The 142,105-nt window shown below is 51.2% G+C and overlaps 1 protein-coding gene across 1 annotated transcript; it reads left to right on the top strand.

Moving 5' to 3' along the window:
- The first annotated feature begins 26,328 nt into the window (after positions 1 to 26,328).
- Shb (SH2 domain containing adaptor protein B) lies at positions 26,329 to 133,628 on the top strand. The gene is made up of 6 exons (XM_052176420.1): positions 26,329 to 27,580; positions 67,587 to 67,707; positions 100,104 to 100,319; positions 110,271 to 110,442; positions 113,138 to 113,257; positions 132,817 to 133,628. Exons 1-6 carry the CDS (start codon positions 26,888 to 26,890, stop codon positions 132,998 to 133,000), a joined length of 1,506 nt encoding a protein of 501 aa, XP_052032380.1. The 5' UTR covers positions 26,329 to 26,887; the 3' UTR covers positions 133,001 to 133,628.
- Positions 133,629 to 142,105: the final 8,477 nt, after the last annotated feature.

Genomic DNA, 142,105 nt, shown 5'->3' with positions numbered 1-142,105 from the left:
GATACCAGCAGTTTTGTTCAGTAGCAAACACCAAACATGAATCAGTAGCTTAGCAGTAGCAAAATCCAGCAGAAACAGCAAGGCTCCCCCAAATTGGCATGAGTCAACAGAAGTGGCCAGTAGCAGCCCGAATACCATGAGAAGTTCTATGGCAAGTTTCTCTCTACAAAGTGAAGACCAACGAAGATCAGTGAAGACCAGTAAAGACCAGCAAAGACCAGCAAAAACATTGCCCAGTGTAGCAATGCAAGAGCATCTTCTCACTGTGGGGTTCCATTTGTATTCTTTCTAAACATCATGCGCCCTCTCAAGTGTCTGCTTCAGTGAAACATCACATGCTCTCTCACAAGCCAGGTTCCAGGAAAACATCATGTGATGAAATCAAGTTGGAAAGAAACCTGAAATTTCCACTTCATGAGAGCATGTCTCAATAAATAAATAAATAAATAAATAAATAAATAAATAAATAAATAGAATTAAGTGACATTTACCAGAGTAGTTCTTTTGCTCCCTGCTTCTGCTTGCTCCACTTTTGCAGTCGTGTTTTACTGATTTGGACAAATTGGGTCAGAACCATAGTCTTCCAGTTCTCCCCCCAGTGTACAGACCCACAGTTCGGGAGCTTGTCAGGAGAGTATCCATCAGTTGTACCAGCAGGACAGTCCCCTTCCCTTCTCCTTCTCTCCAAATATTAACATAATTTATACAGCATCCCCCAAGCAGAGTTTTCTTTGTAATTAATTGCTTTTTGCTCAAAGTGACCTGGTGAAGATATAACCTCTTACAAAGAAAATTATATTTAAGAACTGAGCTCAGTTAACTTTGCTCCCAGTTGCTATGGAACAAGTGGTTCGTGTTAAGGAAAACAAAGGTGTCCGTGATGAATGATGCTTGCTTCACTGAAAAAGAAAACCGTTCGATAAATGGGCGACTCTGTTCTCAGGAGTGCCTCTAGGTGATGGATTTATGGATAAATATTTTCTTGAGACTAATACTTTTCTGAACTTTTTTCTTTTCTCTTTTATTAGATGGGGTCTTTAAAAAGTCCTGGTTGTCCTGGAACTTGTGTTGTAGACAAGGCTGGCCTCAAACTTAGATTCACCTGTCTTTGCATTCTGAATGCTGGGATTAAAGCATGTATCACCAAACCCGGTAAACATCCTGTTTTTAACAACATAAGCATGTGTTATTTTTATATGGAAAGGGGGGGAGTAAGAGGATGGTGAATGATGAGGTTAAGAGTCATGTCTCATACATTATTCCCCCCTCCATGTCTAACATTATCTGCCCCCTCCATGTCTCACATGTTATCTCCCCCCCCCATCTCTAACACATTATTCTCCCCCTCCCTGTACCTTTTCCTGGAAAAGACAGCAGAGCAGAGGGAGGAGGAGGTGCTGTCCCCATTAGCAGATGGGAGTTCAGAAGTTACACAACTTGCTTATGGTCACAGTCATGACAAAATCACAGCTGTTGCATACTGCTCTAGGCTATCTGATTATCTGTCCTTGGAATGTTCTCTACCTTCCCCCTGCTCCATTATGATAAATTAGAGATGTCTACAAGCCATTCTAGAAACACTCCAACTAATTTAAAAATTAGTGCAAGGCAACAACCTCACATTCCATTGAGATGGCTGTTAGAACACACACACATACACACACAGGAGGATGGGTGATGTGAAAAGCTTTGTGCTCTGTTGGAGAGAATGTAAAATGTTTTGGCCCTTGTGAATAACAATGTCATAATTCCCCTCCAAAATTAAAAACTGGCATAAAAGCCATCAATGCCTTTTCTAAGTATATCTCCCAAGGAACTGAGGGCAGGGTCTCCAAAGACGGGACCTGTGTTCACAGAAGCAGTGTCCACAATTACCAAGAGACAGGTCCACTGAGAGGTAAACACTGTGCTACGCACCCACTCAAGTGTCATTCAGCCATAGGAAGGAGCAAAGCTAGGCATGGTAGTCACACCTGTAACCTCAGCACTTGCGAAGCTTAGGTAGGACAATTGTCCTTGGTTCAAGGCCATCCTGTACCTTACGGTAAATTCCAGCCTATAGCTTGTTCTCAAGAATCGAAAGAAATGGGGAAAGAGGAAGAATGAGATTCTGATAGACATTGGGAACAGTAACCTGGGTGAATCTGGAGCACATTATACTGAGAAGAACTACAGCATGGCTCCGCTTATGTAAACAAATCCGTAGATGCAGAGAGGAGTTTCCGGAGGGATCTGATAGTTACAGTGGCCTGGGGAAAGGAAGAAGGAGCTACCATCTAATGGATACACTATTGCAGGTTAGCAAGAAGAAACACTTGCAAGGTAGAAGAAGGGATGTTTAGCAACACTGCATTACACATTTAAGAAGGGTTGGGATGGTGGGGTGTGGTAGGGCACATTCTCATTTCCAGTATTCACTGAAGCAGGAAGATCTTTGAGTTCTAGGCCAGCCTGGCCTACAGAAAGCGTTCCTCACCAAAGCTACATGGTGAGACCCTGTCTCAAACAAAGCAAAACAAAAATCCAACCAAACGGACAAAAAGCAAAAACAAACAAAAAACCCAAACAAACCAAGAATGGTTTAAGATTGTATTGTGCGGTTTCTATCACAATTAAGAGGAAGGCTAAGGATGTGGCTCAGGGTACAGCTTTTGCCTAACATGCAAGAGGCCTTGCCTTTGGCCTCGCTAATCTCCACCTATAAAAAATCCAGGTTGAATGAATGATCAGACACTGAATACTTATTCCATGAACTTGAACTCCAGTTCTCTAGTGGCTTACTGTACCCTCCACCCTCCGTGGATCACACCAGTCACTTCATGTAGCCCATGGCAAGGCCAGGCTAGTCCTCAGAAGAGGAGGCCCCACAGTCTAAGTGGCCTGCCATGGAGACGCTAACTCCTGGCTCAAAGCCCTTAGTAGACAATGGTAGCCTCTGAGCTTTGCAGGTTTAAGTTTTATATAGAGGAAGATGGAGTCAGTCCATGATGAAGAAAGGAAGGCCAAAGGTACAGGAGACAGGAGACTGGGTGTACTTACACAGGCTTATAACCTCTCCCCCTCTACCCCCCCACCCCCCGCAATTTGGGGCAGTAGAATTAAGAGGATCAGAAGTTCAAGGTTATTCTTGAAGCATAGCAAGTTCAAGGCCAGCCTGGGCTAATGAAACCCCTCTAAACAACCCACACACACACCCACACGCACATACGCACATGCACACGCACATGCACATGCACACGCACATGCACATGGTTCCTGAGGGGGCCTTATCTTCAGGGTAGACCCAGAGCTGCCACAGGCTGGAGGTGTTTCATATTTGGTTTTGGTTGTTGTGGATTTTTGAGGTGCTAGAGATTAAAACCAAGACCTTACTATCTTCTATCTGTCTATCTATCTATCTATCTACCTATCTATTGACAAGGAAAGATATATATATTCAGGATAGTTAGTGCATTTGAGTTGTTCCCAGTCTAGAAGGAGGAACAAGCTACTAGCAACTAAACATAAACCAACGTAGGAAAATAAAATACTATGAGGTAAGAGGCAGAGAATAAAAAGAAGGGATTTGTGGGAGGAAAAAAAATCATAGAAATGTGAGCTCCCTCCAGATCTCAGTAGGTAAGACCCAAGAAGCAGAGGCTGGCACGTGCCTTCTCCAGGTGGTGCTGAAGATGGTGGCAGGGCCCTTGGGAATTAGGAGACACCTAGCTCCTAGTTGCACTCATGGAGAAAATACATGACGATGACAGTTCAATTTGAATTTTAAATAAACACCAAGTGCATTTTTAGCATTATTATTTCCCAGATGCACTAAACAGCGACTGCAAACAAGGAACTGAATGTATACTGGCTCCTACAGGCTCCTGTGCTGTGTCTGGCCACCCTCCCCTGAGGTGAGGACAACTATTCCTAGCCTGACAGTAGGCCAAACTCTGAGTCCCCTCTGACCTAGTTTCTGGGTTGTCACCTTCAAGAGTCATTTGGCATTCTTGACTTTGGGTTTAGAAGGACCTTAGGAATGCCAGCAGGTTGTCAAGTGCCACTGTGCTGCTAACAATCCCTCTCCCCACCCCCCAGACAGAGATGAAAGGAAAACGCTCCTTTGTTCGTTTTCTGGAAGGTGACAGTGTCTTCCATTTTTATATTGGTTTCTTTATCTTTTTGAGGTCAAATCTCCCCACACATACAAACCCTGGCGTCGATTAGCATCAGGACGGGAGAACTCCATTCTCTTTATGGTCTGAGTGGAGACAGGGTCTGTGTGTATATGTTTGAGAAACACCGGCTTAATCAAATATATGAAATCAAGAATGTTTGTGGCGGCTTGCCCTGAGGGGACCTTATCTTCAGGGTGGACCTGCAGATGCCACAGGCTGGAAACGTTTCATGTTTATTTTTGGTTGTTGTGTTTGTGAGGTGCTGGGGATCAAAGCCAAGGCCTCTTATATATACCAGGTAAGTGCTCTACCACTGAGCTACACTCCCCCAATACCTGCTTCTCCCTCTCTCGCCCTCAGACCACTCTTTGGCTTTCTCGAGCTTCCTCTCAGGCTGGGCTGGACGGCTTCAGGACAGCCACAGCAAGCCACACAGCTGAAGCTTCACCTACAGCAAGACCTGGAAACCTGCAACCAAGCCGGAAGCAAGGAAATAGAAGGCAGTGCTCAAGACCCTCCCTTCATCCATAAAACATGTCAAGCAAAGTCATTTCATGCCCCAGCGTCTGTGCGCTGTTCCAGAAAGGCACACCTATTCATCGCTCTCAAAAATGTTTATGAGGGAAAAATGTTTGTGGAGAGACATCGTCACCAAGAGAAAACTCTCAGGTGAGATGCTCCCCTTTGTGGGATATCTATTTCTGTGGAAACCTTGACAATGAAACTAGTGTTTGGCTTGCATGTAGAATGCCTGAAAGCATCAGGCAAAGGTGGCTTTGGAAAAAAATCCTAGAGGTGGAGAGACCTAGATGCCTGCATGTGTGACCACTCCTAAAATGGATTTTCGGAGATTAGAGGAGAGAGGGCGGGGAGCTTCTCTTCTTGTTGATGCATTCAGAGCTTGCAGGCTCTGGCCAGACAGCACCAGACAGTCATAATAGTTGAAGGAAATGATAACCCCACACACCCAAACCCATTTCAGCTGCCTTTAAGGTCTGAGGCTATCTATAAGACTCTCAAAAACCATCCTTCGAAGCAAAAAGGCATTCCGGTTGACTCTTCGAAACAGAACAAAAGTTTCCTAATGAAATGGATCTAAGATCCAGGAAATTCCACCTGTGTCAGCTCTAGAAACTGTTCAATTTAGCAAGAATAATTTTTTTTGTAGCTGTTATATTTGAAAACAATTAGTGGACTCATCCGCATCGAGGAATTCCTAAGCATGCACAATGACTCAGAAATCACAAGCAAAATTGAATTAGCAAAATTGTCTTGAAGTGAACTCCAAATATGCCCCCAAACCAATGTAAGAGAAAAATTAATCACATTTGCAGCAGGCTGCGGGGCTTTGCTGAGCTACAGTGTATCTAAAAGTTGGACTGCCTTGCCTACCACAAAGGTTTTGAACACCACCGGACCCACCGGGTCAGGGCCCATCAGAAGTTCTAATGAGAGCAGCTGCACCCAGGAAGGGGCAATGAAGAAAGGCTTTGTGAGCAACTGAATTGATTTATTCAAGCCACTCCAGGGACCACTTAAGCTGGAAGGACCCTGATTATCACTGAGTCCCACGCAAAGGTAGGGCGGGCCTGGGGGGGGGGGTCTCCAGACACCAATCCTTTTTGTGTAAGTGGGATAAGACACCTGAGGCTCAGAGAAGATGAGGTCACTGCTTAGGTCACATTCAAAGCACTAACCAGGGCCACAGACTCGGGGTGCAGGATCTACAAGCTTAGGAATGAGACTGAGACTCCGAGATTCCTCTACCCCAGACTCTGCCCTTCCTGCTCTTGACACAGACTCCTTTCCCTCTGCTTTCTTTACCAAGGCATGGAGGCCTCATCCCTTTGTCTTTAAAGATTAGCTGAATCTTTCAAAGGTCACTTGCCGATTTCTAAGAACTATGTGATAGTTCTTGGGGGTATGTGATATATCACACATGTGTTGCTGAGGTCACTGGACATCCTTCCTTGACTTCTCTCATCTTATTAGGAGTTGGGGGGAGAGGTAGGAGGGGTGGGGGGGAGCGGTGTCTCTCACTGAACCTGTAGCTCGCTGTTTTTGCAAAGCTAGTTCCTAGGACCCTCCAGTCTCTATCCTGTAGTGCTAGGATTACAGGCAAGTACTGTCATGCACACATTTTACATGGGTTCTGGGGATTTGAACTCATGCCTTCTTGCTTCCATAGGTGGTGATACTCTTCCTGTTTTGTTATTAGAGTCCAGCTCATATTCTTAGATGACTATTGACCAGGCACCTGTCGCCAAGCCTTCTGACTAGAAGTTTACCTATTTCCTGGGTAAATCACCCAAACCAAGGTCTCTCTGCCTTCCAGAACACAACATACTGCATGACCCACCCCCCACAGCTGTCACAGGAGGCTTGGCACTGGGACACGCCCTCTGCCTCCTCCCCCTTGTGTCCACAAAGCCGCATGGCTTGGGATTTGGGCGGGCCCACGTGTGCCAGACACGTTTAGAGTTATCTTGACTATTTTTTGCTGGAGAGGCTCCCTTTTTCCTGATTGCCGGGGATGTGGGTGGCCTCCCTGGGGATGTGGGTAGCTTCCCTCTTTCGCTTCTACTCCTCGATTAATTGCCCCTGGCAACTTCAGCCTCCCTATGGGGCAGTCAATCCATCAATTCCTAAACTGGAAAGGGAGACACAGAGGGATGTAAGTTGTAGTTCATGATAAGAAATAAAAACACTCCCACAGGTGTGACTCCCTGGTTGGAATCCCCTGTACCACATAGCATACCATAAACACCCTCACCTGTGATTCCTACGCTGGGGAGGTGGAGCGTGGAGGATCAGAAGTTCAAGGTCACCCTCAGCTACACCATAAATCTGAAGCCAGTCTGGGCTACACAAGACTTCATCCCCCAAATAAGTAAGTTAATAAATTAATGAGGATGACTGAGCTTTGGCTGTGCTGTTCCAAGAACTTTAAGAATTTAGAGCTGGGGTGGGTGTGGGGGGTGAAGGTAGTGAGAACTCCCCTAGAAAGAACATATTTTACAGTCTTTGGAAGGCAAGAAATATCGTGTAAACAAATGGCAAAAAGTGCATTCAGAAAGGAAAGGAAACCTACAGGCAGTGAGCACTAAGATGGGAAGGATGGCTAAGCAACGTGCCTACCATGTGCAGGGCCCTCTCAGTCAGGGTGTCACTGCTGAGAACAGGCACCATGACCAAGGCAACTCTTATAAGGCCAATATTTAATTGAACCTGGCTTGCAGGTTCAGAGGTTCTGTGAATTGTCATCAAGGTGGGAGCGTGGCAGCATCTAGGCAGGCAAGGTGCAGGAGGAGCTGAGAGTTCTACGTCTTCATCTGAAGGCTGCTAGGAGAAGACTGGCTTCCAGGCAGCTAGGATGAGGGTCTTAAAGCCCACACCCACAGTGCCACACCTACTCCAGAGGGCAACACCTTCTAAAAGTGCCACTCCCTGGACCAAGCATATACAAACCATCACAGGTCCTGAGTTTGTTCCCCAAAATGACAAAACCAAAACCAATTATGGCTGAAGCTGTACATCCCCAAGGAACGAAACATCCCCAAGATAAAAAGAAGGCTTCCTAGTTATTTTTCCCTCTGCCTATTTGAACCCTTTGTTAGTCCTCTCTGTAATGCTCTGCCCTACAGTTTGACTCTAAGGCTTACACACTCCTCCTCCTCATCTCCTCTTCCTGCCATTCTTCAGGCCCATTTTTCGTTGTGAGTGACAGATACTCAACTTCAACCAGCTTAGGTGTAAAATAAATTGATAGGTTGGAATAACCTCGGAGGACATGATTAACCCCAGCAAAGGTAAGCAACCCAGGGAGGCGGGGACAGCAGAGCATCCCCCCCACCCCCAACAGGGATGGTGAGGGAAGGTGAATCTGAGAGCAGCAGGAAGAACAAGACATTTGGTATATCGCCCTTGACTCAAGAACTGCTGCCAATTATGTTGGTTATTGATCGGGTGATCTGGGAGGTTCTTGGCTTACATTATACATGATCCTACAAGGCTGACAGCATCTATAATAACAAAGGAGAAAAACAGGCCCTAGGAGCAGTGAGTGATATGCTCAATGGCCCAGAGATGGGGGCCAGGGCTTGAACTTAATGTTGCCTCACAGCCAATGTTCATTGCAGCCCAGTGCCCCTCGTCTACAACAGGTCCTTTTAATAATAATATGAAGGGCTAGATCCAATCCAAACCTGAGAGACAGAGTTGGGACGTCGGAAAAGCAAAGCCATTATCCCTCTTAAGGACCCATGAAAATCTGGGGGTGTGGAGGGTGGGGTCAGAACCGATATCTATAATCCCAGGACTCCTGTGGGAAAAGGAGAGGTGGAGAACAGTTCCATGCCCAATGAGAGACCCTGCCTCAAACTAGAAAGTGGGTGACAGGAACCAACACTTCATGTCCTCTTAATGTGAGCTCTTTGAATGTGAGGAAGTTCTTCCTGGCTCTTCATGAGTTCACCTCAGGGTGCTAAAGTTCTGATGACTGATAAATCAAAAGATATCAAAACCACTAGTGGTAGTTTGAACAGGAATGCCCCCAATGTTGTGACATTGTTGGAGGAGGTGTATCACTGGAAGTGGGCTTAGAGGCTTTAAAAGCTCCAGTTAGGCCTAGTCTGTCTGCCTGTCTGTCTGTCTCTCCTCTCTCTCTCTCTCTCTCTCTCTCTCTCTCTCTCTCTCTCTCTCCAACCCATGAATCAGATGTAAGCTCTCAGCTACTTCTCCAGCGCCATGCCTCCCTCCCTGCCATCACACTCCCCACCATGATGAAAATGGACCAACCCACTGAAACTGTAAGCCCCCAGTCAAATGCTTTCTTTTATAAGAGTTGCCCTTGGCTGCTGGTGGTAGTGGCTCACGCCTTTAATCACAGCACTTGGGAGAGGTAGGCAGATCTCTGAAGCTAGCCTCAGCTACAGACTGAATTCCAGGACAGCCAGGGCTACACAGAGAAACTGTCTTGAAAAACACAACTAACTATTGACTTGGCTGTAGTGTCTCTTCACAGCAATAGACAATGACTAAGACAGCATCCCAAGCCACTTTGTCACATCATGCCCAAGAAGAGTAAAATAATTAAACATGGACATGGAGTGAGAAGAAAGAATGCAGATTTGCTAAAAGGTGAAAAGGGTGGGGCTGGAGAGATGACTCAGTGGTTAAGAGCACTGACTGCTCTTCCAAAGGTCCCAAGTTCAATTCCCAGCAACCACATGGTGGCTCACAACCATCTGTAATGGGATCTGATGCCTTCTTCTGCTGTGTCTGAAGACAGTGACAGTGTATTCATATGCAAAATAAATCTTTAGGGAAGAAAAAAGGTGAGAAGACACTCCCAGAGTGTGAGTGACTGTGAGGGAGGAGTAACTTTGGAGTCCTGCCCAGTGGGCTTTTATGGCTCTTTTGGCGGGAACTGGGTAGAGACTGAGTGGCTCTTTATTGGTTTTGGTCATTTTGTGAACATCTTGAGGGAATCACTAAGGAGTCCACACATCTCAAGCAAGTTCTCCTGGCTCAACTAGAGAGCTGCTTGTCCATTAATGGGAGGGGTCACATGAGTCATGTGTCTAGTTTCAAATGATCCATCAGGGAATCTTTGGTGCCCGAGGGAAGCAGGCTCCTGTCTCTAGAGTATCTGGAACAGGAACATGTGAGACTGTAGGTTCCCCCTCGAGCTACATTGAGCGGGCCTCCTTGGAGTGGTTCAGGCACCTCTGACCTACACTGTGGGCTGAGGTAGATGTGCCACTTTATATAATAGCAAAATTGGTCTGTTGGGAAAGCAAATTCCTGAGGTCAGTGCCTAATAATAACATAAAACAGCTATACCTACCACAAAAATGTCCGCAAACGGGAGCAAGTGGAAATAGCCACAGAGTTTATATGTTAATAAAAGACTAGGACTTCACAAGAAAGTGGAGCTTCAAGCTGAGCCCTGGGAACTCAGACTCAAAGCATATGAGAGAAATTCTGCCCAAGCTTCCAGAGAGGACATTTACTCCTCTTGGCTACTAGTTTCCTGCAAGACTGAAACACTCTATCCTGCAGGGAGGCCCCTTAAGCAAGAGGGTAAACAGCTCAAAATAGCTTCAGGAAGTCCCTGAAACTGACCAGATTCACTAGGCCCCGCCCCGCTAGAGTGAGCAATAAAAGCTGAGAGTCCCCCTCCCAGGAAGTGAGCTGAGCTGCTAAGAAGACTCTCAGCAAGAAAAGTTGCACAAGAGGCAGAGACCAGGCCAGCTGCCTGGAAGAAACAGAAACCAGCCAGCCTACCTGGAAGAGGCTTAGATCAGCTGAGGCGTCTGGAAAGGACACTCTGCAACCTATGGAGCTGCCTATAGGCTGTGCAGTGTGCTCCAGGTTCCCAGCTTTGTGAGCTGTCACCATGCTGGGTGGGCTTTGGTGATGCAGCTGTCTTTTGCGTCATTTCTGTTCCTCTAAGTAACTCCTCATCCATGTTCCAGTAAGTAACCCCAATGAAACTCTTAGGTTCACCAAGCTGGACTTTGCATCCATACTTCGGTCTGTGATGGGTCGCCTGCCTGGCGAGAGTAGATGTGTGTGTAATGTCTCCATAGGAAAAGTTTTGCCACACAACATCTAGAGACCACAGATTGGCTACTTTCTGCACCTTAGGACACTAGAGCATTACAGTGGCTCTGAAGCCTGAGCACCGGAACTAGAGAGATGGCTCAGTGGGGAAAGCCCTGGCTCCTCTCACAGAGGACCAGAGTTCGGGTCTCAGCACCCACATGGCCAGTGTGTAACTACCTGTTACTCTAGTCCCAGGGGATCTGACTCCTTGGACACTTCACACACACGGTGCACAGACAAACATGCAGACAAAATACATGAAATAAAACCGAATCTTTAAAAACATCATACATACATACATACATACAAACATCATACATACATACATCATACATACATACTAAAGCCTGTATGGCCAATGATCTCAGTGTGATTCTTGGAGCCCAAGTGAGGGTGAAAGGACATAGGTGACCCCACACAGTTGTACTTTAACCTCCACATGTACAGCGTGGCAGGAACCCAGCACACCTGCAGTCTCTCTGTCTGTCTGTCTGTCTGACTCTCTCTTTCTCTCCCCCACCCCCTCACACACACACACATACACACACGAAAAAATTTTGAAAAATTTAAGGAATTCCTCAACCCGCCATGGCTGGAAAGCAAAATCAAGGCAAGTAAACTAACACAAATAGCAACTGCCTTCTCTGGAGAGGAACAAGCACCACTCAACACCATCTTGTAAATTCCCAGCACCAGAAACCCAAGATAGCTCCTGGTCCCCACCCTCTGCAGAGCGGCCAGCAGCCTCGCATGATCTTGGGATAAACACTGTGTCAGATGCCACTTGGGTGAGGGGCGCTGAGGGAGATCTTGCAGCTTCTTAGTACATGCATGTTTGGTTTAGAGGCGGATAGGCTCTGTTCTGTCGAAGCCCTCAGCCTCAGACCATGTGACTCGGGGAGTTCCCTTGGAATCCTAAACTGTGGGTTTCAGACTAGCTTCTCACTCACAGGAGGCAAATATACCTAGGGCATGAGTTATCCCAGCTGGCTCAGTCTCCAGTACCAAGCCCTAGAAAGAAGAAGGGAGGATAAATTGAATTATCTCCACTCTCCACCTACCCCAACCTACCTCCAACTACCTCCAACTGAGAAGGCCAGCAGACAGCCTTGTGAAATTTTCACTTGCTCTGAGTAGGGTTTTTTTTTTTTCATCCCATACCTTGGATGGTAACATGGTAAAAGAAAAAAAAAAGTTTAACTTAGTAAACAAAACAAACATATAGCAAAGAATAGTGGAATTAAAATCCTACATGAAAAGTGATTTTTAAACACTGTCTTTAAATAATTATTGCCAAAGAAAGAGTATGGAAATTTCATCAGAAGAATGTACTTAGATGGGTAAACATTGAAGAAATCACTTTCCCAAAGGTGTGTGTGTATGTGCCCACATGTATGTGCAGGTATGCATGCATGTTTGTGTGGAAGTTGACAGCCGGTGTCTTTCCTCCATAGCTCTCAATCTTAATGTTATTTTAAAATATATTTTATTTTTACTTTGTACATGTGAGTGTATATGTGTGGGCATGGGCATGCCACAGAGTGAGTGTGGGGGTCACTTGTGAAAAGGGGACCTTTGTGAAAGTTGGTCTGGACCTTCCAGCATGTGTATCCCCCGGGGTTGAACACAGATCATCAGGACTGGTGGCAGACACCTTCACTTCTGAGTCATCACCAAAAGCGACTTGGGGAGGAAGAGGGTCCATTTCATTTTCTAAGTCTCGGGTCACAGTCTCTTGAGGGAAGACAGGACAGGAACTCTCGGCAGAAACAGAGAGGCAGGAACTGAAGCAGAGGCCATGGAGGGGTGAGGGCTGCTCACTGGCTTGCTCTCCTGGTTTACTCAGCCTGCTTTCTTATTCAAACCAGGACTGGCTGCCCTGGGCTGGGCCCTTGTACGGCAACCAGTAACTGAGAAACTACTCCACAGACCTGTCTAAAGCCGATCTGATAGAGGCGTCGTCTCAAATCAAGAATCACTTTTACTGACCGATTCTAGTTTGTGTCAAGTTGACAAAAGCTAACCTGCATGTGGTCTCTCCAACCCTTCACATTTAGTTTTCGAGGTTGAATCGTTGAAGTTCACTGATACAGACAGATATAGTACGTAGTCAGTGAGCTCCACAGACCTGTCTCTCCTCTGGCATTCAGTTATAAGAACACACCTTCTCCTCCCAGGTTTTTACCAGCTGAGCCATCTTTCTAGTCTCCAAAGGCAAGCCTTTTTTTTTTAAATTTAATGTTTTTAGATTTATTTATTTCATTATTTATGTACATGAGTGCTTTGACTGCATGTATGTATGGGTACTGTGTGCATGCCTGGTGCCTGTGGAGGTCAGAACAGGCTGTTGGATCCCCTAGGACTAAAGTTACAGGACAGTTTTGAGTCGCCATGTGGGTGCTTGGAATCCAACCTTGGTCCTCAGCAAGAGCAACAGGTGCTCTTAACCACCGCTTGCTCTCTAGCCCAGCCCCAAGCGGGTCTTAAAGTAATAGCTTACCTTTGCAGGACTTCACAGGTTCAATTTAGAAATGAGGAGAATCCAATTGAACTCTTTAACTTAGGGGGCTCTCCTTGGACGGCAGCACAGGATGCTGTTCATAAGTCAACCCAGCAAGATTTCATGTGCTGTTTTCTTTATGCCTTTCTTGGTTTATGTTTGAATGCCCCTACCTTCTCTCTTTTTCTTTCTTTCAGACAGGAGCTCATGCTGCCCAGGCTGTCCCCAACTTGCTGTGTAGCTCAGGCTAGCTTTGAACTTTTTGATTCCCCCTAACTGTCTCTCACATGCTGAGAGATTATAGGTGTGTGCTATCATGCCTGGAGTCCTTTTTCATTTGTTTCTGACAGTATGCATGAGGAACCTTGGGGGGAAGTGGTAAGGTGGTAAGAGTCTAATATTTGGGCTACTCTAATGCTCAACAGGAGGATGTGGGAGGGAGGGAAGAGGAGAGAAAATCTGCAGGGTTCTACAAGGATAAAAATACCCTTCTGCATGCAGAACATCTGGATTCTTGGTGGTGTGTTTTATTGAGGTCCAAGGTGAGAGCTCCTATTTAGAAGCCACAATTTGATGGTTCTCAATGGGATTCGCTTCAGTCCCACATCGCTCAGGGCCTAGCATTTGGCAGGCACTGAGGGAATCCCTTGGGTGGCTAGAGATGAATCATGTGAGCCCCACACTGTCTCTCCTCCAGACAGCTCTAGAGGACAGAAGGCTCATAGCCTGGGCACCCAGTATCCCCGACTAGCCCATCTGTGGCTGAGACCCCATACAAGAAACCCTGATGGCATCGCTCTCCATAGTTGTGGATGTGTCTCAGCTGCAGAACAAAGCTGTTATGTTCCTGATTGCCACTTACTTCTTAAAACAAATTGAGCAAACACAGCCTTCATTCCCCTTCATTCCCTGCTCTGACGGCTGACTGCTGCCCGTCTCCACTGGGCTTACTCTGAAACTGGACAGAAGCAATGTCTGCCCCTGCCTCCTCAGCCCTGGGACTTCCTCTATCCCTCTCTGCCTCTATCAGGCCTGGTTCTTTTCTGGACATGCTCACTTCTCGGTCCATGGGCTCCACAGCTCCTTGTGCCAGGGCTCTAGGTTGTCTGACTCACACCCATGAACCCATCCTCTCTGGCCTACTCCTGTTACTTCCTGACCTAACTAAACTTATTGCTTATCCTCTTTTCTCTCCCTTCCTTCCTTCCTTCCTTCCTTCCTTCCTTCCTTCTTTCTTTCTTTTCTTTCTGTGTGTGTGTGTTTTGGTTTGGGTTTTTCAAAGCAGGGTTTCTCTGTGTGGTCCTGGCTATCCTAGAACTCATTCTGTAGACTAGGCTGGCCTAGAACTCTGAGATCCAGCTGCCCATGCCTTCTAAGTGCTTGTATTACAGGCCTGTGCCACCACTGTCTGGATTCTTATTCTCAATAAATCTCGGATGCCCATGATAGCCTTCAAGATTGCCATCAGACTGACGTTTGGGACTGAAAACCCAAAGTTGTTCTCAGTGGACCTAAAATTTCAGAGATGCCCCTACCCCCTTTTCTTTTAGATAGGGTCTTACTACAGCCCTGATCGGCCTGGAACTCAGTACACAGACCAGGCTGGCCTCAAACTCACAGATATCCTGCCTACCTCTGCCTCCCAAGTGCTGGGATTAAAGGCATGTGCCTGGCCAGGCTGACTGGCAATCTCATAGATCCTGCTACAGTCATCAGTTGGCAAGCAGTTTGCTCATAAAGATGCCTCCCGCCCCCACCAGTCCCTGCCAGTCATTTGCTTCCCCCACTCTTCTGGGATCTAGCCTTAAGTAAAGAACCCCATTTTGCACAAGGAACCTCCAAGATATTTTTGGCCCACTGACTCTCAGGCTTTGGCATGCATCAGAATGACCGACGGGACCATAAGACTCCAGATTCTAATTCAGAGGGTCTGGAAACCTCTTCAAGAATTTGCTTTTCTAATCTGCCTCAGGTTGGGGAATGTGCTGGACCAAATTCTCAGTTGGAAGCCATCATGCATTCTGATCTGTTTGTTTCAAACTTGACTGTATACTGTATGCACTTAGGAAGTACAAAACAAAGACAGACATACACACACATACACACACACATACACACACACACACACATACATGCAGAGGGAGGGTAGGAGAGACCCACACACACTCAAAGCCAGGCAGGCATAGTGATGCAGGCTTGCAATCTCAATACTCAACATCAAAAAGTATAAGGCTGGAGCGATGGCTCAGCGGTTAAGGGCACTGACTGCTCTTCCAAAGGTCCTGAGTTCAAATCTTAGCAACCACATGGCGGCTCACAACCATCTGTAACGAGATCTGACGCCCTCTTCTGGAGTGTCTGAAGACAGCTACAGTGTACTTACATATAATAAACAAATAATTTTTTTAAAAAAAGTATAAGGCTACCCTTGGCTATATAGTAATTTTGAGGGTAGCCTTGGCTACATGAGACCCTATCTGACTCAAACAAACCACACCTGAAGTAGCCCATACAAATTCTGATCCAATGGTCTGGATTAAAATGGGTTCTTGATGCTTCACACTCTCTATGGGTGATCCTAAGACAGCACTGAAAATCTCTGCATCCTCAGTAGAGTCTGGCAAAGAGGACAGGTTCTTTTCTGCCCCTCAAAGTGGACTTGGAGTTGGGTCAGAAGAAAAAATAAAAAATACCTAGTAAAACCTGGCGTTCAGACAAACTACAAATGCTTGGTGACCCTAAGCATGCCCAACTAGTTGATGGCAGGTCTTTGTTGTTTGCTTTTCTAGATTCCCTCCCTCTCACTTTGTGACACCTCTAAACTACTGAATGAAAAACCTGGACTGGCGAGATGGCTCAGCTTTTAAGGGCACATACTGCTCTCGCAGGGGCCCCATGTTTGGTTCCTAGCGCCCACGTTGAGTAGCTCCCAGCTGCCTGTAACTCTAGCTCTAGGGGATCTGATGCCCACTTTGGGGACTGTGAACACTTGTGTGAGCACACATGCACACACATAAATAAAATAAGTCGAAAGGAAGAAAGACAGGCAATGGCCTGCCAACTTCCATTTTACAGATAGGAAAACTAAGGTCCAGTAGTCCCATAGGAAATCAAAATATGGATCAAGGTAAGGGTTCAGGAGTGTTGAGCCCAGCCTGGAATGCTTCCCTTCATTACACTTAACAGCGCTGGGCTGCACAGTCTTCTTCAGTAGAGGGTGGCTGTCATTTAGCTGCCAGGAGGTGACTTCAAAGAGGTCAGTGTGATTTATGTCTTTTCTGCTGCACCCCAGTCTTCAATGCCCCCACCCCCTTTTATGCTGTCTTGAGGCATGATCATATGGAGGGCTGGATCGTTAATGGTCATCTCAGGGAGGGAGTGGGCTGGGAGTGGCACTGGCCAGAGACAGCTGTGAGCCAGAGCCCATAATTAGGTAACACAAGGACAAGTGGGATTTGGCACAAGCAAGCAACGGGCAAAGCATGTTGGGAGAGGCCCACTTAATTCACAGAGACACTTGGAATTAGTTGTAAATTCTCTGGGAAGAGATCAAGGCAGCGGCATAAACAGCTCAATTAAGCTGTCGGCTCAATGCTCGATGCACAGTAATGGTCAAAACACAGCCTTTAATCTAGATATAGAGGATTATCTTCGGACTCGTAATGAGATTCCTAAGATTAGCTGTACCTGATGTGGAAGAAGTGGCTGGCTCAGTGATATCGCAAGGGGCAGGCTTGCAAATCGGCAGGACTTGGACTCCTGGGGAAGGGGCTACCTGGAAGCCACAACCTTCCTAGAGCCCCCTCCCGATGCTGGGGAGGTAGGGATGAGTCACAGTCTGCTTTCTCTGTTTAAGAGACAGGGTCTGGGAATAGAATCTCAGACACATCTGCTTCAAAAACACAGCAAGTGAAAACAGTGTGAGACTGGCAGAAAAACAGACACATACGACCAGGCAACAGGATGGAGAGCCCAGAAATAAACCCAAGCATCTACAGTAGCTTTCAACAAGGGCATCAAGAATACAGAATGGAGGAAGGACAGCTTCTTCTATAAAAGGTGTTAGGAAAACTGGATATCTATGTGCAAAAGAATGAAATTAGACTCTTGTCTTATACCAGACACACACACACACAACTCAAAATAGATTAAAGACCTAAATTTAAGACCAGAAACTATAAAAGCTGAAGAGAGGTTATTGGTATTGACCTTGGTAATGAGGTTTTTGGATGCTACTCTAAAACAGCATCTCTCAACCTGCGGGTCGTGACCCCTCTGGCAACCCTCAATTTCCCAAAAACGTTTACACTATGACTCATAACAGTAGCAGAATTACATACAGTTATGAAGTAGCAGCAAGAATAATTTTATGGTTGGGGGTCACCACAACATGAAGAATTGTATTAAAGGGTCGAAGCATTAGAAAGGCTGAGAACCACTGCTCTAAAAGCTCAGACCATAAAAGCAAACATGAACCAAAGAGATGACATCAGACTGAAAAATCAGCAGCTGTGCAGTGAAGGAAACACCACAAAAGGGCAGTGTGGGAGAGATGGCTTGGCCAGTAGTACCCACTTTGAGATCAGGAAGACCTGAGTTCAAATCCCCAGAGTAGAAGCCAGGTGCCTGTTTAGATTGCATCTGTAATTCCTGGCCTAGAGAGGTGGGGGAGGGAAAAGACAGGCGGATCTCCAAAGCTTACTGGCCAGCCACCGAACCAATCAGTGAGCTCCGGCCTTAATGAGAGCCCTTGAGGCTGGGCTTGGTGGCAAAGGCCCTTAACCTGGTAGGTCTCTGAGGTCAAGACCAGCTTTATCTACCCAGTGAGACTCTGTCACAAAAAGCAGGGGGTAGGAGGTGGGGGATGGGGGTGAAAAATGGGGGGGTGGGGGTGGAGGTGGGGAATCTGAGGAAATGGCTCAACTGTTAAGAGGCTTGTTGCCCTTATAGAGAACCTGGGTTTGGTTCCCAGCACCTACATGGCAGCTCATAACAATTTCAACTCCAGTTTCAGTTTACCACTCTGGTTTCCAAGGGTACCAGACATGAATGTAGTGTTCAGAGTTACATGCAGGGCAATATTCATACACACACACACACACACACACACACACACACACACACACGCACAAACAAAACAAAACAAACCCAGTAAATACATAGATAGATAGATAGATAGATAGATAGATACCATTTGAGAAAGATACCCACTGTTAACCTCTGCTTCCACATACACATGCACCCTGTACACATACACACACACACACACACAAACACACATGCACAAACAAAACAAACCCAGTAAATAGATAGATAGATAGATAGATACCATTTGAGAAAGATACCCACTGTTAACCTCTGCTTCCATATACACATGCACCTGTACACACACACACACACACACACACACACACACACATACAGTGAAAATGTTTGCAAACCAAATGCCTTGAAAAGGGATTAGCATCCAAAATAGACACAACTCAGTAGCAAAAACAAGCAACCCAATTAAAAGGGAGCAAAAAGCTCAAATTGCTATGTCTTCAAAGACAGATGGGGAGGGGGAAGGCCATTGTAAACAGAAAAAAGTGCTTAAAGTCAGTAATCAACAAGAAAATGCGAATTAAAACCAAAGTAAGCTGTCACTTCATACCTGTTTGGATGGCTATAACCAGAAAGATAAGAAGTCATCAGACTAGGGAGAGGCTGGGAAGAAAAGGGACTCTGCAGATAGATTGAAATTGGTGCAGCCATCATGGAAAAACACACTGGGGGTTCTTCCAAATATATTAAAATTAGGGCAATCACATGTCCAAGCAATATACACAAATAAAATGAAACCGTCTCTCCGTAAAGACATCTGCACTCCAGTGCCCATTTGCAGTATTGCTCAGATCAAGCTGTGGTGTGGACATAGCCCTAGTAAGAGGATAATGAGAAAACTGTGACACAGGGGGCGACACTCTGCCTCAGAGCTATCCAGAGTTCAAGGCCAATTTGGCTACAGAGCAAGTTTTGAGGCTGAGTTAGGTTACATGAGATGCTGTCTCAAAAAAATAAAACAAATGTTAGATGTGATAACATGTGCCTATAATCTGAGCAACCAGGAGACAGAGGCAGGAGGATTGTTTAGGAGTTGGAAGCCTGCCTGGTCTACATAGTGAGAGCTAGACCAGCCGCTGGTGCCTATGGTACATATGAGACCCTGTCTTAGAGAGGTGTGGAGACAGGGAGCTCAGTCAGTCACATGCTTGGTTTGGAGATGTAGAGGACTTGAACCATGGATTCTCACGATCCACATAATAAGCCAGGCATTAGCAGTACATCCCTGAGACCTCAGTGTGAGGAAGCAGACGACCCCTGGGACTCACTGGCCAGACACTGGAGTTGGATTGGCTCCAGGCTCAATGAGATACCCTGTCTCAAAACTTAAACAGAAAGTGATTGAACAAGGCACTCCATATGGACCTCCTGCCTCCAAATGCACCACACACGTATCACACACACATGTGCACACACAGGAACATGCATACAGAGAAATACATGTAGAGATCGTGCCAGCTGTTACCACACAGATGAATCGGAAAAACAGAGAAATACAAATATTACAAGATCTCACATCTATGTGAAATCTTTTTTCTTTCTTTTTTTAAAGTAAAATCCATGGAAACAGGAATCAGGGTACAGGCAGTGGCAGGAGAATGCCATCAGAGGGTATCTATCATTGCACTTGGAGAGTAAGTCCAGGAGATCTACTGTCCAGTATGAGCTAATATTGGAAGGTCGGTCGCTAATGGTCTAGGCTGTAGACACTGTAGGGTGCAGACTCATAACCCGTTACTTGGGAGGCTGCTGTGTGAAAAAATGTTCCCCAGGGAAGTGCAACACACATCTACTCACTCCAGATAAGGGAACTCATGACAGACCAAAGTTTGGATAACTCCAAAGTCTAATTTGGTGAACCCATGAGTTTTATTGGCATTATTTACAGGACCATGGCTGAGAGGTTACTTAGAGGAGCAGAAAAAACAAAACAAACCCTCAAAGACAGCTGCATCACCAAAGCCCACCCAGCATGGTGACAGCTCACAAAGCTGGGAACCTGGAGCACACTGCACAGCCTATAGGCAGATCCATAGGTTGCAGAGTGTCCTTTCCAGACGCCTCAGCTGATCTAAGCCTCTTCCAGGTAGGCTGGCTGGTTTCTGTTTCTTCCAGGCAGCTGGCCTGGTCTCTGCCTCTTGTGCAACTTTTCTTGCTGAGAGTCTTCTTAGCAGCTCAGCTCACTTCCTGGGAGGGGGACTCTCAGCTTTTATTGCTCACTCTGGCGGGGCGGGGCCTAGTGAATCTGGTCAGTTTCAGGGACTTCCTGAAGCTATTTTGAGCTGCTTACCCTCCTGCTTAAGGAGCTTCCTTGAAGGAGGAAATGTTTCACAAGAGGCAGGAGGATTACAAGTCCAAGCCCTATCCGGGCTACTTAGTAAGAGCTTGTCTTAAAATATAAAGTAAAAATAGGTATAGGAATAGGTATACAGCTCTGTAGTAGAGGGAAAATAAAGACGTCCTGTATCTTAAATGTATCTTCCATATCACTCCGAGTTTGGCATGTTCCCACCTCCAGGCCAAGAATAGCCACTAGAAGACAGATGCAGACAGGAATATCAAACTATAGCTCTTCTGCACATTCACCCATTCATCCAATAGATAAGAATTGTTTGCCCACCTATCATGTCAGATACTATTCTGGACACCTGAAATGCCAGTGAACAGAAGAGCAAAGATCCTCTAACCATAGCAGGGAGAGATAAAAAGTAAACAAGAGAACTCAGCCTCTGGCTGACAGTGCTTGCTAGGGAGATGGAGGTGATGAGGCCTTGCTATTGGAAATATGTCACTGGTGGTAGGCCTGAGTGTAAAAGACCTCCTGGCACTTTGCTCTCTGCTTTGTGCTTGTGGTTCAAGCTCCCAGTGGGTGAGCTTGGCTGGGGCAGGGTGGGGCTGGGGTGGTGGCGCTGGGAACACAGTCTAAGCAGAGGGAGGGTCCAGGCAGCAGGCAGAGTAGCATCCTGGTACTGCGGAGAGGAGAGGCTATGGTAAGGGCAGGAACACACTCAGGCATGGAGAGCTCGTGGGCCACTGTAAAGATTTTTGGCATTTACTACTAGGCGAATGGGACTCGGTCTCTAAGATTTGAGCAGAGGAGGGACATAAGCAAACTTAAGTTAATATTATAGGATGGCAGCTTCTGTGTTGAGACAGAAGTAGGAAAACTATGTAGTAATTCAGGCCAGAGGCTCCTAACTAATGGGATGTCTAAGTAGGAAGAAAAGGGTCAAGGAGACTGGGCAGTTGCCGCAGATCCAAGCGGCCAACCAGACTCCAGCCCTAAACTTGTGTCTGTGGTGCAGGTTGTCAGTATACACTCCTCCATAGTCTCAGGCATTTGAACTCAGCCTCCGGCTGACAGTGCTTGCTAGGGCGATGGAGGTGACGAGGCCTTGCTATTGGAAGTATGTCACTGGTGGTAGGCCTGAGTGTAAAAGACCTCCTGGCACTTTGCTCTCTGCTTTGTACTTGTGGTTCAAGCTCTCAGCTGCCCATTCGGCTGCCATGTCTGCTGCTTGCTGCCGCCTCCTCTCCTCCTCGGAGACTCCTCCCTCTGGGATCATAAGAAGAAATAAACCATTCTTTTTACAAGTTGCCTTGGTCATGGTGTTTTAGTCCAGCAATAGAAAAGAAATGAATTCATTTGTGCCTTCAATCACATATTCCCTTTAAGCAACTCCTTTGTTTTCCCTACAGTATTACCTGCCACCAGGCAAGGGTTGGCCAGAGTTTAACCAGTGGCCCAAGCCAGAGGTCTGGGAGTGATGCAGAGTCCATTATCTTCCATTCTTCCATTACTGCAGTGTTTTTTTTCATTCAACCAGAGAGATGGCGCACTTTCTGTGTGCTAGACGTCATCCTGGCGCTGCCATTTTTAAATATTTTAAAGAATGCATAGGCAAATGCAATAACAGAGTAAGAAAAGCTGAGAGACTGCTCTGCCTGCCTTATGACTTGCTCCGCGAAGTGCATCCTGCACGGGGCTCTCAAAATGATCTTCATAAAATGCAGGAAAAAACTAAGGAATTTCCTTATTTTTCACAAAGATCACAAGTGCCCCCCCACCCCACTACCTAAAGATGAAATTCCATTTTTCTTAGTCTGGAAGCAGAGCTCTTTCCAACGGGCAGCCCATCTTTGCCCTGTTATCCACCATTCCCAGCCCTCACAAGTCCTCGGAAACTCACACAACACTGCCCACTCTTTGCTCCAGGGGCTTCCCAATGTCCTGAGTCTCAGCTTTGGCTAATGCTGAGACCTCTGCCTAAATCCTCCTGCCTCTTTCTGGCTTTGTTTTGGGTGTTGTCTTGTTTCATTTGAGATGAAATCTCAAGTAGTTCAAATAGGCCTTAAAGTCGCTTTGCAGCCAAGGATGCCCTTGACCTTTCAATGCTCCTGCCTCTGCTATCCAAGAACCGTTGTAGAAGGTTTAAGTGAGCTAAACAGAGGGAAAGAGCATAGGCTTCACACTGACCAAGTGAGTGTGAGGTTCTTGAGGGCTGTCCACAGAGGTGTCACCTACAGTGGCACCCTTGTAATATTAGTACCTGAGAAATGGAGGCAGGGAGAATGGTTCAGAGTTGTCCTCAAGATAGCAAGTTTGAGGTCAGACTGAACTACGTGATACCCTGTTTTAAAGAAAAAAAATTGAAATGCCACTCATTCTTCAGGGTAATCCCAGGTATCTTTTCAAAGAGGTTCTTTCTATCATCACAGTCTTCTTTAGCCATTCTCCTGCCTTGCTCTTGTCTTGCCTTGTTTCAATTACTGGGGAGAGACACAACTGAAATTTGAATTGTCACAGTGCCTCTGAAGCCTGGTATATAGACAGGAGACAAATGTCTGATAAACTATCTAAGCATAGTGGTACACATCCAGGACTTGGGAGGCCAAAGCAGGGAGACTGCGTCAAGTTCAAAGCCAGCTTGATCCACATAGGGAGTCCCAGTGCTTAGTCAGGGCAGCACAACAGAACTTTTTTCCCCTAAAAGAAAGACAGAGAAGGCAGGTGTGATGGTCCACACCTGTTATCCCAGCACTAGGGAGACGGAGGCAGGAGGAACAGGAATTTCAGGCTAGCTTCACCAACATACTGAGTTTATGAATCTTAGGCCAGCCTGAGGTATCTGAGACTCTGCCACAAACAAAGATTGGAGGATTGATGTCCAGTGGACTGAATGGTATTTTATATAAGGAGGAGATGAACCCCTTGAGTTGGTAACATCATTTGGAGCCTCTCTACCAATGTCATTTTCTTTGTCCTGGTACTAGAAGGAGGGGCAGAAAAAGCAGCTGCCACATTTGGCCCTTTGCCCTTGGTCTAATGGGGGAAGCTGAGCCAGGGCCGAAACTGAAACATTGCTATCTACATACCCCGCCCCCAAGAAAACCAGGGCAGGGCAGGGAGGAGGGACATACACAGCATAAATGTCAAACCAGGGGTTAGGAGTAGAGTGTGGGTAGTAGGGCAAGTGTAAAGTCCTGTCATGGATCTCTGACACTGGATAGGGGCACGGGGAGGCTTTATTTACAGCATTACATAGGGTGGGGTTTGGGATACCAAGAAAATGATTATCAGTCGCAGCTGTTCCTCTTGACTCGGTTTTTCTGTTACTGGTCTCAGTTTCTCCCCTGTAAACCCAGGAAGCTGTGACTGAAGAAGGAGAGTGTCTGTCTCTTTGCTGCTCTGATGATTTTCCTATGAGCACCTGGCTCCCTGAAACACCGGGCATGATACTTCTCCACTGTTTTCCTGAAGATTTTCTGTTTCTTCTCAGAATTATTATTTCTGACTCCATCTCTGAAGGTGTGTCTCTATATGTTCCCAAAGGAGCACACCCATAGACTTCTTGCTTGTCTCAAGTAAATACCACTTTAGGCCAGTCATCCCATCTGTAAACCAGGAATAAGATCAGATTGCAGGGATACTGACTGGGGTTAATTATATACAGTGTTTAGGGGCCAGGCAGTTACATGGGGACTCTGGAAGTTCTTGGCATAATACTATAGCATTACAATAATTCTGCCTTGCAAATTATAGCCCAGAAGAAGCATTACTGGAGAGACAACTCTGACTCTGTGGCCAGCTGAGAGCAGAATAGGAAAAAATAAGTTGTGAAATACAACTTCTCTTCCTAAATCTTCAGCAAAGCAAGATAATGTTTCCATGTGCAGCACACATGCAGGGAACAGGGAACAGGCCTCCAGATCCTGGGGAGGACTCTCTTGGCCCAGGTGGCCTGGCTCACTGCCAGGCTCTGGCCTCTTTTCCTTCCTGAGCCTAGAAGCTGAAGGGAGGGAGCGGAATGGAGGTGGGGCTTAAATCGAGGATGTCCTGGCCTTTCAGGTTTTTTTCCCTTTAATTGGGGCCTCCCTCCATGCAGGATGATTAAGTGCTTATGCAGCAGAGCAAGGATTTAAAGGGTAATTTGAGACATTTAAGTCTAGGGATAACCAAAATAAACATCTTAGCATCAACTTCTGGGGCCTCTCCCTATGCTCCAGACACCAAACGTTCAGCCTTGTCCTGTGTGCAAAGTTTAAGACTATTTCCTAGAGACGGTCAATGAATAGGTCTCAAGTGGGAAGTTAGTGGGGATGCTATCTGAGATCTCTGGGGTGCGGAACAGTGGGGTTTGGAAAATTCAAGTGGCTTTAGAGAGAGGCAAGTGGTGTGACTACATGTGGCTGAGCAGATAGGGCAGAGCTTTTCAGAGTCCTGGGTCTGCGTTTCTCTAGTGTGGTCTCGCTGGGGCCTGAGTCTGGTATGGTCACCGGGAGAGCTTGGAAGAGGTAACATTGTGGCTCACCAGGTCCCAAGCCTGGACTTGCTGTCTACTTCAATAGGTTACTGTTCCCACAGGACACAGGAAAAACAGTGTGCCCAACTCATTTATAATGTACAGATGACAGAAGAAATTAGGGTCACAGTGTGCTATTTTGGCAAATCGGCATTCTGAAAGAAGGTTTCAGCTCCCAGTTACTCAAGAGGGGGTGGGGGGTGAGGCTGGCCGAATCGAACTTCCAAACAGAACTAAGGTCTAGAAGGCAGGTACTTCATTTTCAGGCAGTATTTTGGTCTTGATAAGGCTCTAGCAGACTTGTAGGAAAGCTACCCCACTTTGGACTGGGTTTCCTCACGTTTGGATAATAATTATGTTGTCTTAAGTTACATCAGTGCCACCAGATCCCAGGACTGGTATCCAAGTCTATCCACGTAATCTACCTCGGGGCCTCAGTTTCTCCATCTGTAAAACTGTCTCTAGATTAAATAGAGCCCCGCCAGCTCCAGCAACCTTAAGCGTTAAATGTTTACATAGCTGGTTCCACCAGGTTAGCAGTGAACAGGGTTAAAGCCCCACTTCCTACAAGGTGAAAAGGTAAGCAAACATTCGGACCTCCCCTTAGCCTTGCTCCGGGATTGGTGCCCCGCCTAGTCCTAGCCGCCTATCGCGTCCGCATCCGTCATCTGGATTGCTAATACACTCATTAGCATAAAGAGTTTTTCGAAGACCCGGCGCCGGGAAAGCTGAACCGGAGTCTCTGTCCCTTTAAAGAGAAGAGGGACAGGCACTCTCTCATTAAGGGCATCTCCACTGCACGGTCCTCTCGGTCAACTAGAGGTCGTGCGTTAAGTGCAGCCCGCCTACCACCTCGATGGTGGGCATCCATTCCTAAAGTGCACAGCGCGCGGGCCCCCAGGGACTGTGCTGACTGCTTTGGCCTCAAAGAGCCGCAGTCCCTGCTGGAGGGAGGCAGGGCCTGCCAAGCAGCTAGACGCTGGCGCCCTCGGGCACGACCCGGGGGCTGGCGCCCAAGCGGCCGCAGGAGGTGGCTCGTGCATTAGTGGGGAGGCTCCTGGCCGCACGCGGGGGCGGGGCATGGATGGAGGCGGGGCATTGGTGGAGGGGTGGAGCCTGCAGGAAGGGGCAGGGCCGCAGCGCAGGGCGGGTTCTGGCCGCGGAGTGTCACACACGCGGCGGCTCGGGAGGCGGCAGCAGAGGCAGCGGCAGCGCCAGGCGCCGCCGGGACGGGTAGGGGCGCGCGGGCTCCGCCAGGCGCCGGCCGCCTCCCTCATTCGCTCGCTTGCTTTCCGACCCGCGGCGGGGCCGGGCTCGCCCCGGTGCACTCGAGAAACCCCGCAGCTGGCCGCAGCTCGCACGGGGCAGGGGCGCTCTCCGCGAAGGTGGGGGCACTGGGTGCGGGCGTGCGCGGCGGGGGGCGCCTGGTCTTCCGCTCTAGGCGACCCGGGGCCCTATGAGACACGTCTGTGAGGGGCGCGAGATCCGAAGCTCGGTCGGCGCGCAGCAGGGGCGGAGGGCTGTGCAGCAGCGGCCGGAGCCGGGCGGCGGCCGGCAGGAGGCGGCGGCTGCGAGAACTTGAACTTGGCGACGGGTGCCCCGCACGGCCCCCCACCGGGGCAGGGGCGTTGCGGGACTGGGCGACAGCGTTGTCCCCCGAATGGCCGCGGCGGTGGACCGGGCTCGCGCGCCGCGGCCCTAGGCGGCCCTTCGCCATGGCCAAGTGGCTGAACAAGTACTTCAGCTTGGGCAACAGCAAGACTAAGAGTCCGCCGCAGCCGCCGAGGCCGGACTACCGCGAGCAGCGGCGCCGGGGCGAGCGGCGCGAGCAGCCCCCGCAGGCCGTGCCGCAGGCCTGCTCGGCGTCTTCGGCGTCCTGTGGGTCGGCCGCCGCCTGCTTCTCGGCCTCGTCGGGCTCTCTGCCCGACGACAGCGGCAGCACGAGTGACCTCATCCGCGCCTACCGCGCGCAGAAGGAGCGCGACTTCGAGGACCCGTACAACGGGCCGGGCTCGTCGCTGCGCAAACTGCGCGCCATGTGCCGCCTGGACTACTGCGGCGGCGGCGGGGACCCCGGCGGGGGCCAGCGCGCCTTCACGGCGGCAGCGGGCGCTGCGGGCTGCTGCTGCGCGGCGGCGGGAGCCGGCGCTGCCGCGTCCTCGTCTTCATCCTCCGGCTCTCCGCACCTCTACCGCAGCAGCAGCGAGCGGCGGCCGGCCACGCCGGCGGAGGTGCGCTACATTTCTCCAAAGCACCGACTCATCAAAGTGGAGAGTGCGGGCGCTGCGGGGGACCCTCCGGGAGGCGTGTGCACTGGCGGCCGCACCTGGAGCCCGACGACCTGCGGAAGCAAAAAACTGCTCAACAAGTGCGCCGCCGAGGAGACCGGAGCTGGTCAGAAAGATAAGGTAAGATCCAAAGCTACTTGAATGCATGGGGAACTGAGGCACTGCCACATTTCCCATCCCTTGCATCAACTTTGCTGTGGCATCCTGGGGTCTAGGCTATTGAGCGCATTCTGCCAGATGGTTGATCAGACTGTCTCTTTGGTTTCTGCTCCCCAAACGCACCCTTACCGATCCCAGAGCCAGAGCGAGAGCACCCCGCCTAACTTTACCCAGAAGACAGACCCAGCCAGCCCTTCCGGCTCCCCTAGAAAAGTCAGCAGCGGCTGGCCTAAAAGAGCATTTACTCGTGTTTATCCTGGGGTTCCTGTAGTGGTCCCTCTCCCAGATGCAGATGGGAATTGAGGTCTAGAGTGGGAAAGGGAAATCTCCCGGTCATAGTTTTCCTTATTGGCTGCTCCTGAATGTGTGTATGTAAATGCTTCTAAACGTCCCACTCTGCATGCCAGGTTTCCGAAGCCAAGCGGCCTTTTGTACTGGAGCTATATTGGGAACCCCCACGCAGGCTTTTCCGGTGTAAAGGTTCGTCCACCCAGAAGATTTACCTATCTGGTGGTTCCTACCCGCTCTCCCCAGCTCCGCAGGCAGTCTGCAAAAAAAGAGCCCCTCCTCTGCCCACTCCATCTTCTTTCCCGATTCTATCCCTATAGTAATGTCTCGGGAATGAGAAGCCTTTGTGGCAATCCCCTGCTGAATCTATCAGGCCATCTTGTTCCCTGCTTCATAACAAGGGAGTTAATTACAGCCAGGCCCCTCTAATCTTCCTTCCCTTCACACTCCTGAGTTAACCTCCCTTCCCCCATAAAATACTTGTTCTGCCTACTTCTCTTGGAGGCAGTGTTTTGATTAAATCTGAGGCCCAGTGAGAGATCTTTAGGGCAGTGTTGCCTGGCTGTCCTGGCCCCTGCTCTGCCTGTGTTCTCCCCCTCACTGCTTTCAAGCTCAAACTTTGTCCTGGACTGATAAGAGATTGGAAATCCTAGCGGGGTGACATTTTCTACCTGCCAGCCCGTGCTTGGCAAGACTTCTTTCTGTTTTACCGGAGAGGTGAGGAAGGAGATGCCCTCCTGACAGTTGGCTGTCTGATCTTCTCTCTGGGGTCATCCTGCATTGTCTGTCCAGGATGGATGGTGTGTGCAGCCTGAAGGAGCCTAGTGTCCCCTGGAACGGTGTGAGCACACACCTTGGAAGCTCAGATGCCACAGTGATGACCGTGAGCTGGAAGCCCTGGTGACTCATACAGTCACCAAGGGGGCAGAGGAGAGAGGTCCCTGATCAGAGCTGAGCTGCTGGGCTTGTGGTTGATGTTTCCTGGAAGACAAACTTCTGCAGCTCAGGCTCAGTTTGGTGCTCACTGGGAGAGCCTGGAGAGGTTTGCAGCCCACCTCACTTGAGTCAGCATCCCATGGTTGCCCAGGACCACTGCCCCCAGGGGGCAGGCTTTCTTTGTTTACTGCTTGTTGGTTCAGCTTGCCCTCTGAAGTCTTTGTGTGGCTTTCAAAATTGTTGTAAACATTTTTCCCCCAATTAGAGTTAAGACTTACAGATGCCTACTAATCATACTTTGTAGCTGGAATGTCTTGTGTACCTAAGACTTGGCTTCATTGTCACCATATTTCCCATGGGTCTTTGCTCTCCTCTACCAGGCACTGGAAGGGGACTCCTGAGTAGGGTATGTCTGTGTTGAGTGCTGTGACAAAGGCCATCCTGGGATGGGGCCTGGGGTTAAATGGGGTCTCCACTGTTGAGCCAGTAGTGATTAGTACTGATCAGGAGGTGGCTGGAGGAATGTGTGGTGCTTTAGAGAACTGCAGTATGAAGTCTTGTGTGGTTAGAGTTGGACAGGACCCTAGAGGGGCTGCAGGGCCTGGGCCCAGGACCTGTAAACTGAGCTGAACCGTGGTAGGGAATACAGTTTTAAAGAAACTCTCTGAGTTGGTTTTCTTTTCACAAGTTGAAGCTTTGATCTTTTAAAAGTTGCCTCTCCTGGGAGACAAGGGAGGAAGTTACCAGATGTTCCTTCTGTCATGAGGAAGGGAGGCAGGCTGCAAGGGAATGGTTGCAAGACAGCAGACAAACTAGTGGAGTGTCCTGGAAGGCTGGCTGAGACACTATTTACTTTCTGAGATAAGACTGAGAACAACGCAGACCTTAAAGTCACTAGGTAGCCAAGGATGGGCTTCAGTTCTGCCCCGTGTCTTTCTTTTCTTCCCTTTCTTCCTTCTTCCCTTCCTTTTATTCTTTCTGTTTTTAGAGACACGGTTTCTCTGTGTAGCCCTTGCTGTCCTGTAACTCACTCTGTAGACCAGGCTGGCCTCTACCTCCCGAGAGCTGGGATTAGAGGCATGTGTAACCACCTGTCAACGGTGGGGACTACAGGTATGGGCCACATCTAGTTCTGTGCAGTTCTAGAGACTGAACCCAGTGCTTTGTACATGCTAAGCAAGAATTCTACCAAGGGACCTCCATCCTCAGCCCTCCTCTGCAACTTCTTTAAAAAAAAAAAAAAAACCCTGTATGTTTGTTTTCATTGACTTTTTGACGGCTCCATACGTAAATACAAACGTATTTTGATCACCTCTACTCTTAGTTCCCCATGCCCTCTCTACCCTAACCCCACGCACTTGGTCCTTCCTTAATCTCCTTTAAAAAAAACAAACAAACCCATCTACTGAGTCAAATTAGTGCTGCCTGTGCGGGCATGAGCGAAGTACCAATGGCCACCCCACACCTCCCAACCCCGTTACCCCGTCCTCAAGAGCTATCCGTTGCCCGAAGCTCCCCAGCCAGGGCTAGAGCCTCACAATTCCCCTCCCACCCATGCTGGAATGATTATTGACTGATTATTGATTGGCTTGATCTTGAATGGGTCTTGTGTGGGTGACCATAGCTGCCATCAGTTCAGTGGCTGTCCATGGCTAGAAGACAGTTCTTCACAGCCCCTCTGCCATCCTCTGTCTCTCACGTTCTTACTGTTCCAACTCTAATGCATTCATTCCCCCAACAGTTCTGCTGGGAGCCTTGAGACTTAGCCTTTTGACAAATGTCCAGGTGATTGCTCCTTCTGGTCTCAGGTCCCACTTTGTCAACTCCGTTGCCACGATGGCTCTTCTCCGCCTAATTCCCCAGTCTCCTGGCCAGGACGGCTTTGAACACAGGCTGCAGGTGCCCATCGCCAGCTCAGTCTGTGGCCAGTACCTCCCCATCTGGCAGTCAGATGGCAGTCTGGTTTTCATATTATTTCTAGCAGACAACATTTGGGAGGCCAGACCTACAGTGATCCAGCCCTGAACATCCCGAACCTGTCTTCAGTGCCTACCAGTAGCTTCAGGAAAATCCTACTTAGTCTGGGGCAGCTCAACCTCCTGTTGGTGCCCTTAGAGGATTGGCTAGGGCCAGCGTCAGCTTTAATCCCAGACCTGAGTTCAGAGTTCTGTGGCATGTGGTGCTGCTGCCAGCTAGTGCAGCCATATTCAGTGCTACTCATACCATTCCTGCCCCTTAACACTTGAACCCTTTCCTCTCTTGCACACTTAAGGTATCACCTCTTCTCCCGGGAGAGTGAGTACAAACATCCCCTGGCCACATCCCACTCAACCACTGCGACATCTCCAGTGAGGTGTTTTTTTTCCTTACAGTCATTCTTGGAAAAGAGTCTTTTCACTATTCCGGATTCCTCCCCCAACATAATTTAGTAACCACCTCTGTGCTCAGAGATGAGGCATGGGTGAGTGGAGTGGGGGAGGGGGTGGAGGTTAAGGGTGCAGTAATCTGTGGTGCAGAAGCTCCCTCCCCACAGTGATTTTTTTGGGGGGTCCCAAGGACTAGTGGGGATGTCTTTTTCTAGGAAGTAGTCATTTAAGATGAACCTCTAGGTGGAAGTGGGAATTAAGTGGGACGGGATGCCTGCAGGCTGTAAGGGGGCTTGTGTGTGTACATGTGCTCATGATGGTAAAAACTCATTTGTTGGGTGTGTTCTTGGAATCTCATATGCGGTGGGTCTTGCTTGGGAAGTGAGAGATGACAATATATAGCAGAGGTGGGGTGGGGGCTTCCATTTCCGTCTTCCAGGTGAGTTTTTGCATAGGGGCGTCCATGTAGACTGTTGACCCAGGGAAGGAGATACTTAGAGAGCCACTGTAATATATATCAGGTAAGAGGTGGGGAGGCCCTGAGCTCCTGGCAGAAAAAAGAAAATTGCCTTTTGGTAGGTTGAGTAGGTAGAACTGATTTTCCTTCAGTCATGCTGTTGGGAAAGTGGTGTTTCCAGTACACCTGAGAAAGTCAAGAATGCGTCAGGGCATCAGTTTTCTCAGGTTTTAAATACATGCTAATGTGTACCAACACTTGGTATATTATCAGCATCTATAGAGTTGTGTTAAATAACTCGTTTTCCATACCAAAGAATAGTTAATAATAATTTTAAACAACAACAACCAAAAAAAAAAAAAAAACCCACACAACAAAACACCTAGCAGTTTCTGAGCTCTTTGCTAGGCAGGGGGAATTCGGAAGAAAGTAAGTGTGGCCGCGGAGGTTTGCATCAGAGAACAGCAGGGTATGTGTCCTGTTCTGCAGCTGTCTGTGGCCTTAACCATAACCCCCTGCCACTCAAATGGGGTTAGAGAAAACCAGCTCTGTATTCCCAGCCTCTCTGGAAGTTGAGTCAGAAGGATTATAAATTCAAAGCCTACTTGGGCTACAAAGTGTTCAACGCCAGTCTGGGCAATTTAGACCTCAAAGTCCGATGTATAAAGACTGGGTCTGGAGGGATGGCTCAGTGATTTAGAGTACTCTCTGCTCTCCAGAGGACCTGGGTTCAATTCTCTGCACCAGCATGGAACTCATGTACAGCTCGCAATCATCTGCAACTCCATTTTCAAGGGGTTCAGTGCCTTCTTTTGGCCTCTGTGGGGATCATACACATATGTAGTGCACAGTTAGCATGCAGACAAAACACAGAAAATAAAAAGTAAAAAAGAGAGGACTGAGTGTTGCTTAGTGGTAAGAGTAATTATTTGTCTAGTATATACCAGTATTGCGTGACAAAACTTTAACTAGATATAAGCAACACTCAAATCTTTGCAGCCAGCTTCCTTCTGAGGTGTGGCTCTCAGTTTACTCTGGCAGGGTGGGGCCTAATGAATTTGGTCAGTTTCAGGGACTTCCTGTTTCAAATTGTTTCCCTTTCTGCTGAAGGAACCTTCCTGAAGGATGGAATGCTTCAGTCTTAGAGGAAGGCTTTACACACAGAACAACCAGGCCTTGGATTCAATCCCCAGAACTTTGCCCCCAAATTGAAACACAATTACTGACCCATACATAGACTTGTGTTTTCTTGTTATTTCCTAAGCCAGAAACAATTATGGAACTATGTATGTAGTATTACTTTATATTAGGCCTTGTAAGTCAGCTAGACAGGACTTAAGGTATGTGAAAAGCAAACAGCCTTGTACCTTTCCCCTTTTTATTCCAGTTTGAGACAGAGACTCACTGTGTAGACCAGGCTGGCCTTGAACTCACAGGGATCCTCCTGTCTTTGTCTCCTAAGGTCTGGCTTAAAGATGTGTGCCACCACGCCTAGTCTACTATGTTATTTTATATAGGAGACATAGCATCCTTGGTTTGTAGTATTTAAGGAAGGTTCTGGAAACAACATCCCTTGAGTATCAGTAAACGAACACGCCCACTAGATGCTGAAGCCTGGAAACAATATCAGGGCCTAAGGAGAGATTGAGGTGCATCCAGCAGGCTGACCAGCCCGAATGCTGGCAAGGGGAGGGCTTCCAGAAGCAGCAGCGACTGTTGAGTGACAGCCGGCAGGAGGGCCTGAGCAGGGAACTGGGGAGCAAGGCTCCCATGCTGAGTGGGGGGTTGGGGGGGGCTTGATGCAGAAGAGCTGACCTGGCATTTGATCTTTTTCACATAAAATCACTAGTCCGGATTAATGGAAGCCAGGGTCAAAATGTCAGCCATTTCTATTTGATTAATAGCCATCTTCTGCAGCCCATAAAATGTCCTTTTTGGAAAAGGTTAGGACCAAAGTTGCTAGCCAAGGACAGGTTCCCCATTCATGTCCCAACCCTTGATAGGAGAGTGAGAGAAATTTTGTCAAAGCTGTTCTTAGTGTTAATTCCGCAGAAAGCTTCATTGTAACACTTCCTTGGTCACAAAGTCCTCACTGCCAGTCTAGGTTCTTGGTCCAGATACTGTATCAGCTATTGCTCCTGCCCATGTCATTCCAGCCTTAGAGGTCAGCCTACTTTTTTTTTTCTTCTTTTTTTAAAGGGCCAGAGCCAGGCAGTAAATATTTTCAGGTTTGAGATGGTCTTCATCACACCATCACAGTGGGGTAGCTCTGTCATTGTATCTAAAGGCAGTCTTAGAGAATATATTAGTAGGAATACTTGTGTTCTAATAAGACTTTATTTTCAAAGCCAGGCAGCTGGCCTGCAGGTTATAGTTTTCTACCCGGGCATGAAACACCAAGTGTCATGTCCTGTCTTGACGGGTCTCACTCTGGTTAGGGCGCTGTCGGGCTGTGCCATTCAGCTCCGGTTCGGTATGGCCCCACATTCCTCAGCACCTGCTCCTGTGGCAGGTTAGGGTTCCAAGAAAGGGCAGAAGCCCTTGAGGTTTCTTGAGGTTTGAATCTGGTACACTGTTCCTTTGAATGCTGTTGACCAAAGCAAGTCACAGCACAAGGCAGGAAGAGAGGCGGAATTGTGGGGCAAGGGACAGGGATGGCAAGACATTGTAGGCTCTCTGGGTTGTTCATCTGCTGTGGGTACTGCCAGCCCATCTTATGGATAAAGGCGCTGAGGCTTAGAGACATCAGTGATGAACCTAATGTCGTAGCTTTTAAGGACAGCAAGGTGCACACTGCATTCTGAGTTCCCTATGTGCTTTCCACTGACCGCTTCACCATTTCCCAGCTGAGAAAGACGGCCCTGCTGTTGACTGCTGGCTGTCATGTCCCCTTGTCCTTGAATATTTGTCCACCAAATATTCCCCTTGGCCCCTTCCTTGCTTTGACCCACAGCTGGACTCCCTCTCCTGTCTGCTGCTGAGTTCCATAGAGGAGATGTTAATGCTGCACTTGAGTTATTTTATAGAGGAATTCTGCATCCCAGAGGACAGCTGCACAGAAATGTGTGGCTTGTAACTGTCATGTCTTCTCATCCTAACACCAGACCTCCCTCCCCCTAGGACCAGCTAGGCTGTGTGTGCTCTGCTTTAAGATGAAAGCTGGTGGTACCTCTGCGCGTATCTAGAAAGAACATAAATTTCCTAAAAGGCAGTCAGGCGACTGCCTCCTCTAATTAGACACTCTTGGGAACAAGACTTAAACTTGGCCTTGGCCTTTGGACTTAACCTCGGGACGCAATCCCCATCCTCTCCCTGCTCCTAAAAGTTGCTGGGCTGCACCTTGGCTTTAAAAGGCAAATCTGAGGTAGGTGTGGTTTCCTCTGGTCTTGTAGCCAAACCCTCCCCTGCAGAGTTTAACTTGTGTTGCAGAACCATTGAAGCAAAGGTCAGCTTTGGTCATTTTAAAAAACCAACCAACTAAACCAAACCAAACAAAACAACATGACCCTGAACTTGGGGACCAAGAGATGGCTCAGCAACCTGATTTTGATCCCTGGAAAAAAACAACTCTTTTTAGGTTGTTTGGTTATGTGTATACACACACACACACAAAGCCTGAGACTTAAGACTTAATGGTTTTACAGCTAAAAACTGGGCTGTTGGCTGTTTGATGGCACCTGTTGGTTGGGGGTACGTTGATGGAAACAGGTTGCAGTGGTCTGTCTGTAGCTTCTCAACTCCTGTTGGGCCTGTATTGTCTGAGGAATTTTTATATGCAGACCATTGTCCAAAGCTGGGGGATACTGGATGGTGCAGGAACTGGCCAGTGCCAGCACTTAAGGAACGTCTGATTGAGGACACAGGAACCTAGGTTGGAACTGGGCTCTTATCTACATAACAGAATAGATATGTAAACAGGTTTGGGGGGAGATGAGATCCTGAAGAGACTGGTCCAGGCAGCACCTTGGTTCCTGACGCAGAGAGGAGGGGAAATACTCGTCAGCTGAAGGAAGCCAGGAAGGCTCCTCTGAGGAGGAGATGCTTGGGCAGAAAGAGTAGTTACTGTTGTTAAGGAGTTTGCACTCCCATGCTCGCTAGTTGTAGAGTTGCATGTATTCTGACCCGGACTGTGTGCCGTGTGCACCTCACCGTCCTCCTTTGATGTACACATTACTTCCGTTCCCACCTTACCTACTTACTTATTTTGCTAGTACAAGGCAGAGATGAAATTTGAAACTGGCACTGTGATGTGTGGCCTCACGTTGCATCACACCGATTTTCTACGTTGTGGCTTGGTTTGCTCTTTGCTATCTCCCCAGACCTCACAAGAGTGGCTGGCTCTGCATTCTTGTAATCCATAGTCAGCTTTTATACCTGTAACTCACTGGCCTCTCACATCTGCTTTGGAGAAGGTGCTGGAGTCCCTATCAGCACTGGAAGGAGCTGAGCCTGCCCTGCCTCTCTTGAGTCCAGTGCCCTCTGAGCCAGGGTAGGGAGGCAGCGTGGCCAGAGCCTGAGTCGGCCGGAAGGGTGACAGCCTGATTGAGTTCCGTTTCTTCCTATGTTTTGATTCTGAAACACTTTGCGGAGGCTATTGAGGCACATGGACGGAGGGCCTTACTTCCACAATGGAATTTTCCTTTGCTTCCTGTTTGGTATTTTCCAGTAATACTTCTATTAATGTTTCACTTTCAGAGTCAGAGGTGCTGACTTCCTGAGAAGCGCGAACTTTCTCAATGCGAAGCCAGGAAGGACTGACTTTTCCTCTTGGTCATTCAGTTCCTTTCTCTTCTCTCCAAGGGGAGCCCTGGATTTCCCATCATGCTGGAAAGGAAAAGCTGAGGGAGTGGGTCTTGGAGATGATGGGTTATTCACAACCCCTGGGAGGCGCTTACAGTAACTAATGGTCAGATAGTGGCTTCCACAGGCCCAGAAAGAAGTAGCTTTGACTGTTGTGTGTTTGTGTGTGTGTGTGTGAGAGAGAGAGAGAGAAAGAGAGAGAGAGAGAGAGAGAGAGAGAGAGAGAGAGAGAGAGAGAGAGAGAGAGAAGGTGGAGAGGTCCTTTGAGCAGCATTTGCTGGCTGAACCCAAACTCTTCAACTGGAATGGGGATGGCCTTGCTTTCTGTGTTCTCTTTAATCCGTCAGCATTTCTTGCTTAGAGGTGCTGTGTGCTGGGCACTGCTCTGTGAGGGTGATAGGAACAGAGCCACGCACCAAACATGAGTACCTCACTCCCCCTGGGAGTAGGTTAGGGAGCCTAAGGTGGCTGTGTTTGGGTTGGATGCCCTTTTAAAGAGATTTCAAAGGGACTTAACTATAGGCCAGATGGTGTATGCTGTACCTCACTGCACACACTGCATACAAGAGAGGCCCAAGCGGGAGGTGGGGACGCAGGAGCTGGCAGGGTTGCTCAGGGGGCAGTGCAGAGGGCCACATGTTTGGGCAGGGCAGGTGGAGACTGAGGGGTGTGGAACAGGCAGAGAAGTTGAACCTTGTGGGTATAGGAGAGATCTTTCACTAGAACTCGAAGCAGGAAGCCAGCAGAAAGTTTTGAGCAGAGCCGTTGCATGGACGGATGCAGGTTTTAGAGAAGGTTGCTTCAGCATTGGCATGTAGCTTACTGGTGGAGCACTTGGTCTGCTGAGTGAGAGGCCTTTTAGAATTTTGCTGTAAGCTCACCTTCCAGCCGCAGGGCAGGACATGGGCCCCTTCTGTTTGTCTTCCCTGTCCTTGTACCCACCCCTCATCTGGCAGTCTTTTGTCCCAGTATTCTCGGTTTCTTTTGCAGTCCCAGAGGTCATCCCTGTCTCTTGTGTCCTTAGGAACCCTAACAGAGCTTCGCTATAGAAGCCAATGACCACTCCTCTTCCCAGCTTCTCATGCCAAACCCCACCAGAAGTACTGAGGATCAAACCCAAACATAAAAATGACCAGAAAGTTCCCAAGGGTGCAACATCACTGTCACAGTGACCATGGGCTCTCAGAAAGCCAGGCGGCCCCACAATCCTCCTGGTACATTCTAAGCCACAGCATGTGATTTAGGGAATGCATGGCATTCAAGGGATGGTGCAGCCTCTACCCGCCTTCTATTGGCTAGCTGTGCCCAGAGCTGGTTCTCAGAAAGGCAGGAATTGGGAAGTGTATTATGTATCAGTCTTAGTGGCAACTTTACCTGTTATAACAGGATTAAAGTTTGATACAGGAAATACAAAGAAAACTAACAGATGCCAACCCCAACTACACAATTCAGAGAAAATAAGGATTATTAACCTATCAGTGTTCTGAAATCTCAGCATCTTCAGTATACATATCTATTTTTCCAACATTAAAAAAAAAAATGTTTCTTGGGGCTGGAGAGCTCAGTGGTTAAGAACACTGACTGCTTTTCTGAAGGACCTGAGTTCAAATCCCAGCAACCACATGGTGGCTCACAACCATCCTTAACAAGATCCAACATCCAGCACCCCCATTCTGGAGTGTACAGTATGCTTACATATAATAAATAAATCTTTAAAAACAAACAAAACCAAAAACCAAACCTGTTACCGCTTCAGCTGAGTGTTACAATTAAATAATAATTAAAAAAAAAAATTAGCCAGGCGGTGTTGGCGCATGCCTGCGATCCCAGCACCCTGGGAGGCAGAGGCAGGCGGATTTCTGAGTTCAAGGCCAGCCTGGTCTACGGAGTGAATTCCACGATAACCAGGGCTATACAGAGAAACTCTGTCTCCAGGAAAAAAAAAAAAAAACCAAAAATAAATAAATAAAAATAAAAAAAAAGTTGTTTCTGCCCAGAGACATAGAATGGTGCCTACATTGTCTCAAACATGCAGCAGCAGGGATTAATATTTGCATTGTGTGGTTTGCACCTCTCTTGTGTATCGGTTTTCACCAAATTAGCAGGATTCTGAGGGACACCTTTGTAACTTAATTCTTAGCAGAAGTTCCTGTGATTATTTCCCTGGCTTAATAGAAGGAGAATTGTTGGGTACACAGGTTAAGTGTTTTGATACCTGCTTTCAGTCCTAGAAAGGCACTTTGGTTTTAAGGCCTGCTAACTTTCCTTGAGAACTGGGATTTCGGTTGGTTTCTTGGATTTCCTGGTATAGATGTGCTTTAGCTGTTTGCTGCCTTCCTAAAAGTGTTTACCTCTGGATTCTCCAACATGACCTGTGAATGTGTGATGGCGTCTTCTCACTGCTATTACACCATCTTAGAGAGCCAGGTTCCCAGCCAGGCACCAAGAGCGAAGGACCTTTTGGGATCACAGAGGAGGGCTTTGCTGAAGCTCAAACTCAGGAACTTTCTATAAAGAGGAGACTGGCCAGAGCAAGTTCTGAGTAGGTGGGCCATGGTAAGTGCTCAGAAGTTCTCAGAAAAGCCAGAGATTGGGTGTGGAGCACGGTCTTATTCGTGAGTGAACTGGAGAGGATTTGAAGATAGAAGGGAGCAGGCAGGAGGAACCATGGGACTTCAGCACCTAGCAGACTTGTGAGGCAGAGGTTGCCTGGCTGAGTAACATGGTGTTAGGAGCTGGACATTTCTCCTTGTCCTTGGGGGCTAGTCAGCAAGGCCATAACTAAGGGTTCAGAACTGTTGATACAAACGCTGTAGGACCCCCAGTGACATTCCACTGACTGTGGCTTGAAACCAGCATTGGTATTGGGAACAGAAGGCCTAATCTTCTGTGCTGTTCCTGGGCTTAGAAGCTATGTAACTTGGAATAAGTAATTAGCTTTTGTGGGGTTGGAATGCCTCGTGTGCTGTGTGGGGTTAATGGCAGTGGGGTTTCCTGACCCCTCACTGTAGGTGACTTTTCCATGTCTGAGCTTCATGGTGGGTCTTCGAGGGGGTGCCATGAGGGTCCTCACTTTAGAGATGCTGTTCAGGGGAAGTGTGTCAATCACTGTGAGGATTAAAGAAAGCCATTGCTTTGTATTACTTTGACAATGCCTATCCTGGTCGTCAGCCCAGCTTTAGATGTGAGGCTTGGCTCTCAGGCTTCTGGCTGTCCTTTTCCTACTCTGCCAGGGAAGGGCAGAAGGAAACACTTTCCCTGGGACCAGCCAGAGTTCTAGCCTGGGCTCCTCACAGGGTCCCACACATTTTACGAGCCCCCCTCCCTGAGGAGGAGACTGAAGCACAGATAATGCGGCTAATGATAGGCAGATCTGGACCTGGGTCTTGAGTCCAGTCTGGTCCCTCTGGCTGCCCTTAACCTCCTGTCAGCACAGATACAGGGGTGTTGAGAGGAAAGCTCTGTATCACCTGGTGGTCTCAGAGCTATGAGGCCACCAGGGCAGCTTAGGCTTATGTGGTGGGAGACAAAAGTAAGACACTGGAACATGGAAGTGACAGGGTCAGGTCTGGGTGCTCTCAGAAAACCTGTGCAGCCTGAGGAGACTGCTTCAGTTGAGCAGTGGGGAGGCCTGCCTCAGTTGAGTCCGTCCAGAGATGGGGGCCTCAGTTAAGCAGATGTCATGTCTGTAGGTAGGGCAGCAAGGATCCGACTCAAATCTGCATCCTTAAGCCCTGAAGCACAAGGCTGGCCATTCAGGTGGCTCTCAGAACAGGCACTGGTCAGTGGAGGGAAGTTGACCAAGCACTTGTCAAGGTATAGGTTTCTCACGATCGCTGTTGTCAATAGCCCAGATGCCCTCCGTGGGTATCTGTATGTCACTTCAGCTTCCAGAACAGCTGTCCACATTCTCTCAGGGTCCCGTGGACTGGGGACCCTGTGTATCACACCTTGATAATGCTGATAGTGAGCAGGCGGAGGAAGCCCAGCAGATGTAACTCTTCACTTCTGAAAGAACATAGAGCAAATTCTCTGAGGCAAGAAGGGGCAGAGCAGCAAGGGATCGGCATCTGCACGGAGCTCAGGAGCTGGCGGAGATGGCCGCGTGTATTTGGAAGATAGACGGAGCTGGCCCTTGAGGCTGGGATTGAGGCTCTGCTGTCTTGTCTGGAGTCGGAGGCATTCCCAGGTGTCAGGACCGATGGTGGCCGCTAGAAAGCAGCCACAGTGAAGCACGGTGGACTTCATGGTCCTTGATGTCCTCTGAACAGGGAGCATGGGGTTTCATGTCATCCTGACCTGTGGCCTGTGGACAATGTCCTCCCAGGGGACATGATCTTTGAAAAACAGTAAGTGCTCAGAGCACTTTGGGTCACGAGAGCAAAGCAGCAGCCTGTGGAGATGCTTGCTGGCCTGGGGGACCCCGAGGAGTCCCGAACCAGTTCTTTCTGCCTTTGTAGTTCTGTGACTGGCTACTCTGTCCAGCAAGGGAGCCAGAAGGAAGACTTCGCAGATCGAGGAACCACACTGCTGCTCAGTAGGCGTCCACAGGGCCTGGATCCATTTGAAACCCATCTGTGGTGTGATTGTGAAGTGACAGGATGGTAGCAGTGAGTGTCATCACTTGCCAGTCACCTGCAGGACAGCTGAGAATGCTGGGACGGCTGGGATCACATTGCCAGGCCTTGGGCCTGGAGGTTGTTCAAGTGCAGACTCTGAACTCATGGCGTGGCTGAGTCCTGTTAACCTGCCCTTGCCTCATGGCAGGGTCGCTGTGGGGGTAAGGTGGCCGTGGGCCTGATTCTGAAACAGGAGACTTCAGTTCGGGCAGACTGTTTGGAGGCATCAGTAAAAGGTTTCAGCCATGACGCCTCTGGTGGCAGCAGAAACTGGCTCTACGTGGGCTGCTGCTGCTGAAGTGGTTTGGTGGTCAGTTTGTTGTCCGTGGACGGAACCGTTTCATCCTTTGAATACCGTCCTCTGCATCTCTTCCCCCACCTCCTCTGCTTTAAAGTTCAGCAGATTGAGGGTCCCTTGGTACTCTGGCTTTTGTACCGTGAAGGTAGATTTCAGTGGTATGATGTCTCTCCTTCTTAGTTATTTTATACTTTGTGGTTAAAAAGACACTGAAAGAGAACACCAGGTTCATTATTCTTGTGTCTTCCCCAGACTTTTCTTTAAAAAAAAATTCAAATATGAATCAGAGCTCAGAGACCTGCCTTCCTATGAAGAGCTATACATTTGAATTTCAAAGGTTTGTGTGAATGGGGCTTGGCACGTAACCTGGAATTCAGTCTAGAAGTTGGTCAGCCCCTCCATCCCAGTAAGATTGTCATCCTTAGTCTGTCTCTGTAACTGTGGTGTGATGTTACCTGTTCTTTAATGAAAGACCACCGGTTTGTAAGGACTTCTGGCATTTACCAACCTCGGCCCAGAGATATTCAAACATTGACTGGCATATGTGGGTAGACTCAAAATCACAAGTTTGACTTAGAGAATATATTGTAGCAGTCTGTGTTGTAGATTGTCGAGTGTCATGTACTTGATTTTAGAATGCTCCTGCAGGACGGTACCAGATTTGGTCCCCAGAACCTGTGTGGTGTAGTGGTACGTGCTTGTGCTTGTAATCCCAGCACTAGGGAGGCAGAGGTGGGCGCGCCCCTGGGGCTACCTGGCCGGCCAGCCTAGTTTACTTGACAAGATCCTGTCTCATAAACAAGGTCAGCAGCAAGGAGGAAGACACCAAGAATTCACCTTTGGCCTTCACCCACATTCCTGCACACACACACAAACAATATATACACAGGGTATAAAGCCCTGGGTTCATTCCCCAGCAGGCACAGCAGGGTGTGGTGGTGCACAAATGCATTGCGTTCTAGGCAAGATGTTGTCAGAAACAAAGTTAGTTGTTGGCATGCTTTGGGTCAAAAAAGAATGACCAGAAACAGTGAGGGAGCATGGTGACACAGTTGAGAGGCGCCTCAAGAGTCTGGGGAATTTATTTAAGAATAGGATGAAGAGCGTTACGGTGATTTAGGTACAGGTTACTTTAAAGCATTGGAAAAAACCAAAACACTGGTAATTCTCTAAGCGTCCCAGCACGGGGAATGGCTAATGTGGGACTCATGCCTGTAGTGAAAAGGAGCAGCTGACAGGCTCGGAGTTCAGCAACTACTTGGGGCTGGAGAGGGAGAAGCTGCGCCCACGATGGGAGAAGCCTACCAGAAGCCTGCGTTCCCCACCTCTCACACACACTTGTAGAAAAGGGGCCGGGAGGAAATGGACCCGAACTGTTAGCAGTGGTTGTCACCCGATTGGGCTATTTTACAGTTTCAAGAACAAAGGCAGATTATTTCCTCACAAAAGCAAATTAGAAAATGAACTTAAACAAGACAAAACAGCAATATCAACAACAGTGAGTCTCCAGCTCCCTGTGAAGGGGAGCAGGAAGGTGAGGAAGTTAGGCCCGCAGCGACCAGCTGAGGTTTGTGCTGGGGCCATCTGACTGAGCTGCTGAACTTCAAAGCCAGGGCTGAGGGTGTCTCATTGTGTTGGAATGCTGGTGATCACAGGAAGTGGTGACAAGCCCTTTGTTATATAAGCCTACCAGACTTGCTCATCCATGCTAGCCCTCGGTGCTGGATGTGACGGACATCTGTCTGTACCAGCCGCCACAGACTGTGCTTAGCACTGTATGGGAAATGCACTGTCAGGCCCAGGAAGGTGAAGTTCACACCCTCTCTTCCATAACTCCCTCAGGAGCAGTAGGCGGGAGGAGGGAAGCCACCGCAGAGGGCCTGACTGGCTGTCTTCCTGACCCAGGAAGGGGTGGGGATTTTCTTGGCTACCTGCCAGAGCAAGAGCCTGTCTTTTGATCTCGTCTGTTTCTCTAGTTCTGTCTGTCTGTCTTGCTGTGACATCTGTGAACAGGCTGTGGAATGTTGCTGCTCTAGAGACAGGGGACAGTTTTCCTCTCAAACTTCTCAGCAGGAGGCAGGCAGAAGCACACCTTAGGCAGGTGCCTAATGAAGTCTCAGAGCCTCCCTTGTGTGTTTGCTGCAGGTGTGTCTCCACTGGTAGTTGAGGAGCCCCGAGTCTTAGGGAGGGGACAGTTCAGCTTGTGTCTCGGGGTTGGTTGTTGTTATTGTTGTTGGGTTTTTTGTTTTTTGTTTTGTCTTGTTTCAGCTGCTTTCTGTGGTCTCCAGGGCATGCTGTACTCTGTGCTATGAGCTAGGCCCCTGCACTGCCCCATTGTGATCCATATAGATGTGAAAAGAATGTACCAACCATTTTTTTTTTTTTTTTGGTTTTTTGGATTTGTTTTTTTCGAGACAGGGTTTCTCTGTGTAGCCCTGGCTGTCCTGGAACTCACTCTGCAGACCAGGCTGGCCTCGAACTCAGAAATCTGCCTGCCTCTGCCTCCCAGAGTGCTGGGATTACAGGCGTGTGCCATCACCGCCCCGGCTCCATTTTTTCTTCTAAGGGAGGTGTCCTGGAGGTCAAGGGCCACACCTGAGGCCTGCTAAGCTTCCCTGTTTTTATTGATATTCCTGTGTTATCTGGACCCTTGGGATTGGGCTCCTTGAGAACACATACTTATTTTTCATTGACCCCTCTCAGCTGGCACAGAACCTGGAACCCAAGCCACTTGGGTGAGTTGAACTTCCAGTGTTCAAGGCCAGGTGCCTTGGCAGGTCCTATTCTGTCTGAGCCACTGGGCCTGCATTTGTAAAATGGCCAGGGGTTACTCTTGTTCGGGAGTCTTTCCCCAAAGGCCGCAGCCATCTCCAGACCACAGGTTCCCATGGAATGCAGTAAGAAGGATTCAGAAATCATGGTGAATGTGGAGTGTGGGTTTCTTACTGTCAGGCCAAGGCCCAGTCATCAAATGACTGTTGTCCGCAGTTAAGGAGACACCAGAAGTCACACAGCTTCCTAAGGAAGCCACGTTTCCCACTATGGTTTCCAGTCCTCCTGTGTGGACGGCACTCTGCCTGCTCTTGGAAGGCCCGTGTGCTCCTTCTTTGGTTGATCACCCACCTTTTCACCTGAATGGCTTTGGAAAAGCCTTAGGCAGTTAATATCTAAAACTGCAGAGGGTGGAAAATTTACCAGGCCAAGAGCTTCAAAGAAATGTGGGCCTCCCTGGGGAATTACTTGGTTAAGAGGGACCAACAGGGTGTTCAGGCATGAGTCTGTGGTTGCCTCAAGGGTGACAACACGTTGTTGGCCTGTGTTAGTTTTTCATTTGTACAACACAGGGGTCAGCAGGCTTTCTGTACAAAGTGTGTTACGATGAAGAATTTTAGGCTTTTAGACTTTTGGCAACCCGGTCGACTTAGCTCTGCCCTAACAGTGCAGAAGGCGCTGTGGGCAAGTAAAGTAAATGAATAGCTGGGGCTGGGCTCCTGTACCCTGCTGCTGACACAGAAGAGGTGCCCCTCTTCCTAATCAAAGCCATATTGATTTGTTCTTGCTGCATTTTATCCAAACCCATTTTGACCTTCTGAGTTCATGGAAAACCCCACCCCCTCCATCCCCTGAGCTCCTTGCGAGCCACCTCTGGCCGGCCCAGGCATGCAGGTCTTTGATGTCTCCTGAGTTGTACTTAAGTTATCCACAGTCTCATGTCAAAAATACTTTTTTTTTTAAACCACCATCTTTTGGTCTTTTAGCAACTCTGTTTTCCTGGGTAAGATCTCTTATTGTATAGTCTGATGCATTGTAAAGGGTTAAGAAATGGACATATTAACAGATGGTTTATTGTTATGGTTTTGTTAAGAAAAGTCCTATACCTGATAGCCCTTGTTGCTTTCATTAAAAAAAAAAGTCACTATTAGCTGGGCAGTTGGTGGTGCATGACATTAATCCCAGCCCTCCGGAGGCAGAGGCAGGTGGATCTTTTGAGTTTGAGGACAGCCAGGGCTACACAGAGAAAATCTGTCTCAAAAATCAAAACAAAAAAACCCCAATCAAATCCTATTCGTATGCACAAATGTGCATGTGTGTTCATGCATACAGGTTCATGTAGCACGCCATGGCGCACTCGTGGGAGTCAGTGGACGATCTTCAGGACTTGGTTCTCTCTCCTTCCATTGCAGGATCCAGGAATTGAATTCGGGTCATCAGGCTTGCCCAATAAAGCACCCTGCCCTTTGAGCCATCTTGCTGATGATTCTGGTCAGACTGTCTGCCTTCTGAACGTGGCTGTAGATAATGTCATTGCTTAAACTCCTCCATGACTTGGGTTGCGTCCAGCCTCCTAGCTTGACATTGCACACCCTTTACCTCTTAGAAAGGCTTCCTGTTGCCTCACTGCCTCCAGGCCAGCCAGCTAGAAACCTCTTGCCTTACCTGGAGTGGCAGCGCTCACCTGCATGCCTCCGAATCACAGTCCCCCTTAGCCTGCTGTGTCCCTCAGCTGCCATGCTACTCCTCCTCCTCATTCCCTTTCTCTGTGCACGAGTCTGCAGCCCCGGTAGGAGAGGTCACAGCGTGTCTTTTGTCACTGCTGGATTTCTGGAAAGAGACTGTGAGAGCTCCACACCTCATAGGTGACCCCCAGAGTGGACCTAGGGCTGCTTATCAGTTAACGTCTAAAGACTCCGTGTGCTCTGTCATTTTGACTGTAACTCCAACATGGGAAAACACCTAAAAACCCAGGGTCCTGCGGAGGAGCCAAGACACGCCCCGTCGTAAGCACCTGTGGCTCAGCAGGCCTGCTTGAGCTGCCTGCTTTTCTGGTATGGCGCAGAGACTTTTAGGTGAGTGTGTCAGGTTGGCATCTGGGAACAGCAGCTTTCTTCTTCAGTGGCAAGTGGGAGAAGATAAGAGCTGCCAGTCACTGAGTAGCCCTGAGTGGAGGACAAAGCATTTTCTAGGCTGTGGTCTGCTCAGAGTTCCAAGTGGGTGGGACGGACAGGACAGGCCCTTCAGTTGTCCTAGCGTAGTGCCCAGAACGTCAGGTATTCAACAAATATTTTGTGAATGAACTAAGCTAAATAGAGATTTTTCCCCCTTTGGAGGTGGGGGTTTCCTTTGTGGTCAGATTGAAGGGCCGCAAATATCACAGTAAGTTGTTAATTGAGCCCTTGCCTCTCAGGCAGTGGGGACTCAAGGACAGGTTTGTGCAGGGAGTGACTTCATAATGCAACATGTATTGCTCTTAGCCCATTATTTGCCCTTTCCGGTGTGACTGAGATGCCAGATAATGAGGCGTTGGACTACATAAAGTGCTTCCTTGTGCTGGAGAGAGGCTGGGCCAGTCTTGAAGCCAATTGGCCACAAGCCTCCTCCCTGTAATTTATGTGCAGTGGCAGGTTAGAGTGGGCCGCCCCGGCAGAGCCAGGCCCTGCCTCTGCTGAATCCCACTCAGCTCTCTGGCTCTGGCCCTGGGGATGTGGCCCTGACTGTGCTTCCTAGTTCTCCTTGCTGCCCACACACTCTGGAGGGCTGAAGGCAGTGCTGGCTCTTCCCAGGACTGGCCTACAGTTGGTGTGACATGTGGGGGACAGGTACCACTGACCCTAGGTTTCTTTTCCTCCAGAACTCTCTTCCCCAGCTTGGGCCTAAGCTTGGTGACCTCAGGCTTCTCCCAACTAACCATAATGGTTTGCGCTCCTCAGTCCTGGGATCTAAGTATGAGGGGAAGTCACTGAGGGAGGAGGTAATCAGCTCATCTGCTTTGGTGCTGATGTAGAGGACAGGAACAGACCATGTGGGCCAGGCAGAGAGAAGATGGAGGCAGGCGGTGGCGTGGGGCCAAGGGAAGTGGAGTGTTAGATGGAAATCCAGGCTGGGAATTGGGCTGGGGTGGGCAGCCCTGGATAGAAGTGGGGTAGTTAAAGTCTGACCCTGGAAAGTGACTGGGGAAGAATAAAAGTTTGTCAGGCACAGGGCACAGCCTGCCACAATCATGGATTTTTGGCAAAAACAGGTTGAGTGTGGGGCCTGGCCAGGAGGTGCATATGAGCAGCTTCTAGAGCTGGTCAGCCTTGGAAGAAATGGGTGTGAGTGGTCCGTCCCTGCAGGAAAACCCAGGGTTGAGGGCATTTGGCAAGTGCTAACAGGAATTCAGCTACCGAGGTAGGTCCAGCAGAACTAGTGTGCGGGGCCAGGCTGGGATTGGGCCCCTGTTGTTCCTGCTGCTGCCTTGCTGATTTTCTGGCTTGGCCTTCCAAGAGCCTTCACAAGTGAACTCTGAGGGAAGCTGACATGTGGGCAGAATGGAGATGCTCTCCTGTGGAGGCAGGGCTCTCTGGCCCCAGGTGGGCACTTTCCGCTTGCCCTGAGCCAGAAGTTCCACACCGTCTCAGCTGCCTCAGAAGGCACAGGGGACCTACCTCCTCCCCCACCTATTTGTTTTACAGACAAAGAAGTGATGGTTCCGGTCACCCCAAAGTCAGGAAGGCTCCAAGCAAGGCTGTGGCTCCCCCCATCCCCCAGCGTGTGCCCCTTGGTGATTAAGAGGGTGTGTGCACACTTTGGAGGCAAGGTTTGTAATTAAAGGACAACCAAAGACAGTGGATGATATCTGGATTCTACTCCTCCCCTTTTAATCTAAGGGCTGTGTAACACAGGCCTGCCTGCAGCTCAGTGTGTAGCTAAGAATGACCTTGAACACCTGACTCTTCTGCCTCCGCCACAGGATCTCAGGTTGCGAACCTCGAGGCCAGTTTTATGCAGAACCTAGGGATAGGCATAAACATGCTAGGCGTGCACCCTACTGAAGAGCCACGTCCCCAGCCCCACGACTGGATTTTCTAAAACATCCTAAGCCTGCCTGGCACTGTGCGAGGAGCCTTCCTTCATTCTTGTGACAATCTTTATAGGCAGGTAATTGTGTTGTCCTCATGAGACCCAGGCTTGAAGGTTTAAGGAACTTGCACAGACATCTTGCTCAGGGACAGGCACATGTCTGGTTCTTCCCCAGGGCCTGAGCTCTTTCCCCTGCTGCTCCAGTGTCTGAGAGCCTGGTGCCTACACAGCCTCTCGTCAGTCAGCCTTGCTGTGCCTCTTGTGCGTTATAATTAGAACAGACTGCAGCTCTGCCTGTGACATCACTCTGAGATTAATATTCAGAAACTCAGGAGGAAACTGAAGAAGAAAAGGCAGAGCTGAGGTGCTGTGTACCAGGCTCAAGGCCTAATTAGAAGGAGTGCATGAAAGCTGACGTTGGCTGACTTTGGCTGGCTGTGGTCATTTAAAGGCTCCCACTGTAGGTGTCTGTGTTTCTGCTAGTGCTTTCTGAGTTTGGTCCTGCCCATGCCATGATGTCTTTATCAAGGACAGTGCAGATCACATCCCTCTTATAAAAGCACAACTGCAGCAGTCACAAGGCTTCCCAAGAGCTTCCCTTGCCTTGGACTATGGGGAGTTCCTTTAATCTGCCTTTCAAGGCCCATGCCTCCCAACATGATGGTCTCTTTCTCTTTCTCCATCATCGAAGAACAACTCTCCTCTGAATTAATGGATTTTGGCCTCTCTGCCTGTGCCCATTCTGGACCAAGGCAGGCCTGTCCTCCCAGCTGCCTCCTGCTCCTCACGCCAGGGCCTGTAGCACTGGCTCCCTTCACCCTCTCACATTTGTGGACTGTGCCTGGGAGCCTTGCTGGTGACTCCAGACCTATGCTGTGCCTGTGCCTTTGCCTTAGCAGGTTTACCTGTTCAGCTGCTTCCTAGCTGCTGGACTCAGTGTGGCTGGTTCTGGGCATAGTACCTAGAGTGGACCACTGCCTAGAAGTCAAAGACAGGTTCTCTACTAGGAAAGAGGGCTGTGGGAGTCGTAGGCCTGAGGACTTTTTCACTTAAAGAACAAAGGCTGTACTTTTTCACTTAAAGAAAAGTGACCTTAGGCAAAGACAGATGCCCTCCCCTAGGTACCAAGCTCCCTGAAGCTACCTTCTTGCTGAGAACCCCAGGATAGTATTTTCTACCTGCCTGTTTCTTCTCCACAGATCAGCTATGGGCCCTTGCGTCACCTCTTGCCACTGTATCTGTCTAAAACCCTAGAAAGAAAAGCCAGACATGGTGGCATGCTTGTTTGTGATCCCAGTGCTAGGAGGTGGAGACCCAGAGGATGCCTAGAGCTCACCGGCTTGCCTAATCAGTGAGCTAAAAATAAGCCCTAAAAGCCCTGGTATGCAGGGTCCTAGGACCTGTAATAAACTCCCAGGCTTCACACACTGGTCTCTTTACTTCCATCCAGAAGACACTTAGTGCTGCCTGCTCGAGGGAGCAGCCTGACCATGTCCTCCAGGGAGGCCTCGGACCACTGTAGCACAGCCCAGCACTGGTGTCCAGCACTGGTGTTTGGCATTGGGTCTACATCAGCGTGGCACAGGCATCCCACATCCCCTCTGCATCCCACCCTGTGCCTCAGAGTGCAGGCGAGGAGCCTGGCTTTATTGGTTCCAGCTGATCCTTGTGAGATCGCTTTGCACACATGGTCCCAATTCCTCCTCTTGGCGTCCGTGGACATCACCTGTTTTACCACGAGGCAGCTGAGACTTGCCTAGATTAGACACATTCCAGCTGGTGGCTCAGGCAGGACCATAAGTGGCCTTACCTCATCTAGGCTTGTGTCTTTGTACGTCTATCAGCCTGATTGCCCCCCACCCCCCAGAGCCGGGTGGGGGTGGGGGCTCTGAGGAAGTGGCCTTTCACTGAAGCCAGGGTCTGTGCACCCCACGGTGGGGCCGCCTGTGCATTTCTGAGAAGTGTTGTCCTTTGAGGATAGCCGTGCTGTGAGAATTAGGCCTCTGTCAGCTCCCAAGCTCTGAAATGTGGCCCGAGTCCCAAGCAGTGATCCTATCTCAGATAAAGCTGTGGCCTTGGGATTTGTGGAGGCCAGAACCAGGGCCGCCAGACTCCCATCAAGACTGCTCGGAGAGTCTTCTCTCGCCTTCAGTGCTGACTTTTCCTGAAGAGGCCTTACTGCCCTGCGGTTGAGTGCAGCCACTCAAGGAGTCAAGGGCGGCGGGGCCAGGAGTGACACTCTTGGACGGATGTGGGAGGAGCTAAGCCTACTGGAGGCGCTGCTTAAATCTGAGCTGCATCTGGGTCACCCATCTGCTCCATTTTTAAACTGGTTGTAGGGTTAGGAGGGTCCTTCGGAAAGCTAGCGCAGTGTCCCCAGGAAATGGGATGGTGGGGGAACTTGGTGGGCAGGGTCAGCAGGTAGAAGGACCCAGGAATCATGGGATTCATTCCCACAGGAGGTAAAGGCACATCTCCAGGAGCCATGACCCCCCTCCCCCTTTTTTCCATTTTTCATTCCTTTTGATCTGAAGCAGGACAGGACAGCTGAGGACAGCAGTGCCCACCCTGGATAAAGTTTTACAAGTGACCTTCTGTCCTTAGAGTTTCCCAAAGCACTGGTTTATAAAAGCCCGTTTTATCTGATTTCTTCCGATGGAGCTGCAGGGGTGAATCGGGAAAGGGCTGGGATTGTTAAGGGTTTCAGTCTGTTGCAGGGGCAGTATTGGAGGCTGGAAGGCCAGACAGCAGTCTCTGACAGAGGACCAAGAACGCTTCTTGCCATGTTGGCAGCATGCTGCCTGTCTACTGTTTGCAAGGAAAGAGAAATCTGGGATGGACCCTCTCTTTAGCTGTGATGTCCCGGGCGCCAACCGTCCTGCCACCCACGCCTGATAAGCTCCGTGCTCTCCACAGTTGCCAGTCTAGCTCAGAAGCTCCCGTCCCCTCACTTCCTCAGCCTCCCATCCTGCCTATCCCATCCCTGCCTTTGTTCTGTCTTGAGCAGACGTCTCCCTCTAAGTCCTATCTTTCCTTTCCCACCCCTCCTTGTCACTTTCCAGCCACCTCCCTGGTGGGTAACCTTGGTCTCTGGCCTTCCCATGCCCAGGTCGGTCGCAGGTTGGCAGGGGCTGGCTAATAAATTACTGAGTGGGTAGCAGTGGGGACAGACGCCCCTGTGTCAAAAGACAGACAGTAGACTGAGGCAAAAAGGAATCGTAAGGGCCGGGTGAGCCTGCTGCTTTATTTGTGACCTGGGTTTGATTCTTAGCCTCTCTGAGCCCATTTCCTTTCTTGCAGAACTCGATTTTCCATATTCTGTCTGTCAGGGCCTGCATTAGATACAGACAGACCGTACGATGGATGGACTCTGGAATATCCACTTTAAGGACTCTTAATGAGCACGGTGACTCAGTGGGGGGTTGGGAAAGCGCACATAGCACTTAGACATAGAAATGACTTCAGTGCTCAGTGGTGTGGTTGGTCCTGGGTCTTGCTGGACCATTGCTTTCTGTATAGCAAGGTCTGCCTGTTGGCACTCAAGCCTGGAGGTCCTCTCAAGCATTGTGCCTGGGAGCACACCCTGCCCCGTGGCCATTGGCCTCTGGCAAGTAGAACACCCAGGCCAAGGCCTGCATCTCTGAGCCTGGAGTTGACCAACACAAGGCATACAGCCTGGCTCTGGCTGTAGAGAAGGAAGAGGGTTCTGGGAGCTGGACAGAGTTTTCTAAACGTGGTTTATTTGGTTCTTTAAAAACATACAGCTTGTTGGGACTTAGTGACAGTAGAGCCAGACTTTTTTTTAAAAAAAAAAAAAAATCCTGTTAGCATGTGACAGAGTGTGTGAAAGATCACTTTGGAGGCAACTTGTGTCACTGCCACTTGTAAGCCCTTGTCTATCCCCTGGCTAGCCTGTGACCTCCTGCGGGGCCCACAGTTGTGTCTCATTCTGCTTTGTGTCTGGAGCCCAGCATGGACCCTGCCTTAGGGAGGCCTGTGGAGTAGCAGATGGAATGCTGGGCTCACTTCTGTGTGTACTGGAGGGGGTGCCTCGGAAAACAGTATTAAGTGGGTCACGGACTCTGGAGTGATGGCAACCCAGTCAAGCCCCTGCTGTTGCCTAGCACTGAAGCAGGGCACTCTTCTTTTCCTGGCTTGGTGGGTGAAGAAACTGAGGCCCCGAGAGGTTAAAGTGATCTTCTCAAGGTGGTGCGGCAAGGACTTGAACTTAGAGATCACATCTTCGGTGCTCCGCTGTGGGACCAGGTGGATGCTGAACACATCCTGAATGTGTGGTGATGTGAGCAGTCCAAGTGAGTCCAGCATGGACAGAAAGCCAGTGGAAGAAGCTGGAGGCTGGGTGTGAGTGGGATGGTGTGGCAAGAAGGGGATACTGTTCCTGGGCCCCAGGAAGAGGACACTTCCAAATGGCACTGGTCCCTTAGCATTTGGTATATAATACAACCTAACAGAGTCCTGGAGGCTGGCGTTCTCCTGTTCAGCAGGCTCTTGGCCTCTTGTTTGAGCCCATTGGCAGATGCTATGAGGATTCAGGATTTGTTTGCAGGGTAGAGTTTGGCCTGGCTGGGACAGTGGGCAGTGCTGGTTCACCTGTCCCTGAGCTGTGGGTTCACACTACCCTCTCTAGGTCTGTTCCTCCATCCTGGAACCAGTGGAGTCAGGCCCTTTGGCCATGATAGAGTCCCCTCAAGAGTAGGACACCTTTTCCTGGGTTTTCCTGTCTGCTGGAACTCCTTGCTCTGCAGATATTGAGGTCATCACTCTTAAGAGACCATCAGGCCAAGCTCTTGCAACATTTCCAAGGCCCTGGGGGTTCCTTGTGCTGAGTCCTGTGTGGGCAGAGCTCTGGGCAGGCAGCACGTTTTGGCAGGTCTCTGATGGTGTCATTGGAGAAAAGCTTCCTATGGCTGTGCGCTCATTAGCACTGAAGAGACCCGGCTTTTACAGCCTCCTTTTGTTCCTCCCAGATGCTAATAAACAGTTACAAACCGGTTAAATGCTGCTTCTGGAAAGAAAGAGGCATGTTTGGGAGAATTCTGTTCCCATGGTATTTCTCGGTCCTCCAGGTTTCATCTGGGACAGAGGGGCGTCTTCTGTATTGGGGTGGTGGGGAAACTTGGCTGCTGTTTTTCTGGGGTCCTCAGCTTCCTGGGGAGGAGGGACCCCAGGGCCAGAAGGCTCTTGCTTGTGTCAAGCTCTGCACAGCTGCAGCTGCCATGTGCAAGGAGAAGGTTTGGGCTGCCGTTCTACAAGCTCAGATTCCCTGCCTCTTGACTCAGCGTGGGACCTTGAGCAAATCACTTCCCCCGTGTTTGTGAGATCTGGGGATTAATAGTGAGGTGTTGGCACACATCTGTTACTACTGGGGATTCTCAGTCTTGGGTGTTTGTGCCAAAACTCCCAGAGAACTTGTAGAAAACATGGGCCCCAGGTCCTTCCTGGTAGCAGTTAAGTCAGAATATCTGGTGGAAAACTTGAGGGAATAGTGATGTTGTACTAGACCAACATTAGACTGAATCAGGATTAGGTCAGATCTGGGGTCGCTTCTGTCCATATTTTGTGGGGTTCTGTTGTGTGTAGTTCTTTCATTTGACTAAGAACTTGAATAGGTCAGCAGAGTATATGGGAACCTCACATTTTTAATACCTCCCAGGAAGCCCAAAGCTTTATCTTTCTTCAGAGAACAGGTTTGCTTACTTCCTGGGTCCATTCCCCCTGAAGGGAGACACTGAGCTGTCTGGTTTCTATGTGTACCAGGGACATCACAAAATTCTAGATTTGAATACAATTATGCCTCTCCCGCATCACCCAACCTTTCTGACGCTGCTGGGACCCTCCCTGAAACTACCCCTAGAGACACTGGGCCTGGTCCCATGTCCTTCATCCCTTCTTAACCCAGAACAGCCATCTTGTCTCCAGTACCGTGTTCTGCAGAGCTGTGGAGATCTCAGGAAGGGCATAGAGCTTCCGTTGACAGAAGATAGCAGTTTAGGTGTTTCTGGGAGCCAGTCCCGGCCACTCTCTGCTTGGAGTCCTCTGTGGCAGAGAGCCCACTGCCTCCCAGATCATCCTGTTCTGAGTGGAACAGCTGTCAGGTCATCCTGAATTAAGTCAAAATATTTCTCATAACTTCTGCTTATTGATGCTCATGCTACCCTTTCTGACCCCAGAGAACAGTTTTTCGTCCTGTTGTCAGGATTAGCTGCTCATCCGGCAACCCCCATATATCAAGTCCTCTCAGAACACGTTCCCTGGTCCCTCCTCCACCGTGCCCGTGAGACAGAATCCAGACGCCATATTACTGTGATGGCTCCCAAAAGAGCAGGATCCAGAGTGGATAGTGCTTCTTCCAGGGACCCCCCCCCATTCTGTACACAGAATTAAAGGGGATACTCTCTTGTGGTTAGAAGTCCCCAAGTGAGCACAGCCTGAGATTAGGTCGGCTTTGGAGCACGTATGTCTGTTAGACCACATGTGTGCAGTCTTAGGAAGCTAAGACACCGGGTGTGGCACACACGTCCACCAAAGGGCCCGAGGTCCTCCTGGCTTGCTACCAGGGAAGGGGTGAGTACTTGACTCCCTCCTGTAGCAGATGGGGAGTGTAGCCATGAGAGAGCTTCCTGGGCCTTGGTTTTATGACATCATTGGGAACAAGGTTAATATTTAATGGTGAAGGGTGAGCCCTGTTATTACTGGAGCTCATGCAGCAGCAGCAGAACTTGTTCTGCCTGTTAGCATCTTGGTGTCCTGAATGGAGATGATGAATGGGAAGCCAGTTTTCTCTTCAAACCGGAACCCCTGCTCCCTAAGCGCAGGAGGGTTGTCTGGACGGTGATTCTTCCAGGCCCTTCCTGGTTCCTCAGCAAGCAAGCTCACCTAAGCTGGTCCATGGGCTCGGGGGCTCCACTGTGATTAGGCATTTGAGCCGTCTGTTGGTCTCACTGCTTGGAGGGTGACTGATAGAAGAGTGCAGAGAGATTCGCCACTGCCACCCTGTTGGCCAGTCACCTCCAAAATGGTTGATGTGTCTACAAGAAGACCTGTGGGTATTCTAGCCCCCCTCGTCATTTCTGGTAAATGGGCAAGCAGGCTACCCATCAGGATGTTGGAGCTCATTCAACTCTCTGGAGAGGGCTGCTTTGAGTCATTGCTTGGCCCTCACAGGCCCACGCCTCCCTCTTAACTCCACTGGGCTGGCTCCTTTTGAATGGAACAGTCTCCACTACAAATATGGTTTCTTGGCTTTTGAACCCGACTGGGTTCAACTCTCAGCTCCAAGAAAAGTGAGTTGACTCTGCTTTACCGTCATTCCCTTTTCCTGGTAGCATTAACTAGAAAATGTTGCATCTGCCCCCTTTTATCAAAAACACAGGATACCACAAGCTGCTGTGTTCACTGGGGGCCTGCCACTTTATAAGAATACCTTCTCAGCAAGCCGGCCAGGGCTGAGGATGCCCTGAGTGACTGTAAGGACGGGATGCCATTCGCTGCTGAGCAGCTCACCGTGTCTCGTGCCTGGGACTTGACCTGACTTGGCAGCCAGGGAATGGAGGAAGAGTGGGTAGACACGTGTGCAGAAAAGCTGCGGTCAGCTGGCCATGCTGGCCCTGGGTGAGGAGCACCAACCCCACAACAACAGCGGCAACCTCCTCGGTCTTTGATTTTGGACAGCACTGGGGGAGGGCTTAGCTCCACACTGCCAATATTAGTGTTGGAACCAGAGGAGAGAGCTTTGCCATTCTGCTCTGTATGGGGAAGGCTTGGCCATTTCCAGGGGTCTGAGGCATTGGGTGTGTCTCTGTGTCTCTAACATATGTATACACTCAGGACTTTATCCTCTGTACTTAGCTCACTCAGGGCTTCCTTGACTCCTCACACGGGAGGGAGGCAAGTTCTGGTTTCCTTCTGGCTCTCTCTCCCTCCTCTGTTCAGAGGATGATTTACGTGGAAAGGTATGGGGTTCAGGGGAGGAGGTCCAGTAGCCTCTTTCACGAGATAACAGTGGTAGCATTCATTGCCTTTAAGGATGAGGACTGTGTCAGTGTACAACTTTGGGTGGGGCCATAGGGTTCCTAGGCAGGAGGAGCCTATTGTAGAGATGGAGGGAGGGGAGAGCTAGAAGCCGCAGCCTGTTAGCACAGGCCACAGGAGGAAGCCCTGCTTCCCTAGGTGTGGCCCCGGCCGGTGGCAGGTGTGTGAAGTAAGTCACAAGGGCTGCTGTCTGAGGAAGAGAGACTTCCAGTCCTGGCTGACTGGGGAGTGTTAGGGCCGCCCTTGCCTAGGGTTGGCACATCTGAGCCAGATTGGCAAAGCTTCCTCCTCTTCCTGTCAAACCTTTCTTTGGAGATTTCCTGTTGCTGGGGAAAGTGGGTGGCACTGGAGAGCCAGCACTGGGGATGACGCATTGGCTCAGAGGTCAGGTTGGTAAACTAAGCCGATATCAGACACCCAAAGCCAAGAGCCGGCCGAGTAGCTGCTCCCTCAGCAGTGCCCCTGTGGCTGCTTCCCATCCTCTTGTGCCTTCAAGGTTTGGTCTGAGGCCTTTGTGTCCTCGCACTAGTGGTTTAGGGTTTCCAGGACTTGAACCCTGTCAATCAATCCTGGTTTCTGCAGAGAAAAAGCAGGTGTTGGACTGGGGACATCTTAGGATAATTGCCTTATCAACAAGACGCCATCCCTGCCCCAGCTCCCAATTTACCTAGCAAGCCCGCCGTAAAAGCCTTTTTTTTTTTTTTTAAATTGGTTAGTCTGGCATTCTGTTCAGCCTACCTTTGCCTCTCTTTAAGGATGAGATGTTGTTTTCTGTGGCTGGTGAATTATGACCTTTTTGGAAGGAGATTTTATGATATGCACGTTAATAAATAGGAGCCGTTCTGGGCTGACTCGCGGAGCTCCTCTCTGAACATAGTGATGGTGTTTTCTCGAGACAGTCCAGGGGTGGTCTGGGAGAAGCCCTGCGGTGAGGTCGGTGAGGTCTCTCTCTCTCTCTCTCTCTCTCTCTCTCTCTCTCTCTCTCACACACACACACACACACACACACACACACCATCCCTGTGGGGTCCCCACAGGCAATTGCTTTGCCGTGATGCTTCCCAAAGGCTTGCTGGTGTTTGTGGGGCCACAGAAACGAAAAGTTGGGGAGACTTGCCTTTGATTTGTGTTTTGGTTTTATGCATTTTTAAATGACATCTGCCCCCACTGATGGGGAAACAGAGGCACTGGGTGTGTACTTAGCAAATGCTGCCAAGCTGGGGAGAAGAGGTCATTAGGAATTTAAGCCTGCCAGTGGTAGCAGCACACACGGTTAATCCCAGCACTTGGGCGACAGGCGGATCTCTGTAAGTTCAAGGCCAGCCTTGGTCTACACAGTTACACTCCAGGACAGCAAGGGCTACACAGAGAAACCTTGTCTCAAAAACAAACAACAAAAAGCCTTAAGTGCTTAAGGAACTTCTGGGTATGAAATCCAGTCAGAGTCAGCAACATTGTTTGCAGGGCCACCCTCTCCCAAAATAATGTAAATCACATCACTAAAAAATTATTGAGCGCTGGGAATATGGCTGGGCTATATCTCATGGTTAACACTTTGGAGGCTCCGGGTTCAATCCTTTATGCTAGAGAAACAGAATTTTCAAATCGGAAGCAGCAAGACATTAATTCAAGCCCTGGCCTATGTGACTGCACAAGCCACATGTCATGAAGTTGACCCTGGGGACCATAAACGTCAAAATCCCTGATAAATAAAAACCCTATAGTACTTAACCCAAGAAACAAAGTACGTCGCGCCAGGCCTTTTAGACGCCCAAGAACCCCAAGAGAGCATTTTCTCTGCTCCCTGTAGACCTCCTCTTCTATGCAGCTCAAAGTCAGAAAGAAGCCATAGGGGATGTGGGGGAGCTGTAGAGATGAGGCCTCTGGGGGGAGGCGGAGATGACAGGGCTCTCCATGTTCGTGTGGCCTGCAGTGCCTGCCCTTCTGTCTCTACCTCCCTGGGGACGACTGTCACGCATTGTTCAGGCTGTGCAGGCCTCTGCAGGGACTGAAGAGGCCCACCAGGTCCAGTGTGTGTGTGTGTGTGTGTGTGTGTGTGTGTGTGTGTGTGTGTGTTGTAGAAGAAACATCCCACTCTAGAAGAAGGTGGCTTCTGGTGAGATCAGGGTAGTCTGTCTAAAATTTGCTCAGCATCCAGAGGAAGGTTCATCGTGGAAGATTGGTCTCCTCTTTTCACAGTGAAGAAATAGAAATGGAGAGATCAAATATGTGAGCAGAGCAAGGGACACGCTAACGGGGCCCCCTTCTGTTTCAGCTGAGATGAGCTGACTGTGCCCAAAAAGGCCAGCACATCCACACAGCTGACCCTGCAGCCCCGTTGTCTAGCTGCCGTCCCTTCTCAGGCTCACTTCCCTGTCTTCTCGTAAGTGTCCTCTCCCAAATAAGCCACTCGAATGGCAGTCCAGATGAAAGATCTGTACCTGAGGAAGTTCACAGAGGCCTGCGGCCTGTAAGGGACGATGGTGGCATCCTTCATGCCTCCTCCAGGGCCCGTGCTGTGCCAGTACAGTGTGCTGAGCATTGTGTCGTCCTCTGGTTCCTTTACCTGCTCCTCCGTACACAGTAGGAAGGTGACGTCCTAGAGAGGCAGGAACGCTCAGGCTGAGAGAAGGGATGCTGCTTGCCCAGAGCCCACAGCGGGCAGAAACTGGAAATAGTGGTACTAGGGCTCAGACCAGCCAGTCTCTGTCAGACTCCTGGCTCTTGCCCGCCATACCTTGCTGGAGCCCTGCTCCACCAGGGACGGTGCTAAGGTTAGATGAGGGGAGACTCTTCAGAGCCTCCCTCCTGGGGGTAGTGGGAAAAGACAAGCCTATTAAAGGTTATGGGCCGGAGCCTGTGGGCAGAGGGAGGATTGAACGGCAGGGAGCCCAGGCCTGTGTGATGTGCCCGAATTCTGCTACCAAGTGCCAAGGGCATGTGAGACAAGGACAGTTTGTTAACCTACAGCTGTACATGAAAAAGTTTGTTCAGGATTGGCCGCTAGGCATGGCAAGAAGATAGCATTACTTTGAAGTAAATCAACGATTACTGAGCATTCACTTTTAAGCTGAACATAATTGGGAATCTGGTGGCGGTGGTAGTTGTGGCTGATGCTGTGTGTCGTCAATAAAAAGAAAGTGTCTGTTGCAGGAGGGCGGCCCTTTATTGCTCTTGTGCCTAAGACGGTCTACCTCTAGGCTTGGAGTGGAGCTGTGCATGAATCATCCTAATGGCCCCATTCAGAGAGAAATGACCCTTCACTCAGTACTGCTTGCTGCTTATTGAAATGCACCATGTGCCCAGGAGCCGCACCAGGCCAGCAGCCTCCCCCTTTCCTGGCAGCCCGCTGGAGGGACCGGTGGGATGGGCGACGTCTCTCACGGGGATAGATGCCTGGCTTCCGAAGGTCCCACCTTGCCCGGTGCAGGCCCTAGGCTCCCAGGCCCTGCTGCTCTGCTCTGCTCTGCATGCCTTCCCCGTGAGCACATGGGAGTTACCGCTTCCTGGGGCCTGCTCTTACCACAAGAAAGCCTCTCTGCACTCCTGGTTTTCCTTGTGAGAGGAGTGGTGGTAGATGGGCCATGCCTATCAAAAACTGGGAAATGCCCAGAAAGTTGGCAAGTGTCAACTGCATTTTAGAAGTATAGACAGTTTATAGATACCCACACTAACAGCCGACGTTAGCCGTGTCTCTTGTCCTTCAGGGTTAGGGGTTCTGCTTTTGTCTCCCTCCGGCTGCATGGAAGCCTCTCTCGTTGCTCCTGGTTAATACAGAGAGGGACTGCTCTGGTATTCAGGTGACCTTGGCAAAGCTGTTAGTTCTGCCCATTGTATTTTTACAAAACGTGGCAGAAAGAGGGTCCTTAGTCCCTGCAACCTTCTTGTCCCCCGCATCCCTCCCTCCCCAGCCTTAGCTCTGACATCGCTGCTTTTGATTTTGTGGACCAGGGTATGAGAGGAAGGGTTGTCTGCTGGGTAGGTTGGCCCAGCATGATGGAGTCTGCTATGGAGAACAAGGGAGCGCTAGTCAGACACAACACAGACCCAGCCCAGCCTGCTGTCAGGCTGCCTCCCACAGAGAGCTATTTGTGTGTGGTGCTCCTTACACGGGAGAAGCTAACTAACATGGAGGGGCAGAGGTGGACGTGTGGTGGTGGGCTTCCAAAAGGTGGGTATGGCGAGATTTCTTTGAAATATTTATTGACGGTTTTTAAAGAACTATTTAGAACTATTAAGAATTGCAGAAATGGAGTGGTGTGGACTCAAACGTTAGGAAAGGTGTTTGGCTCCTGCCTCAGGCATTGACTGGGTTAGTTCATCCCTCCCCTGGCCCCATGCTCAGTGGATTCCTGATTTCCAAACTGGACGACTGCCTTCTTTCTTCAGGTAGTGGCATGTAAACACTGTGAGGTCTCCCTTATGCAAATCTTACACATGAGTTGAGAGCCAATAGACTGAGCGGGTCCTCCTCGGGTCCTGTGGTAGTGTGGGACACTGCTGGACGCTGGCTGAGTCTGTCTTGAGAGAGATGTACTCTGTCTGTCCAGAGATTCTGGCAGACAGTGTTGGGAAGCTCTAGGGCTGAGTTCAAGTAGAACCTCTCACTCCCGGAGAGATGCTGACAGGCCGGCCTGTTCCTAACATTTGACAGTAAGTTTCTGGGTAAGCAGGGTTGGGCCAGGCTATGCTCCAGCTTCCTACCCAGATTAACAGCCTGGGTGGAGGATGCTGAGCAGAAAGAGCTGGGTGGGTGTGTGAGGGAGAAAAGGAGGGCTGTAAGTGGGCCTGACAGGAGCCAGCAGAGGCTGGTTTGGAATGTCTTTTTCCTGACAAGCTGGAACCTGCAAGTATTTAGGCAGGCAGCTGTGGCTATCCCAGGGGCGGGGCTAGAAAGTGGGGGGTCGGAGGGTGGTGGTGCATTCGTTCCTCTGGTCTTCTGATGTGGAGCAGGTATGGACAGTCAGTAAAGGGACACACATGTTGGTGGAATGCCAACTCAAAGGTCACACGCAGGCCCCAGGGGGAGGCAGGGCTCAGCTCAGTGTAAATGGTAGATCACCTCAATAGTGGTGGCAGTCCTGCATATCAGAGTCACCAGGTCCTGAGCTCTTTTTGCTGGAGTTTTGGGGCCAAGCATTCGGCAGGTACCCTTCTGTGAGGAAAGGGGGCCTTGGGCTTGACAGGGAACCGAGAGGAAGCCCGTTCTAAGTCCGAGTTGAAGAGCGCTCTCCACCCTCTCATTTCCAGAAGCTGAGGCTGATTGCACGGACGCAGCTAATTAATCTTTCCCAAATTAATTTCCTTACTGTGTCAGAAATGATTTATTGGCGTGCCTTTCCTGGGGGTTGGTCTGTGCTGGCCACAACCCCAGGGGACAGGGAGAGGCAAGTAAGGGCGCTTGCTTGTACATCTCTCCAGGGTGTCACAGCGGGATCTGTGGGATACACACTGCCAGACGAGAGTGGGCTGAACCTCTGGGTGTTCCCTAGGTTGTAGAGAGGTGCACAGCCGGGGAAGCAAGGGCTCTTGCTTGAGGCTCTCCCTTTGGGGGATTGAAAGCTATTCTGTGAGAGCTGTTGTTAATTGTGGTTATTTCCTGTGTGTAATTACTGGGGCTTGAGTGAGGGGGTGGAGGGGTCCCTGAGTCTGTCTTCACCTTTAGGTTTTGCTTCTCTTAAGCCCCGGTCATTATTTGAGGTTTTTTCACCATGGTATTTATGGGCACTGAGCACACAGAAGGTGCCTCCTGCTTTGAAACAAGCAACTCAGTGTTCTTCATAAATACTGACACATCCTGGAACCATCTTACTTGCTCCCTACACCCACTGTGCCCCAGATCTCAAGGGAACGCAGAGAAATTAAGTAGGCTGCCTAGAGCTACCTAGCACTAGTTAGCAGAGCCTGCTCCAGAGTGCTGCTAGCCTGAGGTGTCACTGCAACCACGTCCTTTGAGCAATGCCCTCCCCTCAGCGGTGCAGCTGTCTGTCTGGCTCCACGCAGGTGCTTTTCAGCCCTGATGCCCTTGGTTGGGGGCTCCAAGGACAGCCTATCCATTTGATCAGCCCTTAAAGCTGGGCTGCTTTTGTCTTGGGCTGCCCAGGAAGCGCACCAGGAGCAGTGTGGCCTCCAGTTAGCTGACCTTCCGCCAGAGCAGAAGCCCCAGAGCCTCCACCTGGACGGCAGCACAGTACAGGAGCTTCTGTTCCTGAGGCGCTTGCTCCTTCATTGCTGCACAGTTCTCGGTCTGCGCGAAACCAACCACTGCTGCTTCCTTCCCCACAGCCCTTCCCCACACTCCCCTCGCCTTTGTTCAGTGGATGCCAGGTCCTTTGTCACAGTGGGTCCCTAATGGGTCTAGGCCTCCTAAGGGACAGTGACAGAGCCCTTTCACTGAGTATGTAATGCTCCACATGTTTGTATCCACCTTCAGGGAGCCCTTCTGGGCCCCAAGTGACAGAAGGGGTCATGGCCCCTGAACTTACAGCAGGCGAGCAAGATAAAGAGCCCAAGGCCAAAATACTTGTGGTGCCCTACCCCCATCATCCATCAGTGAAAGACAGGCCCTGCCTGCCACACTAGACTGTGCCTCTTCAGCCAGCTGAATGACCATGAAGCCAGCTCCGGGTGGCTGCTCACCTTCCTCCTCATTACTGCAGAAAGCCTGTTTTCACTATTGGTTAAAGTGGTCCTAATGGGGGAAGTCTGGGCGTGGATGAATCTGGGCTCCACCTGTACCTATCATATACTTCACGCATGTGTAAACACGGGGGGGGGGGGGGGGGGGGGGGGGGGCTGGGGTTTTCCCAGTTACCTAGAGATCTGTGGCCTCAAACTGTTAATGAAGCTAAGGTCGTTGTTAGTGGTGAGTCGATGAGAAATGGTCTGGCTGGGACCTTGCAGGCAGACCCAGGGCTCTACACCTGGAGTAAACAAACAAAATGGCATAGCCTGGCAAGTCTGGGCCCTCATGGGGTGCCATCCCCCCAATTCCCAGAGATGGGTGGGAAAGCAGCATAGAGACGCCACCCCCCACAAGCCTACAAGGGACCTGGAACCTCTGTGCCACCAGTTCCCAGAAGCAGCAGGTACCTCAGAGTGACTGGCAGGTGGGAGGTGCCTGTGGAGGAGTGGGCGTGGGCTGGCACATGTGTCCCATTCCTAGACCTTGGCAGCTGCCCTCCCTCTTGGTGGGCAAGGCTGAGAGTGCCTGGACTGTGAGCCTCGTGATCTCCTGGCCTGGGACCCTCTGCAGGTGAGAGGGAGCAGGGCAGGGCCCTGTGAATCCTCTACTGCACAGCCGTGTTGCTCAGTTGGAACCAGTTCTCTGGATTACAGAGGATGCCCTGCCTTCTGCATTAGAGTCTTGGGAGACCAAAGGCATGTTAGGTCAGCTCTCACTCCTACTGACCCTCAGGGTGGCAGGGGCAGTTTAACAGTTGTTTAACTTAGTGAGCAGGGCTGAGAAATCCCTGGGAAAAAGTGAAATTCCAGAATAGTGACTGGAGGTTTGCTTTCAGACTGGAGGGGGCTGGTGCTTGCTTGCTTTTGATCCCTGATAAGAATCACCTGGGTTGCTTGTTAAATACACAGACAATTGAGGCAAGGAGTCTGTTGTCTTAACAGTCATTCCGGGCTGTTTCTGTCTTAGACAGGTTTGGGAAGCAGTCTGCCTGCTGCTCCAAAAATAGCCAGTGGTAGAGTTTGCGGCACTTCTTGGGCTTGTGTGTCCCACGGTCAGTGATAGGCCCTCCTTGTCTGCAGCTCTGACTTTCTCCCACACCCGACAGTCTGGGGACCAGCTCTGGGCAGACTTTCTCCAGCTGATCAACAACTCAGGTTCCGGTTTTCTCATAAATAGGCAGGTTGTGTTTAGCATCCTGTCACGACCCTTTCCTTTCAGGGCGAGCAGCTCACAGAGAAGGCTGTTGGCGCCGTGGGTTAACTGCAGGTTAATACCCCAGGGTTGGATGCCATGAATATAGAGGTCGTGTGAGATTTCTCACTATGATGTACGCCAGTGAGCATTTTTGCACGTGTTTCCATGTGCACATTTAGGAGTAAATACTGAGATGTAAAATTGCTGTGTCAGACTCTGGGCATGTGGGGATTTCCATTGATTCTGGTGAAAGTTACCACACTTCCCAGGAGAGGTCCCAGTTCTTCATAGAGGGGCAGCTATCTTACAAGAGCAGTGAAAATACTCACACTCACCCTCCTCTGCACTTCCCTTGGGATGAATGGACCGGAAGACTGCTTCCTATCTCACAGCTAATCCCCATGGTAAACACTGCAAGCCTTGACTGCTGGGAGCAACCGAGCTCTACCCGCTGCTTGTGTTTTGTAGAGTAGCCCATAGGGCCAACTTCCACCCTGTAGGAAGTCCACAGAACCACGAGGAGAAGAGTGTTGGAGAATGGTGGATTCTAAATCCCAGAGTGGGAGTTAGGCTCTGTGGGCTGGTCCCAGGACCTCCTACTGGATGCTTGGTGACTTGACCTGGCCCTGCCTCAGGATTGCTCTGTGGCTGATTTATGAGCCGGTGAAAATCCTTTAGTCATAGGGGAGAGAGACCAAGGAAGAGGGGTGGCCTGGATCCCTGCCCTTTTGCTATCTCAGACCCCCTGTAATGCAGAGACCAGGGGCCTTGCTTCCCACAAGGCTGCCTGGGCCATCAGGCAGCCTGCACACAAGTCTCAGCTGGTCCGCATGGTTGGACAGTTCGCTTAGACTTACAGGACTCATCTGCTTACTGGAACATCTAAAGCAAGCAGGCCCAGCAGGCCCGTGTTTGTGGAAAGCCACTGGTTTTATTTGAATGCGTGGCAGCCTTCAGGCACAGCTCCTGCCCACCAGCCCTAGGTAACCAGGACAGTTAGGGTAACCAGGACAGTTAGGTAGGTAAGCGGCCACACCTCCCGTCTCTGTGGCTGTTCACAAGGGGCTCTGTGCCTCCCTACCCGCCTTGGTAACACCTGGTTAAAATTTTACTTCCAACTAGGACGTGATTTTCGTAAGGTTGGACCGTCCGGTGCAATGTTTGCCGAGTTTCAGGTTGCTTAAACTCCATCTCCCTCCCCTCCGCCAGCCTCACTTTGAAGTTCAAAAGCAAATTGATTAAATATACATTTTAAGAACTTTCCGATTTGCTTCTTAAACTAACAGAATTCTAAACTTTTTTTTTTTTTAAACGGAAGGATTTTCAGCTGTCAGCAGGTATAACTGGAACCACATGTCATCAGAGACCAGGGGTTTCCTGATTTTAGGGTTTGTGAGTTCTTATTGGGAAGGAAATAAGCAGGGCAGGCAGCCGGGGGCCCATGACAGCCTGAGCTCAGATCTCATTTTAATTAGAAAATATAGACAACGCCTGCTTTATCGCAGGCCTCCCAGTGCTCCCATCTGAAGGCGAACAAAGATTTGGTTTATATCCCAAAAGCCTCCATGTTTGCAAATTACAGAGCACTTCCGAGAGGGTTAGGACTGCTGATTGCCGAATTACCTTGGAGACTGAAGCTAGGCTAGGCGCCACCTTACCGATGACCCACGGTCTCCCAGTAGAAACCCCAAATAATTTTGTTTTCTTCCCCTTTCTACTGAAGATTGGAAGATTTTCACATTGCTAAGACAGTGAGGGAGTGTGGGGCCGGAGCCGTCACCTGCAGCAGCTAGCTGTGTACTTCATGATCTCTGTTGGGATGTCTGGTCCCTTGAACTCACAGCTCTGCCCACAAGCCCCACATCTGAACTGTTCTGACCCACGGTGCTTCCCATACATGACTCATAATGTATTCTGCAGATGGTAGAGTGCAAATATCAAATGAAAGACAAAGCAAGCCCGGCTCTCCCAGCCCCCTTCTTTCCTGGCCTACTGTCATTTGAGCTCACTGAAAGGCACTGATTACTGTGTCTTCGTGTGGAAGAGCCCCTGGGACCAGAGCCTGGCCTGGCCCTGTCTGCGTGATTGCTGGGTGCTCTAGGCCTGAGTCTTCCCTTGATCGTATGTTCCAGTTTAATGACCAGAGGGTGCCTGCTCTACTTTTTCTGGCACTCTATTCCAGGTAGCTGGTTCTCTCCTGTGCCACCCTGCCAGGGCCACTGCCACCCCCCCCCCACCCGCCTGCCGCCCCCCCCGCCCCCCGCCCCCCCCAACCCCCCCCACCCCCCCCACCCCCCCCCACCCCCCCACCCCCCCCACCCCCCACCCCCGCCATTCAGCAGGCAGAGACTGGGGTCTTCTCCAGTTCCTGAGTTTACAGGCTTTGCAAATGCCTTACATTCTAGGAGCCCCAGGAGAAGTGCGGCTCCTGTGGTTTCTAATTAAACCTGCAATTTAAATAACAATCCAGCAAGGGGGGATGCTAACCTCCGCTCTCCCTGGGGCAGCAGCTGGGAGATCGAGGACTTATTTGCTCGTAGCCAGACACCTCACCAGAAGGGTGAGGACGGGGTCGATGGGATTTTGGGGTGCAGCTGACCTGTAATAAAGGTTTGGGTTGAGAGGGCTGCTATCCTTTTCTTTTCTGTGAGGACTAGGGAGTCAGAAACAAGGGAGGAGGTGCTGTGTTGTCCTGGAGCTTTCGCCTGGAAATTGTTGCCCTTTACCAGGAAATGTGCTGCTTCTCCGTAGAGCAGTAGAATTCCAGATATGCACACTCCACACCGAGCCTGAGACCTGCCCCATGACTCATTCTTCCTCTGATGTTAGTCAGTGGGCTGGCAGTGCTCTGGCCAGCTGCCAGGTGAGAGAGAGCTCCAGAATAGGCTTAAGAGAGGATGCGGGGCACCGATACCCACCCTGGACCTCAGAGAAGGGTCTACAGGCCCTCTGTTCTGTTTCAACCCTGGCATCTGTGCATTGCTGAGTCTGGTGTTTTCATCAGGCCTGTCTAGGGCCACACTCATCTTTTATATGTGTTGATCTCACCAAATTGTTGTGTGATGACCCACAACATGATTGTGTTCCAGATTTGGAGGAAAACGGGATGCTGAACGCAGCTCTGCTTGTCTGAGGTCTTGGGCCTCAGCCAGCACCAAGGGCCTGCCAGCATTTCTGTGCTTTCTGCCATCTCCCAACTTCCTCCCCATTGCTCCATCCACTTAAACCCAGTTCCCCACGACTCCAGGTCCTCATCTCTGCACCCTGTGTGCCTCTGACCTCCACTCAGCTGCTCCTCTAGGTCCCCCAGGGTGTTTCCTGCTCCCCACCCCGCTAGCCCAGGAGCAGTTTCTGTTGGCTGGAGCAACGCCTGGCTGTGCACAGTGGTGAGACAAAGCCAGAGATGGCCTCACGCTCTCCTCCTCCCTGCAGGTGACCATAGCTGACGACTACTCGGATCCCTTCGATGCCAAGAACGACCTCAAGAGCAAAGCCGGAAAGGGTGAGAGCGCTGGCTACATGGAGCCCTATGAAGCCCAGAGGATCATGACGGGTGAGCAGAGCCAGGCTTTCTGTTGCTGTGATGGAGTACCCAAGAGTGCAGAATAGAAAGAGGTGCTTTTGTGATTGTACAGGTAGGCATGTGTAAGATCAGGCAGACTCCAGGGCCTTGTGCTACCTCTTAGTGTGGCAGAAACAGCAAGCAAACCTGCGCAGAAGAGAAGAGAGAAGGAAGACCTTGCTTTCCCTACAGAGTAAGAATTCACCCACTGCCACAGGATGGCATTGGTCTATTTGTGAAGACTCCACCCCTGTTGCTCAAACCCCTCCCATTAACTCCTACCTCCCAACACTGCTGTGTGGAGCAGCTAGTGAACACCATGCTAGTTCTAGGGGTACAGAGCACCCTCCAGCCATAGCACACTGACTCAACAAGAAGGGTCTGCTGGGCATCTTGCCACCTTCTCTGTGGAAGTGTGCTTGTTCACAGGGATAGTTGAGGGTCAGTGAGCTGTTTTACCTCCCCCGCTATGGCTGTGTGTGTGTGTGTGTGTGTGTGTGTGTGTGTGTGTGTGTGTGTGCGCACACACACAACCTGAATGAAAAACATAAGCCACATATACATGTGGAAAATAGAGGGCAGATTGAAAGCAATCGATTATTTTACCATGTGAGTCTTGAACTCACTGAGTTTTGAGCTCAGGTCATTAGGCTCTGTGGCGAGTGACCTGTGGAGTCACCTTGCTTGCCCCTCCCCCACATTTTATTGGTTTGTGTTTCCCCAATATTGGAAAAAATAACTTTTAGATTAAAACATAGAGCTAAACAGAGATACCAAGAGCTAGAGGAGAGTTTTCTCAGAAACTCCTGAATGCAGAGAGGTAGGCAGAAAACCTTTTTTGGAGCCATCTACCAGCTAGTGCAGAAGTGGAAATAGACTGGTTCATGCCACTTGCTAACCAGTAGAAGAGGGGAGGGGACCTTGTTTTCACAGAAAATGATTCTCTGGCCTCTTTGCAACGTGCCTGGTATTTGCCGCCCCTCCTCTTCCTCACATTACCCACATCTTTTCCTTTTTTAGAATATGGGCAGTTAAAAGGCGCAGTTTCTGGTTGTGAGGATCTTGCCAGGGCTGCTTGTGACTCTTGACTTTGTGTGTACTGTCACCATGGCGATTGATAGTGTGGCCATGGCCTCGGTGGGTGAGCTGTGAGTGTCAGCACTCTAAGAAGGGACTCAGAGCCGTGGACAGATCCAGAACTTGTCAGCGCTGAAGGCAGCCACAGAATAGGGTAACCCAGGAAGTTTAACTGTTTACCCTGGGCCTCTAGCCCGGAGTGGCCCTGAACTGTGTAGATAAGGATGGTCTTGAACTTCCAATCTCCCGACTCTTAACTTGAGTCATCACGTTCAGTTTCTGTGGAGCTGGGAATCAGCTCTTAGACTAGGCAAATGCTTCCACCTAGCCACATTCCCAGCCTTGAGAGCGATGCCTCCAGGGGAACTGTTTGAATTTCTGTGCTGTGTGTACAGAACCTAGCACTGGGGCGGGGTCTGGTGCCTGGAAGGGGCCCAGGCTGCAGCCAAGCAGATCCAGAATGGACACATGCCACCCAGCAGTCCCTGGGATTTAGTGTCTCCTGCCTTAAACCAGGCAGTTGCAGTGCAAGGCTGCTTTGCACACATTCTGTGCCCCTGGTTTTCCCTCAGTCGGTGATGATAGCAGTCACAGTGGAGGTTGCCAGTATCTAGTCCTCGTTTGCAGTAGTTGATGTGGAAGGCCTGTTTTCACCAGTGGAGAACTGATGCCCCAGGTAACCCAGCTGCTTGGTTGGGTGAGGCAGCTTCCTGTGTCAGGACCAGCTAGTGCTTTCTTCCCAGGGCTGGGTGCCGGCCCACTCTAGCATCACTGATGGTGTTCACCCCTCTGCAGCCCTAGCTCCAGGTGATGGGAGCGCCTGTAAACAACTGGCCCCAGCCCTGTGGAGAAGGGAGCGCTGTGGCTTCCTCTGACTCCCTCAGCTCACTGTCCCAGCTCAACACATTATGTCACCTCCAGGAACCTGTCTGGACCCAAGATAGGTGCTCAACCCCACGGGCTCTGTGTTCCAGTGCCTTCTAGATGTCTGAGCCTTGTTTACACCCTACCCAAGCCAATTCAGAACTGCGTCCTTTAAAACTTTACCTTGAGTCAGAGGATGCAGCTCAGTGGCGAGAACCCTAGCCCACTACATTTCCTGGTTCCACAAAACAGAAGACTGGGCTAGTGAGCCAGAGACCAGTCCAATGCCTTTGAATTGGGAAATTGGAGCTAGAAAAACAAAACCAAGTTAATCCTTTTGAGACTTTTTTTTTTTTTTTTTTTTTTTTGAGACAGGGTTTCTCTGTGTAGCCCTGGCTGTCCTGGAACTCACTCTGTAGACCAGGCTGGCCTCAAACTCAGAAATCCGCCTGCCTCTGCCTCCCAAGTGCTGGGATTACAGGCGTGAGCCACCACTGCCCAGCTTGAGACTTATTTTTAAGCTCTTGATTAAATGGAAAGGTAATTGATGAATCGCAAGTCTGCCCCATGCTCCATGGAACATGGGAGACAGTGTGAAGGGTTGATACATTTCAGATGTCTGAATGGCTCAGATGACCTGAGGTCTGGGGCCTCAGTTTGAAAAAGAAAGACTAGAATATTTCTGGGTTCCCTTCCTGCATTTTTGATGTTCTTAGACCGGATCTCCTATTGGGCCGATGGTCAGACAGCTTCAGAGCCCAGGTACTTTGTTGCTTTGTTTTTTGCCCCAGTGCTGGGCACTGAGCCTAGGAACAGATTATGTTCCTATCACTTTTTACTTTATGGTGTTCTTGCTAAGTTGCCCAGGCTGGCTTTGAACTCCCCGTGCAACTCAGATAGATTTCAGTTTTCTGAGTATGGAGGAATACAGGCAGGTGCCACCAGGCTGAAGCTCCTGGCTCCCAAGTGTCTGTAACTGCAGCTCCAGGGGACTTGATATCCGCTTCTGGTTTCTGTGGACACACGCACTCACATGCATTATGTCCCTTGTCCCCTATACATGCGTACTTACCTAATAAAAATAACAAAAATAAAATTTTTAAAGATAAAGAGTGCCAAAGGACCGAACTGTAGCTCAGTGTAGGTTAGGTATAGGGGAGCCCTAATGGGGGCCTGCTGGCGGGAGGGAGGACTTGAGATGGGTGGCAGTTCACAGGACTTACTGCGCTCCCTCACTCTTGGGGGAGATAAGGTTCTCTCCCTTCGCAGAGAACTTGGGCCTGTGAAGGAAGCAGCAGATCCAGGATCCTGCCCTGAAGTCCTAGAGTGTTTGCAGACAGCTGCTGACTTAGAGCCTCAGCTCACAGCTCTTCCCAGAGGGTCTGAGAACGCACGAGAAGGCCACCGTGGCCTGGGCCCCTCTCGGCGTTTCTTGTTTATACCCTAGGGACCAAGAAATGACAGAGAGGGAGAGAGAGGGAGACAGACAGACAGACAGAGACAGAGAGCATGTGCACAAGAGAGGCAGAAGAGGGAGACAGTGGCCGTGATGGAGAGTTTGGCAGCTGGTGACAATGTGGCGGCTGCTGGCACTGAGTCACTGAAGACAGGCTAGGTTTCTAAAACCCATGTGAAGAGCACCTGGTTTCTGGTGTTTCTAACCTGTGCCTTCAGATTCCTTGACAGAAGCACTCAGTGTCAGCTCATGAGATGACTCATCTCGGTGTTAATTGGAAGCGTTTTCACATACTTTTTAATATGCAAGCAATTACACATTAAAATCTCCTTAGCCTGTTGTCACTAAATCAGCTTTATAGCGTAGTAAGAGAGATTAAGGGAGGTCCTTCCTTCCACAGCCCGCTGCGCTGGTGCCGCTGACTTCATTGCTCTCGCCTTCTTCCCTTTGAAACTCTCTACCTGGTAGTTGTGCTGTCCAGAGGTCTCTGTGGCTCCGGTGACAGTTTACTTTCCCAAAACAGTAGCAAATGTATTGAAAACAGTAGTCTAACTGAGGAAGGAGGGAACGAGGGGCTTCTGGCCTTGGCTCCATCCCTGGTTTGCTGGGCTGCCCTGGACAAGTTGCTTCCCCAACCCTCATCTGTAAAACTAGATTCTGCTTTTTATGGCCAGGTGTGAGAAGGATCCAAATGAGGCAACAGATCTGGCTTTAAATCCAAATGAGGCAACTAAATCTTTAGGGTACTGTTTCCAGAGTCATCTCTAGGGACAGCCCCCTAAGAGTCCTGTGCAACACCCCTGAGTCTCTCAGTGGGTGGCAGACAGAGTACTCTCTGGCCCTGCTATTCTGTTTTCTGCTTCTAGTCTAGAGTCCAATAAATATTTCTGAGAAAAGGGCCCTAGGCCTTGCCTGAGATTCCTGTCTCTGCGTTCATTGACATCTTGGGCAACTGCCCTGCTTTCTGGAGAGCGAGCACAGGGTCAATGCTCCCAGCGTATCCTTGCATTTGCCTCTCATTCTCACCCACTCTGCCCTGTATAGCTTAGCTCCCCAAAATGTCCCTCCTATGCGTCTGTCTCCCGTGTTCCCCAGGTGGGTTCATGCTTTAGCCTGCCCTGGTGGTCACCATGTTCCCTCGGTAGTGACAGGATGAAGAGCGGTCCTTTTGGCTTAGCATTCTTTCTGCCTGAGGCCCAGATGGGCAGGCACGGGCCAAGGTCACACTGTAACAAGCATCGGAACAGAGCCCTGTAACCCAGAGCTCCTGGGCCTTGTGTGGAAATGTTTTGAAGCCTGTCCTGGCCTCCTCCCATCTGGCAGGCAAGAGGACTCTATCAGGGACGCTGCAGAGTTCCCTGGTAGGTCCTTGGTTTACTGGAATAACTTACCTACTGGGCAGGAAGGAGATAATCAAGTGTAAATAGATTCTGTATTAGTCAGCAGTGACTTCCCTGGTCTTGAGAAAGAGTGAGCTTACACACCCAGCTTGTACTACTTACCCACCCAGCTACAGCCAGGGTGGGTAGAGAGGTGGGAACCTAAGTTGCCATGGTGATGGGGCCCTCCAGAGTTGTTTGTTCCCACCCACATCTGCCTCTCCTCTGAAACCCCTGACTCTGAGGGCATCCAGGTTTTTCAGGACAGATGCAACAAAACCAGAGCAGAGCCAGATGTGTATGCTTATAACCCTAACATCTGGAGGTCTAGACAAAAGAATCACAGGTTTGAGCCCAGCCTGGGTTATATAGCAAGATCCTATCTTTCTGTGAGCAGTATCTGTGCCTGCAAACACATGATTGTCTTTAGTATAAAACAGGCCAAAACTGACATTGGAGAGATAATGTAGTCTTGGCAGGCCCAGGGGTGGGTGATGATGGCCCCCACAGAGTGGTGCTGGGGGAAGCCGTGGTCAGCAGGGGCGGCTTCTTGTCTGATAGTCACCCATCTTTTTCTGTGCTTGGGCTTGTCTCAACACTTAGCATTATGGAGCCTTCTCTGACTTTTTACCTACATGTTCCCTGTGTTCCCTGCAGGGGCCTCTGTACAAACACAGCGTATGACTTGAAGTAGATGCTTGTCCATTGGTTGAATGAGTGAATGTGCTAACTTAACCTAAGAGACCCAGGGCTGGTGTACAAAATGCCGGGTGCTGCGCAGCACTGTGAGACCTATCTTGCCAGGTCTGCTAAGTCTGAGTTTCAGACCTAGCTAAGTGGGGGGCTAGGGGTGGCTTCACCGTCTAGATGGGAGGAGAGCAGAATCCCTTGGTGCATCCTGGCCTTTGGTCTGTGTCTCTGGCAGACGGTGCAGAAGGTCTGATTATACCTCCCCCTTGCTCCCTCCCTGAGCTGAAAGCTCCTCGGTGGAGGAGGCTGGGGCTGCTCTGAGCCCACCTTCATTTCTCACCCTGATTCTGCCCATAGTCACTGCATCAACGAGCGATGCAAGTCTGTGTGGAGAATAAGCAGGACATGAAACAGAAACTTTCCCCATTTGGTAAAGCCTTGCTTGTCCTTAACCACAGGCATCAGTACGGCTGTGTGCTGCCTCTGTTCTGAGTCCTAGGGCTTACTGGTGAGCAGAGCTCCTGTACTTGTGGGGCCTCGAGTCAGGTCGGGACCAAGGAAGGCCACTGTCACCTGGCATGGCTCCTGAGGCCTGATACTTAGGGTCCGTCTTTATCGAGCAGAGTGGAGACTCCTGTTCCCAGATAGGCTCAGGAACGCAGGCCCATTGCAACCCAGTTCCTGCTCTCCTGGGCACTCCCTGCAAAGGCGAGACATGTTTCGGAAGTTGTCTAGCATCATGTGTCTGCCTGGGTATGGGACGGGTTAGAGTGGTGGCTGGCAGACTGGTTCTGTGGCTCTGTGGTCAGGACAGTCAGTTTATCTAGGTCAGAGAGTTGAGGCAGGAGCCTGGCAGTGGCTGTGCAGATGCTGTTGGAGGATGGCTTGGGAGAGCCTGCTAGTCATGGCAGCACAGCGGCTAAGGGGCAGGAGGAGCCTGATTACCTCAGTGGGGGCCTAAGAACTGTCAGTTACCCATTAGGGATATCCTGGCTATGGAGGAGGGAGGGAGTGAGGGAGGCTCCTGGCAGGACACTGGGGCTAGAGACACCCCAGATTATGTTGCTATATTAAAGAGAAGGAGCTGGGGTCAGTTCAGGGCAGGTCCCACAGCACCCCAGAAGCCTAGGCCAACAGAGAGAGAGGATGGCCCACAGGGCTCACCAAGAACACCACTGTCTGCCTCTGCCCCCCTGAAGGCTGGGAAGGGGTCAGTGCCTGCTCTGACCCCTATTTTAACTAGTTATGGCCCCCCACACCTTCAAAGTAAGGGCTCAGGTGGTCTTTCTGAAAACTTAAGAGGTGACAGTTTTGTATTTAAAGGGTGCATTTTATAGATTTAGCCAAGAACCTCCCTAGGCCTCTGGGAGGAAGCTGGGAGGATTATTTCCATCTTACAGACGGGGTCATGGGACTCTGCCTCCCCAGGCCCCTTTCACGGAGGGCCCCTTTGTCTGTGATGCTTGTGGAGGATGGGTACAGAGGGCAGTAAGTTCGGCTGTTTGATATTCTGGCACTGCAGGTGCCTCTGCCTCTGGCTTTCCTCCTCGGTATGTTTCACACTGCCTCTGGTTCTTCCTGAGGCAGGCATCCTGGGCATGGACACAAACGTATGATGCTTCTTTTTTTCCTCTGACTACTTGTCACCCTCAGGGATTTGGATGCTAAGGAGTCTCCCCACCGCCCAGTTGCATTGCAAATGGTGTGTGTGTGTGTGTGTGTGTGTGTGTGTGTTGTTTGTTTGAAATATATGTGTATGGCACTATAAAGTGTGTCAGGTGGGCAAGTGTGTGCTACACACACAGAGGTCAGAGGACATCTTGGCATCGGTTCTCGCCTTCCACTTCTATGTGGGGTCTGGGGATTGAACTCAAGTTGACAGCCCTTGACTAGCCAGAGCTTTGTCTGCTGAGTCACCGCTCCCCGCCCCACGACAGGTTTTAATGGCACTTAAATGTCACCGACCTACCCCTTCCCATTCCCATGTGCTCACGCACATACATGAAGGCATGCAGAGGCCGGCGATGGATGCTGTCCTCAGTCTTCACGCTTTATTCAGCGAGGCAGGGTCTCAGTCAGACGCAGAGGGCCACTGTTCTGGCAAGACTCAGTGTGGCCATTTTTGACTAGCCAGCTTTCTCTGTGAAATAACCACCTCCCCCTTCTGAGGCTGAAATTACAGGCCAGGTACCACGCCCACTCAGCATTTTCGGGGGTCCTGGGGACCTGAACTTTACCCCTCGTGCTTAACGCAGCTTAACACTTTAACCTTGAACCGTTTCCCACACCCCACACCCCACACCCCATTTCCTTGGCAGACTGGCAGCACCAGGGTTTGAGAGGCTGATTGGGCTTTCCTGTGACAAGTGTCAAAACCTGCTAGTTTAGGTGGGATGTCGTGGAATGATGGGAAAACAGACGATCCCATGGATGGAGGAAGGAGGCCTCGTGGTCTCCTGCCTCCTCACCCTCCGCTAGTGTCCACTTGCATGGCCTCCCTGATGCTGGCTGTGGCTCTGGTGGGTCCTCTATTCTTTCTTTCTTTCTTTCTTTCTTTCTTTCTTTCTTTCTTTCTTTCTTTCTTTCTTTCTTTCTTTCTTTCTTTCTTTCTTTCTTTCTTTCTTTCTTTTTTAATTAAAGATTTTATTTATTTCTTTTATGAGTACACTGGTGTAGCTGTATACCAGAAGAGGGCATCAGATCCCATTACAGATGGTTGTGAGCCACCATGTGGTTCCTGGGAATTGAACTCAGGACCTCCGGAAGAGCAGTCAATGCTCTTAACCTCTGAGCCATCTCTCCAGCCCGGGTCCTCTATTCTACAAGGCCTGAAGTGTATGCGTCCACGCACGCGCGCACACACACACACACGCACACGCACACACGCACATGTCTTCCTGTCCCATTCCCCTAGTTATGAGTCCCCTAGTGTTTCAGCCCTTGGGGAGCCCACCCGTTCTCCCTGGGTCCCTATCTTCTAAGGACCTCATTTGCAATCCCCCATCCCCACACAGTGGAAGTCTGGGGAGAATTTGCTGCCTCAGCAGATATGCAGATACTCTACACGCTGTACTCCCTCTTGGACTTGCACTCTGGACGTGAGTTTTGGGGCGACATTCCTGGATCAGCTAGCTTAGGCTTATTTGAAACCCTCCACCTGCCAAACTGCAGCTTCCCCTAGACTCCATCAGTCTTCCGATTCTGATGGCAGCTGCTGCTCTGTTTCCTGTCCTGAGGTGCTCCCTGAGTTATTAACCTCCCAGCTTCCCTCCTTTGTCTCCCAGGCGTAGAGGCTGCCATGGCTGCTGGAGCCCCAGACAGTCCTCAGGGAGTTAAGTTCCAGGGGTTGTGCAGAAGCAAGTCACCGAGGCTGCAGAGACCTGAGGGACACTTACAGTTGGTCCGGTCGGTCCTGGGGCCTGAGTGGACCCCTGGGGCTGCCCCCTTTCCTCGCATGGGGGTTGCTGAGGACAGGAGCCTAGAGCTTCTTCCAAGAGTCTGCTGTTGGGTTAGGGATAGGGTTAGGTTAAGGGTTAGGGTTAGGAGTGGGCCAGTGTCAGTAAAGAGAGAGGAAGGGCTATATGCCTGCAGCTTGTGGCCTGTCCATCACAGGAGTGCTGAGGAAGTTTTGTGGTGCACCCTCCAGGTCCCAGAAGTGCAGCACAGGGCTGCAGGATGGAGCCTGCCTGGGCCCCTGCCTGGAGGGAACCAGGCCCTCAGTGGGTGAGTGACCTGGAGCTGTACTGAGTGTCCACATAGGCTTCTGCCTCATCTGAATGGGGCCTGCAGGGCCTGATGCCATCCAGCCTGCTTCCTGGTGGATGCTGGTAGACTGCTCTGGTGGCAGATGAGAAATGTTGGACTCAGAGCAAGGGATAATGCTGGCTAGAGTTGGAGGGTCTCCAGAGGGGCTGTCCTGCAAAGCAACCCCAGATACCCTCATGTTTTGCTACAGGACCTCAGTCTTGTGTCTCTCTCCCCACCACAGTTGCCTAGGCCTCACTGTCATCCCCAGGGCCTCACCAGTACACCCCAGGCTGTCGCACCAGAGCAAACAAGTGCTGTGATTTTTTTATTCTCATAATTTATGCCCAGAAGTTAAGAGAGGTTTGTCTGTTTTAATAGAGTCAGCCTCTTTGCTCCCTGAGTTCCTTTGCATCTAGATTAAGACTCACTATAGTACTGAGCCGCCAGTGCTGTGGGAAGCTTCTGGCTGCCTTGTAGCCCTCAGCCCCACGCTCTGGGCTCAGTTGGAGGAAGTATGTGATATCTCAGGGCAGAACCTCACTTTTAAAGCCCTTGTAATCTCTGCTGTGGGGGACTTGGCATAGTGCCCAGGTGTCGTGGGGCCTGGCACTGGGCTACAGTGCTGTTCGGCTAACTTGGACCTGAGCTGCTTGAGTTCCTGGCAGCTGCAGTTCACCTTCTCTGGAGATCTTCCTCACAGAGTAAGTACGCCAGAGCTGACTAGCCTGGGACACTTGTTGGCCGGTCCCTGCTTTCAAGGCGAAGACGGAAGGCAGGAGTGTCTACTCACCCCTCAGGTGGAGGTGTGGTCCCAGGGGTTCCAGGGCCTCCCCGTGCATTTGATAATTGTAACTCAAGGCGCCTTCTGCCGCTTACGTCTCCTGGTGTCTGGGAGCTTGTTACCTGTGAATGACAGATGACTGCTACGGTACATACCTCAGTCTTTTACTGATACCCTTAAGGTTGTCACCTCTGTCCTTGTGTGTTGTGGGGTCCTCCAGAGCCCCACCTAGCCTCCAATTCTGCATCCAGTGATTTCTTTCCTCTCATGGGTTAAGGGTATGAGGGGAAACTGCTTGTTTCAGGAAGTCTGTGGATTTGGGGAACCCTCTCAACTTGACCTTTCTCTAATTGCCTCCAACAGCTCAACACCCTGTTCTTTTGGGGGAGGGAGGGCATCATTTTCCTTTTCCTGACTACTAAACTCTTTTAAGACATATCTCATTTGTCCTTAGACCCACCCTGAGGGCAGCAGGCCTTGCTAGTCTCCTTTCTAAGAGAGGAACTGAAAGCCAGTGCGTCCAGATGAGAAGGGACCTGACTAGGTCTCTGTGCTGTCTCACACCAGTCCCTGTGGCTTCCCGTTGGACAGTTGAGAAGAGCTTACCCTCAGTCAGGTTCTGTGCTGGAAGGTTGCTTGTCACCACTCCTGTCTTGCAGGAAGACAGGTGGCTTTTTCTGTTCTTCGTCCCCTACCATCTCTGCAAGGCCACAGTAAGCACGGGCAGGTAAAGTTCTGGAATCAGCAGGCTGGGCCCAGCGTGTAGGCCCAGGGATGGCATTAACAGGAACTCCAGAGCCAGTGGCCACCTTCCCACTCTCGGGGCTGCCTGTGGACAAGTCAGGACTGCCAAGGACCCAGTTCAGGAACCTGCAGCCCAGCCCACCTGGATGAGTTACTGAGAATGTCCAAAGAGCAGAAGCCATAACACAGAGTGGCCAGGCTCCCAGCCCCTAGAACCTGCATGCTTGTGCACTCAGAAAGGAGAGTCATAGTCTGTCTGGAAAGAGCCCTGGCTTCGACACTAGGCACAAGGCTGTAATTACCGTCTTTAATTACTCGGCGGTGCTGTGCCAGGGAGACGGGCTTGGCAGTCACTTCTCCTGACAGGGTAAGCACTGATACAAACACGTGCTCACTTGAGGTTCTGCTGTAATAAAGAGGGCCATTCAGAGCTGCCCTCCCCTGGGCAGGGGAGGGGGCAGAGCCAAGCTTCCTTGCTGCTGCGACTGACTGCTGCACCTCTGCACTGACTCAGTGTGAGCAGCAAAGAGAAAGGGGCAGGGTAGCAGGAAGCCCCTCCATGCTGAGCACATCCCTCTAGGGATGGTGTCTCCACTGTAAAGGTGAGGGCCTGAGGGTCAGAGAAAATAAAGGACTTTCTGGAAGTCACATAAGGAACAGATAGTCTAGGGGAGAGGCTAGAGCCTGGCCCAGGCCGTAACCAAGGCCTCTGTATACCAAGGCCTCTGTATACCAAGGCCTCTGTAGTCTAGGCTGGGTTTGGGGAGTAGCTTTCTGAGCTCTGGCTTTCTTGTGGTAAATAAAGCCCCTGGGCCCCAAGCTGCTGAGGACTGGGTGCTGGAGGTAGGGAGCTCAGAGACTTTGTAGGTGGAGGAACATTGTTCAATCAGAGGAGTCTACACATTACAAAGGGGCACTCTAGGTTCTCTGCCCATATTGAGGAGCAAGCCACCTTAAGGCCCTGTACCTCAAAGACGCCAAGCATCATCTACATGGTAGTGCATGCCTGGTTCTAAGACCAGGGTGCCATGTTTAGAGGGTCTCGCTCTGTTGTGGTCTGCCAGCAACTTCATAGTTCTCCTAGTTCTCCTTGACGTCCTCCTTGTCTTCCTTTCTGGTTTTCTGTCTGTTGCAAGTGAGCATGTGTGTCTGTTTTGATGTTTCCCCAAGCGAGTCCCAAGGACATAGGCTGAGAGGGCAGTAGAAGCCACCTGTTGTAGTGCTGTGGTCCAGCCGTGCATGAGCCTGGCAGGGGTGTGGTTCTGACACGGAGAACCTTGCCTGTCTCTGGACTGCAGTCGAATGGGGCTTGAATTAAGAGCGGAATACAGGAGTGTCAGCCCCTCCCCCTTCTCCTGGTCTGACTTGGACAGTACATGGCTTATCTCTGACCCTGAGGGTACATCAGTGTTAGGAGGCTCGGGCTGGTGGTAGTGGCAGTAGATATACTAGGCACATGTAGATCCTACCAAGCTCAGAAACGCCAGCTCCCAAAACCAGATACCTTCTTCCTTGGCTGGCTCTTGGTCTCCAGGGTAGCCGGCTGCGATCACATGTAGCATGTGATGTAACATGTGATGTAACATGTGATGCTTGCAGTCAACAGCTTCCCTCAATACCTCAGAAACCAGCGCATGAACAAGAGACATACTTGCTTCCCTAGGAGATATTTTTCTATGGAAGCCTGCTTCCAGATGGGGCCTAGTTTAACCATGCCTGCTTTTAAAACAATTGATTTTCCCCCCTTTGAGGCTGTGCTTCATTACTTAGCCATGGCTAGCCTGGAACTCACAGAGATCTCTCTGCCTCTGCCTCTCGTTCCCCACTGTTGGAATTAAGTCATGTGACATGCCCAGCTGCTTTTAAAAAATCCCTTAAGTGCTCTTAATTGTACTTAACTGTAACCGCGCACAGCTTCTGAGGAGGTGAAAGGTGAAGGCACTGGAGTTGGGCTGCCCTGAGCTGTCTCTCACCACTGTTGTTAAGGAGAGATTTTGAGGAGGGAGTAAGGCCGGACACACATTGCTAGCTGGGCTTCCAGATCCTTCTCAGTGTCCTCTGAGGAGTTTCCCGGGGCTGCTGAGCTGGATCACGTTACTTTCTCAGGAGCCTTTTGCTGCTGTGGAGCCCATGGATCCACAGACCTCAGGTCTTCCTGCAGACACCCTCCCACCCTCAGGGCTCTTCAGCAGCACGGCACAGGGTCTAGCACTCACTGAATCATGAGGAATGCGGGTCTTTGGTCTCAGCAGTCCAGACCTTGCTAGTGAAATCTGTCGTACTGCTACTAACAGAGTAACTAGTTGAACTGTGTGATCTCTTTTTCTGTCCTGAAAAATTAAGCATCTCCAAACTGTTTGGGGATGGTCCAAGCATGTGCTCTTCTGAGTTTGAAAACAGGCTGTGCTGAGACCATTCCTCTGGCTCCGAGGGATATCCTGAGTCTCTGGGGCATCTGCGGTTCTAGGGAGTTTACAGTGGTGGAGCCAGCTGTGGTGAGAAACCCCAGGCCATCAGGATCATGGTCTGACCGGCAGGGCCCCTGGTTCCCAGGCTCTCTCCCACAGAGCTGCCCAGCTGCTGCAGGTCACTACTGTTCCGGTTACCTCGGAATAGTAAAACTCTGATCAACAGGAGTAGTCCGGTCTCCCTCCACTGTGCGCGTGAGCCAGATGACTGCTTCATTGCCCCCAGTGGTGCTGTGAGCCTGGCTCTTCTCTGTCTCTGTCCTGTTCCAAAGCTGATTCCCTAGAAGAATTTCTGTGTGAGACTCAGACCCCAAGGGACATTACCCTCCCCCCCCCTTCAGTCCTCAGCTGTTGGATGCTGCTGTCTGCTTCCCTGGCTGCCTGCTGCCTGGCCTTGGGGTAGAGGGGTGGACTGCAGGGGGCCTGAGGAGGGTGGAGTTGGACTGTTCAGTTGAAAGCCACGGAGAGGATTTGGAGTGGAGTTGACAGCCCTTAAAACTGGGTGTTAATCATTCAGCGGCAATATAGCACTAGGCAACCAGTGACTGCTATAAATGAGACTCAGGCCACTGTATAGGAGGAGGTGGGCAAGCTTGGCCCTTGGTTTGGTTTCCTGGACATGGAGGTCAGCAGGGATGTTGTATGGTAACCAACATTCCAGGAAAGAGGGAACGTGAAAGACTTTTAAGTGGTCAGAATTTGGGTTAAACCCCAGAAGGTGAGCAGGTCAAAGGGAAGGGGTCTTTTGGGTAACAGAGAAGTGGACATCATGATGGCCCTCAGGACTTATCATTGCCTTCAGAGGCACTGAACTGACATTCGAGCTGGGGCGTGGAGGCCATGTGAATCTGGGAAGTTGTATTAAGAAGAACAATAGATGTATAGGAGTAACATCAGTCATAGACCAAGGTGGAGTAAGCCACCCTCCTCAGGAGCCCGTGTGGCATAGCCACAGCTTTGTGAGGACATGCGACGGCCAGGGTGTCCGGCGACCGGGACTTTCTACTCCCTCTCATGGGAGTTTGGGCTTTACCTTGAGGTAGCCTGAAGTTGCTGAGCCTTCACCTTTCTGCACCCCGCCCCCAAACTCATCCAACCCATCTCCCCGGATTGCATGACTGACTAAGCCCATTGGAATCCTGCTGATAGCAGGTGGCACTGGGCCACATGGCATGACCATCATAGAGCCCCCGCTCCCAAAAGCACTAGTCCAGGCCTAGAAGTTGCATCCACAGTCAGCCACGTGGCAGGTTTTAAAGCCAGCACCCCAAACGCCCTAGACCCTTGGGTGAGTAAGTGATACCAGAATGGACGGTACTCAGTGCCGGGTCTGGAACCAAAGGGACAGTTGGCTCCCCAAGAGGGTCAGGGATGGCACTTGGAGGAGGTGACGTCTAAGCTAGCCTCGGAAGCCCGACAGGGTAAAAGGAAGAGCTGAGAGGGCAGGTCATGTTGGTGGGCGGGGCAGTGCTGGCCCTGACCTGGAGCCGGCCACCAGTGGCCACCCTGAGATGGTCGCTCTGAGTCTGTCCAGTGTTCGAGGGCTGGGGAAGCCAGCCAGTGTCCTGGAGAGAAGGGTTTTAAATCCACATACAAGTGTTTACTGACCTCACGTTTCTTTTCAACCAGATGCCACTTTATGTAAGTACTGCCCTTGAAGTTACACAGGCCCATGTAGTCTGATCATGCATTCTGCATGCTTTGGGAGTCTGGGACCCACCATGTATGAATCAGGCAAGCTTCAAGACCACTGTCTGTAAGAATTGCTTTTCCCACATGAGCATACTTCAGCATGAGCCCAGCTGAGCCTGCAAAACTCAGAGAGCTTCCCTTGGGCTATCAAGGGAAGCTCAGTCCCCTGGAAGTTCAGAGGTTCAATCAAGTCCTGTGGACAGGTGGACCTCAGCTGTGGCAGGTGGCTGCTCTCCGTGCTCCCACCTGTGGCCACTAACTAGCATGGGGCACACAACATGGCCCATTTGAGGTTGCCTGACTTGTCTAGGGTCTCCAAGCAGCAGGAGGGTAGGCTGTCTTAAACAGCAGGAGCTTCCTGCTGAACCTAGAAGAGGAACTAGTTGCAAATTAAAGCGCCTCCCCCACCTCAACTCCCCCCCCCCCCAATCAGAATGGTTTGACCTATTGGATGGAACTGCTGGATGGGAACCAATGGAATGTTGAAAGACATCCACCTGAGATGAAGATTTGGGTCTTGGAGTAATCTGCCCTGCACTCTTCTTCTGGAGGTAGAGTGGAGCACACTCAAGGCCCTGGTGTCAGTGACCCCTGCGGGGTGTGTAGGCTTGGCCCAGCACTGGCCAGTTTAGCCAGCCTGTCTTGTGGGCCCCTTGCAGGGGTTTGTGAGGTTTTGAATACCTTCCCCCTTGTTCTTGACTCCCTGGCTTTTCGTGTGATGCTTTCTTTTATTGATGTATTTGACATTGTCTGTGATAAAAGCAGACTAGACAAGAGCCTCCCCCAGTAGAGGGAGGATAGGAGACTCCCCAGCAAGATCTCCGAGGCTCTGTCATTCCTCAAAGCTTGGCACATGATGTGACCACTGCCTTTTTGCCGGCTGGCAGGTGCCCAGCCAGCTCTCTGACAGGGCTGGAGGTAAGCTTTGGAAAAGCAGAGGTGCTTCGTGAGTCAGGGGCAAGGGGCAGATGGTTGAGCTGTTCGGTCTGGTGTCAGTAGGCATCCATGATAAAAGGCACTCTGCACCCAAGGATTTAAAGGTTCTTGGTGGCAGAGGTGTGTGGGGTGTCCTCACCTCTTTGTCTCTGCAGCAGGAGGAAGATGTGCCTGTGGTCATGTGGCCTGTGTGAGTCTGTGGGAGTCCCGTGAGGTGGCAGCTGTATCGTGACAGCTGCCGCCCTCCCGTCCGGCTCTGGCCAGCCCCAGCCTCCCCCAGTGAGGAAGCCCGTTGTCTGCCAGCGGCACTCAGCTGCCATAGCACATCGTGGTTGTAGTTCCCAGCTCAAGGAAGCATGCCAAACAGCAGATGATGTAGTTAACGAAGCGCTGAGGAAGAGAGGCTTAGCTCCAGACAGCAGGTTGGAGACGCAACACCAAGGGACTCCTTTCGCGAGGGAGGGCTCAGGGGCTGCTTTGGTGCAGAACTGTCAAACTTTTGAACCTGGGGAAGCAGGTTGTGACTTCTGACACTTTGGTAGGATCAGGTAGAATCGCCTTTTGGGGGGAGGCAGATACGGAATAAAGCGAATAGTGGGGTGAAGTTGATGACATCAGAAAAGCTCTGTCCTGTATAAAACGGCATACCTTCTCCTGTGGACTGTGAGTCATGTGCACCAGATGTCAGTTAGGAACGAGGTTGCAGGGCTCTGCCCCGGTGTGTCTGTCCCTCCCTAATGTGTAACATCTGCACGGAGTTTTATGGTTTACAAGCCTCTTTTATATCCTTTGTCTGGTTTTATTTTATAACAGCCCCATGAAGTCGATATTAATTTTCTCTCCACTCCACAACTAAGCCTACAGGACTCTGCTGGGGCAGGCCCCTCGAGTCTGGAGCTGGTATGTTGCAGAGCCAGGGATTGAATCCAGCTCCAGAGTGTACCCACAGATGTGTAGAGTGGCCTTCATAGTCTGTAGCTGAAAGAACTTAGTTGTTTGAATTGTACTTGAGTCTGCTCTGTCATGAGCAAGGTTGGAGGCTGGGTGAGCAGCGAGATGGAACAGAGGGCCATCCTGGGGTTAGATCCCCACAGCAGTGTGTACCCAGTGAGGACGCAGGATCAGAGGACAATAATGCCTCCCTGCCTCTCGTACCTTATTTCTTATTCGCCAAGGCCTGCTGATGTCATCTACCTGTGAGCTTCTGGAAGCCCAGAGAAGTTGGAGGGCGCTCGCCATGGTCACCAGCTGGAAGTGAGCTGACCAAGAGGACATCCCATGTGCCCAGTGTGCCCTCTGCTTGCTTGTGTTATAGTGCTGTTACAGTCACATACAACCACAGACGCAAAGGGAACAGTTTATAAAAGGATCATTCAGTTTCTGAGTGAGCCACCAGGTTAGCAGGCCACCAGGTTAGCAGGCCACTGGGTTTGGTCACTGTGAAGATAAGGAAACTGCCAGAGGGGACAGGCTGTTTGCAGTCTGCTGCAGAGCTGGCCAGGTCCCGACCTCCTGCCTGCATTCCTGCCTCCTTCAGTCCATCTCTCGCCTACTAGTCCTCAGCCTTAGACAAGCCTTCGTGCTGTGAGGTTCCTGTAAGAGTTGGGATCGGAACTGAGAGTTGACCCCAGTTCTCTCAAATCAGGACACTGGAAGAGAACCTGAGCTTCCAGAGTATACTCGCTCCCTTTTATAACATGACTTCCACCGCGGGCTCACAGCTCAAATGCCTTGTTTCTCAGTGTTGAGTCCACATCCAGCCACCCAGTTATTTTTAGGTGGGAACTTCCTATTCTGTGTTCTATCCCAATCCGCCCCCTCCCCAAGCTGAGCGTATGTTTTCTGTCTGGCAATGGTGCTGGAGCTGCCTTATTTTTAGCATAGCTTGTTTTTCTTCCTGACTTTCCTTTTCTTCTAATTTAGCGTAAGCACACACACACACACACACACACACACACACACACACAGGCATTCCTCCTCATCCCACCCTTCGTTCTTATTCACTAAATCTCGCGGCTCAATCCATGAGGCAAGCCCTAAGCTTGATCAACTCCAGAAGAAAGGAAGAGGCAGTGGCTGCTGCACTTGCGCACCTGGTGTGGCACACACTCCTTGTCTCGTCACTCCAGCCGCCACTCACCCGTCTCTGGTGGTCTGCAACACTCACACTAACTGACATACCTGATGAAAAATGCATAGAGTGGCTGCTGGAGAGCGTAGAGACTGTGAGCCTGTGTGTGCATGTGTGCATCGACGATGCTTCTGGGCGCTGATTCTATCTACAGTGCTCGCGACATTTGATTCTGGCCAGAGGCATTCCACAGTGACACCTGCCATCAGATCACAGTTGATGACTTAATTATGTTGTATCATTTAGTGTGTCTGTGTTGTGGAGCTGGGCGTGGTGGCACATGCTGTCACCCCAGCACTGGGGATGCCGAGGCTTAGAGTGCTGTAGTTTCTGTTGCTGTAATAAAATGCCCTGGTTAAAAAACAGTTTTGGTAGAAAATGTTTATTTTGGCCTAATTCCAGGTTATAGTCCATCCTGGGCACACCAGGCAACTTAACAATTTGAAACAGCTAATTGTATTATATTTACTATAAAGAACAGAAAGAGAGATGAACACATGCGTACTTATTGGCTTGTTCAGTAATTTCTCCACACTCACAGTGCAGGAAACCCCGCCTAAGGAATGGGTCCGCCAACAGTAGGCTGGGACTTCCCACATCGATTAACTTAATTGAAACAGTTCCCTACATACAAACCCAGTGCAGACAACCCCTCATTGAAATCTTTCTTCCAGGCATTTCTGATATGTCAAGGTGACAGGTAAAGTGAGCCATCATGTCGGCTGGCTGGACTATGAAATAAAGTACAGGGGCAGGGGGATGACTACCACTCGATCATAAGGACCTGAGTTAGAATTCCTTTCACTCGGGTAAGCAGATATGGTGGTATTTGTCTGGAACAGTGCTGAAGTGAGGAAAGTGGAGATGGATAGGTGGGCTCCTGGAGTGCATTGGCCAGATAGCCAGCCCAGATAGTAGCCAGAGCTGTCTACGAAAATACACCAGGGTTAAGAGAACTTGCTGCTCTTCCAGAGGACCCAGGTTTGATTCCCAACACCCACATAGCAACTCTCAACGGCAGATAGCTGTAAGTTCCAGGGGATCTAATGCCATTTTCTGCCACCTCTAGGGACTACACTCACATGGTGCACAGATACACAATTAGGCAATATATCCATACACATAAAATAACTAAAATGTAAGTAAAGACAAATTTACTTCAGGGTTTGTATCTCAGGCTTTGAATGTGTAAACACATGAAATAGGAACTGCTTAGAACTAATTCAGAAGCTGTATGCCAAAGACTGTCCCGGCAGAATATGGCTGATGACGAGGGATTCCACAATACTCTGAAGAAAGCAGATTTGAGAAGTTCCTGCTCCCACATATAATCTCAGGCATCTTTTCCTGTCTTGGCCCCAGTTTCCCCATCTTCCCTGGGGCTAAGGTAAAACTAATGGTACCTGTATCAGTGATAGGAACAGGTGTTTGCAGGACTGAAAATGAAGACTCCCGCATCAAGAAGTTGAGGCGGGAGTATTGCACATTCTAAGTCAGTTGGACTAAGAGTGAGACCCAGACCTTGAGAAGGGTGAGCCGAAGAATGGTGTGTACCCAATGTAAAAATAAATAAAATCAGTGTTCAAGCATAGAGCGAAAATGTCCTTTTTCTGGGACAAGGAGAGCTAGTGATTATATATTCTTTTTGTGCATGGTGTATGCGCCTTTGTGATAGGAAGAGGGCAGAGGAGGGTACTGAGTGTCTTCGACCTGTTCTTGGAGACAGGGTCTGTCACTGAAACTCAGCCTGGAGACGGGGAGGGACATCAACAAGCTCGGACCCATCTCCCTCTGCCCCCAATGCCAGGGTTCCACGCACAGTTTTCACATGGGTGCTGCGGGCTCCGACCAAGTCCTTACACTTGCATAGTGAACACTCTTTGTCAGTCCCCCAGTTCAGTAGTGATCTGTGGTCTCTCTCTCTCTCTCTCTCTCTCTCTCTCTCTCTCTCTCTCTCTGGATTTGTTGTTGTTTTTTTTTTTTGTTTTTTTTTTTTCTCGAGACAGGGTTTCTCAGTATAGCCCTGGCTGTCCTGGAACTCACTCTGTGGACCAGGCTGGCCTCGAACTCAGAAATCCGCCTGCCTCTGCCTCCCAGAGTGCTGGGATTACAGGCGTGCGCCACCATCACCCGGCTAGATCTGTGGCTTCTCTTAAAGTAAGATTTGTTCCTTTTATTTTTAGAAATTATTTGTGTATGTGTGTTTGGTGCATGACTTTGTGCGTATGCATGTGCGTATCTGTATATTGTTGTGAGTGTGAGCCTGTGTGTGCACATTTGCAGGTCAGTGCAGGTCAGAGGACGGACGATCTGCAGGAGATTCTCTCCTACTTCCTGGGTTCTGGGACTCAAACCCTGCTTGTCAATCTTGGAGGCAATCCTCCTTTGCTGAACCATCTCACACATTCTTTTGGCTCTTCCTCACTTGCTTTACCACAGGCATCTATACATATTCACATGTGCAAACATACTCTTTTCTACAGACATGCTGGCTGGTCACAGACGTTGTCTGGGGTCATTAGCTCCTGTAGATGACTCTATCAGGTGACTGGAGCTCAGTGCCTTTTGTCGTTCTGTCCACGGTGAGCATCCGAGTCCATTTATTTCTGCCTATGGGTGTAGGTATTTTTAGAAATAAACTCCAGGCCATGTGGTGTTGAGGACTTGTTAAATCTGCCAAGCTTACCTCTGAGAAGGCCGTCTTCTGTTTATGTTCCCTCCAGCAGTCTGTTACTCCTATTTCATTTCTAGACAAGTATCAGAAAAATATCTTTTCTCTATGCTAAATTCTGAATTTGTAGCAGACTTGTTTGCTTATGTTGTTCTGTCAGCTTATAATTTTGGAGCATCTGCAGAGCAGAATTTCTGAGTTAGGAATCTCAGGGGTGTCTTAAGATGGGTTAGACTTGAACCCAGCCCTCAGAAGCAGAAGGGGTAGGGGTAGGATCTGAGCTTCTGTATTCTAGGTATTAGCAGTCTCAAGACCCCCTGTGGGTGGAGCAGAGACTCCACTGCCTTTGTCAGATTCATCTTTGAGTCCCTCACTGTCTGTTGCACACAGGGTTCACTTCTCCATGTCCAAAACTAAGCAGAGATTTGCACTTGGCCCCAGGGTCAGGTCATTTCAGGCAGGATCAATCTAAGCAGTGAATCAAAGTATGGTGGGGGGCAGTGTGGGGGAGGCTGTCCTGCTTGCTGTCTCCTAGGGTTTTTGCTTTGGGGTCCAGAAATGGATGATACTTCTCAGTGTTAGGTCTCTGCAGGACCCCTTTTCAGGACCCCAAGGTGGGACCCCCATTTGGTCTCTTCTGCTTCATTTCTGCCGAGTGCTTTTCCTCACATAGTTCTTAGGATGGCTGTGCATGGAGTGGTCTGTGTGAGCTGTTGGTGGAAGGGGGCCCGGCCCCCTGGAAATCAACCTGGGCAATGGAAGCTTTGAGGTCACCGGCTCTCCAGTCCTCCTTCTGATTCCTTCTCCATTACTGGGTCTGTTGTGCTGTGACTCTGTCCCTCAGAGCCGAGGGAGGGAACAGTAAAACCCCTCCCTCAGAGGAGCTGACCTCACCCACTAAATGCCCATGGTGGCTTTGCCTGCCATTCTGCGGGTGGTGGCTGTAAGAGCCCAGCCGTGCAGAGGGTGTTCTGAGCTGAGGAACGTTGGTAGAACAAGGGACTCTCTTCAGCCTGTTACTTTGCTAAGTTTGGCTTGGACTTTGGCCGGCCATCATTCTTGAGTTAGGTGAGTATCCTGACTGGGTAGGCTGGTGGTCTTCTGGGCTGGAGCCACGGTCCTAGAACAGGAAGTTCGATGTGAGTCTCCAGGGTACCCTAAGAAACCAGACTGAGGGACTGACTCCAAAGTGAGAAAGATCATTTTCTTAACCCTCTTCCCTCTCCTAAGAGGAATCTCAGCTCCAAAGGACTGGCAAGCAGAGGGCCCAGCTGGTCCTGGGCCAGCAGCCTCTGGGTCCAGAAGGCTGGCCTTGTCTGTCAGTCCCAGGAGGAATTGATTCTTCCTTCATGAGGAAGGCTAGGCAGAGCTCTTGCCAGGTCTCACCAGGTCGCTTCCACCGGACAGCTGTACTGGGCATAGGGCATGAAGCCAGCCACTTTCCCTCAGCGTGGGGCGGTGACCCTGTAAGGAACCCAAGGACAGTTGGGGTTTGATCAGTGTGCTTGGGAAGCCTGGCAGGGTGCCTCTGTTAGGTGACTGGGACCAGCAGCCAGTGAGGATGCTGGCAGCTCTGGAAGGAGGCCTCTGTGCCTGCTGTCGGTCTGTAGCTGCCAGCTGAGGGCTGCAATACTAAGGACCAGCACATGGGTCGGCTGCCTATGCGGCGTCTAGAGTGTGCTGAATGGCTGGCTCCCTGGTAGACAAGTGTGCCTCGTGACACTGCCCTTGCTTTCCTCGAAGGCTGACCCTAATGATGCCTATAGGCACCCTCATATGGCTTTGCCACATAGTCTTCAAGGTTTGAGCTTGGGCGGGGCCCATTGGGATATCCCGCCCTTCTGATTGATAGACTGTCAGCCAGAGACAGGAAGCTAGTGTGTCTGGTCATTCAGCTGCGCAGGTCCAGGGCCTTCTAGGGCTTGTGGCTCCTGCTGACTTCAGTAGTTTTTTTTGTTTTTGTTTTTGTTTGGTTGGTTTTTTTTTTTGCATCTAGTGGAATTTGGAGAGGAACACTGACTTCTGCTGAAGGGTGGTACAGATGACCAAGGGCTGGGAACATAAAACGAGCTCTAGAGCCAGGCTGCAGGTCTGTCTAAATTACCACCTCCTAGTTGTCAGAATTAAGAGAAACTGGATGAACTATGATCAGCAGACCTGGCACCTGGCGCCCGGTACTCGGTGGCATTACAGTCTAATTGTATGTTGTCTTCCACACCCCACCCTACGACAGGGAGCTATAGACTCCTCCTCAGCTCAGGACGGTCCCATGGCTCTTCTAAATCTGACTCTGAGCCTCTTTGAGGACATGTGAGGACCTGCTTCATAAGGGTGAGGGCTGTAGCTCTGACTGGTCTGGCATTAAAGCCCATCCTCCCTGGCTTTGTCACATGAGAGGTGGCCTTAGGTCCCTCTGGAAGCCAGACTTCATTGTGTTCAGTAGACTGGAAGAGTGCCCCAGAGGGGCACAGGCGCTCTGCACCAGGACTCTCCAGACAGACTTATGCCTGTCTCTGTTGGCATAGACTGATGGGTCCCTACTGGGCCCTGGCCTCTTTCTGTAGCGTAGGAGCCCAAGAAGGCTTAGCCCATCCTCTCGGGGTTGGTCTGAGGATGATGTTTTCTGGATTTGGGGAGTATTTCCATGTATTGGGACCCAATTGTAACCATGAAAGTTAGATATGTTATACACACCTGCTGGCAATAATCTAAGGATAGCTGTATATGAAACTTGAGCATGCCTGCATTTTGACTGTAGCCTGTAACATGAGGCCTGCTGTGGAGTCATGTCAGCGCTGCAAAGGTTTTAGACTTTGAATCTTGGGATTTGGATGTGTATTACTCTTGTCTGTGTCTCGGGATAAGGAAGACTCACCCAACTCCCAGAATAGTGCCTAGAAGCAAATAAATAAAATTGATGATAGATGGCTGTTTTAGTCAGGGTTCTCTAGAGTCACAGAACTTATGAAATGTCTCTATATAGTAAGGGAATTTATTGTAATGACTTACAGTCTGGAGTCCGGCAGTGGACAGCTATGACCAAAACAAAATCTAGTAGTTGCTCAGTCCCTCGAGGCTAGTTGTGTCAGCTGGTCTTCTGTAGAAGGGGGCTCCAACAGATGTGCTGGCAAGTAAGTGCAAGCAGGCGAAGGAGAGTCTTCCTTCTTCCAGTGTCCTTATGTAGGTCTCCAGCAGAAGGTGTGACCTGGAACTCACTTTATCCCAGGCTGGCTGTGAACTCAGAGATCTGCTTGCCTCAGTCTCCTGAGATTAAAAGCATGTACTACCTTGCTTGGGCCTAAGTTTTTCAAGGCCACTATGCCTCAAGATCCAGGTCAGAAGCCTGTGTCTTCTTCCAGCCTCAAGATCTGGATCTCTCTCTCCTCTCTCTCTCTCTCTCTCTCTCTCTCTCTCTCTCTCTCTCACACACACACACACACACACACACACACACACACTCTTATACATGCATGCACATGCACACAAATCTTGAAAAAAAGTCATTGTTCACTTTAAAAGGAAACCCATCCCTGGTGTCCCCTCACTCCATCTCTACCCTAGACCGCCACACCTAAAGGCAGTCACTAAAAGATGCAGAGTAATGGACGGGACACAGCAGAAATGACATAAAACACCTATGAGCTCTGTGGTGAGGCTCATAAATCGTAGGGGAGGCATGTTGTACACAGCTCTGGTACTTCAGGCTAGAGGGGCTCACAAGAAGGCCCTATCCTGTCACCAGACTCTGCTGCCTTCAGACTGGGCTGTTTTGTCGCGCCTGGGATGAACACAAAAGAGCGAGTGCAGGCTTGCTGACTGCGGGGATCTGTGTGTGGGTTCACGCCCTGCTTTGCAGAGTCCAGCCTCGGCTGCTTGGCTAGCTCCGTGCACACCTGTGAAGGAGATGCCTCAGGAAGCCTAACTAGTGTCAGCTTCCTGGCTCTGTACAGCTCTGGAAATGGAACTCAGTAGAGGAGGGGGACAAGGGACCTGTGAGTAGGGTTAGATTGTCTCTAGGTTTTGTCTCTGAGCTGGCCTGCCCTATCAGATCACAACCCAAAAGACTCAGGCTGCTCACCTGCAGCCTCCTAGGAGCGCCTGAACTCTTAATGCCTGGGCAAGTGCCTCAGAGAGCGGAGGGTCTTTCTCTGGCAGGTGTTACATAGTTGAGAGGAGGAGGAAGCCTTCTGTCCCTTTGATGTGGTACCCTGGCACCAGGCCGGGTTTCAGCTGTGTGTCTAATTAGAAGCAGTCGCCTGCCACTCCCATGGAGTTCACTTGGTCGAGGTGCTGGATGTGCTTTTAACACCTCAGAGGCCTGCCCTGCTTCCCAGAGATTAGAACACGACAGGCTGATGAAAGAGATGTCAGAAAGCATCTGGGAGGGGCGGGAAGGACCCTGGTCTGGGAGGATGGGGTCTTCAGGCCTCTTTCCTGCTTTTCCAGGCCTCAAATTCCCCGTGTGTGCACTGTGATGATTGGACACACTGGGACCTCACACCACTCACCACTCACTGCAGTGCCGTGGAGTTTGGCTCCCACACGGGAGGGGGTGAGGTCCTCAGAGTGCCAGAGAGGCAGCTGGAGTTGGACCTATGGAGTCAGAAATAGAAACTGATTCAGAGGTTGGTACTGAGACTCTTTAAAGGTTCTATGGTGAGACAGACCTGTTCAGTTGCAGCAAGTAGATCACTGAAGCTGTGGGGTCAAAGGGCAGTGAAGCTGTGGGGTCAAAGGGCAGTCTCAGAGATGGGATCTTGGAGTGGAGCAAAGAACCCTGGTGTAACTGAAACAGTGTTGCTCCTTGTCTTAGGGTTTTACTGCTGTGAGCAGACACCATGGCCGAAGCCACACTTAATTGGGACTGGCTTACAGGTTAGTCTATTATCATAAAGGCAGGAACATGGCAGAGTTCAGACATGCATAGTGCAGGAGGAGCTGAGAGTTCTGCATCGTGATTTGAAGGCCACTGGGAGACTGGCTCCCACATGGTTAGGAGGAGGCTCGGTCACACTGCCCACCTCCACAGTAACACACTTCCTAATAGTGCCACTCCCTGGGCGAGCATATTCAAACTGCACACTCCTGAAGCCCTTCCTTTGCACCAGACATCATTTAATGTGTATAGTTCATCGTGCTCATGGCCTCTTTGCTCGTTTGTGCAATTGTGTCCCACCCAGAGGTGAGGAAGGTGAGGCGGCTTGCCCCAAGTCTAGTGAGTGCTGAAACAGGGCCAAGCAGTCTGGCAGCGGTTTGTCTGTCCGCCTAGATGGCTGGCCTTCCTACTCCTGGACATAGAGTTGTGCCTCTCTCCAAGAGCTCCGTGTGAGGCAGCGTGGGCCATAGCAGCTACACTGTTCTAGTACTGCAGCCTTTCCTAACCTTACCCAGACTCGGTCTCCCCACCTGCAGCCCCGGCACCTCAGGCATGGCGTCCCCATGGCAATGGAGCCTGCAGGAGAGGTCAGACAGTGAAGGACGGTGACAGGGTCTGGTCGGACCCATCTCTGGCAGAGGAGAGGTTTCTTAGGCCGGGAGTGACAGCAAGAGTTGGGGATGGGAGCCTCTCAGGACCACGTCTTCACTGAGCTCTGCCGTCATGTGACTTAACTGCTGTGAATTCTCAGAAAGGCCTGGGTGGGAAAGCTAGAGGCAAGAGCTGTTGCCAGCACTGCCATTTCCAGGGAGGCCTCAGCCTGCGTCACTCCATCCAGCCCGCCTTGCCAGGAGTCTCCAGGACAGCATCCTACTCTCAGGGGTGCTGAGCCTAGTCCTCAGCCCCCCACTCCCACCCCAGAAGCCATTCCTCCTTCCTGCAGCTTCACCCTTGCTTCTCTGCCGACTCCCCAGCCCCTCCAGCCCCTTACCCCCCCCCACACACACCCGCTTGTCTCCTCTACCCTGTGTCCCATTTTCTCTACCACGCCACTGTGCATGATCTCAAGTCTGAATTCTTTGAGGCTTCCACAGATTGCCAGGCCAAAAACTGCTTCTCTGATCTTTGATTGTAGCAGCAAGCCTCACTAGGACCTGGGTGTTGCCTCTATGGATTGGGCCTCAGCCCTTCCTGATGAGGAGCACAGTCTTCCACCATATTGGGGGTCAAGAGACACTGTGGCACTGAGGGCAGGTGGGTGTTGGAGAAGGGGGTACATCTGAGATGGGAGCTCAGAAATGAAGCTACTCAATCTTTTGAAGGGAAGAGATTCCTGAAGGGTAGGGGAAAAACTAAGAAAAAGTATGGTTTTAGGCTTGGTGTGATGGTGCATGGCCTTAATCCCAGCTCTAGGGAGGCAGAGGCATGTGGATCTCTGAGACAGGCCTGCCACAGCTGCATAGACCTTGTCCTCCACAAACAAACAAAATTATTTTATTATAGACTTCTGATAACTTTTTACAAACTATATTGTATAGGATTTTTTTGTTTTGTCTTACTTAGATATGTCTACTTTTGATATATATTGAAGATTGCCTGTATAAGAAAGAAGAAAAAATGTATGTGTCAAGACTATACTAGAAATCAAATCTTATGTAGAAAAGATGAGCATATTTGCTCATCTCCTAAGGGAAGAGAGGCTGAGTTTACACATCAAGATTAATGCTCATTTTCTAGGAAGCTCCTGTCTGCACCTAGCTTGCCCTGTCCTGGTCCCGCCTTCTCCCTCTTGTCTTCCCCCTCCCATCTTCGGTTGTCTCTTATGACCTGGGCTTCTTAGCCCTTGAGATCACCCAAGCCAACAGGAAAAAGCTTGTCTCAGAAGTTTGAAAGTATAAAATGGTCTAGCCTGGAAGACACTTTGGCAGTTTTCCCAAAAGTAAACATTCTCCTACACAATCATATTACCCAGTATTTACCCAAAGAAGTTGCAGAAGGGTATTTACAACTTTATTTATAATTGCCAAAGTCCAGAAGCAGGCAAGGTCCCCTCAGTGGGTAGCTGTGGAAGGACTTCAGGTAGTAGAGTACTTTTGAAATTACCAAGTGAGAGGGCTGGAGAGAAGACTCGGCAGCAAGGGGCACGGCTGCTTTTGCAGAGGGTCTGAGCTTAGTACCCAGCACCCAAGTCAGACAGCTCACAACTGCCTGCAACTCCAGCTGCGGGGGATCTGGAACCGGTGGGTCCGACCTCCACAGACAGCCACACTAACATGTTCCTTCCCTCTCTCCTTCGCTCAGAATCTTTTTAAAAATGATGTATGAGCTATTATTAAACTATCGGGGTCGGGGAAACATAAAGGAAATTAAAATATGTTTTAGAGGAAGAAGCTAATCCGAGGAGTCTGCATATTGCCTGCTTCTGCCACGTGTCATTTTGGAAATGGTAAAATTACGGAGACAGGGAAAGATAGGAGATTGCCAGAAGTTAAGGGAAGCGCCGAGACCAGGCAGAGAGAAGATAATAAATTCAGTGTCTGTGGAAATGCCACCTGTACTGCAGTGATACCATTATATGTCTGTGTAAACCCACAGCTCCACCACCAGGAGTGAACCCTCACAGAGCGTGCTCTGTGCCTGATAACCGTGTGTCACCCGTGTAGGCCCGTCAGCTGTAGCAAGCGGCCGTGGTGAGCTGTGCTGAGGGTAGTGGAGAAGACTGTGTGCTTAGGAGACCTGGGACATCTCCCCACCTTCTGGTCTGTTTTGTGAAAACCTAGAACTGGTTTAAAACATAATTCTTTGTTTTCTGTTGTTGTTTGTTTTGTTTTATGAAGGCCATGTTTTCCTATGTAGCCCTGGCTGTCCATTGCATAGACCAGGCTGGCTTCCAGCTCACAGAGATCCAACTGCCTCTGCCTCTCAAATGTTGGGATTAAAGGTGTGCACTCCCTCCTCATGGCCTGCGTGCTCTCATTTTAAAGGGGGGAGCAGAGTTACTAAGTGCAGGGCAGGCGGAGCTTGTTTTTCATCAGCTCTCAGGTCTAACCTGAGCACATCCACTCCAAGAGGCTTCTGGTTTGCAGCAAGGTCAGCCTGGCCCAGCTGCCCCTCTCCCTTCCTGTCAGGATTATCACTTATGATCTCGGCTTCTCCAGTCCTCTTGGTAAACTCTACAGGTCTCTTCCAGGTCTAACAGCCTCTGGTTCTATGGAATGAAGGATCTGTCTGATTTTGTTTCTATTTTGTTTTTTGTTTCTTGGTTCTACTTGAAAAGCCTTTCTACTCCAGAGGTCAGGAGAAATCCCCACGCTGTCACTGTAACGTTTCTGCCTGCTGCCTACAAGGCATGAAATCACAGCCTGTCACCCAGCAGCAAAGGTCATTTTCTTTGAAGGAGTGGATCTGATGTCAGATAACTTGTGACTTAGAACAGATGGGTACCGACTGTCCTACTCGATCTTTCTGGGGACTGTCACCGATGGGCCTGGATAATAAGGGGATGTGCCATGATCATTAGGCAGGAAACACTGCGCCCTGGTGTGGTGACCCTTGACTTGTACTCTTGGCAACCTTTCAGAAGAGGGACTGCTTCCCATGGGGCTGGGCTGGTGGCTGCTTCTGACACAGGCAGCCTGGCCCCGGAGAGCCCAGTCTGCTTAACACACAGTGTTGCTTTCACGTGTGTCTTAATAACACTTCATTATTCACAACAACTTTGGAAACTAATTAAGCAATGGTCTCTTCCCTCTCCACGGAGGTGGTTTCCCTTCCTTTGTGGGGTTTCCAGCCCTTCATTCCTGTCATCTCAGTTTAGATGTTAAGGTCAAAATGTGCTGAGCTGTTTTGAGTAAATCCCAGGCAGGGAGCAGAGTTCCCTCCGTGGGTGTTCCCGGTGTTCACCTTGCCAGGAATTGTTTAGGAGGTTCTAACACACAAACGGTTCTGTAGCTGCATTCGCTCCCTGTTAATCATTTTAACGATTGCTTAATATTCCACACAGCTGACATGATGATTTACTTAACCATTCCCTACTGTTGAGCCCTCATGAAAATGTGAACCCATCCTGTCAGACAGAGGGAATGTGGTTTTAATGACCAAAACGGAATTCTGACAGCCTTAGCCGCCATTACAAACCCAGCTTTGGTAAGGAGTAGATGCTTCCAGAACAATCTTTCATGAGATGTGCCACACCAGCGCTCCCCCAAGGCGGATGTGTCCTTGGCACAGATGCCTTGAAGCAGCTGGTGGTGTGTAGTGTGCCTGTTTCTTCTCTGCACTGTATACAGTGGCATTGCCAGGCACTTTTCATCACTGGAGGCTGGGATTGTAACGAGTTGACAGGAATTTGGGGTGCAGAGTGGTGTCTGGCTGTCGTTTTTGTCCCCCTACACGACAGTTTACTTGAGTGTCTGCAGTAGTTCTGGAAGGAGGGGCAAGGAGCTGCTCAGTGACAGTTCTCAACCTGTGACGAATGACCTGTTCACAGGAGTTGCCTGAGATCAGCATAAACCGATAGTTTGCCCTTTTTTTTTTTTTAAATGGATCATAAGATACCAGTCACGGAGTAGCAGGTTTTATGGTTGTGGTCACCCCAGCATGGGGAACTGTGTGGAAGGTTGAGGACTGTCGTCTTAGGGTAAGTGGTAGCTCACGTGGGTGGTGTGTGTGAAGAAAGGCATGGTCTCCCACGCACGTCAGCTTATCAGCTGCACCAGAGTGTACCCAGGCTGCCTCAGAACCCACAGGGAGATGTCAGGGACCCCCGCAGAGCAGGGTAGTGACTCGTGAAGTAATTTACAAAGTTGTATGTGGTGCTTGACAGTTGGCGCCCTCCCGTTCTCTGTATGGAGAAGGAGAGCGTAGTGCTCAATCTTAACAGTCCACGGAACCCGATAAGAGCCGCATTTTACCGCGTGTGTGGACTTCTCTTGGGAGGTAACTTTACATGGCTTACAACCCACAGTTAGAGGGTTTCCCTGCTCATTCTCACTCCCTTTTCTAGAGAATGAAAATTTATCTTTAGTACTTTGTGCCCCCCACCCCCCACACACTTACAAATCCCCCTTTTCACCTGGCCTTGTGTCCCTCTGCACAGCACCAGAGTGGCACCAGCCTAGTGGATTTGTTTCTCATTCAGTCTTGCTGTGTTTAGCAGTTATTATCTTGGCAAGATAGTGGCATCTAGAATATTTACAAAAATTTCCTTTTTAAAATGAACAACAAATGCTTAATGGTACTGGAAAGAGCCAAAGCCATGAAGTCAGGATGGGACTTGGTCAAGTATTGGTACACAGGCTGAGAATCAGTACTGAGGAGCCATGCACAGTCATTGGCCTGTTCACCGGGCATCGGGCGAGGGGCTGTGTCATCTGGTTGAGGGCCTTGGCTTGCAGAGCAAAGATCTGAAGTGAAGGCACCAGGCACCGTCACCCACACGTGTTATAGCAGCTGTCCTGACATACAAGCCTCCAGTTTGGAGCATGCTTCACACATGCGGAGCACATCCCTGCCTCCACCCACATCCCTTTGTAGGCAGCCTACTGCCACTCCCTCCTTGAACCCGGAACCACAGCACAAGAGGAATATCCACATTGTGAAGCATTACTCAGCCTGAAAACAAATGAGGTTCTGCCACGGGATCCCACTTTGAAAACTCAATACCATGTGCAGTAAGCCAGCCACAGCAGGCTTTACTTATGGGAGGTACTGGCCAGAGTGGTCAGGCTCAGGGAGAGAGGGAGGAGGGAAAGGTGGGAGGGAGGGAGGAGGGAGAGGTGGGAGGGACTTTTCTAAGGGGTGGGGAGCCAGTGTTTAACGGGTACAGAGTTTTAGTTTGAGAAGATGAGAGAGTTTTGGAGATGGATGCTGGTGACATCTGCACAAGGGAACGCACAGTTGTTACATATGTCATTACCTATGAGTGTGTAAGTACAGGCCCTTGCCTGTAATCCTAGCCCTGAAGAGGTTGAGGCAGAGGAGTTGGGACCCTTTAATACAGTACATGAGTTCAAGGCTAGTCTGGACCACGTAGATGCTCCACGGGCTACATTGTGAGACCCTCGAAAAGAAAGGCAGGCAAATGGTGAGCTTATTGTGTCTGTAATGGGGCCTCGGCCCACACTGGTGAGCCACTGGAGATGCCACCCCCCCTCTGCTCCAGAGCTGTCAGCTCCAGGGCTGGCTCTCCCCAGTCCCCAAGTCACTGTCATGGTGATATAGGTGTGTCGCCTCCTAGAAATAGCAACTGAAATGTCTGTCAGGGATGGATCACTGATCAGGTCACTCTGTCATCCTCCCTAAAAGAAGTCAATTCCTATTCCCACATCTCCAAATCCCTGGCATGTCCACTTCCGTCGGTGAATGGGTTCTAGGGTGTGGATGTGCCGGGACACATCACTCAGCTCCACGGGGTTGAAGAGTAGCCTGGCAGGACCTCTCCAGGAGAATCTTTGCATGTTAGCTCTTAATTTAAGTTCATCTCTGAGCCCGGTGGGAACAGGAGGGTCATATGACCCAGTGTGGCTCTGTGCAAATGGGATTCAAAGATGGCAGCGGTAAGTAAGGTGGGTCCGTAAGGTGGATCTGTTCAGAGGACTGTTCAGAACCATTTCCTGCTCACAGCTGGCCCAGTCCTTGAGGACAGATAGATAAGAAGACAGTGAGAGCGAGGTTAGTCTGTCAGGTTGAGCTGCTGTTAGGTTGACTGTTACAGTCTCGGGAAGAGGGCTGTGGCAGCCAGGAAGAGGCCATCTCTGCTGGCCCCACCTCCCTGGCTAGCTCTGACCTCAGACCTGTTCCCTGGCGGGGACCATGCATCCTCAACTTGATTGCACATCCACAACTTGTCTCCTTCCTTCCTTTTTTGCCTGCAGAATTCCAGAGGCAAGAGAGCGTCCGGTCACAGCACAAAGGCATCCAGTTGTATGACACCCCATATGAGCCCGAAGGCCAGAGCGTGGACTCAGACTCAGAGAGCACTGTAAGCCTTCGGCTGCGGGAGAGCAAGCTGCCCCAGGATGACGACAGGCCTGCCGATGAGTACGACCAGCCGTGGGAATGGAACCGGGTCACCATCCCTGCCCTGGCAGGTAGGAGCAGTGTCCTGCTCGGGAGGCAGTGGTGCTTGGCACCACTGCAGTAAACAGACAAGTGGGTCCAGCCTGGCCAGGAAAACACTGGTTGAGTTGGGCTGTTCTTTTTCTTAATGGCACCACAAAGAGAATACTGAGGGAGTTCTTGAGAAACTCCAGCCTGGCATTGAAGCTGCCCGGTCCAGTCTCACCACTTTTAGGGCTGGCTCCCTTGGGCCTCATGAAGTCTCAGTCTGCGGTTTCTGCACAGCCCTCAGGGTCCCTGGGAGGAGGCAGTATAAGATGGGGGAAACCCAAAAAAAAAAAAAAAAAGATGGGGGAAACCCAACACCTGCCTGTGGTGCTGACTCATGCTTGGGCTCGTGGTGTCTGGGAGAGCTAGACTGGCACCTCATTCCTCAGCTTGGTCTAAGACCAGCAGTGTCAGATTGCCTGTGAGTGCTGGCCACCAAGCCTGCTGGCCTCGGCTCGGCTGCAGGGACCCACATGATGGAAGAAGAGAATTCTGATCTCTACACATAGGCCTTGGGCGCGCGCGCGCGCACACACACACACACACACACACACACACAGCATGTTCTGCTAGATCCTACATGATCTGTGTTGATGTTCAGGTGAGAAGCACTTAAGCAGTAGGCCATCATCTCTCTGAAGGCTGGCTGGCTGGAACCTGCTCACTCCTGCCTGGAGAGTTAGAGCACTGTCTGTGTAATTGGCCTCAGGTAGAGCTAGTTGGCAGTAAGACTGACAAAGCTACCCAGTCTGCTCCTGGTTCTTGTCACTTTTATTATCATTGGTGTCTGTGTCACTCAGACTCTGGCCCTGCCTGGCTCCCCAGTCTCTTGGCTTTACAGGTCCTACTCTAGAGCAGATCTGTGCCCGTCCCAAACAGCTTTGGGTGCCTTCTCATTCCCTGGCACGAAGGAGGAGGCTGCTGTGAGCGCCAGCCTTCTGTCTGTGTCCTCTCTCCAGGCAGCAGTGGGCGGAGGCCAGTAGGCCACCACTCAGGATGATGATGCTTTGTAGCGCCTTGACTGGGATGCAGGGCACAGTTCCCTGCTGGGTGGCTGTTGTATCAGTGTGCATGCATACCGTGAGTGCGTGTGCAGGCATGCATGTACAGGTGTGTGCACTCATGCTTCTGCGAGACCCCTGAGTGTTCAGGGACTGGCAGTGCTGCTGAGGCCTGCTGTTACCGTGGTGTCTTGTAACAGCCCCAGATTTTCTCAGGTCTCAGGAGCTCCCTAGGGAACAGCTGTGTAAGATGACGTTTGTGGAGCAAAGCTGCCCCTTCTCGCCACTGCTCTATTTTTGTGATTCTGCATGCTCAACCTGGAAAAACTGGTGGTTTTCCAGAGAAACACCCCTTTCTGTGTTTTCAGATTCCCAAAAGGCTTAGACGGCGGAAAGGCTGAGACTAGACCCAGAGGGTGGTCAGCATTCTGGAGGAACTTGACGACAGAGACGGACTTTCCAGCTTTGGAGGCCCCATAACTGCAGTGAGGGAGGTGGGGAGCAGAGACTCACTCTACCCCAGGAGCATGGATTGTAGGCAGTTCCGGGCGCGTGCCCATGCCCCTGGAATCCCAGCAATGCCAATGAGTGTAGGCAGGGAGGCTGCTGGTCCCAGTCTGTGGAACAGAGGTGCTTTATAGCCTGTAGGATGCCACCCTGCTCTTAGCTGGGGACTACAGGCCCTTTTCAGCCAAGCCCCCAGCGCGCGCACACACACACACACATACACACACACACACACACACACACAGTGTATATGTGTCTGTCTGTCTCCCTCTTGTCTCTGTCTCACTGGGAACTTAAGTCACAGGAGGAGTCCATGGTCATTCTGCAACTGTATAGAGAATATTCTAAGAGGATGCGGTGACCCTAGCTCCCAGGGAATGGGAGTCTTCCTGTCCCTGGGGGATCTGCAACACACATCTCAGTAAGGATTAGAACTTGGGGAGTTAGACAGGATCCCCCCAGCTGCTTAGTGAGCCCTTGGTGCTCCTTTCCTTCTGGGTGTTGTGAGGTAGTGAGGTTGGTGGTGCAAGATGAGCAGGTCCTGCACAGAAGGTGGCCTGAGACTAAGGTTTGGATGGCAGATACCGCCGCTGTCACACCTCTGAAGGGATTGTCCCTGCCTGGGGATTTTGACCGCCTTGCTGGCAAATGAGCCCAGCAGTCCTGGGAAGCCTGGGTGAGCTTGCAGAGCCTCCCATCCGGAAAGCGTGATCACATTAAGTATGCACCTTCTGCATGCATTGACTCATTGTATTCTCATGGCCGCCTTCGTTCTTTTAGGGAAGCTAGGCTAGGTTTCCATCTTTCAATACAAAGAGGACCTTGCATGCTCACTCTCCTTGTCCTGGAGAAACTGAGGCAAAAGAGAAGAGACCCACACATGACCTTGTGACAGAGCCAGTCAGGCTGTCTGTGGGTGTGGGAAATCTGTACCCTTTCACTTCCCAAATAGAGAATCTGCAGTTGGGTCTAAGAAACAATCAAAGCACCTGATAGTGTAGGATCTGTCAGCGGCAGCCGGGTGGAGGGCACGCCTAAGAAGGGAGCCCGCTGGGCCTCTGAGAGACAGTTACTTCATTTGTGACTCAGTGTCTCAGGGTTGTCTCCCTCCGAGGTACTTTACAGTGCCCTGGGCTCTGCCAGAGGCAGAGATGGGAAACAGACCGTGACTCAGATGGCTTACGTCTCAGCAGCTGCTTGGGGCCCTCGTCTGCGGCCCATACCAGCTCCTGGGCACGCTGGTCTGCCATTGAAAGTTTAGGTCAGTGTGTCTCATCTGTGGCCCGCCAGCTCACCTCCCCGAGTCTGTTTTCCCATCTGAAAAGCGGTGGTTTTCTTAAGTCTTGTAGCCTGGGCTTCTTGGAAAACCCAGTGAAAAACAATGGATTTTCATACAGAAATCTCTGGATGAAAAAGATACTGTGAGCCCTAAAGGGTTGTGCCTGTGAGGTTTATTACTGGAGTTCTGGAAGGGCTTGCCAAATTAAATAAAGTTTAATTTAATATAAAAAACAGCACTGCATGAAGAGGCACTTAGCAGCCCTGGAGGCCTCGTTTACGAAGCTCGTTCCTGATTCTGCCTGGTAGTGGGAAGCGGGCACGGGAGGCCTGGGAAGCAGCTCTACTGTCCCTGTCCCTCCATTACCCAGCCCTCAGTCCTGCTCACCCCGCCAGAGGCTCAGGCCAACCTTCTGAGTGAAAGCGGCCTCTGCCCCTCCCTGGGTTTGAAGTGATGCCTTTGGCCTTCCTAGAATAGGAGTTTTGAGCTTGAGCTGCAGATAAGCCACTGCAGAGGTGTTACAGCACCAGGCGCCACCTGAGTCCTGACTGTGTGTGTCGGGGTATGAGAAGCCACAGTTCTCTGGAGGACTCCACGTGGAGAGCTTCCGGTTCACTCCTGACATACTGGGCATCAGGCGAGGGGCTGAGGGAGCCAAGAAGGGTGTCACAGCTTACCTCAGGTGACACCAGTGTTGTGAGCCCTTCCAGAAAACCTCCCCCCAGCACGACGGTCCCCTCTCAGCCTCCCGTCATATTCCTGGGCGGTCTGTTCCAGAACAGCCAGATGCACAGTTGTCATGGTAATCTTATGGGGTGCTAGCGCTGTGCCCCTAGATAGCCCCTCTGAAGTTTTGACACCTTCTCAACATTATCAAGGGTGTTTGAAGGGACAGAGAAAGGGAAAGTGATGTCTTCTGTGTGACTGCTTCGTAACAGTTGAGAGTCATCTGAGCCAGTTGACTGATTTATTTAAAGGAACCCCAGTATGGTAAGTGGGGAAGGAGGAATGGACAGGAAGCTAGCTTTTATTGGGCAGCAATTACAAACCTGGTTTGAATTAACCCTATCAAGCCCTGCCGTGTGGGTGTTGTTTCGCTGTGGTATCAATTAGTACTGAAACTCAGACCGTAAGCGGCTCACCTGCGGTCACACAGCGGTGAACTTGGGCCAAGTGCCTTCACCACCGGCACGTTGGCCTCATCTGGGAAAGGTGTACTTGAACCTGGTGCAGGGTAGCTTGGGAGGTCCCTGAGGTAGAAGCAATTGCTCCACTTGCTCTTTGGCCTTAGTATTGATCTGGTCATTGCCCCCACAGGTGCAGATACTGTGAAGTCAGTACTCTGGCTGTGTGCTCTGGCCATGACTCACACTAGCTGCTCCTTGTGCCTCCTTGGGGACCCAGAGTCTGCAGAGGGTCCCACGGGGAGTCTCAGACCTGGCCACGGCTCTCCCCACACTCCAGCCATGTGCTGCCTCACAACAGGCTCCCTTGAGTTCCAGAATGCCTCCTGTCTCCTTCATAGCCTCCCAGAATGCCTTGGGCCTGTGAGGAAATTAACAATTGTGTTGTATGGGAAACTTTTTGCTGTGTAATGAGTAACAGCCGTAATTAATGTTTAACATGCAGGTCTACCAAAGGAAGTGGGGGGCAGGGTTAGAGCTGTGAGGATCTCTCTCTCTCCTTTAGCTAAATATTGAGGGACAGGTTTCTATGATTGGTTTTTCTATCTGACATATTTATGAGTTCATTTATTAATCTTAAAAAAAGAAACCAAGAGCATCAGCTCGATCATATGCTGTTAGAAGGGTCTCTGCAAATGTCTTTTCTTGTGTGAAATTCAGTGAGTGGCTCAGCAGGTCAGAGATCGCCGTGGGATGGAGACTGTGAGCAGCATGAGGTAGAAGCTCTGCCCGCCCTGTGCACAGGGTCCTTCCCTAGCTCCAGGCCTGGTGCCCAGTGAGTGCTGGGAAGTATTGTGTAGTTACTGAGTTAGGCCTGGCCACAGAAGTCCCACGCACTCCTCCAGGCTAGGCTCTACCAGTGGCTGTGTGGTGGCAGGTACTTGGTGCTCTCATCCCTCTGTCTCCTGGCCACATGAGGCCAGAGGAGTCTGCAGCGGGAGGTCACTTTCATGTGGCCACTGGCCTGACCTCCTCCCTTCCTGCCTATGTCTGAATTCCCTCTAAGAAACTGAAAGTGTGTCCTTCCTGTCTGCAGAGGAAGCCACTGCTCAGAGCTGTGTGAGAGCTGTGTGTGGCCAGCACCAGCTGTCTCTCGCTCCTGCATTGTCTACAGTGGCCAGTGCATAGACACACACGGTGGGCGGGAGCTTCCTCCAGCGCCCCGCCTGGGCGGCTGCTCTTTACACTAGCAGATGGAGGAGCAATCACTTTCTCCGGGCTCCAGGAGTCTCGTGGGTGTCTGCAGGTGAAAAGGTTACAAATCACAGGGCCTCAGCCTTGAGCGATTCCCAGTAGCAGGTGACAGGTGAACCCAGCCCTGAGTCCTGGAAGGAATCAGGTGCTGGGGCCATGGTCTGCATTCAAAGCTGCCATTTGTTGTCAGTGATAAATTGTGTCTTTTGACCTACAGGATGAGGGTGACACTAGGCACTAAAGTTGGGCTGTGAGTGCCTAGTGGGAGGTGGCTGTTGTTGCCTTGTTGTTACTGTTGTGGGCTCTGATATCTGCTGCACTGTAAGGAGATCTGTGCTGAACTTGACTCAGACTGAGGAGACCCTGGATCTAGCTCCATGGTTCTCATCTGTGGAATGAGTTGTGGTGAAAAAGACAGCTGCTCTCAGCTGAGGAACCCCCGGTGCTTCCTAGGTCTTCTGCGGTCAGCATTCAGCTCTGCTGTCCATGTTTTCTCTAGGGGCACAGTCACAAATCAAAGGACAGAGGTGAGCACCTTCTGCCATCTTGTATTCACCTTCCCAGGCCTGGTATAACCATGTGATTGGTGTTCCATTGAGGCTCAAGGCCTACCTCTGAGCCTTTCAGAGTCACCATCCCCCATCTTAACATCTTGTCTTCACACATCCTATGAGGCAGCAGACCTGCCGGGGTCAGAGGCCTCTTCATGATCCTCGGCATCTGTGCAATGCAGGTTCTCAGAGTCAGTGGCGTAATGTATATGCAGGTTTGGAACACTGCAGCTGAGGCGTGTGCTACCACAAAACGGAAGTTTTAGTCACGAACAAGCGCTAATTGCATTGGTACGAAGGTTCATAGCCTTGGGCAGGTAGGCCACCCCACCTCCAAAACCAGTGTACAGTCTCCCTCCTCTGCATGCTGACACCCGCCTGGCTCTCGGTGGCATCCAGCATTGGACGCAGAGTCCTGCATGAAAGAGGCGTCTGGACACGTTGGCTCACCTCTGTCTCTCTCAGAATAGTAGGACACCAGTGATCAGGCCACAGACCCATAACAGGCCCAGCCCCTCCTGTGCATCCATGCTGTTTCCTGAGAGGGCTGGTCCTCAAGCCTGGTCTGTCACAAGGAGGCCGAAGGGATCTGTGGCAGCTGAGAGTCCCCTGTCAGTCCCTGCACACCAGTTCCCCCTCCCCTCCCCCTCCCCTCTGCTAGTGGCTGCTCCATCCTGTGCTGGAGAACAAATGAGCAGAGGCTTCCTCTGTTTAGAAGTAAGGGACAGGATTTCGAGAGCAGTGCCCACCCCACCTGGGAAACCAGGTTAGAGGAGGCCCCAAGGCTGCCCAGTAGAGCGCTCAAGGGCCGAGGCCCAGCCAGCAGCCTGGCATGGCAGCCTGCAGCATTAGCTGAGCCAAGTTCTGCAGCCACACAGGCCTGGTCTGTAAAAACCAGGATATAACAGCACCAGTGTCACAGATGAGAGGGAAGGGTGCTCCCCAGAGCTGCTGTAGTGTCCACCCGTTTGTGCAAAGTACAAACCATAAGAATGAATAAAAACACTTCCAAGAGGGACTCTAACGTGACTGGGACTGTCGAAGCAGTTTGGTTCATAAGGATGCTCGCTGCCACTAAGCCTGAAGCCCTGATTTCAGCCCCTTGAACCCCAGCACAGAGCTGGCAGAGAAAGTCCAGCGTGGGTGTCATTTCTCAGGGGTGAATAGAGGTAGAGCCCCGCCTGCCGAGCTAGGCAGAGACTTACTCTTCAACAGGTTTTGGTCATCGCCTATACACCATCTCCCGTACACCATCGCCAGTACACCATCGCCCATAAACTATCGCCTGTCCAGATCTTGCTGTGGACAACAATGCAGGATCAATGCAAAGTCCTATTGAAGATTCTTGATTCTGAAGTCAGTTCTGATATAAGTTATCTTTGTGACTATATGAAAAGGTACATCCCCCACTCGTGAACGTGACAGAAGAGGGGTCTGCCACAGACGGAGCTCCCGCCTGAACCATTTCTACAGCCCTTCACTACTTAGGTGGTTATTAGCAGATGAGACCTTTGAGCATGGAGAAGTTTAAAAATATTCTGGTGTCACAATGAGTAATGACGCGGTAGGATGAAGGCCAGGTGTCCCCAACTCTCGGGTTGGGCTGCAGAGCTGCCGTTGCTCTCTGGCCTGCTTCAGTCTGTGGGACGTTCCTTGGAGCCAGATGCACAGCCAAAAGGGACTGGGCCGAGACCATCTGGTTCTGTGGAAACTGCTGCATTCTTTCCAGCAGAGGCAGATGCTGGGATGATAGACAAAGCACTTGAGGGCTGGAGGAGGCAAAGGAATTCTACCTAGGGGCCTAGCGCAGAGCTACTCCAGGAGGGACATTCCAAAGGCTAGGCTAAGCCAACGCGAGGGCCCGAAGGCAGGTAGCAGGTGATGGATTCAGGGACCAGCCAGCCTCCGTGAGCAGAGCCTAAGGTGAAGAGGGAGGTCAAGCTGCCTCCAACTTCCTGAGGATCGTAAAGGAGTCCGCCTCTGAACCCAGGCCACTGGGGCAGCGGTCAAGGGCTCTGCTGTAGAGACTGCTGTTTGTGGCCTGCTCTGAACAGGAAGGAGATTACACTGAAGGAGCATGTTGGTTTTATGTGAGCTGCAACAGCCCATTGCATTTTTGTTTGCTTGTTTTTTTGTTTTTTGGATTTTTTTTTTCCAAGACAGGGTTTCTCTGTATAGCCCTGGCTGTCCTGGAGCTCACTCTGTAGACCAGGCTGGCCTCAAACTCAGAAATCTGCCTGCCTCTGCCTCCCAGAGTGCTGGGATTACAGGCGTGCGCCACCACGGCCCGGCCAATGGCATTTTCTAAGCATCCTCTCTAGGGTAGACTAAAGAGTAAATTGAGCGGATGAGGCTGGAGAGGGCAGAAGGAAAACCCTGCCAGAATCTGCTCCATGGGGCACTGGAAGGCTGGAAGGAGTGGACAGACAGGTTCCTGGAGCAGCAGACACACTCCAGGTATTAGAGCCATCGAGAGAGGCCAGCTCCTAGAGGGAGTTGTGGGTAGCACCCATGCCAGTCCTCGGAGGCGAGGCCTGTATATACAATGCCATTCAGATGGAGCGTCTGGCCAGGTGAGGGAGACCCCAGTTTCTGCCCACCAGACCTCAGCTTATGAAAAGGCAGATCAGGGTGAGCCTGACCCCCTGGGCTCAACCTCGCCCTGCCCACGGGCTTCCTCATGCCTACCAGGTACACCATGGCAGGAGTATTGTGGAGTTCAGTGCTCATGAGGTGCCTTAGATACCTCTTCTGTTGTTAGAAGGGCCCAAACTTCAGTAAATATGAGAATCAGGTTTCTAATATGGGGGTGGGGCGTGGGAACCACAAACTTCCAAGACAATCCAGAAGAAAGCCTAATAAAGTAAGTGGGGCACTTGGGCGATGAGCCCTGTGGCTGGCGTCAACTCTTGGGCAGACATTCAGTGCCAAGCTGAGGTGCAGACTTGCTGACCCTGAAGACACTGTTGTGCTACGTCCAGGGCTAGTCTCCATCCTGGGAACGGAAGTGGATGCTCCCTCTGTGCCCTGTTCTACACTGTGGAGTCTACATCGCCCTCCTCCCTCCCTCAGGATCCCAACCTGCTCCATAATTGCCTATCGGTGGGACTCATTAAGTTCTGTTCTTCGAACAACTCACGGAGGCAGCATCTTCTCCTCTGAATGCAGATATTCTTTTGAGGAATTGCATCTTTATCTCTTGCAGGAAAATCACTAAATTAAAAGAATTGCCATTTTAAATTGCCCATTAAAGAGAAACTTAATTAGAAGGGATGGAAGCAGTCGTGTTTGGAGCTTTTGTTCAGAGTCCCCCCTCCCCCCTTGGTTGTTGAATCGCGGCCCTTGGAGTTTGTATATTTGTGTTTTAGGTGAGATGATATTTGCCTAATTAAGCTTGCCATTCATCACCACCTGCTCTTACTGAAATCTATGGCTGCGGTAGTAAGCATGCCGGAGAATGTATCAATTAAATCAGTAAGGAATTACAGCGTCGGCCAGGACAGTCTTAGGTCTTATCTGATAGGAAAGCCTATTTTCCCCCCATTAGTTGTTCATTTAGTCATGTGTTGGGCACCTGTTACCTGCAGGTAGGTGCTGTGTAGGTGTGGGACAAGTGGTATCTAAGCTGTGGCCCTCGGGAGCCAGGCAAGGAACCTGGTGCATTGGATGGCCGAGGGGGTTCTGAGAAGGCATCCTGGAGAAGCAGCTTCTGAAGGGTGATTGGTGGAGCTGCGCCCTGCACCTGAGCAGGCAGCTGTTTACAGGTGTCTGTACCTGAGCGCTTGAGTCTCAGGGCGGGAAGGTGGCTCTGTGGTTAAGAACACCTGGCTGTTCTCCTAGAGGACTGGAGTTGGGTTCTAGCACCCACACTGGGGGCTCACAACTGTGACTACAGCTTTGGGGGATCTAACACTTCTGTCTTTTGTAGGCATCTGCAAACATGTGGTACAGGCATGTGCACGTGTATACACACACACACACACACACACACCGTCTTTTTAGAGCTTGGGTTCCTCAACCTTCCTAATGCTGCAACCCTCAGTACAGTAACTAATTTTGCTACTGTTATGAATAGTGACGTAAAAATGTGTTTCCGATGGTCTTAGACAACAGCTACGAAGCAGTCTCTTGCCCCAAAGGGGTCACAGGTTAAGAATTGCTGCTCTACGGGTGTGGCTGGGCCCCAGGTGACAGTGCCTTCTCTCCTCTCTGTTTTCAGCCCAGTTCAACGGCAACGAGAAGCGGCAGTCCTCTCCATCACCTTCCCGGGACCGACGGCGCCAACTCCGTGCCCCGGGAGGAGGCTTCAAGCCCATCAAGCACGGGAGCCCGGAGTTCTGTGGGATTCTGGGGGAGAGAGTGGACCCCACCATCCCACTGGAGAAGCAAATGTAAGCTCACTGGTGCTGTACCCTCTTCCGTGTCTTCACTGTAAGGACACAGTTGATCGCTGGCCCCTCGTGACAGAGGCTCTTGGGAGGTCAGGTTTCCAACTCCTGGCCAGACCTAGTCTGGTCACACCACGCTGCCACCCTGACCCTCAGTAGCTGGCCTTACGAGCTGCAAAGTGTTCAGTCATCTCTCATTTCTCATCCCAGTTGCTAAGTCTAAACTAAACCTGCCCTTGGCGTGGATTAGATTTCTTCTCTAGCTGGCGTGTGCTTCTGTGTTACATATGCCGGCGGCTGATCATCAGCTCAGGCCATTACACTCTTGATTCGGGTTTCCCAGTCTCTCTGTCCAGTCCGAGCCCATCCTTGCTGTCCTACCCCTCCTCCAAGCATTGTGCCAGGTTTGCCCTTTGGTTGCCTTTCCTCTTGACCACGATGCCAGCTCCCTGCTCAGCCAGGTCTGTGTCCTGCTCAGAAACCTCCTGTGACTCCATTACTCCAGGATGAAGCCTCAGCTCCCTTGGTTTCTTAACACATCAGTTCTTGGACCAGAGTGAGTTTCTCTAGGAGTGTCATCTGCTTAGCAAGTAAGTGTGCAGGAAGGGGACTCCCTTGCTGCCCAGGCGGGAGCATTGAGGCCCAGCCTCATACCCTAGACCCCCTCTCTCTGCTGTCACCTCCTTTTAGATTTCTCTTGTGCCCAGCCAGAGCACATGCCTGGTGCAGAGTTGGGTCTTTATAAAGTGAGAGATGGCTGATGTTAGCACAGAGTAGGTCTTCATAAGGAGAGCGATAGCTAGTATTGGTCGCTAGTATTACCAGGAGCATTCCTTCTTGTGTGTGGTGAGTTCTTACCAGTTCTCGCCAGTTCTTACAGGTTTGCAGGCAGTGTCCTTCTCCTGGGCCTCCCTGACCATTCATGCCAGAGGGTGCCTCTCACCATGCCTGTCATAGTTCCTCACAGCTCTTGTAGTGCTATGGAGCACGTGTGCTGTCGGGAATGGCTTCCTGTAGCTCTTCCCTGACCTTCCCGCTCCCCTTCAGCCCCGTGAGATCAGGGGTACAGTGAGTATCCACTGGAGAAAGCAGCTGCTGCAGGATGGGAGGCGTGACGTGCCTGAGTCTCCCTGATCCCTTCAGTCTGACCTGGCGTGTTCCCAGGGTGACTCCCTGCTCAGACCCAGGAACAGTAGGCCCAGCCCCCCACAGGACCACCCAGGGTAGCCTGTGCTCTACAGACTCCCTACAGGCAGGCTGCCTGCTGGCCTCCTGGCTCCTGATCCAGTGCCCTTTGCCCCTCTTCTTTGATCCTCCACTCCAGGCCCCTCCTTTCTTTCAACATGAAGTAGCCAGGAAGGGACCTGGCAGCCCTATCCTGTTTGCCACCCGAGACTGCCCTTAACGAGCCCCGGAGGCCCTTCTCTATCTCAGTTCCAGCCTGTGTTCAGGGTGGGCAGACAGTGCAGCACTTCCCTAGAGACCTTTCCTGCCTTCCCTGAGGACTGTTCAGTGTCAACTGGCTGGAAATTGTGTTCTTCATAAAAAAACGCTTTTGTCAGCTTGCTGGGGGGGATGTCACTCGGGCCACACCCCCTGAGCCTGCTCTCCCCAGATCTATTATCACCAACTTTGGTTTAGTTTGCCTGTTTCTCCTCAGGGCTGCATTGGGCCCTGGCATCTCTGGAAACATTCTCACTGTGGCTGCCTAAGCATCCCCAATCCATGGTTTTATGTCTGTGTAACCGTGGAAAGAGAGGCCGTGTCCCTGTGTCCATGCGTCACCCCCACTCCCACACACAGACACACACCCGGCCTCCTACCTCCGGCTGCTTCTGCTGCAGTGCTCCTTTCGTGGGCCCAGCATAGACACAAAGGAGTTTTTTGACTCCCTCCTCCTGTCAGTGAAGGCCTTTGCTGTCCCATTGAGACTTTGTCGCCAGCTTTCCCAATCACAGAAACACTCATCCTGTGGTCAGTGGGGGCCGTATGCCCTCTGTGCCACATGTTCCTCCTCTCTGGCTCACATTGTACCCAGAGATGGGATGCTGTGACCCTCATGTGCCCAGCTAGTGCCAAGACCATTTGGCAGGAGCAGGTTCCAGACACTCTGTTTCGGATTAGAGAGCTGCCCTGTGCCCCACCCCTGTTAGGCTTCCTGTCAGCGTGCTCTAGAAGCCCACTTCCTTGAGAGAAATGCTTGGGAGCCCCTGGGCCGTGCTGTCTGCTCCTGGCCCCCACCCCACCCTGATCTCTACTGCTTTCCAGCCTATGACCCTTTCACACTTAGACTTTCTAGCTGCTGCTCTTCAGACCGTCTTTCCCCTCCTCCTTCGGTCTGCACTGATAAATCCCTGTCCCCACAGGCTTTCCTGGTCACCGTGCCTAAAATAGTCCCAGCCCTGTGGCCTGGCTTCACTTTCATCTCCCTCAGCACCTGTCACCACAGGGCCAACTTGATGAGCACAGAGTATCTGGTGCTGGACTGCATGGGCCGCCAGCCTTCCGTGGGAAGGGACCCAGGGGTTTCCACCAGGATCTGACATGTGGCAGACACTGGCTGAGCAGCTGTTAACCTCCTCACAGGAGGCTGAAGCCAGCAGCTGCTCCGTGAGGGCACCGAGCGAGGCTCCTCAGAGGCCACTCTGGGAGCCCAGGGCCGTCTCTCCCTCTGACTATACTCTTGTTCTCTCCCCAGATGGTATCACGGCGCCATCAGCAGAAGTGATGCAGAGACCCTGCTGCGACTCTGTAAGGAGTGCAGCTACCTTGTCCGGAACAGCCAGACCAGCAAGCATGACTACTCCCTCTCCCTGAAGTGAGTGCCGTGTACCCTCTGCCCGCCTCCATCCTCACAGAAAGGCTGCACTTAGTCCCCCAAGAAGCTTGTCCCTACCAGTTATTTCAAGCCTTGGTTTTTAATTTGGTCTCTTTCTGGGAACTCAGAGAAGTGGTGTGGTTTCCACCGTTGCTTTCCCAGGCAGGAGAGGCCTCTCCTCACAAGTACAGCCACTAGCCAGGAAGAACTCTCGGGTTCAGAGAGCCCGGTACCAGTACCTGGTTCTCAGCACGCCTTCCCAGCATCAAACTTCACACCAGTTGGTAAGGAATGTGCTGTCCCACTCTGTAGACTGGGAAACTGAGGCCCACAGAGAGCAGGTGATGGATGACCGTCTGTCTGACCTTCATGGTGCTGTGTAGCTGCTTGCGAGAACCCTTTGCCTGGTTGTCTTCTCGACTGATCTTCTTTTCATACACCCCACAGAGTTTGGGAGGGAATGCTGTGAACCGGAAAGACCCCCCCTCCCCCCCACTGTTGCGGCTGCTTTGCAGCTGCTCAGATCCTTCTGGTCCATGAGCTGTTAAAATGAACAGGTTCAGAAGTAAGACGTTTGGGGGTTGTTTGTTTGTTTGTTTCCCCCCTCCTGCCGGAGTGTTCCACTGTTCATTGCTTTTGCTGAGTGGGCTCCAAGAAGTCTTCCAGACGCCATTGTGGAGATGGGAGCCGTGAGGCTCAGAGGAGAGAGGAATGCTCCAAGCGCACAGAGGTAGTGATACACTGGGGTGTGAACCAGGTCCTACACCCAGATACACTGAGTAGGAGCGGTCTCCCTTGCCTCCCCGCTGCCCTAGTCATTGCCAGAGGCTCACAATGAGAGTAGGCTTGACCCCACTTCTTTCAGGAAACCTTGCACCCAGGTGGCTAGATGGATTTCCTGTCACGTGGTCAGCCTCCCCACCCCTGACCCCTAGTCCCAGACAGCCTGCTGCCCGTCAAGGGCACTGGAGGTGCTGGTTTGTTCCTCCCTGCTTTATCTTTCTCTCTGAGTTCATGGGTTATATTGCACCCAGAATCTCCATTATTTGGGGGACTTGAGGCCACTACAAAAGACCTGGTTAGACAGTCAATAGAAGAAGGAACAGAAGCCATGCGTGCCAGGGCGGGGCCTTGTCAGGTACCAGCCTACAGGTTTGTTGCATGGAGACGTGCCTTCAAGCAGTCTCCTGGGTGCTGTTGGGACCCTTGGGAGCTTCAGCGCAGATGTCTGCCTGTGAAGAACTGTCTACTAAGGACCTGTGATGGGCCAGGTCTGGGGCACCAAAACAGGACTGCAGGGGTCTGCAGCCAGTTGCTGAGCTGACCCCAGTGACTCTGGGGTCATCCATGTTTCCACCCCTTGTCTCCTCATTACCTAATATGCGTTGAAATCAAGTCACAGGTGGGTGCCAGAGGCCAGATGCTTGGCCCCTCTTCCCTGCCATGTGTATTCATTGGGTTGGGGCCCCTAGGGAGGTAGTGTCTTGGTTCTGCTTTTATGGTGGTAGCCATTAAAGCATATGCTGTGGGAGCAGTGGGAGCCCACCTCCCTCCTGGCTTGTGGCCTTCCCAACTCTGAGCCTCCCTGTCTTTATCTGTGCACTGGGATGATGATGATCTGTTCCTAAGCAACAAGCACCCACTCCAGTCAGATCCTTGCCCATGTGACCTAATACAGTTCCCACCCTGTCTGTGTCCTGCCAGTAACCGTGAAGATTGCTTGTTGCCCTAGCCAGGCATGGTGGCACATCCTTTTAATCCCTGCACCTGGGAGGCAGAAGCAAGTGCGTCTCCTGAGTTTGAGGCTGACCTGGTCTCTGCAGCAGTGTGGAGGTATATCACCAGACTTTATAGTCTAAGGCTGTAAAAGCTGTCCTGCCCTTCCCCACAGTGCTCACTGTACGACTGCACTTAGCAAGTCCCCTCCCCTTTCTGGGTCGATCAGCGTGTGTCCCTGCCACGCTGGCTAGATGGACTGTGCTTCCCAAGCCAGTGGCCCCGAGCACGCGGGGCAAGAGCCCTGCCCCGCCAGAGGTCTGGGTTGTTGTTCCTGTCCTGTCTGATCTAATCCCACAGGACTGCTGTATACAGACCGCTCTTCTAGCACTAGGAACTGGAGCTGAGGGGTTGGGTTTGTGTTTGTTTAGAGCCATTAGAGTAGCACCCCAATGGTCAGAGGGCTGTGCTCAGCCAGGCAGCCTTTCCTTGAAGAAAGGAGAACCGGGACAAGGTGCTTTCCAGAACAGCCATGTTTGTGGCCCTTGCCCACAAGCAGAACCGCCCTGGTACTACGCGTACTGCCTCCAGGGGAAAGCACCACCTTTGCCAGCCTGTGTGCAGTATGTGGTTTCTCACATCCTCAGGCCCGCTGCCAGTGGCCAGGCGGGGGCATAGCAGCCCCCTCCCCCCCCCCCCACACACACACAGACTGCAAGCTGACATCGGAATTCCAGCTATGCTGCTTCTCAGCCTCTGGCCATTTTCACGTTGGCCTCAGGTCCTTCTGTGAGACAAGTCGATGGGGTAGAACGTGCTTGGGGAAGCCAAGGGTCCTCTCCCTGCTCGGTCCTTCCCTTGGAAGAGTTTTGTGGAAACCCTCTGTACCTGGCACTGGGCTCTAGAGATAGAGCGCGAGCGCCAAGGCACCAGCCAGGCCCAGCTGCGGAGGCTCACACCCTGCTCGTTCTGACTGCCTTGCTGCTTGCAGGACTGCACAAAGGGCTTGGAGCGCCCAGTGGTGACCTATAGAGGGTGGTCACCGTCACCAAGGGCCAGGAGCTGCAAGGCAGAAGCAGCACATGACTCTTAAGAGAACCTAGTGTTCCCCAGACAAGGACATTAATAGAAGGTAAAGCCAGGCAAAGATGTGGGGTGTTGTGACAAGGCCACTGGCCAACAGGTCCTGCTCGGAGTTCTGCCCTCTCATCCGTCAGCAGAGATATATGCGCGTGCACGCACGCATACTCACACTCAGACAGTGAGTCCTAAGTCCTCTGTGGATGTGATGTCTCAGATTTATCTAAGTGAGGAAACGGCCCCGGCGGAGACTTGCAGTGCACGTAACCCTGGGAGGCAGTGACTTGCTTGGGCTGGCCATAACTGCCCCCTCCAGCTCCCTGTGCCTTTGGTGACCCAAGGCAGTGTCCGTACGGCATCTGCTGTCAGACTCACACTGTCATCTCTCCGCTGCCATGGTGGACACTCCCCTCGACGCTGGTCAGAGAGCCTGCAAGTGGCTTTATCGTTCACAGTATCTTGCTGCAGAGGTCTGTCATGCCGCCGTCAGTGTGACAACATGTACTAGCCAGACTCCAGACTCACACTTACCACAGGCCCCGGGTGTGTGGGGTAGGTACACTGTCTCCAGCCGGGCAAGCAGAGGTCGAGCCTTTGGCGTTGGTGAGAAAATACCAAAAGCTGATGCCCTCTGCTTTCCCTGGAAAGGCGGTCGGTCAGGCCTGAGGAAAGGAGTGAGGGTGAGGAGCAGCCTCCTTCACAGGAGTCCTCAGGCACTTGCGACTGACTGTGAGGGCTCTCCGAGGTTTAGCTCTGCGAGATTTTGCCAAAGAATCTGGTGAAGCCAGGAAAGAGGACTTAAAAGACATCGAAGTTTGGTCCTGGGGATGAGATGAGTCCTACTGGGGGAGGGCATGGGGACCATGTCTGTGGGGCCTGGGATGGGTCACACACTCTGAAGCCTTAGCAGGAAGCTAAGGAGCCAGCCCCACCTCTTCCCACTGCACTGGGGCAAGCGGCCCCTTAGAGCCCTCCCGAGATAAGCTTTTGGTTTTCAAGTCCCCAGGTGGATTGCCTACTACCAGGGACTGGCCTGCTTCCACCACGTCCCAGCTCTGCCTTCCTCAGCCGCGTGCTTCGTCCTGTCTGGGCCCACTTACTGCTTGAGCTCCAGCCCTGCAGGCCCTCACAGCCTGGCAAGGAAGAGAAGACACCTAGGAAATACACCAAACGAGTTAGAGCTTACAGGTTGGAGAATGCCCTGGGGCGCACGTGAGGGAAGGGACCAGACAGGGATTTCAAGGATGAAAGGCCTTTAAGGGTAGGCAGCAGACGGGGAGCAGGCACAAAGCATGCTTAGAACAAATCCACAATGAGCTTTGCCCAGCCATGACACATCCTGGGTCACCTGGCCTCAGAGAATTGAGGAGTCCCTGCAGGGTGGGCACACGGTACAGTGATGATCTCTTAGCCTCATTCTGGAATCATCGGTGAACTAGAGACATGAGTGTTACCAAAGGAAAAGGCCACATGCCACACCTGTGTCGTCCAAGTCTGCACTGGCAGGGGACGTGCTGTAAGAGGGTTGGAGACAGCCCGAGGGCACCCTGAGTTAACTTCAATCAGAGGCACCTTGGGTGGGATCCTGGTTCTAAAGCTTTCTCCAGCCATCCGGTGCCAGGCAAGTGGTTGTCTCCCCTGGGCCTCCCTGGACAGGAGGCCTATGGGTAAGAAGTAGGCTGGGCAGGTGAGGTCCACTGTGGTGCTGACACACAGTAGGCATTTAGGACATGCTGAGCTCTGTTCCACCCTGTTCTTCCAGAGCCTTTCAAAACTCCCCTGAGAGCAGCACATGCCTGGAGCTGGTGTCATCCCCGTTAGAGTCCGTGAGCCTGGGGGTGGGGTGCGTCCAGCGCTGGGTGGCAAGCATGAAGGTCTAGGTCAGGTCCCCACACTGCAAACAGTGATGTGAAGGTCTGAGCCTTGGTCACTACACTCGCTTCCAGCCTTGTGGCCCTGCAGTGGACCACAGAGCCTTTCTTTGAATCTGAGGACAGAGGAGGGCCCCCTGCATCCTGTGGTATGAAGTGAGCAGTTTATGAAGAAAGGCCTCTGATTGCTTAGGGACACCCCTTTGCATTGCCTGGTGCAGTGGGTTGTGTCGGCTGCTAGATGCCCAGTACCAACCAGTAAATCCCCCTGGTCTGTAGAGAAGGGTGGGTGGGTGTTGTAGGCCAGGAAGAGCTTAGGAGATGTATTTCAGTTAAGGGTATTTTTTTTTCCTTCTCTCCCCTCATTGATTTGTACGGTGAAGGAGAGAGTTTTCAAACAGTAGGCATGTCTGGGACCAGCCAGGCGGGCGAGTGATTAATCTTAGTTTGTTGCTGCTGACAGCCAGGAGCAAGAAATAATAAATGTTTGCAGGGAGGGAGGGGGGCGGTGTGAAGAGGCTGAGCCCTGCATCCCACAATGGGGAGGGAGCAGAGATTTCACTGCCTTCTGTGGAACCAACATCAGGGTCCGGGCTCCAGTGGGGTAGGGCCTGCCTAGTCTGTACAAAGCCCAGGTTCAATCCCCTGGGCCCTAAAACAAAACCAAATAAGAACCAGGGGAGGCTCCAGAAGTTTGACTGCTCTGACTGAGGCCACCCCCTCCAGGTCACAGCAGGCTCCTCAGCAGCTGTTGACCTCCCTTCATGGTCCCCCTAGAGTAACTTCATCCCCACTATCCATCCCTAACGTCCTCAGAGAGGATGATGGGCCCTAGTAAGGGCAAACCTTCTAAGGAAGGCAGTTTGTGTGCAGTGTCCAGCTCGGCAGAGGCAGGTGGATTTCTGAATTCGAGGTCAGCCTGGTCTACAGAGTGAGTTCCAGGACAGCCAGGGCTACACAGAGAAACCCAGTCTCAAAAAACAAAACAAACAAAACAAACAAACAAAAACAAGTGCAGCTTTAGGCAAAGGGACCCCAGCACTCTTTGGCAGCTTTTGGGAGAGAATGCTGAGTCTGAAGTGTGCAGAGGGAAAGGAGGCGTGAGAGGTGCTGCCGGCCAGCAGACGCCCGCCCGCCCGCCCGCCAGAGCCTGTCAACAGCCTGGGGTGGTGTAGCAGGTAGGAGAGGTCCAGGCAGGTTCAGAACAGTGGGTCCTGGTAGATGGATGAGCAGTCCTGGCTCTTCCTTTGGGAAGGGATTCAGACCTCAGTTTGCGGTCCCCAGCAAAGCAGGTGGGACGTACGTGCCCAGCATTGAACGGCTCTGGATTACTGAAATGTCATCATGAGGTGGGACATGGGGGACACTAGAAAGGGGGTGGACACTCGAAGTGTAGGTCTCCCTCTGTGACACTGCCACCAGAAAGCTTCATTCTTGCAGCTAGCAGAGGTCATGTGATGACACAGCTGAGCTGTGAGTGAAGCTCAGATTTTACTGCCGCCTTGACGGTCCTTCTGCCCTGTGGGGTCCATCTGAGCAAAAGGCACCCCCTTCCCTGCCACCAGGACCGCTCCAGATGTTCCTAGCAGGACCAAGCTCAGGCAGCCTCTGACAGCTTTTCCCAGGCAGATGTGACATGTCAAAAGCCTGAAGACATAAAAGGTCTGGGACTTAAGGCGGGACCAGAAAACAGGACTCCTCTGTCTGGTTCTTAATCCATGGGAGGTTTCTGCGTTCTTCTCTGTGTCCAGGCCTCAGTACCAGTGGGGAAGCGTAACCCTCCTCGTTCCCGCTGGGCAGTGGAGGAAGTCAGGCCTACCTTAGCTAAGAACCTGGTCTGCTAGGCTGTGTAACTGGGGCAGGTGAGGCATTCTGCCTGACCCCAGGCTCTGTTCTTTACATATGTGCGCGCACACACAGAGTTATTTACTTCCACTAAATGTGGGGTTGTGCCATGGAAACTAGGGGATGTCTGGTAGAAGGTCAAGCCATCTCATAGGGTGGGGTACCTCCATGGCTTTTCAGATTAGCTTCTGCCTGTGGATATATGCTAGGTAAGGATGGGGACAGGTGCAGGGAAGGACTAGGACAGTTGGTGATGGGTGACAAATGTAAGGAGAACGAAGGGCAGAGTTGAGGGCTGTGGCCAGGTTTCTGAGCAGCTGGGGGATCAGGTACAGTTGGCTTTGAAAATGCCCCCCCCCATGGCTCCCTCCCCTCCTAGCCCCGCCTCCCAGATGCCATTTCCTGCTTCCCTCCAATCGTGCAGGCCCCCAAGGTGGTGTGCTACACTGATTATGCCTGCACTACCCATCTGCAAGACTTGTGCCAGGAGGTGATGGCTGTCTCCTCCCAGCCTGCTCCGTCCTCCCTCTGTTCCTCATAGGTCCTCTCCAGCGTCTGACCCACCCTGATTACATTTCCAGCAGGCTTTTAATTATCTCCTATCAGCCTGCTTCATCTGCCTGTGCTGCTCAGCCACCGGAGGAGGCGTTCCAACTGCCCATCCGTCACCAGGAAGATCCCATGGCCTGGACGCTTCCCTTTGGAGGTGTGGGCTGATCTCTCCGAACCAGAGCCTCTCTTCCTAATCACCCTCATACCAGTTTGTTAACATAATGCATTTAATGAAATTTTGCCAGAGCCATCCAGACAATGGTTGCTCGGGCCTTCGGGGACAGCCCATGGGATGCTCTAGGAAGGGAAGCCATGAGGACTGCTGCAGGGCGTGCCTGCATGAGAAGGGTGAGCCCTGGACCAGATCAGGCCTCCCGCCCAGTGGCCTCCCACCCGTGCGCCTCCCTGAGTCCTTGCATAAGGGCAGGAGAACTTTGTGGAATTGCGCTCATCTGTGACATGAGAGGCTGCGCATGGGGTCACGGCAGCCTGGGCGCTGACCTCAGTGAGGGGAGAGGATTTTGTTTCTCTTAGATCATGGTAAGCAATCCAAAAGCTCCCACAGCAAACCCCATCAGCCTGAACTGGAGGCATCTGGTGGATCTCAAAGCCACAGTTGCATACAGTAAGGCCCTGGGTTATAGGCAGGGTTTAACTGTTCCCTAGGCCCTTGTCAGTTAGAGCGGAGTCAGGAGGTGACGCGCAGACTCTGCCAGCAGCCTGTCATGGTCTTGTCCCGCCTCCCGACTCCGCAAGGTTATGACCCTTCTGAGCCTCACCAGTACCGTGTTTCCTTCTCCTGTTTTCCTCATAAATGTTCTTGGTATTTGAGGCAGATTTATAAAATCACACAGCAGGTTTTACAGCCCTGTCTTTGCTGCCATAGCTGAGAACTGTAAAAGCTCCATTCGGCTTTGCGTGGCTGTGAGAGAGGTGGGGTCCCTGGCATGCATGCACATCTGGCACTTCCCCTCAATCCTGCTCATGTCCAGGTAAGCCCCGCAGTGGGCAGTCCTCCCCCCCCCCCCCAAAAAAAAAGCCTTCGCCACTTCGTGCTTGGGTTTTCCTCCTCTGTTTCTCTCTAAGTTTACTTCACCCAAGAGGACTATCAGAGTCCGTTGGGTTTGGCAAAGCTGACTTATTAAAAATGCTTTAAATAGAGTATCTTTTCCCCCCACTCCTTTTGAAAGTTTTCCTTTGGAAAATCAATGTGGCCTCCAAGTGTGGGGTTCATGCCACGTTCTCAGCCCAGAGGCTTGGGGAGCGGGTACAGACAAGCAGAAGAGAAGGATTCTGGTGAGGCATTAGGGGCTTCCTGCAGGTGAGGGCCTTGTGGGACAGACAGCTTGTGTTAGACTTCCTGTCTGTGTGACCACAGCCTTGAAAAGGAACAACTGCAGGGACTCATGGCTTATTTTGTCCCCGTGATTTTAGTCCCCAGCAGAGAGCAGCGCGCTCCGTGTGTGATGGTGGGGATGTGTGGAGGCTGTTCATGTCATTGGGGGTGGGAAACAGCCAGGGAGAGCTAAGAATTACACACACACACACAAGGTTTTCATAGCATCCCGACACAGCATCCCAACACAGCTGGGGACAAGTGTCCAAAACATGTACCTGTGGGAGAGACAAATTTCAGACTCAGACCATAGCAGATCTGAAAGAAGATGTGGAAGTTGGCGCTCCCGCCCAGTGGGAGCAGTTCCCTGGGTCCGTTACCCCCACCTTGCCCTTCAGGACAAGCGGTTCAGGACAGTCGGGTTAGTCACCTGCAGTCTTGCCAGCGGCCGGCACTCACCGCCATGCTTCCCATGCAGTCACCACATCTCAGCTTGCCAAAGAGCAAGCAGCGTGCTAGACACAGCCTTCCCTGACGGGAGGCACCTGTCGTGAACCTTGGAGCTCTGTACAGTACCTGACCACTGGGGTTGGGAATCTGCTCGAACAGGCTGTGAACAGTGTCCTCTGTTGGTGTCAGAATGGTGTCAGCGATGATGATTACAAGCTGGATAATGCGTGAGTTCTGACTGACACTCAGACCTAGACTGCGATCTGGGCTTCTAGCATGTTCTGCCTCCACAGAGCAGCATCCCCCTTCTGAGTTCTGACTTTTCAGGATGTGGCGGTAATCTTTTTTGTCCTGAATGGTTCCAAACCCAAAACACCATCCAGGGTTGACTCTCTGTGGGAATTGGCAGTTCTAACAGGCAGCCAGTCAGTTCTGATGGTGAGCAACTGTAACTAATTACTTGCAGCCATGCTGAAAAAAAAACAAAACAAAACATAATTAATGTGGCCAAACCCTGGCCAGATAATAAAATGGAGGCTTTGTTGTGTATCAAGGCAGAAATCAATTCCATTAGGGAGCAGAGAGCTAGAGATTTAATTTTGAGGAAATTCTCTACCTTGTGGAAAGAGGCTGTCAGGCAGCTGCCAGAATGAATGTCCAACATGAGCGATTTTGCCCTCCAAAGCCGTGACAACTGAGAAGTGGCCGTAGCCTTCTGGAACAGTTTGTCAATCTTTTGAGTGTGAGCTCAGCTGTGGCTTTTGCTTGTTAGCAGTCTTGAACATGTGTCCTTCGGTTTGGGTTGAGGAGCAATAACTTTGTGTACCTGATGGTCTAGGACGTGGGGGGGGGGGGGGGTAGAGTCCTGTCCTTTGAGACTGAGAGGAGGGAGAGGAGAGAGGTGCCCCAGGAGGCCAACAGGCACCTACCATGAATGGTGGAGTTCATGCGCAGATGTCAGGAGCAGTGACTGGGCTAGGCAAGCCCACTGCGGACCCCAGGCAGGCCAGCTGGGATGTAAACATGGAGCGGATGCTCTGAGAGACCAGTGTACCCTGTAAGAACAGATGGAGAGGAGGCGCCTCCGGTGCTGCCCTCCCAGGGCAGGTAGGACGCCCAAGGCCTGCTAGAGCCAGTGCCTGGAGCTGCCCCCAGCTAAGTGTAACAGGAACATGGAGTGGGGATAGATAGCCTTTGCATTGTAGAGCTGAGGTTGGAAGGTTGGGGGGCGAGGAGGCATTTGGCTGGAGCTTAAGCTTCCCAGCGTTGCAGGTGAGCCCAGTGCTGTAGTCTTCAAGCCCCCCCCCCCTTAGAAACAGCCCTGGGGCTCTGGGCACCCAAGACCCATTTCTCGGTGCATGTTGGATCATACATGGGGCTTCTAAATTTGCATGTGTAGGACCTCTGTAGTCATCTGGTCCCCTGTCCCATTGTATAGACTGGGAAACTGAGGTTTGAGAGGGCAAAGCTGGCTAGAACCCTGAGCTCTCAACTCTGGGCTCAGAAGGACTGCCGCCTCGTTCCTGTAGATAGCCGGATCTTTTCCCACTGGAATTCAGTGTTGTTCGTGTGTCTGATCTGTTGGTAGTCCACCATGTGCCTTTGAACTTCCAGAGAGGAGAAAACCTCCTGGTGGTGTTGAGGGCTGTGGAGTCCAACCTAACCCAGACTCCAGACAGTGTGGGAAAGCGACTGCTTCCTCTCCTACTCTCCTGCTACTTATTTGATCTCATAGGGACAGGTCATAGGTCATAGGTCTTTACCACTGATGACCTGGACAGGCCACCATGGTAGTAGAGGATTCAGTCCCTGCCACGGTCTGCATCTCTCAGTGGTGTCTTCTCTCTCAGGAGCTCTGAATACAGCAGTGCTCCCGGCAGTGCTCCCACCTGCTAGAGGCCACGTTTACTGATAACTGTATTAGTTAATGAGAGGCCACCCCTCTCTGGCTTTTGGAAACAGGATCTCAGGTGACCTGGCCTTAAACTCACTGAGTAGCTCAGGGAGCCTCAAACTCCTGATCCTCCGGCCTCTGCCTCCCAACTGTTGGGATTCCAGGATTTCCCAACATACCCTGCTTTTCCTCCTCTTGTTCTCATGTGGATACCTCACAAACCACAGTGGGAGTTTGTTTTTGCAGTATAGGGCATGCCCACTGAACCTTGGCCCTCAAGCTTGCTAGGCAAATGAACTCTATACCCTTATACTTTGTAATTTCTTTTTTTTTTTTTTTTTTTTTTTTTTTGATTTATTTACTTTTATGTATAGAGTACACTGTAGCTGTCTCCAGAAGCACCAGAAGAGGGCATCCGATCCCATTACAGATGGTTGTGAGCCACCATGTAGTTGCTGGGAATTGAACTCAGGACCTCTAGAAGAGCAGTCAGTGCTCTTAACCACTGAGCTGTCTCTCCAGCCCTACTGTTTTATTTTCAAACAGGCTCTTGAAGTTACCTAGGGTGACTTTAAACTCACACTGTGACCTAGGCTGTCCTTGAGCTTGTAGTTCTCCTGACTCGGCCTGTCAAACAGCTACAATTACATACAGGTCCATGTCGCCAGCCAGGGAGAAACAGTGTGCTTTCCCAGTGTCGGGAAAGGACTTGCTGTGGAGAAGTGATTCTCAGGCAGCAACAGAGCTGGGGACAGGACCCAGCCTGACTAGGGAGCCTGGAGCCAGAGGGCGATTTGGCCATCATGGGTTTGAGGTTGCCAACTTGTCTATGAACAACAGACGAGACAGGCTTGGGGGTACATGCTGGTTCTGGGCCATATAGACCGGAGCCAGCAGACAGACCAGACAGCAGTTGTGTGGCAGTTTCTGCCCAGCAAGAGAAGTGAGGCCCATATTGGGGGTCCCAGCCCTGGGCCCTGCATTTGCACCAGAAGAAAGCCTGTCTGCCCTGCATGCCAGCTCAGACCTGGAGCTCAGGACAGCCTTTACAGCGGAGGTGAGACCCCTTAGCTCAGGTGAGAGTGAACATTAAGGGTGTTGCTCAGAGGGGCAGTGTGAGCCTCAGACCCAGGGCTGGCTAGCCTAGGCCTGGCTTGTATCTGTTCTTGCCTCCCACGTATTTAGGGCCCAGGCCTAATTTAGGGCCCAGGAGTGTTTCCCCTCCTGTGAAATACAGTCCTTGAAATTTGGTTATGGAAATGGGAGGGATAGGTGCCAGGATTGGTTCTTGAAAGTAACCTAGCCGCCTTGGGAGGCCAGCTGTTCAGCAGGCCCTCTGTTATGTCTTTACCAAGGAGCCAGATGGCCTTGCCCTAGCCAGGCAGTCACATTTGTTTATCCCGAAAGTGTCTGGGAGGGCAGCTAGGTGTGACCCCTGTATTGGTGACTAAGGCGTGTGGCTTTACCCTGACACTATCAGTATTCTGGGCTAAGGGTCTGTTTTGTGGTGTTACCATCCAATTAGAATCAACCTCACTAGATGCTGAGCCCTGGACTCCCCAGACATTGCCAGATCCTCCTCAGGGAAGGCAGGCGACCGGCCCAGGCGAGAACCTCAGACTCCTAAGGACATTGTGGGCTGGGAGAGAGGCCCGTCCTTTTGTCCTGGGTGGATTCAGTCCATCCTATTTGGCCCAGGCTCGGGTTGCAAACGTCTGTCTCTCCAAGCCCAGAGAGCCATGTGTATGGTGCTCGACAGAGCTGTCCCCATTCTTCCCCACCCATCCCACGTGGCAGCGTCTCACTGGCCTGAGAACATCAGTGTGGAGTGGACACTTACGGGCTCTTTGGAAAGTCAGTTGGATGGTGTTTCGCTGGGGCAAACACGTGAAGGAACGTTTCATTAAAGTGGACACAGCTGTGACAGGCTAAGGCAGATGTTTCATTGAAGCAGACACAGGAGAGAGGATGGTCTGCTAAAGCAAGCACGTGAAAGGACATGAGATAGAAGATTCTTTGTTAACGACATGCATGTGTCTTGGTCCGCCTTGCATTACATAGTCAAGTTGTATTTGTCAAGACACCATAGAGAGAAACGCACCAAAAAACTTCTGGTGGTGTATCGCAGTTTGTTGCAGTTTCCAAGGACTCAGGCTGATTGGATGCACGTGCTGAGGCAAGGCGCGTGGAGGACACGTGATGTCTGGAGGGTATAAATAGGACTCATGGGGTGACGGAGACAGAGCTCGGCTTGCTGGTACAGCGAGCTGTGAAACGCTTGTGGGTCTCAGGGCTCCTCAGATCTTCACTTCCCTGAGAGCGGCACAGTTGAGGACTTCTGGTACTGTCGGTCCCTCCTGCTGCCCGAGCTGAGGCCTGGCTGTCTCTGCTAGGGCGTGTCACTGCTGTTGCTAACCAGCTCTACTGAACTGGACTGCTGGTGTATCTGTGAGGTGTTTGTGAGTGAATAGAGCTGCCGCTGCCCGCTAACCTGTGTGTGAACTGCTGATTTCCAGATAACACAAGACAAGAGCCTTTATATCCAGGTCCACTCCCCCCACCCCCAACCCCTAACCCCATCCCACCCTGTCTTTCCCATTACCTCTGGTGGATAGTGGGCTACAAGGGAGGTTAAATCATTTAAGAACCATCATTTAAAATGGGATTTGAAAAAAAATCAAAGTCACATCAGTGGAAGGATCTCCACCTTTTGCAGAGGGGACCTTGAAGCCCAGGAATAGAGGGAGGCTGTCTTGTGGCAGTAGCAGGATCAGAGACTGAACCAACATTTGTGACTTGGGTCAGCAATTGGGACAGTCTCATAGCCACTGCTGCAGCCGCCACCGCCACCACCACCACGCCCTCTTTCTAATCAGGATGGATAGAAACATTGCCCCGAGGGGGATACACCACCAAATGTATTACATTGGTGTAATATGTAATACATTGTACATATATGTACATATCTTGGCCAATGAGAGGCTCGCTCCTGCCTGGGTCTTGACAATAACAGCTTCTAGGATGGCACTTCATACAAGTTTTGTCCTAAGAGAATCGCCCTTCGTGGTCTCACCTTGCCCAACCGCCTCTTGGTCTGTGAGAGCGAGCCTTTTACTCTGTCCACCTGCCCTGTCTCTGTGAAGGCGGCTTGTGATTTACAGAAGGCTGAGCTGTCACTCAGAGCTCGAGGAACACCAGGCGCCCCGTAAGCCTGATCCCTGCTGGTGTCTACTGGAAGTGTAATTGTTTGGCTATAAATCAAGCTGCTGGGCTCAGCAGGGCTTACATTTAGACACTGTTCACCACAAGGACAAGCTTTAGCTTATCCTCGGAGGTGGCGGGTGCAGGTGTTCACCCTGGGGCTCAGGCAGCCTGTTCTGACCACCCACCTCTTTGGACTCTTAGGCCATCTCTATCGAAGGGACCCTTAGTGTCCCTGTCTGTGTACTTGGAGAGCACATTCTGCATGAAGGACACCGTTCTGTCCATGACTCTTGGGAAGCTGCCCTGTGACCCAGCAAATTGTCTCCAACCCCCACCCCACCCCAGCACTTGCTTCTCACATCTGTGCAGTGAGCATCTGAGTCTCCTGCACGTGTCAGGAATCAAGAGAACAGTCAGCATCTTCTGGGCATCTCAGTCAGGCTGTTTCCTCCTCTTCCCGAACCCTGAGGCCTTATCTACTGAATGCTGTCTGTCGGATTATCTTGTCACAGAGGCCACTTTAGTCTGAGGTGTCACAGGAGAGATGACTCCCTCCTTCAGTCTCACTTAGGCAGGTAACTTGAACTGACTAGGGAGGTTGCTGAGAGCATATAAATCCCTCCAAGGGCGGCCATACTGGTGACACTGCTGGAGCCCCTGGTTCCCAGGTGTGAGGACGGTTTCCCTAAAAGGATGCAGCCCTAGTAGGGTGCCCCCAAGGTCAGAGTAGGTGGGAATATCTGGGTTTGCCCCCCCCCCATAGGATCTGAGCACTTCGAGAGGCAGGGAGGATCATGAGTTCAAAGCCAGCCTGGGCTACATAGCTGGAGAAGTGAGAGGGGAACAGAGGTCTGAGTCAGAAGGCAGACTGCTTTCAGAGGCAGGATGGCTCCCCATCAGTTTAGCACCAGTGTCCCTGTCTGTCGTGGGCAGATGGTGTGTCCTCGAGCTGAACATAGAGTCTGTCCTCTCAGGCCTCCAAACAGTCCTTGCTCTGTTGTGCAGGACGGGGCTCTGCGCCCTCCACCTCCCTCGGTCATTGAGGTCATTTCAAATGCAGAGCCTGATTCTTTTTGTTCCCTCACTAATCTGCCCCTGAATCTGGGTTCCGTGATCAGAATCACATGTTTAAAACTGGCCTAACAAGAAGAGCTGCAGCCCCTGGGGACCCCAGCTAGGACTGCCCTCCTTCCTGACTGAGGCTTGACCTACGCCCTCTAGGAAGACGGGCAAAAACTGGTCTTGTATTTGTGGTTCATGCGTATGAGCCCATGCGGAGGGCAGTGGCTAGCTCAGGGGTCCCACACAGGAATTCTGAACTCCAGGGAAGGAGTCTGACCCCCAGTAGAAATCCTCATGGTTTGAAAGACAGAGGTGTTTATACCCAGCTTTCAGGGTTATTCCTCTCAGAGGTCCCTCCTCCCCGCAGGGACCTTTCTGGGCTCACTCTCCAGCTTGCAGCTGGGGAGGAGTCAGGGGACCTCAATTCCCTGCTATAGGCAGAACCTAACAAGGTGGCGCCTGGAAAGGGATGGCAAACCCCAAGTGCCTGGACACAGGCTAGGCAGGAGCAGCAAGCCAGAGCAGGGAGTACATTCAGCGAGGGACTGTCACATAGCAGATAGGGTCACCAGCCTTGGGGTCTCACAAAGCAGGGGAATTCCCTCTCTTGGGTCAAGGCAAGTTCAAGACCCGCCTAAATCCATTCAGTTAGGTGACTGACAGAGAGGGTGAGGTCACAGTGGCAGCTGCAGGTCTGTGTGAGGACCGAGAAGGGAGCTCAGGCTACTGAGTCCAAGAGACATAGGTTTGAAGACACCTAATCCCAACACTTGGGAGGGCAGGAGGCTCAGGAGCCCAAGGTCATCCTTGACTGCAGCAGGTGTGAGGCCAGCCTAGGCTATGCCCCGGAGGAAGAGAGAAAGGAAAGACTCAGGTATAAATCCTGACCCTGTCTTCCCCATGAAATAAGGCACGTGGTTTTCTGAGCCTCAGTTTCCCCATCTGCAAGCGATGCTAGTCATGCCAGCTCAGCTCTGCCTGGTGGGGTTTAAGTACGAGTATTCTGCACTCTGCGTTGCCATAGGGGACCGTGGGTGGTCCGGTGGTCCAGGGCTGAAGGATGTGGAACATTTAGCTCAAGAAAGCATCTTCCCAGCACCTTTCCAGTCACGGCAAGGCAGAAACTCGTCGTGTGTGGACTCCTGTGACTGGTCTCTCTATGCTAGTCCCGTAGGGCTATTTCCTCCTTCATCTCACATAAATATTATATGCTAGTGTTTTTAAGTCATTTCATCATGAAAAGAAACGATTTAACACAACTATTACCCAGGATTCTTCATGAAATATGCATCAAGCAATTAGGTCTAAAAGCGAGAGGTGAGGCCTCGCACCCTAGCTCAGCGGCGGGCAGCTGTGGGCTGAGTGATGTTTTATTAAAGCTCACATGATTAGGAGGCGAGGTGGGCGTGTTATTAGGCCAGCACACACCAGGCATGCTTGCCGATGGGGGTGGGGGTGACAAGGACGTGCTTTTTGTGATGGTAATGAACGATCTGAGTGCCCTGACAGCCCCAGCACCCTGCCTCCCTGGGCCTTACAAGACTCATTAGACAGGTCACCCGCCAGAGACACCCCTACTTGTGACTCTCTCACAAGATGTCCTATCAAAGGAGACGGAGCCAACAAAGGAACAGTTGGCAGGAGCCTGTCAGCTCCCGGAAGGGCGCCGGCCCAGAACCACCCTGGCATCCTTGAGGAGCATGGGCGCAGGCGTTGCCTCGAGCCTGCCACCCTGAACACAAGCCCAGAGCTCCGGGAGCCTCTGCAGCCCCCCTGCTGGGCGCCTCGCTGACCTATTTCCTCCATCTTATCAAAGGATGAGGGTACAGCAGCCACAGGCTGCACCTCACTGCAAAACCATCTTGTTCTGAGCAGCCACAGCCTCCCTGTGCACGCCCTTGTCTGATGCGTCTGTCTGGTGCCCATGGAGATTTGAATACCTTCCCTTCTAGTTTGATTTCAGTTACTGTGATAATACCCTGCCCAGGCTGGGCATTTTGGCATACACCATCGATCCCACCGCTAGGAAGACAAAGGCAGGCAGATCTCTGTGAGTTCAAGGCCACCCTAACTGAACCTCCTGGGGTGGGATCGTGGCTAGGGCCTTCACTGGTTGGAGCCGGCCATTCTCAAGGCCTGGGATGGTCAGGAGTGCGGAGGCTCTGCATAGAGAGGACATCTGCTTTCTGAGCAGCCTCCCTTGCCTGCTGCCCTGCCTGGCTTCACGTGGGTGGAGCACTGCTGCCCTGGAGAGTATTCCGGGGAGGACTAGGCCTTGCTGCTGCTGCTGCTTGTGGTGACTTCAAGTCACCTGCAGTTGTTCGAGCCATTCCCACCCTTGTTCTGCTTACTGGGTGACACAAAAGTCTAGTGTAGGAATCTCCTTTAACCCTTAGCCTTTGAGTGCCTTGCCCAGACCCCAGAGATGTACTGGGAGCCATTATGTCAGCCTCTAAACTGTGGTGGCCTCTCTGTCTTAAAAACCCTCTGCTCCCTCTGATGTGACTGTGGACTCCTCACAGAGTTCGGTTGCTTGGTTTCCAACAACCTCATTGTAAGCTCTGCAGCGAAGGGAGGGCAGGAGGGTCTGTCATGGTCACACCTGTTTTCCTGGATGCCTGCCTAGCATCCCAGACAGGCTGAGCAGGCATCTGGGGCACCTTCTGGATGTCCCGTCACTGCAGTTCCAGGTCCTTTTCCATCTGACTGGTATTTGTGGGCCATGCCGAGGTGAGCCCTTGGCCTCCCTGGGTTTTGTTTTCTGTGTGACATGCTGACCCTTGCAGTAAGTGCTCCTCCCCAAACATGGAGCCGATTCTGGGGTGCAGTGACCTTGCAGTGCCCCTTTGCCACAGAGCACAGCTTGCCAGGGGCTCTGTAATTAGAACGCCACAGCCTTAAAACTCTTGATTTAAATTTTAGTTTCTTCACAAGAATTATTCTTTCTTGAAATGTAATTGTCTATATCTTTGAAGTCTGGGGTAACATCTCAGAGTTCGCCATCATGCACACACTGCTCTGTTCCTACCCCAGTAAGCATTTTTTTTCCTACCCATTTGTAAAGCATAACATGTTTGGGGGGCATTACACCCAGAGGACAGGTAAAATTTAAGACCCCCGTTGGAACATAGAGACCAGAAAGGGATTTGGGGCTCAGGAAGACCACGGCCCTCAGAGTCCGTGCAGGACTCTTGGCTTCCCTAGGTAGCCGTGGCTGCTGGGTCCCTAGAGCTGTCTGCGGGTTTCCAGGGATGGGCTCTGAGACGGTGCCCCGCTCTTAGTCCGAAACCTTAGGTCTGGGTGAGAGAACAGGAGGAGGCAGGTGAGGGGCGCATGCGCAAGTGAGCCAGAGTGTGACGGAGCTTACGACCACAAAGCTGGCCTTTGTCACCCGTGACTGGTGCCCACCTGGCATGTTGATAGATTGTGAGCTATGATGACCAGGACACCCAGCAGTTGGGAGTCGCCTCTACCTTTCCTTCAGGTTTCACCACAGTTGTTCTCCCTGGACAGATCTGAAGCCAGGCAGAGTGGGCACGGAGACCCCGCCTGCTCTTCCTGCTCTTAGGGAAACTGAGCGGGAGGGTGGGGCTGGCATATGCTCTCACAGCTTAGAAAACTGAGTGTAGATAGAGTCGTTTACCGAAGCCATGCGAAGGAAGGACTCTGCCCCGCGGTTCCTGGGAGACTGCTGACCCAAGACATGCTTGGTGGACAGCGAGCACAACACTACCACGTTCCAGTGACTGAAGCTCGTCACGTGGCTCTGTACACAAGGGAAGCTGGGAAATGTTCCTAGCTGCGGCACCCCTTCCCTGAGACAGAGTTCTCTGTCTAAGAGTCTAAGAGAACATCTTGCCTGCCATTGCTACATATTATAGTGGCCCAGGGCCCCCTGTCTGTCTGGAGCATCCTGGATCCCTGCAAGGTTAAACAGATCCCTTCCTTGTTACTGGGCTGGATAATACCACCACCTCTACCACCACCTCCTCCTCCTCTACCACCACTTCCTCCTCCTCCTTCTCCACCACCACCACCACCACCAACTCCTCCTCCTCTACCACCACCTCCTCCTCCTCCACCACCACCACCACCACCACCTCCACCTCCTCCACCACCTCCACCTCCTCCTCCACCACCACCACCACCACCACCACCACCTCCTCCTCCTCCTCCACCACCACCACCACCACCACCTCCACCACCTCCACCACCTCCACCTCCACCTCCACCACCACCACCTCCACCTCCACCTCCACCACCACCTCCTCCACCACCACCATTACCTCCTCCACCTCCTCCTCCTCCTCCTCCACCACCACCACCTCTGAAATTCTCAGAAGCTTCTTTACATTCCAGTTTGCCCCTGGACCCCAGTCAGATGCAGAAATGCACGGTGCTCCTAGGTGTGGCTAGAACCCCATATCCTAGACAGCTGAGAGACTGCGCCCTTGCCCCAGTGACCAAGGCTAGCTCCTGGGGAGGGCAGTGCCGAAGGGAGCAGATGCGAGTGCAAGCCGCACCTCTGACCTCTGTGTTCTGTTCACAGGAGCAACCAGGGCTTCATGCACATGAAACTGGCCAAGACCAAAGAGAAGTATGTTCTGGGTCAGAACAGCCCCCCTTTTGACAGTGTCCCGGAAGTCATCCACTACTACACCACCAGGAAGCTACCCATCAAAGGGGCGGAGCACTTGTCCCTCCTCTACCCAGTGGCCGTGCGGACTCTGTGAAGAGACCAGCCTCTGTGACCAAGCCTGTTACTTGGAGGAGCTGGCAGGACACCAAGCAGCCCTGTGCTGCCAGCGGTGCCCCGTGTGTGTTGTGTGTATGGTACTAGCACACCGCTGCATGTCTTAGAATGCCGCCACTTGGGGGTTGGAGAAGGCCTGGATGAAGAGGGGCCCGGCCCCCTGCTGCCACACCGCCCCAGCCCCTACCCCACCCCCTCTTGAGTTTCTGTGAATTAAAGTATTTGCAATCCAAAGAGATGCCTTCCAGGGTGAACAAAGGTGGAGCTGCTCCAGCGGTGGGCAGGGCCAGCGGTGGGCGGGGCGGAGCCCTGGCCTGTATCTCTTTGTTTTCCAGTTGTCAGGAACTCACCTGTATTTGGGCAAGGTTTTCCCATTGGTGCTGGGAGCCCAGGAGGCCCTGGGAGCCACCCCCTCTGGTTGTGTCTGTGTCACTGGGTGTGCATATTGAGTGTACACAAAAGAGACCATGTCATAAGCCAGAGTAGGCCCCCATCTGCTTTTAGATGTACACTCTGTAATCCTTAGATGTCAAGGAACCATTGTGCAGACAGAGGATGCAATTATTTATGAATGATAGGGTGTGTAAATAAAATAGTCATTTAATATATATGATTAGCCTTTTTTTTTAATTAAAAAAAATAATATATATCTGAGGCGTTCTCTGCAGGGGAAAATGCTGGCCTGCTGGTTTAATTCCCAAGCAAGATATGTTTCCTGGGCTGTCTTTTGGTACAGTAGGCCCCTTGAAGGACAGAGGAGCGCTCCAGTTGGGCCTTGGCAACTTTCTGGGCGCTTGAGGGGTCACTGTGGACTAGGCAGGAGGGGCGCTGTGGCCGCAGGAAGTAGTTGTTATGAATGCAGCCAGACCTGCATCCAGACTCCATCCACATGGCTTCAAAGTCGGCGGAGCATCCAGACTCCCCTTCTGCGGGAGCGCGCTCACTCGGCAGCTAATGGCAAATGTGAGCCCCTCAGATACTTAGTGCCCAGGAGTCCGCAAAGGGTTTTCTGCCCATTGCCAGTCACACTGCCCTGAAAAGGTGTTTCATGTGGGGAGAGCGGAAGTAGCCTCCCAAGGTGACCCAGCTCGTGAGCAGCCCAAAAGATTCCTCAGTTGGCTCTGAATGGCCTCGCCATCACCTTGTTCCGGGTGGAGTGAGTTCCTGAAGTCAGGGGACACAGAACTCTTTTGGTCACCACGTGGGTGAAAGTCTGTGAACGCATGTGCATGCACACATTCAGGCCTGGTGCGTCGGTCACCTTTCTCTCTGTGACAAGGGGGACAACTAAAGGAGAGTTAATTTTCTCACAGGTGAGAGGTCAGTCCACAGTGGCTGGCGTGTTAGGCCTCAGGAGGAAGCAGATGTGTGAATGCCCACTCACCTGTGTTCATCCTGGGACCTCAGCCCATGGGGTAATGCCACAGTATGCCACCACCACCACCACCGCCACCATCACCATCATCTCTTATTTTTTGAGATTATAATTGTATCATTCCCCCTTGTCTTTCTTCCCTTCAAACCCTCCCACCCCACCTTGCTCTGCTTCAAATTCACGGCCATATTCAGGGTGGTTCTTTCCCTTGTCAGTGCCACCTCTCTGGAAGCACCCTCCCAGACACACCGGGAGGTTTGTCGTCTTGGTGATTGTAAACACAGGCAAGATGGCAATGAAGGTTGACCATCGATTGGATCTCGTTCTGTTGCATCCACGGGCAACAGGAAAGGCTTAGCTGACCAAGGAGCAAGGGAACTGGTTCCAGCCAGGTTCTGCTGCCTCTCCCAGATTCCTGTTAAGCCACCCAGATGGTCTGAATGGACTGGAAAGTTGGTGACCATTGTCCCCAGTTCGTGTGAGCAGAAAACAGTAGATGACAGTTCGGCCATCTCCAGCAGTGGATTCAGGCCCAGTGTTCCTAGGCAAGAGGCCTGAGGCAGGTCTAGACTTGCCAAAGCTGCCTTTCAGGTTGGCGCAGAAGTAAAAGCCACCTTTGGGTAGCTGCCATCGCTTTCCTTGATTTCTTCCCGGTGTGCCCCGCCTCCTGCCTCCCCTTCCTGGTCCTTTTGCTGTGCAGCTGTGTCCCCAGCCAGTGACTGCCGCCAGTAGCTGACTGAAACCTCCACAACTGTCTATCACTGATGTGCATTTTCCCAAAATGTCCTTCAGGGGAAGAGGTGAGGGACGCACCTGAAGTGACCTGTGTCCCCTTATGGAGGAGGAAGAGGAAAATGAACAAGCTACTGCCAGGGCCTGGGCCCCGGGGTGGGGGTGGGGTGGCGGCTGCTGGCGGTTGGATGGGGGGGGGGACAGGCCTAGGGTCCCAGTCCCTGCTGTGCTGAACGTTGGCAAGTTCAGCTTTGGGCCGCCAGGGCATTTCCTGAGCCACAGGGTCCTCCCTGGAGGCACGTACCAGAAAATGCCCCGTGGGCGGGGAAAGGGGTTCTACTTCATCTACCTTTGCTCCTGTTAGGTGGCTCCCGACCCCCTGCCCAATTCGGTCTTCATCTTCCTGAAGTTTCTCTCCTTAGCAGCTGAGGCACATGGAGGTGCCAGCCTACAGGATAGGAGATGCCAGAAGGAATTTCCCCCTTAATTTTATGAGTCCCTCCCTTTTCCTCTGGCTGTGGCCAGCTTCCTCTGTCAACGCGTATTCGTCTTTTCTTGGACACCTAACAATTGAAAGGGCTTTTCCAGCTCAGAACCCTCACATTCAGGGTACTGGCGTTGATTTGGTTTTTGTTTTGGCTTTTTTTTTTTTTTAATCTGCTGCCAATTAATGGGGGGAGGGTAGATGAGCTGGAGTTCTTTGAGGAGGAAAAAAAGCAGCCGGCCACACAATCTGAGCTTTTTGTCTGAGAGCACAACCTCCAGCCACCCACAGGCCCCTCGCGCTCAGAGCCACAGGGCTGCTTTCCCGTCTTTCGTTTTGCTGCCTTCATTATTGGCCACAATGTCCGGGCCACTTCAGCAGCCTGTCCTTGAGCACTGAGGAGTCAAGGGCCCTTTTGGCAGCCTAGCAGAGCAAGATGGCTTCTGCGGAAAGAAAGGCTTTCTTGGGGCGGAGGGGGAGGCTGACTGGGGGGGGGGGGGGGGTGACTTGCTGGTCTCCCAGCATATTCTGGAGAGGCTCTCTGATCAACCCTTCACAGGGAAGCTGGAAACGGCCCAAGGCTTCAGGGTTTGAGCGACTCAGGCTCTCCGTGACTGTGAGCAGGAAGGCCTCATGTCAAAAGTAGAGTCCCCCTTCCACCACCCTCAGTCCCTGCAGTAGCAGTCCTCAGAGGACCAAGACATTCAGATGTTTGCTGTCACTTGATGGAGGGTCCAAGAAGGACAAGTGCCCCCCAGTGGCCCTAGGGACAGCTCATCAGTAATACTGGGACAAGCAGGCTGGCTTTTGGAGTTGACCCATGGATGCCCCTGAGGGAGGGGCCTCAAGTGACTCAGTACAGTCTAGCAAACTGTCACTTCCTAAGCAAAGCTGTTGAAATCTCAAGGGCACGCACCTTTGGGACCCTAGTGGCTCCCTCATGGCTGAAATGTCCCCTGTTGAGTTTTGACTCTGGATGATAAACTACCTTGTTAGGTCCATTTTATGTGACGCTTTGTACACGTGCCTTGTTCAAACACCCTGTGTTTCATGTTTATTTTCTCAAATGCAACCACATGCCCCAGGATTCTTTGCAGATGGCTGCCTGCCTGCCAAAGCTATTCCATCCCTCAAAGGGCCAGTTCCGTCCGGGAGAGGAGCCTAGCTCCCTCTAGATGAAGAAGCTAGCTCCCTTATGAGTTTCGTACGTGGGAAAATTTTAATTGACTCTACTGACATCCACTGAGTGCTCCCTGGTGGGTATCGAGGTGAGTGGATCCTACTTCTGGACTGGGGCGGGGGGTCCTGCGTGGGAAAAACAAACATGAAATAACTCCGCACATTACAGGCCATAGCAGGTGTGGAGGACTCATGGGTGACTGGGTCTGTTTACAACAGTCAGGGCATGGTGGGCCCTGGAGAAGAAGCAAGAGTTCACAAGGGACTTTAGAGGGGTGTGGCTGTTCCAGGTAGAGGTATCAGCTGTCAGAACCAACGGGAGACCTGGACAGCCTCTGTGGTGCCATTACACCATTAGAGCAATACTCCAGGTCTCCTGGGGCTTCATTGGAAGTAAATAACCAGGTTGGGACAAAAGGAAGAACTATTTCCTCCATGGAGGGTTGGTCTTATGAAGTGCTAGGGATACTGGTGTGTGTGTGGCGCACACACGAGCCTGCATTGCTGGGATGGAACCCAGGGCTCTGAGCTACTCCCATTGTTTGCCCTGACGCTGTGGTCATGCTAGCCTCGTTCTGCAGCCTAGAATCTTTCTGAAGCAAGAAAGCCTCTCCATCACATACAGAGCAGCACTGAGGGCCCTCCTGTGACAGGGGCCCTCACCTCCCAGGGGAGAACCCACCTGCTTTTCCTACTCAAGAGGAAAAGCCTTACCTTCCCCCCAAAAAGTCCCTGGGACTCATCCTCCCTCTGTACCGCGGCGGTACCCAAGCATGCATGCGTGCACACACAGAGGAAATGCTGGTCTGGAAAGGGCAAATCCGGGCACAAGGACCTGGAGACAGAAGCTGTTCTTGGGCTTAGCCAGGACCCAAGGGCTATTGATAGACAATCAGGACGTCCTAAGGGGAAGGAAAGTACTTCACCCCACTACCTCACTGACTGTTCTTATCTGGAGGGTTTTTTGTTTATTTGTGGGGTTTTTTTTTTGTCTGTGCATGTACATATGTGTGTGTTATAGCCTCTAGGGGGGTTGTCTGTATGTATGTGTATATATACATTATATATATGTATATATACATGTGTATACACAAATTGTGTGTGTGTGGCATGTGTGTATATTTGTATGCATGTATTTATTTGTATGTGTGTGATGTGTGTGTAACAAACATGGGGCATAAAACAGATGCAGATCAGCGGGGCCAAGCCGGGAGGTGAGAGGAGGGAAAGAGAGGACCAGAGAGGCAGAGGCTTGCCAAAGTGAACCCTCCAGGATCCTTGCGCCAAGAGCTTAGAGGTTCACTTGGGCCAGGGGATCGAAGGATGCATCTGAGTTTGTGAGCTGTTTTGGTGGTTGGTTGGTTGGTTGGCTGGCTGGTTGGTTGGTTGGTTTGGCTTGGTTTTTGTCCCCTCACCGGTCCCTCTTTGGTGGGACCCCTCAGGCTTGCCATGGCCCTCCATTCCTCTGCTTTGGAGGACAGTTTCCATAGAAGGCTAACTGGGTGGCCGTTACTAGCATGGCTCTGGCGCCCTCGTGTGGGCTTTTGCCTGCATTATAGCCAAGCCACAGGAAAAGCAAAATGGAGGTGAAACTAAACCCCTGGGAAGAAGAGGTAGCAGAGTGAACAGATGAGTGGCGGGCAGTGTGAAGGGGTGGGTAACGGGGGTTCTAGCTGAAGAGACAGGAAGAGGCGTCTGAGCTGGCTCTTACAGGAGGGAGGATGGCACCCCAGGTACAGGAAGTCCTGAGTGCAGCTGAGAGACAGGCTGGCTCCCACTGCAGCTCAGGCTCCTCAGTACACCCTCCCCAAGCTGTGAGGATGCACTTGCTGAGGGAAAAAGCAGGACTGAAGGGGGAGAGCAGGGCTGAGGTGGGGAGAGCAGGGGGAGGGGGGAGAGGGTGGAACAGGACTGAGGTGGGAAAAGCAGGGGGGAGGGGGGAGGGGGAGAGCAGGGTTGAGGTGGGGAGAGCAGGGGGGAGGGGTGGAACAAGACTGAGGTGGGGAGAGGAGGGGGAGGGGGAGAGTAGGGCTGAGATGGGGAGGGAGGGATGGGGGGATTGGAGCAGGGCTGAGGGGAAACAGGGCTGGGGGCAGAGAGCAGCAGCCTGAGAAACAGCTCCGCTCATAGCATCCTCATGAGGCACTTCTCCCAAGTTCCCAATTTTCTGATTATAAAACTCAAATGTTCTCACCAGACTAAATTTGTATTTCAGAAAAATGTAAAGAAGACAACTTTTACCATCAATGATGCAGTTTCCTGTTCTGAAGAAACTCCCCTGTCTTCCAGGCACAAGTATAATTGTTTTACTTTAAGGAAAATGGAGCCCTTCTGCACTTGTGGCTTTGTCTTAGGGTTTTACTGCTGTGCACAGACACCATGACCAAGGCAACTCTTACAAGGACAGCCTTTAATCGGAGCTGGCTTATAGGTTCAGAGGTTCAGTCTATTTTCATCATGGTGGGAACATGGCAGCATCCAGGCAGGCATGGTGCAGGAGGAGCTGAGAGTTCTACATCTTCATCTGAAGGCTGCTAGTGGAAGACTGACTTCTAGGTAGCTAGGATGAGGGTCTTAAGACCACACCCACAGTGATACACCTACTCAACAGGGCCACACCTCCGAATAGTGCCACTCCCTGGGCTGAGCATCACAGGCTCCATCCCTTCACTTCCCACTTTTTCTTTCTGTTATTAACTTGCTGAAGATTGGGCCCGGTGGTGGCGCATGCCTTTAATCCCAGCACTTGGGAGGCAGAGGCAGGCGGATTTCTGAGTTCGAGGCCAGCCTGGTCTACACAGTGAGTTCCAGGGCTACACAGAGAAACCCTGTCTCAAAAAAAACAAAATAAAATAAAATAAATCCCTGAAGGCATGGCTTCTTTCCCATAGGCTTCTGATACACTGATACACTGTTTTAATTTATTTAACTTATATTCAATTTATGTATAGCCAGCCCTGTGAGGAAATATCCTCATTCAGAAATTACCACCCGTAGTTCTGCTTGGGTTTTTTGTTTTTGTTGTTTTGTTTTTTCTGGTTTTGGTTGGTTGGTTGGTTATTTTTATTTTTATTTTTTGTTCCAAGAGAAATATACAGAAGGGCATTTTGGGTCAGAGCATAGACCCATCTCCAGGTGTTTCTGTCCTCCTGGGAAGCATCAGTTGATTTTCCACTGAGTGTTTGACCGTGCCCCTAAACAAATGCTTCGTGCTTACGTCTGAAGACCTTTTCCTTAAAAACTCAGGTATGCTTAAAGCATGAGACAGCAGGCTTAGCGGTTTCCCCCCAACAAAGAGAACTAACGTCCTAGCAGGTGCTAAGGGATGGGGAGGCCTGGGCTTAGGTGGTGGCGTGACTAATTGTCCCCAGCTAAGGCTTTGGTAGAATACAGGAAGGGACTAGGTGAACCAGAGCCATCACTTTGGTGGCCAGCTCCGTGTACGACTCTTGCACTCGACTTCTGTGTGGCAGTGACAGTGTGAGGCCGGGCTGGGGGACCTGGAGACACTCAGGAGAGCTGTGCCCTCCTGGGTGCAGAAGCAGAGGAGGGAACACGGCACCCCTGGCTCACCCTCTGCAGCTGTGTGAGCCAGTCCGAGATCCCACGGGACTGTCAGGAGAGTTACACGTGCCACAGTGTCCTCACCTGCCAGGTCACAGCGGCCGTGGAGCCTCAACGGCCAGAAGGTCTACAAGACACAGAGACTTTCAAAATCACGAGTGTGGGTTCCATTTTACAGATCAAAGATGCTCTTGCCTGAGTGAGGGGTGACAAGCTGAGGCAGGGACAGCTTAGGTCCCCGAGAGAGGCCCGCTCAGAGCAGCACATCCCACACCCCCTCTTTGTTGTTTAAATCCACTCTGCCTGGACACTTAGCACTTGGGAGGTGAATGCAGGAAGCTGAGGAGTTAAAAACCGTCCTTGGCTACATACTGGTCAGCCTGGGCTACTGGAGACTCAACACTTTAGGAAAGGGGAGGGGCCGGGAAGGAGTCCAGTTGGTGGAATACTTGCTTAGCACGTGTGAAGCGATGAATTCTGTCTCCAGCACCGCATGAACTCGTGCCTGTAATCCCCACACTCCATATCAGGAGCTCACAAAGGTCAGACTCAGCTCCATAGCAGATTTGAGGTTAATCTGGCCTGCAGGAGACCCTGCTGTCTCGAAACAAAACAAAAACAAGACAAAACCAAAAACAGGCTAGCAAGATGGCTCAGTGGGTAAGGACGCTTGCCACCAAGTCTGACAACCTGAGTTCAATACCCAGAATACACATGATGGAAACTGAGGAAAAATTTCATAAGCCGTCTTCTGACTGCTGCACACGCTACAGCACACATATGCCTAGCTGTTATCTAAGTAGTAAGCAGCTGTGTTTACAATTTAAATAATTCCCAGAGTTAATATTTTATTTCTTAACACTTTATTTATTATTCTATTATATAAATAGGAACTCCCTACATCTTTATTGTGTGAATATTAAAATCATAATCATTGATTTTTATCATGCTCCGGAAGTGTTTATCTTCCCCTACTTACTAGCATGTCAAGCCCGCACACACGGCGGCCAGGAGCATGCGCACATGAACAGATGGTCAGTGACTGAGAATCAGGGTCCCGTGCGTGGCACGTTCGCTCTGTGTGCACCTGACACTGCACACTTTAAGGCCTCTGCGGGGCAGAGAAAGGAGTCTCAGAAGGACCAGTGACAGAAAGAGCAGATGCCGGACCTGACAGTGGAGACTCCGAGGAAGGTCGCACGCAGTCCAGAAGTCATCATAGTCATGGTGGGAACTGCAGGGCCCCACTGTCCCTCAAGAGCAAGAGGAAGAAGGAAAGCCTTGAGAGTGGTGGGGCTTAGGGGAGGTTCTGCCTCTAGGAGAGTCTCCCGAAGCGCCCCAAATCTGAGCACCAGGAAGTGTTAGGTCTCAAACCTGGGACAGCTACCGATAGATAGCGCCATTACTTACCGAAGCTGTCACAGCTGCCAGCCTTTCCCAGCATCCTCAGCACCTGTCACAGTCATCCTGTCTGCCCAGCCATATGCTTGCTCTCCAGGCCAGGGCCTGAGCTGCCCTTCCCCCAGCCGCCCTTCCCTAGGTAATAACCCCAGTCATTCTGGCTACAAGTCCTCTGCTGTCTTGGTTTCTTGGTTTTCTGGTCTTTGGTTCACTCCTGGCCTCTTGGCTCCAGAGTCCCCTCTCCTCCTCTCTCATGCCCCCACCCCACCCCACCCCACCCCACCCCACATCCTTGCCCGGCCCAGGTCAGTCTGCTGGTCACGTTTGCTCTGGAATTTCCCAGATGCTTC

The sequence above is a fragment of the Apodemus sylvaticus genome, chromosome 3 (genome assembly GCF_947179515.1).
Source record: "Apodemus sylvaticus chromosome 3, mApoSyl1.1, whole genome shotgun sequence".
NCBI classification, from domain to species: domain Eukaryota; kingdom Metazoa; phylum Chordata; class Mammalia; order Rodentia; family Muridae; genus Apodemus; species Apodemus sylvaticus.
Note: the sequence above shows the minus strand (reverse complement) of the source record. Positions and strands in the feature narration are given on the sequence as shown.

What these genes read in the sequence shown, in the direction of transcription:
- Shb (XM_052176420.1), top strand. Translation starts at nt 26,888, where the DNA reads ATGGCCAAGTGGCTGAACAAGTACTTCAGCTTGGGCAACAGCAAGACT. An exon ending in GAGCTGGTCAGAAAGATAAG is followed by an intron (nt 27,581 to 67,586) that starts GTAAGATCCAAA and finishes TCCTCCCTGCAG; the next exon opens with GTGACCATAGCTGACGACTA. An exon ending in CACCATCCCTGCCCTGGCAG is followed by an intron (nt 100,320 to 110,270) that starts GTAGGAGCAGTG and finishes CTCTGTTTTCAG; the next exon opens with CCCAGTTCAACGGCAACGAG.